The sequence below is a fragment of the Epargyreus clarus genome, unplaced genomic scaffold (assembly GCF_041222505.1).
Source record: "Epargyreus clarus isolate Ecla_fem2 unplaced genomic scaffold, WU_Ecla_fem_2.2 ptg000023l, whole genome shotgun sequence".
Taxonomy (NCBI): Eukaryota; Metazoa; Arthropoda; class Insecta; order Lepidoptera; family Hesperiidae; genus Epargyreus; species Epargyreus clarus.
In genome coordinates, this window is record NW_027332230.1 from 8,651,679 (window position 1) to 8,795,857 (window position 144,179).

Genomic DNA, 144,179 nt, shown 5'->3' on the forward strand with positions numbered 1-144,179 from the left:
AAAAAAAATCTAGTCGGCCATACACATACAAGTCTGTAGACGGTTCTACCACCTTTATAACTACACTTCTTTAAATAAATAATTCGCCAAGTACGAGTCGAACTCGCACATCAAGGCTTGAAATGGTCATTATTTTTTATTTATTTTTATTCATTTTATTATTTTCAACAATACTTAGTTATATGATACAACAATAGATGGCGTTGGGGTGATGGTGAATGACACGTAAATAACCATATATAGATATACTAGTAATAAAGACGATCAGTAGTATATCGATGTAAACAACGTATAATCAAATTAAAATAATTATATTAAAATATGTTTTATGGTACTTATTTGTATTTATTACAATACTAGTATAGTAGTAACCGGATTGTAAAAATTTTAACCGTCTTCCTAGTACGGTTTAACAGTTACGTTGAAAAATGCCGAAAACACCCGGTTTTTTTTGTATGGAGACTTCCTATAGGTATAGATCACTATTATCCCTGTAGTTCCGGGACTAGAATAGGGCTACGGTATCCCCTGCCTGTCGTAAGAGGCGACTAAAAGGGGGCTTCCGGGGTTGCCGGCGGCAAGAGTGGGAGCTCAAACCGTCCGTAGAGCAACCCCGAGAAGGACGGCGGCATGTGTGGTCGCATGCCGTCGTAAACACTAGAAGTGGGGGAGGAGCGTAAAGTGCTCCCCCCAGGGCAGAGCCCGACCGGGGTATCGCGCTTGGAGGACTCCGGTTGTGTTCCATTGGAGATCCCGGAGTTCTCCACCAAGCGCTGAGGACGGCCACCGGGGGGGTTTTAGTGCGGTAAAAATCCCACATAAGGGTTCGTACACAAAACTGCGATGCGACGTCGCATCGCAAAAATCTGCGAGCTCCCTCGACGCATCGCAAGAACTTGCGAATTGATTCGCATCGCACAGTGGTTGTTGTTGTTGTTGGTCATCCTGAGAGACGCTACGCCGCACGATATCGCATCGCAGCAATTCGCATCGCAATTTTCTGCGTTGCGAATTCGCATCGCAGTTTTGTGTTCGAGCCCTAACCCGGCGTCGCTCCCTCGTCGTCGGGTACCTTTTGAAGGTTTCCCCCTCGAAGAAAAAAAAAAAAAAAAAAGGTATAGGTCACTATACTCTTTGATGGAGACCCCCTTTAATATTTAACTTTTTTTTAGTATTAGTTGTTCTAGCGGCCACAGTTATACATCCTCTGTAAAAATTTCATGTCATGTCAGTCTATCTATTACGGTTCCGGAGATATAGCACTGTGACAGCGAAGTCTTAGTAATCGGGTTCCGTTTTTATCCTTTTTGTACGGAATTAATGTAGTATTCATTAAAAATAATGTCCTTACAATGAGCAAGTTTATCTTGGTATAGAAATCAGTTTCGCAAATGACGTGAATCCAGGCCATAGAAAAAATTTCAACAATATTGTTAAAAATCTGTCATTCTGTTAGTCTTCTGGCAACATTTCATAAAATGTCACCACGTCTCAAAATATCAAAATATGTTATCGAGGTAAAACTTTTAAATTTAACATCTTAATATTATTTATTACTGTAATATATGGGATGAAAAACCCTCGGTGTTGTACAAGTGTATTGTAATTAGTAATAAAGATTCATAAATCCGTATATTCTCCCGTTTGTACGTCATCAATTGGTGTCATCCTTGCTATACAACATAATATTTTAAATAGTTCCGTAATAAAACTGCGCTATTTATTACAATAAAATAATTTACTACAATATACTAGTGTATAATGACTTAATAATATCGTAGGAATTAAAATGCATCGTATCAGTATCCGACACAATTTGTTATGTTGCAGAGGTTGTCGGCAATCGACACAAATGAAAGCACAGGATGCTTGTATGGGCTTATGTATGATGGGACGCTCTTGGTGGTGGGGCTCAGCCTTGAGTTCTTCGAGAATGAGAAGAAGACATACAGCCAGCTTCTCCTGAATCTGCCCACGGAGATAGAACTATGCGGCGTAATTAAATTTAATGACACCCTTAGTTTGGAGTCGAAACCCAAGGAGATATTACAGGTAAATTAAATTTCGCTAAACGTTTGATGTCACCAAATTTTGTTAGTTCCCATTTTTACTAAATAGGTGTCATTAGCTCATAATAATTTGCTATTATATCATTAACGTAATGTTGTTCGTAATCAGTGACAGATTCATTAAATAAGGTTGTTTAATTATTTAATTTCTTAGATAAAAGTTGACAAAGTTTCCTGATCAAGAATTTAAAAAGAGGTGTAATTTTTTGAAGTAACTATAGACACCAAATTTAAAAAACATGATATAATATTACTCAGAATGATGAAACCAAAATATTACTATTTAATATTAAATTAATGATTTTATTACAAGGATAACCTATAATGTTTATAAATAATTTATTACCTGTACATATATCCTAAAAAATAAATAAAAGGTTAAGAAAAAATATTTAAATGATGTATGCAAATTATCACAATTTTCCAGGATGTTGATATAACAGATAATCCACTTGTCATAATAATTGGAAAGAACAATGAGATGAAACCATATTTCTTGGTCCATGACAAGTTAGAAGAGACTAAGTATGAAGTGCTGGAATCTGATGAGATGTGGAAACAGTTTCTGCATGTACGCCTGAATACAGTGCTGCCTTTGACTTGTGAGGCAACTGTACCAGGTGTCAAAAATATACTTCAAAATAAAAGGAAAAAGGTATAGTATAATTTAGTAGTTAATCCAATCTGCTAATCATATTGCCACTGCGATTCATGAACAACTGTAACAAAAATAAAGCAAAACAACAATCCTGTCTTATTCCGTTCCAAAAAGTTAAATGTTAAACCTTAATAGAATTTGGTACATTCTTATATCTGATTCTGAAAAATAAACATTGGATTAAAAATGAAGGAATATGTAATATTCATTAATAACTGGATTAAATTAATTTGTACACTTTTGCAAATGTAAAATTGGCATTATCAATATAACACATAATTAATAATTATCTTGTCACACATTTAATTGTCTAAGTATAATATTTTAATTTATTCACACTATCTAAATTAACCCAATTGTTATTGTTGTTCAAAAACTTAATAAAACTATGTTAAATCGATAATCAATGTACAATTGTTTTTTAATATTTAATGTAGATAGCGTCAGGTCAGGTTTCATTCCGGATAGATGGAACATCAGTATACTTGTTTGGAGTGGCATCTGATGTTGGTATAACTGGTACAAATGTTGAATCAAATATTGGAGAGCTCATGGACTCCATGGCTGCAGAACCTTCTAAAAAGAAAAAATACAATACACAAAATATTGTAAGTAAAATATACCCAATTTATGATAAATATTTTATCATATTTCAAGTGATTATACTTTACCTTTTTATTCAACTCAAAGTATCAGTTTTCTTTGCTCTACAAATTTGTTTGTCCTGTTCTAATACCCTTACAATTTATTTTTTAATGTTTATATGAATATGTCAAAAAATTTATTAACAAAATATGTTAAATAATTGGACTATGAAATATTCAACATTATTCTAATAATTAATATTTGTAACCACTTTGTTAACCTATCTGAAGTAACTAACCTAATTAAGTACTGTTTCCAGGACATTCTACCTGTGCATTTGGTCATGAAAACAACAAGAGATATGCTGTCTGACAAACTTGTAAAAACTGCAGTCAAAATGATGACAACTCAAAGAAAACGTAAGTCAATTTATAAATAAAACCAAAAGTAGTTTTAGTATCTCTATGTATGATCATGTTAAGAGGTTTTTTAGAAGCTATGAGAGGTCTTTGCTGTCATGAACAGCTTTTTTGACTCATTGAAATGTTTGCCTAAGTATGAGACTTTCACTCTTCATTTTTTGGGACTAGTGTTGACCATAAACTTTGTAAACATGAATTACCCATTTTGCCTTTTTAATTCAATTTTGTCTATCTTGGTGAATGATTATATTATTTTTTGTTATTATTTATAGCCGCGTTTTGCATAAGCATGCCATTAAGAGTAGACACACTTGCAATGATCCACCGCAGCACAAAGCTATCGGAACTGTACACAGTGCTAGTGGAGGCGACATGTCGCTCACTGAGGTTATTAGAAACTGTCTTGCTGGAACAAATAGGTATGTATATGTCAATTTATAGTGGAAGAAAACAATTATGAAAATAAATTATATGTACAAAAATTAACTGTGTGTTTAACACAATTTCGCATAAATAAATCAATACAAAAATCAAGAATGTGACAAATATCGTACATACATCATATACATGTAGTACATAAATACTTTTATTTAAAAACATGTGAATTGTAATATGTATTTGTAGGTCAAGAAGGAATTGGTGACGGCGCTGGTTTACGTCTGCCAGAAACTTTTCACTATTTGCCCCCTGAATTGGGGCATTTTCTTACAAGGATTGTACCTAAGGGAATACCTGACGAAAGTATGGGTAAGTTTTCAACATCATCCTGGTAAAGTTGGGTACAGATATTAATAGTAATAATATAGTAAGGTATAGTCCGCGAGGTCTAAGCTAAGCTTTACATTAGTGTGAGTGAACACAAAAGTAGAGTCAGATAAAAACTTTCAAAAATTACTTTTATCATTTTTAGTTACGTACATAAAATTATAAAACGAGGTATTTTTGTAGTAAAAAATATTTTTACAATATGCAATGAAATTAACTAAATCAACTTTAGTATTTAAACCCACCATTTCGTTACATTGTACAACTTTATAATAAGAGCTTGTCTCGAAATTTTTCGCGAAAAGCTAGATAGAATCAGCTAGGTCTGTGAATTGAGAATTAGACCTCGCGGACTATAACAATAGTAACTTACACATTGAAATAGAATATAGAGTTACTTATCCTCCTCCTCCTCCTTGCATCGTTCTCCTCAATGCTGGGGGTCGTGGTCTCTATTAGTTATCTTTCTCTTTATGATCTCGCGCCATCTGCCTCTATTTTCGGCTATGTGTAGAGCATTGTATACTGTGGTGTCGAGATTTGTGGGGATTTGTCAGACCAACGCATCGGACTGCGCCCCCGGGGTCTCTTGCCTTCAACTTTTCCAGTTACCAGAAGCTTTTCCAGGTTCTCGCCTCTTCTCCTGGCAATGTGGCCGGAAAACTCAGAAATTCTGCGGAGGCTGATGGTTGACAGTCAACATGAGTTACTTATATTACTAGTAATATAGTGAAGGTTGCCTTTTATTTCACTTGGCTCTTCAGTTGTATGGTGTACTTTCTGTTATGTACTTTTTCTGGTATCTGTTATAAACCTCAATTTTACCATGCCACATTTATAACATTTTTATAATTTCATTAGAAACATTTAGTTAAACTGTTATGATTTTCAACTAACCTTTCATTGCCAGAATCTGAGCGAAGATCGTTACACGAGCAGCTGGGCTTACGTCTCGACCGGCCAGTGTTCCGACGGGGTAACGCGCACGTGATTGCCGGCACAAACTCTCGGTTGGTGTCCCCCCACGAGGCGTTACCAGCTCGCACCAATACAGCGCTGGTACGCGGACGTTGTACGTACCATCACTACATGCAGGATAACTTCAATGATGACGGCTGGGGTTGCGCATACCGCTCTATGCAGACTATATTTTCGTGGTTTAGGTAAGTTTCTTTTCTCTACACAGAACTTGTAATCTATGACTCTAATAGATATTTAAAAAATATTTAACTCTAATTTTAAAAAATCTCCATCTATTTTGGTGCAGTATTTTATTTTAAAATATTGATATTTGAAATGGCCAGATTACTTTTCACTTCACTGATCAAAGATTTTTAATATAGTATTATTGTGTTTGTAAAAGTAAATCATTATTCAAATTAGAATTACGATTTCAGATTTCAAGGATACACAACTGTTGATATACCAACGCACAGAGAAATCCAACAGTGCCTAGTTAAAATTGGAGATAAGCCTTCGTCATTTTTGGGATCGAAACAATGGATTGGTTCGACAGAAGTGATGTTTTGTTTGGAGACACTCCTCGATGTACAGTCCAGGATTATATTCGCTAACACGGGTGCGGACCTACAAAATTATACTCCAGAACTCATTCATCACTTTCAGAAACATGGAAGTCCGATTATGATTGGTAAGTTAATCTTATATATAAAATTCTCGTGTCACAATGTTAGTTACCATATTCCTTCGAAACGGCTTCACCTATTTTCACCTAATTTTATGTGTATATTCAGTAGGTCTGAGAATCGGCTACTATCTACTTTTCACACCCTTTCACAAGTGGTAAGGGTAGTTCACCCTTAACATTTTTTATTTATATGGCAACACAACATATGCTGGGTCAGCTAGTTTTACAATATATTTTTAAATATTATAACTGTCAGATTTTTATGAGGGGTTTTTAATCACTTAAAAGTGTCTACCTAATGGGCATGGGCCATTGGTTTAAAAACATATTTTGCTTGACAGGTGGTGGAGTTTTGGCCCATACAATCATCGGCGTGGAGTATAATGATACGACAAATGAAACCCGTTATCTCATTTTGGATCCTCACTATACCGGCGCAGATGATCTTTCCGTCGTTTTAAGTAAGGGATGGTGTGGTTGGAAAAACTCTGACTTTTGGAACAAGACAGCTCATTATAATCTGTGCTTGCCACAGACAAAACCGTGCATATAAAACTGATTCATGATTTTAGTTGTAGCTCCATAACATTTTTGTCCAAAACCAATGTACTGCTATCAGTTAATAAATTCAATTATTTAAATATCGACCAATTTCTGTGATATTGTGCTATAAACTGCACTATTGCTTCAAAATATCATTCATATATTTGTATGGAATGTTGTATTTATTATTGCTCAACAGTTGTATAACATGTTATTTAAAGTTAGAGACAGATTATTGGGGCATGCTGCACGTTATTCTAGTATTGAACTTAAGCATTACGCGATAAATAGTGCAACGAGACATCATGTTCTCCTGTCACAATAATATGTTTCTATCACAATTATTAAACTCAGAAAGTTACAGCACAATGTTGTGATGTTTTTAGGTACAAGCTAGACATTGTTCTATAAGATATAGGGCAATTTTTAAACATGATAAGTACTCTTATATGAAGCATTTTTAGACTTGGCAAGACTGTTTGGGTTGTGTACACGTATTCTTTTTAATTCACGAGTTTCTACACGTGGTTCAGCCCGTGCGTTTCTTTATCCCTCCAACACCCACCCTTTAGTAAGGGAGTAGCATAGTTACTCTCAAATTTTCTACTACCCTTAAAAACCCAAAATAATTCCGTCAAATCGGTTCAATCGTTCCTACTCTTTACATAACAAACGGTCAGCCAGTATTCGAAGTATTTCTTTAGGTATTTTTTTTTTTAATTTTGGTTATACGTTTGCATAAGCTTTTTAGGTCATTATAACTTAGAAAAGACAGTTATTTCCAAGTAAATGAACCCATTATCGAGTTAAATTTTATAATGCAATGAAATGTGAATGTATGTACTGGATTATAGATAGCACATTGCTAAACGTTGAAAAAAAGAAGTTGCTTATGAACGAGTGAAGCGCCATCTGTACTATGCAGTCTTCCATGCACTAAAAACAGAAGTTTGCGTTAGAGATTGTGAAATTAATTTTAATAGGCATTGTTATTTGATGATACTTGCAGTTACTGCATCAAGTTATATTACTCGAGATATGGATAAGAGTTAAGTAAACGACCTTTGATGAAAGAATCACACACTATCTCGTTCAATAATCGGAAAAGTGTATAATTTTAAAGAAACATTTATAAAAAGTTTTGAGAAAAACATTATCATCTTTTTAGTTTTCTAAGGTTCACATTGAATGTTGAAGTTACTTGTGAAACGTAATTGTGTGCGTTCTGTGCTCACAACTCATATTGTGAACTGTTATAAATTACATATTGAATGTATCCATTCATTGATCATCGTGGGTTGAAGGTTACATTATTTTACCTGCATTTTATATTATGTTAACGCATGTGATTAACACAACTCGCCATCACGATTAACAAACAAATGTATTTAATATTAATTCTCTTATAGCTTAATTGCATTTTTATTATTATGACAGAGTATTGAAGGCATGTAAGTTGAATGATATTGTTATATTTTGTACCAATTAAATTATGATACAATATCTTATATTCTTTTACTTGTACCTTTGAGTAATAAAAATAATATCATAATTTACATAACACTTTATTTACAATAAACAGTAACTTATTGATACTTTAATTTAAATATGTACTTAATTCTACAAATACTTATATTTAAATCACAGAAAAAACAATGTTTTGGGCAAAGTACAGATATTGTATTTCGAAGGATGGAAACCAGAAAGAATGTTTTTAATTATAACTGAAATAATTTTCAACCAGCATTAGCTATTACTTTTTAAACATTAAAAGGTAAGTAAATAGCTATAACATTCAAACCTGGTGAAATTCGTTGTAAATATGTATTGACCTGTTCAATGATAAATGTTACAAAACAGAATATAACATATAATTTGCAATTATATAAATAAATACAAACAGTCCTACGGCAACGATGGAATTCAAAGTCGATCCGAGTTTTAAATAAAAAATGCGACGATAATCATAAATAAAAATGGGTAGTTTTTATAATAAGAATTAAAAGTTAACTTTATATTAATTTGTTAGCAGTCCTAAGCTTTGAGTCTTTGCACGTGTTTTACACTTAATGCACGGTGTTAAACAAAATAGCCAAACCAGTATGGTGAATTCTGTATCTTATAATACACAGAATTAAACGACAAAGTGAATTTATTGGCTTGCGTTAGGAATTTTTGGTTAATTTGTCTTTGTGCACAGTTGCAGAATTATCATACCTATATGTTCTAGTTGATTATTTATCTATTTATTGCTATAGATAATACCGTTATATTTTAATATAATATCCTACCTACAAATCTCTTGTACATAAAGACGATGGATTTTTATTCGGAAGCTCACTGCGCATTACCTCAGCATGACCTATATTTATATGTAATCATATCTTTAGCCAATATAAGTATAGTCCGCGCCAAACTGCTAGTCCGCTCTGAAGTCGTTGCGCACATCTACACGCATATACTCCGTAACAACGTAAGGGCACAATAACGCAACTAAGTACCCGTGTGCGAGAGCGGGCAGCGGACGGGTGCCAATTAGGTATTGGGTAAAATTTGCTATTGCGACGCGACTCGTTTCTATATTCAGAGCGGACTAGAAGTTTGAAGAGGCCTATACCTCATTTAAACATTTTATTTGTTTATATTTGCGTAATTATAATAATAAGGCCAAAATCCACAAAACACCGCTGCCAAGATGTCATATCCTTCAAAAGGGTGGTTTAATACAATTTAAAAAAGAGAGCAACACTCAATTTACTTTAATTATTGTTTTCCAACAATTTATATATAAAAAAACTGATACTGTTCTTAGATAACAATCTATTCCCTATCGTTTACTATACCAAAGATTTTCATACACCCTCATATGTACTATAAATAAGCACTCTGAACCTTTTTAAGATACACACATAACGAGGATAGTAGTTGCATATCAAGGTGCTTAGAAAATGGTTCATCTAAGCACCTTGATGGTAGTGTTGTTACAGTAGCAGTATGGAAAGACATCACTTGTCTATCAGTCGTATTCCCAACATTATAATTTATGATATCACCTTCACGAAAGCTTTATTGTACTGCAGTAAGACTTCCTTAAAGCACAAAACTATTGAATAATACAATTTAGAATTATTAACTATTATTAACATCCTGTATAAATACCTCCTTTTCACTATAGAATTTCTAAATCACAATGCCGAATCTGCGGAAACTTTTTCTGTAAAGAAAGATTTGCGAAATTAGTAAGTACATTTAAATAAATCTTGAATTATTATTTATCTAAGTCTAAGTAATGCCCAATTGTTATTTTAAAAGAAAAGGCTATAGAATACAGACATCTATTTATAGAAAACTTATTCAATGTTCGTGCAACCACGAACATTTATTACGGTTCTTATACACAATTTGCAACTTCGCCTAACCATTGAATTTGCAATTTCAAATTTATTTTAACAGAAGTTACTGTTAAAATAAATTTGAAAAATAAAAACTAAAATATATAACTTGTACGGGAACTTTTCCTGTAAACCATATTTTATGTTAACGTATTTCGTTATCTTACCCTCAGTTTCAATTCTATCCTATCGATCTCGCCACCTAACATATCAACTATATTTTCGCCATGTTTCAGGAGGAACGCTTCTACGTCATCTATAGTCTCTATTTTCTTCATATCCTGTAAAAAAATATCCGTACATAGTATTTTATCGATAATTATTTATAAAACTTTGTCATAAGTAAAAAAAAATTACCTCTAACAAGACATTCAAATCATGCTTTTCTAGATATGACCTTGTAAGGGCTCTTCCATCGAAGTCGACTTCAGCCTAAAACATGAAATATTAATGTAGAAATAATATTTCTATAAGTCAAGTTTGGAAAAAAGCTTATTGTAAAAAAATAAGAAACCTTGTATCGGATGAGGTTGCTTCCAATGTCTATGCCCTTTACGTCGTGAATGGCTCGAATCATGAAATCCCTTTCCAATACACTATTTATTTCATCTAATTGTTCTTGTGGTATTGACCTAAAAGTATAATAAACACAGTATTATATTGTCTTGAATACAAAACAATCTACTCGGCTGCAAAATATAATAATCTAGGCATATCAATCAATCATATTTTACGATAACAACATTAACAACAGGGCTGGTTCACTTAATACAAGAATGAAATAAAATATGTGCAGTCATTAGGACTACTGAAAATAATGCCAAATTAAAACTGTGTTTTTAAAGAAGTTTTCACTTCAAAAAACTAAGTTACAGCGTGTATCATAGATTAGTAAAGATTACTCACTCCTAACAAGAAAATGTAACCAGTTTTGACAATTGAAATTGTCAGTCATCTATTTTCGTGTTTGAAAAATACTAAAAAAATGTAGTTTTTAGACCATTTACGAATGAAACGATATTTCTCCGCACTTTTTCTTCGATTTATGTTTTTGCACCACTTAACGCGGAACATTTCGGCATTGTTCCGCGTAAATTACACCATGACAGTCATTAAATGGCTGACACGTGGTCAGCCATTTAATGACTGTTATGGTGCCATTTAATGGCATCCTTCAATTACAAGGCGGTGTGATATGTATACTTATCTATGGTGTGTATGTACAAACATTACCTTCCAACCAACGCTCCAACGTTACTAAGAATGATGAAGGAAGCAACGCCACCCAGTAGCGTGCCCACTAGCAGGCTGCCGATGGCGTCGGGCAGCGGGTTGCCGGTGTACTGCGAGATGGCCATGCAACTCGCCGCCACGATGACACCCGCCACCGCCGCCGTGTCCTCCAACAACACCACGTTCACTGACGGATCGGAGCTACGCATTACTGAAAATTTACACGAACTTATTACAAACGGAAAGTATTTTTCTTTTTATACACAATATGGGAGTTGCAGACTAGCATGCAGTGCACCTGATGGTAAGTGGCGACTGCCACCCATAGATATCTGCAATAGACCCCAGATAGGATTAGATATTCCTTCCTGAGGTCGGCTACAGATGCGCTGCTACCCCTGAGGACTAAGCTGGAACGCCTCGGAAAAGTATGTCTCCCTTACCACAAACCAGAACTCCCTTACCCTTCAAACCAGAACACAGCAGCGCTTAACACTGCTGTTATAAAGCAGAAATAGGTAGCGGTGGAGCCGCTGGAATTGAACAAAAGGTTCTACCACCTTCAAAAGTAGTGTTTAGTATAAAAAAAAAATGCCTTTATTAAGTTTTTTTCCTGCGTCAAGGGAGATTTGCAGTGCATTCATGAGACACTGGATGAATGGAAATGAGCTGTTTAGCCATGAGCTCGCAGTAACCGCATTTGTTAAGTCATTCAGTCGTATTTATATGTCATCGCCATAATTATTGTAGCTTATGCTGACGATTTAAGCATAGTATGTTATTCTGGGCGGGTTTCGAATGGCGCTATTAAATTAAATCTATGAATATTAATAACTTTTCTCACACTACAATTTTATTGTCCTCCAATCAACTTTGCCATAATACTTAACTAGTATCGTCAAAAGTAAAAGGTATAAAAAATCATAGCAATTGGTTCAAGTGAAAGTGAATGGGATTCCTTATTTAGAAAAACATCTTACTATATTCGGATAGAGACACATTCGCTTCTTTAGCGCCTTTCCTGATAGCATTTAACGCAACCATCAATGTAGCGCCTTCTGAAACTACAGCCCCGCCCAAGACGAAGTATGCCTAAAATCAAACAATGCTTTGAAATAAATTACAATAAGTATAATTATGATTATAGACCGAATTTTGGAACTGACAAATTATATCATGACTGTCCTCATAACTGTACCTGCACCTTAGACATTCAACGATAATGGAATATGTATAATAATATATGTACAAAAAATCCCTAATTATGCTTAAAATCACTTTATAATTATGTTTTAGTAAATAAACACGAATTTTGTCATTGTTTCCAAATATAATCTCATAATTTAACTAATTTTGTGTATGACACATAAAATTCACCGTCTATGTTTTACAGCGAGTTCACATGATGCTATTAATAGCTAAAAAGTCTTATAAACATTTACCCAGTAAAAGTCATGCAGGGGCGCAGGATCTAGGATCCCTGTTACTCCGTGATAAAAGGAAAGTCCAGAGCCAACACAGAAGATTCCCACACCAGATATCAACGAAGATACATATCTCATGTTGGTATAACCATATGGATGATCTGGATCTGCAATCTGAATAATGGATTTTAAGAATGTAATAAAGCTTAAATTATTATAATTACAAAAAAATGGTTGTGATAAATAAGTACATTTGTCCATAACAGTTTTGCATACTGAAAATATAATAATGTACTATGACTATGTAACAATAAATACTTTAATATAGACAAGGTCTTATTGTCATAGGTGCAATAATTCATTTTATTTATGTACACATGTATAGCCTTGTAAGTAAAACATAATTACATTGTTTTATATAATTCAGAAATTGATCATGAATTTTTCATCATATCATTGAAAAACATAATTCCTTACCAGAATAAGTTAACAAATCAAAATTGCAAACTTTTCATAGCAGCTATTTAAATTGTATGGTGAGAGAAATATTTAATAATTCATAAGTTGTGATATCTGTTTACTTACTTATTTATTCACCCTATAAAGTATGCAATCCTAATGCTTATTATAATAAATAAATAAATATAAATATATATATATATGTGTATGTAGGTCGACTTATCAACAAAAACACGCCTGGTATCCATACAAGACTTACTTGAACAGATTTATGAATTCCATATGCCAAGATTAACTGATTAACAGTATCAGCTAAAGAGTGAATGCATTCTGAAAATAAACTATGTGATCCAGTGTAGAACCATGCGCATAGTTTGAATAGAAAGTTACACCCATTGCTGGAAAAAATAAATATGATTATAAGCAATTTGTAAATTGTATTTTGCAAGATGAATATCAGAAAATATAGTAATAAAACTTGAATAAGTCACATACATGCCAATAGCAGTAAGAACCACTCTCCCTGATGTTGTCTTTAAGCCAACTTCCTCCACTCCGTGTTTAAGACGTTTATGACTCATTTCCCTCCTGTAATTCCTGAGCCTTCTTTTTACAGTAAACACATCTGAAAAGGGCAAATAAATAAATTAGTATTGCAATAACCTACGTACATACATTTTCATAAATTCTCCCATCACTGCTAGACATGGAACTTAAAGGCAAATTGTGGATTTGCAGATTTCATACATATTCTATATAATAATATATGTGCCATGATGAATAAATAAAAAGCAACTTACCCTGTTCATATCTTCTCCTATCTAATTCTCTTCTCAAAAGTTCTTTTTCTAGTGATTCTTTAGATCCCCACACCTATAGAAAGTAATAAGCTTTAAACATTTAATTGGTGTAAATATATAAATTACAAAAGTGATTACAAAACCATCTTCATAAATTAAATGAATATCAATATATTCCCAAACAGAGAGGAGAATAAGGCTCTGCATCGAGGATTTCAGTTCTCTAATACAGATTAGAAGAAAAATATTGTTTACATATAAGTGAGCATTTATAAATTCTATATTTACCTTAAAAATGTCTCAGTTTTTACAAACCTCTATAGCTTTAGCTTCCACATCTTTTCTATAATAAACAGTAATTGGTGGTTCCGACTCATATGGTGATCGACGGAGTACTTTAGGCAGGGACTCTAAGTCCGACTGCTTTAATAGATACTCAGTCATTGCTCTCATTGGGGTGATGAAATTCCGTTCAGTGTAAGAAGCAGAGAAGTCAATTAGGAGCCTTTTCTTTACTGAAAGTTTATTTTATGAATTTAGAATGTAAAAAAGGCAATAACTGATGCAGTAAATAAAATTTGGAAAATATATCATTTTAAAATAACACATTTAATTTAGTGTAATATTTTTATTATTATGGATTAAATGAAGACGAAAAATATCAATGAAAGGATGAGATGAAAATAAAAAGGTGTATAAAACATAGTGCATTACTTGGTTTAGCAACTGCCTGTTTCGCCCCAGCGTCTGCCGGTTGACTCTTTTCGATGGTAACTTTAGTGACCACCTTATCTTTATCTGTCTCTGTTTTGACTATGATGTCTGATGTGGACTTGGTGTCTAGCAACCTCCGCGTATCCTGATCACTTCCTGAAGCCAACTTAGCTGCGAACTCTTTAGCATCTTGAGTATCACTTTTATCATAGAAGTAAGCTGAAGTATGAATATGTCTAAATGTTGTGGTATTGGTCTTAGATAAGGTTACATTTCCACCGTAGCGAAAAATCCGGCACGCACCGATACATATCGAATTAAAATTCTTCGACTGTATATATTGTCGGCCTAATTTTCTATATATTGTAGTGGCAGCCGTAGGCAACATAATCATTTTCATAAACTAGAAAATATACGCCTAAAATAATATTTTTCGTTTCTTAAAACATACTACTAGCACATTATTCACATGAATTACAAATTATACTTATTTACAATGAAAAATACATTTGTTTATAACAATTAAATAAACTTTAACTTCAATCACAAGAGTTATATAGTTCGGCACTTACTATTAAAATGTAACGAAATGAATGAAAGTGACATTTGATTTAATGAAGTACAGAATGTGACAGTTGACGTTGTCTGTTAATATTGCCAACAGAAATAAGCTAACAGTTTATGTACATAGTTTATCAACAGAAGTATCTGTACTTTCATAATAATAGCAAATATTAACGTTGTATACCTACAATATACCTTAATTATTATTCAATGACTTTTTTTTTTAAAACATTCACCATAACTTGACACTATCAAGTATTTCTTAGTCCTTTTGCTTGTCTCTGTACTCCAATAATTTTGATTTTTTGCCGCGTCATGTCATGATTGAGTTTTCTGACACTTGTGTCTATGGATTATTAGGGCCATTTTAGAGATGTCATTGTGAAAAACATCGAGTACTTAATTCGAAGTGCGTAAAGTTTACATCGATGTTTTTAAAACTTTATGCTAATAATGCTTAGAAATGTGCCCACGCATTCAATGCAAATAAATTATTGATAAAATCGTGCGTTTGGTTTTATATATCTATATTTAAAGAGATATAAGCACGTAACATCGGATAAGATGCAGCCAAATGCAGGTCAATAGTGCAATAAAAATAATATGAGATATATATATATACCTATACTTGAAATAATTACTGAATACAATATTTTAAAAACCCAATAGCACTGTAAAATTGATAAAATTTTCTTTTTTACTTCAATATTCAAATACAGTAATTTATATTTCATTCTGTTTGTTTTGCATAGAAATTCGAATGTTACATTAAAAACATCGATGAACATCGAATAGTTCGAGTATTCGTATGACGAATAATGACAACTATAATAGCATTCGGAATTTCGGATCAGAATTTTGGTCGGTCGCAACTCGCAAGTCGCATTGTATTTATATTGGTGATCGAATGAGGTTAGGTTGATTATTGTGAAATTGTTTAAAAATAGAAAATAAAGATAAAAATTGTCAACAAAAACACAGCAACTGCACCATCACACTTACGAACTTACAAGAGCTGAGAAGTAAAGAACAAACATGCCTACAAGTGGATTTGACCTGTACCATATGCAGGACGCCAAAAATAATTTTGACGCTATGCGGCCCGCGCCGATGTACAACGAAACCAATCAATTTATGGGCCAATGTCACAACGTCCACGTATCTACGAACTGTTATTACGGATACGACGGCGCCAAGAGGACGACGGACATGCAGAGCATCCAGAATGAGGTCGATTGCGAAATGCCTGAGATCACCGAACTGCCGTGCCCAGCGCTACCGACCGAGAAAACGTCATCTCCAAACAACGCCAGGAAGCGGAGCGCCGATGACGAAGCCTATCCTCAGAAGAAGCGCTTGAAAGAAGGTAAGATTTTTGATGTTTTTATCAGATTTCTTATTGAATATTTGTTTTATGATAACAAACTATTAGATTTTGTTGAGATTTGACATTTTCATTTTAAATTTACGTACTGCGAGTATTGTAATAAGAACTTGAGTAGTAACAAAACAAATATTCAATGAGATTTCCTTAAAATAATTAATAATGTACTTAATTTCAATTTTTAATTATCAATATCAAAATATAATTAACAATGCAATGCAACAGGGTTGTCAAGTCATAGTAAGTGCAATAACAGAAGGAAGTCTCCTCGAATACTCTTATTAATTTTCTTATATTTTACTATTTATAATTTTGTTGCAGTTTCAATAACAAGTTAACACAACAGGACTGTTGTTGAATTGTTTATTGTTATAAATACAACAATAATTTATTGAAACATATTTTTTATGTATAAATTTTTAAATTTTATTCAGCATGTTAATGATAAAACATAGTTATGGTGTATTTAAAACTGTAAAATGTATTGAATTTGTAAATTCACTAGACTTCACATTTTCACTTCAATAAATTATTGATACCTGTTGCATTTACATTTTTCAGGTGTATTTCAAATTGTTAATTTATAATATCATTAATTGCTCATCAATATTCAACTCAATAATGGTAAAAAGAACTCTTTATTAATTAAAATATATTAATATACATCACAAATTGTTCCTGGCATTCCCTGATAAGCATGAACAGCATAGGGGCTAGGGACTGGCATGAGGGCGGTAGCCAAGGGCATGATGTTTAACCGATTCCGTGCGGATGTGGTACAACTGTGGGTGATATGGCACAACTGTGGTGCCATCCGCACGGAATCGGTTAAACCTTGCCAGGCTCATGAAACTAGCTATGCCACTGGAGGTGAAATATAACCTGACCAGACCCTGTGTGAAAAATAAAACCCTTTTTTTAAAAGCATATTTTTTGCAGGGCATTATCTAGTTATTTTGAGCTGAATATTGACACACTATATACTTTACTACTGTACTTTCACCTTTAAACACATGTTCTCTTAAGATTAATATTAGATCTTACAACAAAGTATAGTCCGTGCCAAGCTGCTTCTTGTTGCGAGCAGGTGTAGTCATACAATTTGTTATGGTGATAGGATTCATTTCTATATTCAGAGTGGATTAGCAGTTTTACGCGGACCATACTTATCTTGCTACTAAATAGTGAGTTATTATTTCTTTAAAATACTGTTTATAAAGGCACAGGTTGAAATAACAAAACAAAAAGTAAGTATATATGATAATAAAAACTGTAAGACAAATTATGATATGTTTAAGATTTGTGGTAAATGAAAAATTTGTTAAGTTCTAGTAAAAGGTAAGTTGTAGTTATTAAATAACTAATTAAGTCTGCCAAGCATCTAATTAAGTATGCCAAAAATAAGCTATTCTCTTAATAACATTATTCCTATTCCTATTTAAGAAGAATTTACCAACAATTTTTAATTACATGAATGAAAGAGGAAAATAAATGGAAATTGTGTACTCAATTTATTGGTTATCACCAATATTCCTCATGTACCTAAAATAAATAACCCTAATACTATTTTTGTAATAATATATAAGTTAAAAACTCATACTCAATATTGTAAGAGAGTAAATGAGGCTTATTGATCAACCAATAATATTTCTTTATTAGTATTAACTGTTATAAATATAATTGTATATTTTATAGGTATGTTATGTATGAATAATTTTGATATTTAATCTGATTTCAAAGTTGGTATTACTTAGGCTAAGGCTAGGCTAAGGCTTTACGTCTTAGTTTTTACTGCAGATTCATTGTAGTTTGTTTTGGACTGACGCTACTGACCATGACTCACTATATAAAACACATGGATGGCATGAATATGGGTCATCCAGTCACACATGTACAATATTATAGGAGAGTTTGAACAAGTTTTCAACAGAATACACAATTCACTTGTGTAAATAAAAACTTAATAATTGTGTAATGTAATCTAGAATTCGGTATTGTAATTTATGTAAATATGACATATGGGAATTTATTTATCACTTGTTTTGACCAAAAACAACTGTTTGAGAAAAACTTAAGTTGTCTCAAAAAGATGTGCTAAGGTTTGGCCAGAAAGACTATGCTAGCTGTATGGCTCAGTATGTCTTACACTTTAAACTTAAACTGTGAGATCCAGAAATTCATACCACTAGACTTTAGAATACTTTAGGTGATTAGTAATTAGGCTAATGTTGTAAAATTTAAAATGTCTTGGGATAAACATTTATGTACCAAAGGCAGGTTTTATTTTTCATTTTTGTAGGAAGATTTATAATGATCTCATTATTATTATAATAATAGCAATATATTTAGCAATATATATAATATATATATATATATATATATATATATATATATATATATATATATATATATATATATTGCTATATATATATTCAAAATAGCATTATATTTCATGATATGTAATTAATGATCCTAAGAAGAGACTTCTTATTAAAAGTTTAAATTATATTTTTCCATCCATGCCCAAATTGTCTACTGCCACCAATAAATCATTAAAACCACATAAAACAACTCTGAATGTATGTTCTGATCCATTCCATCAGTATGTCATCATCTTGTTTTTGTGTGGTGAATTAATCAAATTATTAATATCATTAATGTTAACGTTTTCCTGATAAGTATTTTGAAATGTAAGAACTGAATTACTTGAATAATGTATTGATTATATAGAAAATAAAGCAATGTTTCTTGTAGATAAAGTGTCTCAAATTAATGTTTGATTAAAATAACTATGTTTCTATTTGAACCAGTATAGTATATTTATAGTAAAGACACTATAATAAATTTAGGGGTACAAAAGCAAAGACACTTCCAGACACAAAATAATTGAATAAATTTTGGACTTTATGGTGTAGCTTAAGTGCTGTTTTGTATATGAACAGATGTGTGTATGGTATTTTACATAACTTTATGGTGGCGGGTACAGCTCCGGGTTGTACTAGTTAGTATATTCAGTTCAAAGATGGAATTTTTGGAAGCAGTTTTGCTTTATACTTTTTAATAATAATTGAATCACCTTATAACCTATTGCTTCTAATTAATATTCAAATTAGTAAAGAAATGTCATGTAATTCTATACTGGTTTAAGTATCTTTTAGTATTCATAATATTATTATTCATTGGAACTGCAACAAAAGTGGAACCGGAGACTTCCTTCATAACACTAGAATCAGAGTGTGATAAAGTTCGACTTTATTTCAGAGGTTATGGTGCCAACGACTCCTACCTACAGCCCATGTATGCTACGCCCAACTCACAACAACCCAGATATCTCTCGTTGTCTCATGGTCCATATGATTTAATATATGAAATCTGCAAAAACAAAATTGAGAGCCTAATTTAGTATTGTTAATTTTATCTGCAGAAGTACAAAGAAAGAGAAATATTGAACCTGAGACATACGAGAACCTGGGATTGGACGCAAACACTCAAGAGTTGCTGGAGAACCTGTATTGGCACATTCATGGCGGGAACTTTTATCAACTGTTATAGTGACGATCTAAAGTGAAATGTGTTTTTTGGATATTGGAATTCTAATTCTTATGAACTATAAGTCACTTGAAAATTTTTGTGATAAGAATATTTTCTTTATATAATAAGGGTTTTTAATAAAGTTGAAATAGGATAATAGGCCTTTTTATTTTCAAAACAAAAAAGTGCTTTTCAAATATTTATTTGTGCTAAATAAATATTACATCAATAAAAATATGTGAATAATGAGTTGTTAGCAAGAGATACATTTCGCATAAATATCAAGACTTAGTTCTAAAAAATAATGGGATTTTTGTAAAAGTTTCTTCAATCTGAAAAAAAGGAAAAACGCATTATTAATTATGGTTCATTTTGTTTTTCTGTTACAGATGGTGTAATATGAAGATCTAATAATATTTTTTTACAGGCTCACTCAAACTAGCCGACACCAAACAAACAGTTTGGAGTTTGAGTGTTTGCTTCGTTTATACATAAATATAACCTTACCTTTCTGTTTTTCAGATGTTTCGTCATCGTGCAGCCTTGTTGGCACACGGTCAAGCCCGATCCACTCAGCCTCTGCCTTTAATACAAAAGAAATGAAGTTTTACTTATATTTTATTCAATGTATTCTCAGTGTGTAATTTTGTTTCTCAGTGTTAGTTATAATTGAAACTCGGTTGTGATAAAAGTACCTGAATATATTTTATTGTTAATTTAAAATGTTTTTTATTAATCATTCACCACAGTTAGTAAATGGTTCATTGGATGTTTATATAATCTTAAGAGCCCTTTATTATTATAAAAGGTCGCAAAGGTTTAAATTTACAATATTTTTCTTATAAGCATTTTATTGCTCTAAGTGGATACAAATACAGATTTTTACAAGGTTAAGCATTTGTTAACCTACATAGCAAAAAATATCTATTATGTGTTAATAAATTGAATGTATAGCATAAGATAATAATATACATTATTCATATCTGTGTCAGTTCACTTATTTGACACTATATTGGGAGAAAAATGTTAGTGTTTCATTTCATGTATGAAGTGAAAATACAAGGAATTGATATTCAATTTTATTCTTGAACAACACGAAAATGATTCTGATACACAGTCATGTTAAATGTATTATTTTTATGAGTATTACAAGTAAGTTGTTATGCAGTCATCGTTATGTATATAAGAGGATACAAAATGTTTGAGTAAATAAGCAGGAGCTGTTAACAATATTAGTTCGGTTTAGGATTGCGGTTAGCACAATTGATTAGTGGAAGACATCTACAGTACAGTACATGTTGCATTACCTCTGTCGGAGTGACTTCCTCAGTGTCCACGACGTCGGGTAGTGCGTCAGTATTGACGGCCAGCTCGTCCGAGTGTCCACTGGCACTCGCTTCGCCCACGTCTGTACGGCAAGTCTGGTCAGCCTCTGCTAAGTCGCCATTCAGCATCTCCGAACAGTTAATCAAATCCATCTTCCCATCCTGACTAGATCTTGGACTGTTGTCGTTCAAATCTCTTCCGTCTATATCCATATGCATATGTCCGGGCCACATGTCGTATGGACACGAGTTCATTTGATGCAACTGCGTTTCACTCGAGCTGAACAAATTCAACGAACCTGCAACATCTTGCAGAATAGACGATTCAGAAACTTCACTAGTCAACTGCGTCGATTCGTCGGCATCGTTACTTCCGGCAATAAACATGGGTAAATTCTCAATGATATCGCCAGATACATCGCAAACTCGTAAACCTTCGTATTTAGAAAGAAATTCTAGTAATCTTCTTTGCTGCCTGCCATCGGAGCTACTGACAATAAGTGACGTTAATGCCTCTAATAGTTCTGAAGTGCAAGTCTCTTCGCTTTTTAGTAATAAAAAGCGAACGATTTTATTATCGATTTGTATAGTGCTAGAACAAGCGTTTTGGAGATTACAGTCGTGATAATTGTTCGCTTCGTTAGACGTTGTAGTGACGACTTCCGTAGCAGATTCTTCATGAACAGTGTCGTTTTGGTTTATTTCGATCATGGAACTGTATTGAGATAAAATATTTCTAATCGATTGTAATACTTTCTGCCTCAACGGATCAGAACTAATGAGTTGCAGTTCCCTGAATAATTGTATCAAGAAATCTGGATGAGATTCATTCACCCCGATCAACGTCGTAACTTCGGAGTATACGTTTTCCCTCAATAGGTCGAACAGCTTAGACGTCGCTTTGTCTTGCACCTCGCGACTGGTAGACGCCAAATTAGGGTTAGGCGTCTCGGACGTGCTAGCTATGTTGATGTTGCTAGTCTGAGAAAAGTCCAAGGTGTAGTTTCTTCTATTCGCCGAGTTCTTAGACGGCAGCTTCGAGGACGACTTCCGCTTACCGCTGCCCGACGTATTGAGATTGTTGGAGTGGGATTGGACGATTTCGGGGATCGGATTGGTGATGCTCAAATTCCTGAAGTGGGGCGCGGGCTCCTGGCGATTGATGTTCACATTGGCGAGGTTCGCGTCGTCGTTCCTCGCGTGGGAGCCGCTCAGCTCAGGGTCGTTCTGCGCGGCGGAGACGTTGACGTTGAGCACGTCGGGCGCGGAGGAGAACGAGAGCGATCGCTCGTAGGTAACGTTGCGGCGTTCGGCGGGCGGCGGCGCGGCGGGCGGCGCGGGGGGGTTGGTGTTGCGCTTGGGCGTGATGGACGGCGACGTGGACGAGGACGTGTGGTGCAGCGTGTTGTGCGAGCGCTCCACCAGCGGGTGCTGCGTGTGCGCCGCGCTCGCGCCCAGGTGCCCGTCCGCGTTCGTCTTGCTGTTCGTCGACAGGAGGTTTTGACGCGAGTAGCTGGAAGCACAGTAACCGTTTTAGGGCTGACCATAATGGGCATGATGACAGTATTAAAAAATCGAAGAATAAATGTTTTAATTAAAAACAATACGTTGAAAGAATTCACAAAATATAAAAACTTTAAGGTTAATTATACATTTTCAATAAAATAAAAGTATAAAATACTGCAACCGGCCATCTTGTCTGAAACGCTAATCGGAGTGAAATGACGTCTTTTAATTTGGCATGTCACCGTATTGCTTGAACTTTTCTATGGGATATCGAAGCGTGACGTCAGTCGCGGATGCCATGACACTCGTGGGCGTTATCGCGCTTGGTTCAAAATTTATTTTACAAATGCTAATATTTTCGTTAATTCTAAATTTATTGCCGAAATAATGCGGTTTTTGAATCAGTACATGTACCTACATTATAGAAGGGGATTTCAAAATTTGTCATCATGCCATTGCCGGTAGGCGTCTCCACGGCATGTGCGCCGCCCTAATATTCCGTTATAATTGCGTTAGCATTTATTCTTAATCTGTCACTATATGATCACTTTGAAACGTAATGCAGGTAATGCAGGCGTCGATTAATGTTAAGTAATTCCATGATACTAACGATGATTAACAAGGAGTGTTAGTAATAAAATATATAATACAAACTTCGTTAAATAATTAGGCACAGACCATAAGGTAGTAAAATTTATTTATGGTTTTGAAGCAGTCAAAACACTGGGTAAATAACACACAATATTTCTTACCCGTATTTACAAATCTCCATTACGTTAAAATTTATATATACAGTATACTATTATATAATTATTAAATATATAATTTTACGAATATAATATCATTTAATTTTCTAATATCTGAAATAAAAAAATAAATAATATATTATGACTGTAAATGAAGAATTAATTTGAATAAACATTGCAGACTAGATACGTTTATTATACTCACTTACCTACGGAAGTTGTCCCAATAATTATTAGCACGATTGCCTGGCGGCACTTGGTTGTTGAGCGTGTGTGAAGCAGTTTCTGCACGCCAACGCTCTTCAAGCTGTAACAGATTAGGAGAAGCAAAATTAGGAGTATATTTCGCACACTCTTATCTTTTAACATTTTGGTGTTGATTAATTTATAAAACATATATTATTAAAAAAACAGGTTTAAAGTAAAAGTTTTCCTTTTTATGCTAGAACTTAGATAAATTCTGTATGAGTGTTAAGACAAAAAAAATATATTATTCTCTAAAGGGAATACCAAATAAAACAAAGCTAAAGCTTTGTTTTATTTGGTATGTCTAACAATTTTAATGTAATTAATTTAAAAATAATGACATGAAAAATGTTTTGACATGAAAATTGATAAAAATATAACAATTATGATTATAATCAAATTTCGACCACTAGACGAAATCTAGTATTCGTAAATATAGTTTAACTCCACCCAAGGGCGATCAATGGCGATATTAACGAGTAACGCGATACATTACATGCGTGAGCTGTTCCCGCAGCGCGTGCAGCTCGCGCTGCTGCAGCGCCAGCTGCTGCCAGCACCACGCGCCCCACAGCGCGCAGCCGCAGCCGCACGCGCCCACCATGCCTGCGACAACACACCAGCGACATTGTATTGTAACACCAACAACAACCACATACTAAGCAATATTTAGATACACACGAACAATGGGCATGATGACAAATCTTGAAGTCAACCTTCTATAATGTACATGTCTACTGATTCCAAAAATCGTATTATTTCGGCAATAAATTCAGTATTAACGGATATATTAGCATTTTTAAAACAAATTTTGAATTATGCGAATGACGTCACGCTTCAATATCCTATAGAAAAATTCAAGCAATACGGTGACACGCCAAAAAAATAACGTCATTTCGCCCCGATTAGCGTTTTACACAAGATGACATTGTTTTATGGCATGACTGCATTATTTTATACTTTTATTTTATTAAAAATATAATTAATCCTAAAGTTGTTATTAAAACTGGGCTATTTTTGAGAATACTTTCAACATATTGTTTTTAAGTAAATAATTTATTCTTCGATTTTTTAATACTGTCATCATGCCCATTCGTAGAGTATTAAGTTAAGATTAAAACTACTTCGCAACAATCCGCTACAAATATGTATGATGGTACCTTTGTGGGAGGATGGGTGGTACATACTACATGGTTTAAAATGGTTAAAAATATATACCATCATACATATTTGTAGCGAATTGTTTTAATCTTAACTAAATACCATGGATTTCCGCAAAGTAACGTCTGATGCCTAATTCGTAGAGTAACTGAACAATGACAAGTGTGAAAACGCTGCGCTTATAATAGTAAGCGCGTTATTTTTTTAAATCAGCCTAAAGAACCTACATCCCGCAGAGAACGTACGAACGTCATGACGAGTACCGGATACAACCTGTGAATGGGTTACATACTCGTACTCGCATTTAACTCGTAATCGCACTCGTAATAGTCCTATCTCAGCGAGTATTTAAAGTTCTACAATCACTACAATCTACTATGAAAAGATAGCGTAACGCAGTTTCAATGCATATCCTTTTATTCACGCCAAAAAGCAGCACCGAATTTCCACAGCCACACTCATTACTCGTATCTATTAATTTGTGCTAGGCAAGTATGTAAACATTGCATTCAAGTTACAGGGATGTAAGAGCAAAATACAAACTCGAAAAAAAATACATTTCATCGCGTATAATCCAAAATGTATATTAAGTCCTTACCATATGGCATCATCATGTTGAAAGGCATGGTGGGGGGGAAGGACACCTGCGGAGTACCCAGAAGCCGGTCCATAGTCTGCGAGTGACTGTTCTGCGTGAACTGGTTACTGCGGGTATCCTGCAAAATAATAATAATAATAACGTTTATTCACGAAAACAAGGACTACAGCAATCATTATGACAAAGTACAAAATCGATTATAAAAAAAAAACACAAATTAAAAAAAAAATCGACTTATAAATATACTATTTTACGGATAATGTTTTGCATACCGTGCTGCGGCCTATCTCGCAAAAAGGTTACCGGAACTCAGCGTAAGTCGCGAAAACATAGGTTCACGACACTGATTTTTAGTCCGGTCCCGGTGTATAATTATAGGTGTATTTTAATTAGTAGGTAGGTTAGTTCAAAAAATTATAATTCATATTTATTTCGGTGTCTATGTAGGCGTGTCTTACATCTCAAACCTAAGTATAGTCCGCGGAAATCTGCTAGTCCGCTCTGAATATAGGAATGAATCGCGTCGCCATAGCAAATTGTATACATAGCTGCTTGCAACTTCAGAGCGGACTAGCAGTTTGGCCCGGACTATACGTGTATACGTGCATGTACATTTACTCAATGTCTTGGAGGATTTATTTTAGAAAAGTGGATATACTTCGTTCGTTGAAAAATTCATTTTAATAGGTTTATTTAGTATTTTAACTAAAATATATTTATACAGTTACCTGGTTGGATTTCGTGCTATTCCAACAAGGTGGTGGCAAATGCGGAAACGGCGAATTAGCAGTAGCCTCATCTGAAAATTAAAATGAATATAATAAAAGTGTTATTATTTATACAAACTAAACATCATACACTTTACAAATCACTATATTTGTGGTAGAAACCTTTGTAGTTCGTCTCCGGCGACACTACCGCCACACCTATTTCTGTCTCATAAACGCTGCTGTGTTTTGGTTTGAAGGGTGTGGTAAGGGAGACCACTTTTCCGAGGCGTTCCAGCTTAGTCCTCATGGATAGCGGCTCTGTTTCCGACCTCAGGTAGGAATATCGAATCCTATCATGGATTGATTACAGAAGTCCATGGGCGGCAGTAGCCACTTACCGTCAGGTGGACTGCATGCTCGTGTGCTACTACATATTATTAAAAACACTCACTATTTTGTGACACGGGCGGAGGCATGTTGCTTGTCGAGGCTTCTGCTCGCGGCTCGTGGCGCACGTTAGGAATTATTGTGTTGTTCGATTGCATTTGCACTGCCTGTATGGGAAACAAAAAAGTATTTTAACCTATAGTAAAATACGTCCAGTTTCTGGAGAAAGAAAAACGTTAATTTATTATTACGAGTATTATAAGGGTAAAAACGGTAGCGATTACGAGCGCTAATAATACAAAGTATTCAAACAATGGATGAGTCGTTAAAATTCAAAGTATCTAATAATTAAATAATGAATTAATTTAAACTTACATTATTTTCTTCAGACTGCCGATCTTGGACTTGCCGTCGGCGCATACGAGCGCGTTGATTTGATTTGTTTCGTGATGCACTGCCAAATAATTAAGAACGCTTTTAAAATAAACTTCTATACGTAAATTATAAAAAACTATTTTGCCTTGCTAAATGAATAAATATTCGTTAATCAATACAGATTTATCTGATATACAGAATGGCGTAAATATATAGGACAAATACGAAAATCTGAGTACGGGATAATTAAGGATTAAAGAAAAACTTATGTATTTTTAAGATGGGAGTAAAATTATAAGGACAACGCCGGTTACCTGTCACTATCGCTGCCATAAGTGCTGCCCAGATGTGAGGGCACTGTGTTGATGGACCGTGAACCCAGAGCGCTGTCACCACCGCCCTGACAGAATAACATAGTTATTAAAAAAATAAAGACGTAGTAGTATTAAGTCCTTTATCTTTATTTTTTGGTCTGGGGTATTTTAAAAGCCATAATAAAAGTAATATGCAATTACTACAACTTTTCTTTTACATGATAGAAAATGAACTTTAAGTATACAGGGTGAATTTTTCAAACGGGCCTTCAGGGCCAAATCCGAAACTATAAGGATTAGCGAAAAATGCTGTAAGGAGTTACGAGGCCGATTTTGATAAAAACTAAAACTGCATCATTAGTTTTTTAAAATATCTTTTTCCTTAGCCGGGAATCGAACGAGTTCATTTTGAAAAAAAATACACCTCTATATTATTCCACCATCTGATAGTGTCGCTTATAAGGATCAAATTCTGGGAAGTAATGTTATGTGACAAATTAAAGGAAAAGGAAAATTTTGAAGAAAATACATATTTTTCCATACATTGCCATACTACTCCTTAAGGATTATACATAACCAATGATTTATGTATAATTCTTTAGAAACATACGTAAGTCATACCATTGAAGAAATTGTTGGTTAATCAACTAATTATTCGATGTTATAACCGTGACATACGGCTTAGTATGAGAAAGTAATAGTTTGGCAAGTAAATTACCGCCGTTTTTAGGATTTATTTTTTAATAAAAATAGATAAGTGATTAAATAGTAAATTGTTATTGTTTGTTGTTTATAACTACGTTTCAATAGTAAATATGATTTTCTATATCTCTTTGTTTAGTTATCACTCGGATTTGACTCGAAAAAGACATTCTCGCAAATTGGCAATTTTACATCTGTATTAAACGAAACTCCGCCCATAGCAAGTTAAATCTATGATAATGGTCCTAAAAGTAACCTTAATTAAGTCGGACATAAAAACATAACTTCTTGAAGAACAATGCGTCCATTTCGAATGATTTGAAACATTGAGCCAAAAAAAATGTTAATACGCGAAATGTTTAAATTGATGAATGGCGGGAACTTAACTGCCAAATTAATATGAAAAAATTTGTATTTTCTTGAAATTGAGGCTTTTCCTTTAGTTTGTCATTTATCATTACTTCCCAGATTTTGATCCTTATAAGCAACACTATCAGATAGTGGAATAATATAGAGGGTGTATTTTTTTTTCAAAATGAACTCGTTCGATTCCCGGCTAGGGAAAAAGTTATTTTAAAAAAGTAATGATGCAGTTGTAGTTTTTATCAAAATCGGCCTCGTAACTCCTTTCAGCATTTTTCGCTAAACCTTATAGTTTCGGATTTGGCCCTGAAGGCCCGTTTTAAAAATTCACCCTGTATATGAGGTACCTTCGTTATTTGTAATTATTTTTTTAGAACTTACCCGGAAATTTTCATTCTCCCTTAGATTTTGAGATTCCAAAGTTATGTGCTCCGATCGGGACTCCGGCTCTTCTTGTTCACTGTAAAATACATTAAGTGTTGAATCTTAGTTACGTTTACTTTGTTAAATAAATAATTGATATCTATAAAGTATATTACCTGTTATAGGATTGGTTCACGACGGAAGTAGTGTGCGAATCCGGATTCCGATTTTGAGTTTCAGTAGTAGTGCACATGACTTTCTAAAATGTGTATATAACAAAGTATAATTATAATGACAGTGTAAATCACATTACGAAATAAGGGAAAGGGACCCGCATGCCATTTATACTTAAGACTGATTTTGACAGTTCTGTTATTTACTATTACAAGAGTTTGAGCTAGGCTGAGTTTGATTTTCCAATCATAACTGTCGCAACAGTGTTCAACAACCAAGGAATATTAATAGTAGGAGTCCAACTTGATAAATGTGTTCTCAGCAGTGTCATCCTTGCAGACTACAGGCCCAATGTTGTATATAAAATTCTGGTGTCACAATGTTAGTTACCATACTCCTCCGAAACGGCTTTAACAATTTTCACCAAATTTTATATGCATATTCAGTAGGTCTGAGAATCGGCTACTACCTATTTTTCATACCTCTAAATGATAAAGGTTGTTCACCCTTAACATTTTTTATTTATATGGCAACACAACGTTTGCCGGGTCAGCTAGTAAACACATAAAATTTGACGTAAAACGTCGCGAATTACCTCTTTATTCAACAGCGCTTCCAACTCCCGTTGTTTCTCAGCGAGCAAAGCGCGCAGTTGCATCTGGCGGGTCTCGGCCGGACCCATCGCGCTCGTGCTCGCCCGCACCTCCTCGTTCACTTTCTTCTGCTTACGACTACCCTCTGAAACACGGAAACGGATTTTTTTTTAATAATCTTTAATAATATGTAAGCAGTGATAGTGATATTACAAATTAACGATTACTTGCTAAACGGCGAAGGAAAACATCGTGAGAAAACCTACACATCTGAGAGATTAAAAAAAATCTCAAAGGCATGTGAAGTCTACCAATACGCATTTGGCCAGCGCGGTGGACTATGGCCTACTCTTTCTCATTCTGAGAGGACCCCGGTGCCCAGCAGTGGGACTATAATGGGTTGTTGATGATGATGATGATGAATATGCGAGTAGCAAACGAGCATGCACTCCACCTGATGGTAAGTGGCTACTGCCGCCCATGGACATCTGTAAATAACCCCAGATAGAATAAGATATTCCTACCTGAGGTCGGCCACAGATGCGCCGCTACCCCTGAGGACTAAGCTGGAACGACTCGGAAAAGTATGTCTCCCTTACCCTTCAAACCAGAACACAGCAGCGCTTAACACTACTGTTAATAGGCAGAAATAGGTGTGGCGGTGGTGCCGCCGAAGTCGAATCACAAAAGATTCTACTACCTTTAAATAACTAATATCTAAATCATCTTCTAATGGGAACTTCTCGTATATCATTAAAGGAAAACGGCCTCGTTGCGGTTCCAAAAGTAAGGCCGGTACACAGTACAAAAACAAATAAAAATATTCGATTAACGAAATTACTTTTAATGTAATGTATAAATTGTAAGTATATCCGAGAAACTACAAAGTCCGCTATTTAAAAAAATAATTTCAGTTGTCACTAATGAAACATGTTTCCGTCGATAACATTTAAATAAAACAGTGATCAAAAGTTGTAAGCTTGCAAATTATATACAGTGGACCCCCGATAATCCGGCCCCTGTCTAATCCGGCGCTCCCTATAATCCGACATGACTTTGAATATGTATTTGACGATCTTGGTACATATGTTTGAGCGTTTATGCTTAATTTTATAATAAAACGTAAGCTCTCTATTGTTATTTACTTTACTAAATTCGACATACATAAATTAAGTATGATTTGTACTTCAAAGTATGTACATATGTACATATAACATATAGAATCTTATCATTGGATATGTAATTTGTCGGATTACTCTTTTGTAAAAAAATCCGGACTATAGGGGGTCTTAGGCAGTACTCTATAATCCGACAAATTCGATAGTCCGACACTGGCCTGCATAATGTTTGTCGGATTACCGAAGGTCCACTGTACTTGCTCAGATACTTGAAGGTTAGATGAGATGTCAATGTTCTTTTATGGATTTAGACATGCCAATTTAGTTTAGTTAACCGCACTTATCACGCCACAATTCATACCGACATTTGTACGAACCTCACTTAGATAATGCTAAAGGCGAACACAGTAGCAATATAATAAAGCCTCCTTTTGCGGTTTTATAGAGGCCGACATCTCATCTAGAGATTATATTCTCGTGCCTTTGAACTTGCTAAGTATTTTCCACAGCGGCCAAGTATTCAGATATGAATAAAAATCACTTATTTACATTACATTGCCTACATTTGATGAATTTTTCCAATAAATAGTAGTTCGAAAACAGGTAAATGCCTATCTTTTTTTACGCCTATACGTGTATGGGAAATTATAGAATGAAAGAAAAAACATGAATAAAAGAAGGAATTTCACGAATTTTACGAAGGAAGATCGCTTACCTTTGTTGGCTACCATATCTTTAATCCTCGCCCGTTCTCCCATTATTTTTTCCGTTTCCATGCGTAGCTCTTGCGCTAACTCTTGCAACGTATTGATGTTAGCTTCGTGATCTGTTGAAATTGTATTATTATCTTATTAATAATAGAGGAAACTCATTACTTTACAATTTACCTCTTTGGGAGTAGGTATAAACTCTGTCGATTATATACAAAATTACATATTTTTAAATGTGTAATTTTATTTTGTATATAGTCATTTCAAAAATCATTTGGATCCACAGCTTTGTTTCATTGATTTCTCTATTGTAAACATTTATTTTTGTAAAACCTACCATATTACGATAATAACCATTTATTTTAAGAATAAACAAACATGTACTTCATAATTACTTTGCTGTTGCTGCTGCTGATGTTGAGGGTGTTGCTGATGTTGCTGCTGATGCTGTGGGTGTTGCTGATGTTGCATCTGCTGTTGCTGTTGATGCTGCAGCTGCTGTTGCTGTTGCTGCAACTGTTGTTGCTGTAGTTGGTGCTGGTGTTGCAGTTGCTGTTGCTGTTGATGCTGCAACTGTTGCTGGTGTTGGTGATGTTGTTGCGAGTGTTGCTCGTTGGTGAACTTGTGCCGCTGCGGCAGGGAGTTGCGCACGCGACACACACTACCCTCGTTTGACCATCCACCCATACTACCGCCGCCCTCCGATTTACTACAAATAGAAATGTAACAGAATAAATAAATAACGAGAACTACTTGTTTTCAAAGTTATTTATGAACAAAACTTATATTTAGTCTCTGTTACTTTGGATAATGCTATAAAAAAATCTTGGCCATAATACCAGAAACCAAACAGGCGACTTATATAGGTACTTCACAACAATACACATGTTTCAGTGTCACCTATAAATCAAAATGTCATGTACACATAATCAATGTTGATATGCTAGCACTAATTTAAAGTAATCGATTCTGATCAGATTTATTCTGTATGATATATTTAGCAATTGTGTTGTACAAATAGAGCTAATAAGTCTTATCGTTATTAATTTGACTTGATGTGTATATCAATCAAATGAGATAGCTTTTAATGTTCGCCCCCTACAAACCACTATTGTTCCAATGTCTTTTTAATAATCTAGGAGTAGCAGATGAGTATACAGTTCAACTGATGGTAGGTGGATAATGCCTACTTACGACTAAAACTTATATTTATAACTTACTTATCGTGTATATTCGAATGACCCTGCATTTGAAACGAGTCTTCGTGTACTCCAGCTAAATGCTCCGATTCGTAGTTTTCTACAGAACGCATGAGATCTATGACAAAAAAGTAAATATTTCATTAAACATCATTTAACATTTTTACATAGCTTGGTTTTATATAATACTTTTCCTAAGTATCCCAAAAAAATACTAACGCAAACTGCTCAAAACAAAGATAAATAAGTCAAAATAGACGTAAAGTTGTTTAAATCATAATTAACATTACTTGTTTTTACATCTTTGTACATAGGTTCATTATTATTAAAATTTGCGTGATAAGTGAGATCCGGTAGAAAACTAATTTCCACATTTTTTAACAATATTTTCCTTTCTTATTCTGTGTGTAAAGAGTTTAAAATTAAATATTATTATGTAATTCAAAATGTAAAGGTTTCTGCATACCTTTCGTCTTCTGAAGAGCTGTTCTTATTGCCTTTATTTCCATTAGTTTGAATGGATCCTCATTTTTATTGTTCGCGCTAGATTTATTACCTGTAATGTAGTCATGTATTTATTAATTTATCTTTTATGTGGCATTCGAAGTTAGCAGCTAATTTTGTGACTAACAATGGACTTTGAGTCGATCTACTTTATGTTTAATGTTTGCATCATATAAACTGACATTGCAATATTCATGAGTTAGGTGAATCATAGTATATTGACAATGTGTTGATATGTAGTAATTATTTTTTATCTGTATAACTGGAAAAGATCTTACATTTCCTTGATGGTTCCTCGTCTCCACTGTCTTCCCCTGAACTGGAATAAGTGTTATGGGAACTCGGCAGACGAGTCACCATTTGTAGTTTTTGGAATTCCGTTACCTACAACAATAAGTAAATATCAATATTAAAATCAATGTTCTTGCCGCAAAGTAAATGAACACACACGCACTAAAGAATATTCACAATTTAAGATTTACAACACAATTTACAAGGTAAACCATTATTTTACTTGGAATGTATAGATGAGAATAAAAGATTTATTGCACAATTTATGGTCCTTTACTACATAATTTAAAACCTGGTTTGTTGCAACCTTGTAATATGTATGGAGTTACTTTTAAATTACATTGTAATTTTACAGCAAATTACTTTGTTCATATGCAACACAACTTAAGCAAGTGAGTACAATATTGCAGAATATGATTATTACAGAGTATGATTTATGGTACTTTTTTTTATAATATAGGAGTAGCAGACGAGCATGCAGTCCACCTGATGGTAAGTGGCTACTGCCGCCCTGGACATCTGTAATCAACCCCAGATATTTCTATCTGCGATGTCTCCCTTACTACACCCTTCATACCACAACTAACACTAACTAACCACTAACTAATAACAGCAGTGTTAAGCGCTAAAAACTGCTGTTATTAGGCAGAAACAAATGTGTTATTGCTTACCAAGTTCTCCATGTGCTGTTTCTTTAGTTGTAACTCACGCAGTTTCATTTGCAACAGGCGACTTCGCTCATTCAGTACGCTCTCGTCATCATCAGCCTCACTGTCACGACCACCGGCCGCTGCCTCCTACAATATAATTTGATCATTTACACATGGATACAAAAATAAATAGGCATTTTTAATATACTTGTATCTAGTGAGTATGCAATCCATCTGAAGGGTAAGTAAGTAGGAAAACCATCATAAGTGATAATGGACATCGTTAATCAACCGTAGGATCGGAATCTCCTGAAATCGGCTATAGATGAGTTACTATGATAGTATATAACACTTCGTGTATGTATATAGCTATTTCGCAAATGCAAGCAGGAAAAATATTGGAGCAAATTACAATTTTTCGAGATAGATTTAGACAATATATTATAAATCTTTTCTTAAAAGCAATCATTCGTAATGCTAAGAAATGTTATCATAATAATAACGAAAGAGTTCAAATTACCTCACTGCTTGCAATGTTGCAGTCACGCATAGAAAACCGTTCTTCATGACTATGGTTAGAACGCGTAGAGCGACCGTGTTCGCTTTCTATATTATTCGCAGTCATTTGTTGGCTTGTGTGCAGAACTTCTGATGACTGCGGCAAAGTAGTGGCTACACCGATTTGATTTGCTGCATACATTCGGTTGGCTTGATGATAATTAGCGCTTAGAGACATATTCTGGAATAAATTATACAAATATGTCCTATAATAAAGATAACGAATAAATATCAGTAACACACGTTCGCTCTCCCTCTCTCTCTCTCATACACACACAATTTATATGAGTGTGTGCATGCAAATTTGTAATAAAATTATGCAATGTGCGTAAACAAAAAATTATGTGTTAGTTATAGTTAGTCTTTGTACTAACTTTATAAATGTGTGTCATTGCATTTATGAATGTGTGCCATACAAACCAAAATAACCATGTATATCGCACAAAGAATAATATCAAATTACCTGCATTCCACCAAAATTGTCATGTGATGTTGATGGAAGACTTATGTCCTGCGATTGTCTTTCTTTATTTATTTCATCTAATTGTGCCTTTGCTTCTGCCTATAAATAATTATTTAATATTTAGTTTTACCAAGAGCTATAACTTTCATAAAATGTATACAAATAAATACAAAATCTTTAGTCAGGTGTACCTGATATTTCAGCAATCTTTTCTGTTGTTGTTTCAACGCCTCCAAACGTATTTGGGACATTTCCATCTTGTTTTTTATTTCATTTTGCCAAATCTCATTTTCACTGTATGTGGATCCATTGCTCTGTACAGACACTGGCCTGACTACGACATCCTGCTAAAATATAAATTGATTCCAATGAAATTTTCAGAAGGGCAACATAACCAACACACCAAAACAGGGGACCAAAGAAGACACAGGTATCAGTACTGTCAATAGGGTTTTAGGACACAAACAAATTAGACAAACATAGATAGAACAAAATGTTGTTTGAATAATCACTCATTCAAATAGAATTGGCTGAAAATCAGGGTCAAGATTAGAAAATGTTATTGATGATTAAAAAAGTCGAAACATCAACACATGCTTTGCATAACTCCAATCCACAACATTAAGAACACAGATTGCAGATACATCGACAGACCGAAACTTTTTCTTCATTGGTGACCACATTGGAAGTAGTTTTATTTTTATTTTTACTTCTCATTTCTTCAATCAATGCTACCTTTTCTAAGCATGAAAGTATATTTTTTTTCATTGCCTCATTTAAATTTTGGCTATCATTATCTAAATCCGTGTAAGGTGTACATTCTACTTCTTCTATTTGAACATCAGTACCGTGAGAATCATTACCATTTTCTTGATTATCATTTGTTATATTAGACTCTTTCTCAGGTTGGAATTCTTCACCCTTTATATTAGACATACTTCTGTTCAACTGTTCATTCTCAATATTTGTTACTTTTTTAAGATTTTTGTTAATGATACCAGTATCATTAATGTTTTTGTGATGGCAGGATTTGTCTTGATTTATATTTTTATCCACAGAAACACCATCCCCCTCGGTTCTGGTTTCACTAGACTCCCCCTCATTAATTGACTCATTTACCTCTTCAACAGGAACTTCAACGTTTTCCGGAACATTGTCTATCATCATGTCTTGAAGCTTGCGTTCACTTTCTTTTAACTTCTGTATCATTTCTATTAATTCATCATATTCTTCTTTGGTATGCTCAATAAAAGCCTAAATTAGAAATTATAATCCATAATATGATGTTGAAAACAACTTACTTAAACAGGTCTCTTATTTTATACAAAACTACTTACTTCATCTTCAGAATTCCTCATGGTATCAACAAGAGATGATGTAACCCTTATGTATTCTCGTATCTGACCAAGCCGGCGCTCCACAGCTGCTGCATCTGGACAAGCAGCTACTATTGCTTCACCAAGGGCTCGTGCAGATTCCCTATTAACCTGATAATAATTATAAAAAAATTGAGGAGATTTGTTACAATAAACACATATATTAAATTGAAATTAAAGATTCATGTATATATATTGTAGATGCAATTGGTAAATCTGTTGGAACTTACATGGTTGTTCTCATTAACATTGTTGAAACTTTCCTGCCCTTGTTCATACATATTGTTAGTTAAATTGACAGTCTTCGTTCCACTTCGATTAGTAGACAGCGGTGGAGTGGCGTTATTGTTGTTTGTATGATTGTTTACTTCAAAAGTGTTCCGAGTAGAGTTCAAATTTCTGTACAAGTTATTTCTGTTCTGATTTGGAGCCTATAAGAAATGATGAGAGTTTAATAAAATAATGGCATAATAAGCAAATCTTTAAATAGGTAGCTAGTTTAAAGGTAGTTTAAAAGAAAAGTACTTACATTAAACTGTTGGGTCATATTTCCTGCAACAGCATTAGGAGTTGTTGGATTTACTATCATTACTGCAGCAGCAGCATGATTTTGATGAGGATTCAAACCTTGAAAAAAAATTATTGAAATAAATTCAACTACTTGTTAATGGTGGTTGGAGACGAAACTGCATTCACAAAACAAATAATTACACATTCATCTATAAATTTAAATTGTACCAATCTTTTATCAATTGAATCATGTTTGAAATGTGTAAGTCTCCCTTACAATTGATATTGTATTTTATTGTTTGTGTATTATATTTATTGCATTCACTAACTGAATAATGAAAAAACATTAATTTTTACTTGACATAAAATTGACGTAGCAACGTGCATGAAGTTCACTTGATGGATGTGTTCACTCATACCCATGGACACCTGTAACCAACTCCATATAGTACAGAGGTTCTACCAGAAGCCAATCTCATATGTTTCATCATTCCTCAGAACTAAAATGGTTGCTTCATGTGTAATTGAGCCAGAATCAACAAAATGTAGAGTAAGACACTTTTTGTCACGTTTCACCTTTTCCCTCCCTTGTACAACTTTTTAGTGTCAAATCAAAATAATATTATAATATTATAATATTAATATAACAATGACAATTAGTTTCATTTGACAACTCTACATTAAATGCAAGTTACAGTAAACGGGGTAATATGCACATGCTGCTTACATATGCATTAAACAAATTCAATCACAACACACTCATGTATTAGCAATATTAATATGGTTGGTTGTACTAGACTTTAATTTAAATTAGTAACAACATGTGTACTACCATTCTGCATTTGATGAGCGTATGGGTGTAGCGTGTGAGATACAGATGCACTGGCTCCATCATCATGGTGGTCACTTGTTACATTCTCACGGTTTTGGACAGTCAGGGGCAAAGCACGAGGTTGAGGTCTCACAGGCACAAACCTTCCAAATCCACTCTCAAATGCCACTGAATTATCTAAAATGATATGCAAACATGAAACTGAGCATGTTATAACAAATCAAATAGAAAATTTGGTTATTTCTATACATAAGCATCCACAAAAAATGTCATGAACATGTGCTCACACTTACCTAAATCTGTAAGTTCGTGGTCTGATGTGTTGTTGCTCGGCTTTCTTGATTGATTGCAATTTGATCGCGTATTGTATTCAGAAACAGGCACCCAGTCCAGAGAGGTCTACAAATTTTATACTTTTAGAAATAATTTAGTGATCTTTAAATTAGCCGAACTTCAACAACATGCTGCTAATGCAGACGTATACCTTCTTCAGACTAAATTTAGAGAAACAACCTCCCATATGGCACTTTATAATTTAACACCACAAAAATTCCATATATATAGGTACTAATCACAATATTAATAGAAAATCGTATTATTCTGTGCAGATTTAATATGTTCCAAGTTATAGTATATTGGCAAGCATCCAGATTGCATAGCTGTCGGAGATTCTATAAATAAAGCAGTCATGTGTTCCGAAAAAACTTCAGACTACTGAGACTGTGGAAAGCCATGGGAGAGGGTGTTCCTGTTTAGGCTATTGAAATAATCAATTTGATATTAATATTAAATCATATATTTATATCGTATTATTTAAAGAACGAATAGATAGATTAAGGCGTCATGTATAAAATTCGTAGTTTAATGAATTTATTGCATATTTTCTCAACTTAAACAAAAGGAAAGTTATATTACCGTCACCAGGTTGGTTGTCATGTCTCTTCTTGTGGGTGTCACAGCCTCCTGCGGTACATTGCAATTGTTCCGGACTTTCGTCTTGGGAATAGTGCCCGTGTGTCCTGGATGCCGCTCCTTATTACCAGGAGCCATAACACGTATTTTTTTAGGATTCTTCTATATCGACAATTATTTTAGAGTACATATAATACAAAACATTTTTAGGAAGTCAGACGGCAAGGAATACTTTGGTAATAAATGCAATTAATACGAAAGTTTGAGAATTATATACAATACTTCATAGTTAAATAATTATGCGTGTGTTGTTTTTTTATCCGTTTTCTAATAAAATTCGACAATCGAAGTCGACGCAGATGTGTATGACATTAGCAAATGATGCGTTCCAATACTTCCAATCTTCAAATAAAAGTGGAAAAAATATTAAGCTAAGTAATATATTTTTATGTACTATATTTTAAGAAACTATTTAAGGCTCATATAAAACTTACTAATTAAAAATAAATGTCTTCTTTTTATTAATATTTTTTCTATGATCGTTATCGGTAATGTTAAAGTTCGTAAACGTTAAATCCCAGTAATGAAACGTTAGTTTATCGGTATTGCTTGTGCACATGAATGTAATCGAGTTTCTCGATTTTATTTTACAATTCGAGTTGAGAAATCGAGTGCGGGGACGATAGAATAGCACGGCTACAGTACATTCGTTACGCGATCCGCGCAGTTCATACGTTTTTAATACGATGCTGAAATAAATATTATTATTTTTTAAACTTGTATCGAAATCAATGTTAAGTTAAAGTTTGAGAATCCACGTTAATGGAAATAAAGTGTCAGTGATTATAAAAGTGTATTACAGTGAATCAACTTTTATTTATTAGTCTGATTTATGACTTAAGTTTTTTCCAGTAAGTTGGAATTACTTTTTGTTATTGTTTGGCTAAGGATATTTAAATTTAATTTTATGTGAAGAAATGTTGTTTGATTAACTTTTTATACCAGTGACTTTCTTGTGGTTCTAAAAGTATTATTATCGATTGTTTAATTACTAATGCTCGACGCGCTTGCGAAAACAGTATCCTTAATTGTTAAGTAAAAATCAGGAATGTAAACGATGTGTCCTAGAAGCTTTTATTAATAATATTCTAATTTAATCATATAAAATAGATCGCTTAAAATTCTAATACTTAATTGATACATTAAATTATATTTGTACTTTCTTGAATGTCATCTATTTAATGTTGAAAATGTTATATACTAACATACAGTACCTGTCGCTGTTTGCTGACATATTAAATAGAGATTAAATGCATACAAATTACAAAAATAGAGATATACTTATTTTATTTATGTGGTAAACAAATAGGAATATGAACCGTTTGGGGCCATATTTCCAAGAAAGAGCATCGTCATGTCTATTTATACAATTTCTAACACTTTTCCCACACCTCGATTTAACTATGTTAACTAAAAGACAGTTAATTATGATTAATACTTATTAAATAAGTAATACTAAAATAATAAAGTTTCTCATAATAAAATAATAAAGTTAAGGAGCCCCCTTGCTGATGAAGAAATAATTCTTCAAACAGAAGAACTTTTGTTATTTTTGCTGACTCCGAAAATACGACTGCCTTTGGAACCAAATCCCCCCTTTCCCCCTTAATAAGCTATGTGTAAGCCGTTGATCAACAATTGATCGAAGATGTAAGCACATGGGCACATCAAAAACTTAATATTCTTATTTGAACTTTACATACTTTCGGAAGCTGTGAAATAAATTATTAAATGTGAATTAATTATTTTAAGTACTTTTGTACGACAAACTTCAATCCTTGCCAATAAACGAAATAGATATACATTTGTTATTAATATTCAATCTATAGAATGTATTACCTACCAAAGGTCGACATTTCGCAGTTATTTTAACAACGGCACTTTAATAACATCTCAGGATTTCTAAAATGTAATTTTAAGTTTCGCTCATAGATTAGTAGTTTCGCTATATATATTTTTTATTGGAATTATGTGTTTGTGTTTAAGAATTACGAGAAGAGACCCTTTCTGCGACGTTAGAAATTCATATCAACCAATTCGACCGACAAAGCCATCCGACCAATGTGAAGTATGAATATACTGCCATACAATTAGTATATAATGCATAGTATTTACTTTCAAATTTGATCAAAGTGCAAATCCGAGTAAAATGCCTGTAACAATTAGAAAATTAACATAAAGAAAAGTTTAAGATTAGATGTTTATGTGGTGCAATTAAATTTATCGTGAGTTTATGTAGAGCAACATTTTTAAAACCACATAGGTAAATTAAATTATACAACTATACAGGGTGAATTTTTAAAACGGGCCTTCAGGGCCAAATCCGAAACTATAAGGTTTAGCGAAAAATGCTGAAAGGAGTTACGAGGCCGATTTTAATAAAAACTAAAACTGCATCATTAGTTTTTTTAAATATTTTTTTCCTTAGCCGGGAATCGAACGAGTTCATTTTGAAAAAAATGACACCTCTATATTATTCCACTATCTGATAGTGTCGCTTATAAGGATCAAATTCTGGGAAGTAATGTTATGTGACAAATTAAAGGAAAAGGAAAATTTTGAAGAAAATACGTCCTTTTCCATACATTGGCATACTAATCCTTAAGGATTATACATAACAAATGATTTATGTATAATTTGGAGGTGGTAGAACCCTTTGTGGTTCGACTCCGGCGGCACCACCGCCACACCTATTTCTACCTAATAACAGCAGGGTTAAGCGCTGCTGTGTTCCGGTTTGAAGGGTGTGGTAAGGGAGACAGACTTTTCCGAGGCGTTCCAGCTTAGTCCTCAGGGGTAGCAGCGCATCTGTGGCCGACCTCAGGTAGGAATATCTAATCCTATCTGGGGTTGATTACAGATGTCCATGGGCGGCAGTACCCACTTATCATCAGGTGGACTGCATGCTCGTCTGCTACTCTTATATTATAAAAAAAAAAAATTCTTTAGAAACAGACAGAAGAATTTGTTGGTTAATCAACTAATTATTCGATGTTATGACTATGACATACGGCTTAGTATGAGATAGTAATAGTTTGGCAAATAAGTTACCGCCGTTTTTAGGATTGATTTTTTAATGAAAATAGATAACTGATTAAATGGTAAATTCTTATTGTTTGTTGATTACAACTTTGTTTTAACGTTAAATATGATTTTCTATATCTCTTTTTTTAGTAAACACTCGGATTTGACTCTAAAAAGTAATTCTCGCAAATTGTCAACTTTACATCTGTATTAAACGTACTCCGCCCATAGCAAGTAATTCTATTTAAATGGTCCTAAAAATAACCTGTGCTAAGTCGGACATAAAAATATAAATTATTGGGAAACAAAACGTCCATTTCGAATGATTAGAAACATTGAGCCAAAAAAAATGTTAATACACGAAATGTTTTAATTGATGAATGGCGGGAACTTAACTGCCAAATTAATATGAAAAAATATGTATTTTCTTGAAATTGAGGCTTTTCTTTTAGTTTGTCATTCATCATTACTTCCCAGATTTTGATCCTTATAAGCAACACTATCAGATAGTGGAATAATATAGAGGGTGCATTTTTTTTTCAAAATGAACTCGATCGATTCCCGGCTAGGGAAAAAGTTATTTTAAAAAAGTAATGATGCAGTTTTAGTTTTTATCAAAATCGGCCTCGTAACTCCTTTCAGCATTTTTCGCTAATCCTTATAGTTTCCGATTTGGCCCTGAAGACCCGTTTTAAAAATTCACCCTGTATAATAGTTATTTAATCATATACAAAAAATAAATATATGGTTGCATAACCCAAATAACACACAGAATTGTATGTACGCCCACGTATTTTCACTCTCCACCCCAAAAGTTCGTTGACACAAGGAAAGACATACAAATGCACCGACTTAATTTCAGTTTGGTTGTTAAGAAAGGCCGTAAGTAATTTTCTTAAAACAGTTTAACTATGTGGACATCTAAATAATCATTCAATATTATTCAATTTAGTTTTAGTTTATTATTCAATTGAGTTTTATTTGATGTTGAAACAAAAACAATGACAAATTACCCAAAATAGTTACCTACCAACGGAAATGATAAGACATTTCAAGACTTTGTATATGTAAAATGTATGTATATGTAAAACTACAGCCTTCTAACTTTTATCCGCAACTAGGAGAGATTTAAAGTTTTCCAGCACGACCTTATCCTGTTACAAAACAAGGAGAAAGTCATGGCAATTGGCAAAAGACGTTCCATGTTCTTATCCAATACCTGCCTCTCCATCGAGTAGTTCCTTCGCCGGTTTTTCAGACATACCAAAAAAAAACTATCTTGGCCTTCCCTAATCGACAAAATATTAGATTACTATTTTTTACCGCATCATTAGAAATATTATGCCCCGATTACGCCCATTGACAATAGCCAATTGTTTTAACAAAATTTACAAATTAATGGTAAGGAAGGGGATGGTTAGAAACAGGGGGTGGGAAGGGTGGTCACCGGCGTGACACGGATGCCGTGTTGTTTAGGTGCGCCGACTGACCTAAAAACGAAGTTTTGTGTTGACGTATTTTATAGTTAAAACTATTCATAAGTTGTCACCGCACCTAATTGCGGTGTTATTTTTTTAGTTAGGTTTTTTATTTATACAGAAAAGAATTATTTATAATATAAATAAGGAGTTTCTTTTGTTTCCTAGTATCTCACTAATCATTTCAAATTTAAAACAAGCGTTATATTAATTTGCTAATACCACATCCCACTTTTGCCACCACTAACGTTGAAGACATGTCATCGACTTTATCTCGTTTATTTCCGTCTGTCTATATCAAGAGGTGGGTAACCTTTGCAACAAGATACGTTTGTGCTTCATTGATTATGTCATGTGCTATATCGTCAGGAATAAAATAATAAGGGACATGTGGCCAATATTTCGGGGTAACGTGTTGATGATGTCATTGATGACGTAATATCATGCCGCACTCGGCAGAAACCGGTTCCGCCACCGCCGCCGACCTCCAATTATGTTAATCTCGTTCCTCTCCACTCCTTTGGCTGCAACATAAACTCATATTGGTGAAATTGTCGAACTGTAAAGTTTATGTTTTTGCGAAGTTAAAACTAGTTATTAATTTTCATGGATTTTTCAAATAAAGGCACTATAACTTTACTACTTACTTTACACGCAAACGCAACGCTGTTTTCTTATGAAGTTTTATGGTGATCAAGAAAAAATGCAATCGCATTACCTTGTTGATAAGTAGAGTACAATAGAATAGAATACTCTTGATTGCACACTTACAGTTGAATTTATTAAGGTATAAGCTCAGATTATCGTCATTTACGAGATGAGATCACGAGAATATTTAAATAAGCATTCCATTAACTTGTTTACCTATTTATAACCGATTTGATGATTAAGTACAATGAGATTAGATATGTGGTGACGAACTTTTCTTTAGTCTAGAACTTTAATTAATTTAACAGCAATTCGAGGCTATAATTAAACGTTGACTAAAGTGAAGTTAGAGAAAGACATGCCAAAGAGTACCGAGTACCGACCTATTTGTTCGCGGTATAACGATAAACATGCTTATCGGTTTAAGCGAAGGTTTAAACATATGTACGTACTTAACATATGTAAATATCTGCAATTGGTACCTGTTAAGTACGAACAAAATCTATTGAACTTACATTTTAATAAGGTTTATAATCCCAAAAATTATCATAAATGTCAATCAATATCAATTAATTATCAATATCATAAATGGCTACTATAAGAAATACTATTTGTAACTTCTTAAGTATTTATATTACAAGAGCCGGTAAAACTATTATTGAGACCGGCGACGGGAGCATGGTGATTAATTTAGTCACCAATTTTCCAAAGCTAATATAACAATGACTGCATTGTATTGTTATAACATTGTGAACATCACGTTAAAATAGTGTTAACGAGTGTAATATGGTGTTATTGGCTTAGAAAATAATGTTGAGCTTATCAAGAAGTGGCGAATGTTTTTGTGGTAATGTGATGAAGTTCACTTGACTCAATTTATTAGTCATTGCAAAGTCTGTTATAATATTTAAATATATGCAATGCACTTAAACTACTTAATCAGTATGTTAGATTAATATTTAGGAAATATTAAAAGAGCCTTTCCATGCGAAAAATGGAATTAACACCGTAATTTTTCCGTACAACACATGTCTGGTAAACATTTCATTTTATAAATAGCAACGCCTGATGCCTCTGTGTATTTCTTGTATAGCTTTCACTATGAACAATGTAGACAGCAGAGAACATCATAATGATATCTCCACAAACAGTTGTAGCTGACAGGCCGGAAACTTAAACAATGTTCGATATGGCTTCACGCATGGGTAAATTTGCTCACATTTAGTCATTCGATTATTACTTTAATACATAATAGGTATTAGATGTCTATGGGTGAAATAAATTAGTCGTGTAAAGTGTAACATTATGTACCTACACAAATTTAACTGCCGATCTTTAACACGCCATATTTAAGTCAACTTTCACTATAAATATTCGGCCTGTGTCATGCTGTATGGGTTATGCATATATTTAATGCTGGTAAATTGTATATGAAATTTACGTACCTACGAGGGCGCGTTTTTAAGTCCGCGGAATGGCGGGGTTGGAGGGATGATAGCGGGCTTGTTAAGGGCGGTACGTGTTAAGTGACTCATAAATAGTATAAATATAAAGTTTTATCACAATTGCATCATTAGTTTTAAAACTATCGACAATTAAACAACTCAATCCGGAAAAAAAATTAAAGTATGGAGAAAATCGAGCATCGCGCCGTTATAAAGTTCCTTACCAAGCAAGGAAAGTCTGTGCAAATCATAATGGAAAAGATGTCATCGGTTTACGGGGACTCTTGCCCTGGAAAAACGATGGTTTACAAGTGGAACAACCTTTTTAAGCTAGGCAGGGATTCACTTGAAGACGACCCACGACCCAGACGGTCTGTTGAGGTGACCACTCCGGAAACGATGGCGAAAGTCGAAAAATTAGTACTGGAAGATGCTCGGCTAAAGAAGGAACAGCTTGCAGAAATGGTTGGAGTATCGGATACAAGCATTTTTAAATTTCTGCATGACCATCTTGGCATGACTAAGGTCAGCGCGCGGTGGGTGCCGAGAATGCTCACGCCGCCTCAAAAACAACAGCGCGTTGAATGTTCCCGTGCGTTTTTGGACCTCTGTGGAGAAGATAAAGATATTGTATTGAATCGAATTGTTACTTGAGATGAAACTTGGGTTCACCATTATGAACCTGAGTCTAAACAAGACTTCATGCAGTGGCATAAAAAGGGTACAGCACCTCCTAAAAGGTTTAAGGTGTCACAATCGGCCGGAAAATTCATGGCGACAGTCTTTTGGGATTCAGAAGGAATTTTGTTAATAGATTATAAAGATAAAGGTGTCTATATAACCGGAGAATATTACGCAACTATCCTGGAGCGGTTAAAAGAAGCCATCAAAGAAAAAAGGCGGGGAAAATCAACCAGAGGTGTCCTGCTGTTGCACGACAATGCGCCCGTACACAAAAGCCGTATTGCACTGGCTGCCCTGCATAAGGTGAGCTTTGATATTTTAAATCACCCACCCTATAGGCCAGACCTGGCTCCTAGCGATTATTATCTCTTTCCAAAAATGAAAAAAGAGCTTCGTGGAAATAAATTTTCTACAGACGAAGAAGTTAAGGACGCAATTTTTCCGACAAGGACGAAACATTTTTTATGAGGGTTTAAATAAGTTAATACAAAGATCTTAAAAATGTATTCGTCTTGCAGGAGAATATGTAGAAAAAGAAAAATAATTTTGACATTTTATTTTCCCTCCTTGTCCCTCATTCCGCGAACTTAAAAACGCACCCTCGTATTTGTAATATTTGACGTTTATATCGTTTTTAGAATTTTTACTACTAGGTCATATCGGTAAATAACGTGAAAAGCCATGAATAAATAACAAGGACTTAAAAATTAAATATTAAATAAGCATTATTTTTTATACCAATTCTTAAATACGTATATAACGTATGGCTGTAAATCTATGAACGGTTGATACAAAAAGGAGAAAATGTGAAAGACCACAAGATTGCATGGCGGTCTTATATTAAATACTTTTTAAACTTTGTTTCAATTCCAAACGTTACTTACCATAATTATGTTAAATACGTACAAATGTATATTTTGACTTAAGTGACTATGGTTTACGTGGTTTATGTAGCAAAATAATTGTTTCTTAAGCGTTTTTCCGTTTCCGCTTTCACGTTAAATAAGAGCTGTTTCACAAGAATATCACTCTATGATTTCAGTATGTATATCAATAAAGAGCTTAACTTAGACTGGGCTTATAGCTATAAATCACCGCAGAATAATGATATTTGTGTGATTTATAACGTTTGTGATATAAAAATGTGAAATTCACGCGATGCGTGTAAAAAATTATAATGGTGAGAGCTGTGTGAAGCGTCGTAACCAGCGAATTGAGCGTCGCTGGTCACGCATCGGCGACGGACCTTCGCCGATTATAGCGGTGACGGCATCGCACACTCCCGGCGATCCTACTCTGTTGTCGACTCCAAATAGTTCGCTTCTTAAAACCTGTTTCGTTTATCCGGTCACAGGACTGTAACCAGCGTATTGGTTCAGAAAATGTACTGTTTCCAATTGCTTTCGAATAACATTTTGCAATCGAACCGCTTTTTAAATGCAAGACTGCTTTTAAGTTGATGATAGCACTATCCTCCCACGAGCTCCTTATAGTTACAAAGTCATCCGCATCAACTTTACGAACCTGTTCCGCTTTAACTAGTTTAAGTAATCAGTGCAATTTATGGAATAAGTAGTCCGCACTCAAGTACTGTGGTGGGCTGGGAAAGCAAGATTCAATTCTCGTCTATTTCTGAGGATGTATAGTATACCTCAGTCCTCAATATATTAAGTGACACGTTCTATAACATACATTTAATATGCTTCATAGTTTCATCTACATTCCTATGTATCTTTTCTTCATAGTAAGTAGTAAATGAAACGATAGATGAATACAAATATATTTTATTACATTATTGAATGATTTAAATGATGTAATTCATTCATTAACAATGAGTAAGTTAAGCGTAAGTACGATTATAAATATGAATGCCTTGGTCATGCGGTCAGCCGGGTGTGAGCGTGTTAACATTAGTCAGCAACTGCATAAAGGGGAGCATGTTTTCATATATTTAACAAGAATGTAACGTGTAACAATTATTTTGACTAATGTATCAACATTAGTCAAAATAACATCAACATTTTGGTCAAAACGGATTATTCAGTCTTGTTATTGAAATTGCATTTAATATTTAATAACAATTTCATTTTCCTTAATTCCCAACATTTAGTTCTGCCAAATCATGTGTATCATGTAAATTCGCAAATTATAATAAGCTGACGCGGTCTGTAGTTCAGGATAATTCATTAAAGTTCTGCGAACGCACCCAAAAGCTTAATCAACTTAACAAATAACCTCACAACACGCAAATCCGCCATATCTAAGACACATTATGCCAATGTATCATGTACATTTAGAATTTTGGATCAATGTGGAATATAGCCATATCCACGTACCTAATAACTATAGAAATACATAATCGAAAAAGCTCGAATCAATAAAAAGGTAAAACAAAATTGTCCTTTTATCCTTTTGAATCAGATTAGGTGCTTCCAGTTTTCTTAATTTGTTACCTAACTCTTTTCATATTTCGATTAATGCAAAAATAGGCATAGTTATTATAATATATAGTTGATATTGGCGGTCTGCCACAAATCAGCGATTGTCGCGTGAAAGCTTCTGACGATCGTGTTCATGTGTTTACAACAACGTAACCCAGTTAGGTAGGTTGGGCGATACCCTTTCGAACTGCTGTCACGGAGTGCCGAGCCCGCACCATACCACAGTAATAACGTAGGGTATAAAAACAACTGTCGACTGGTGACCTAAATAAGTAATCTCAAGCAACGGCCATGATTCGAGAAATGTGTAAGAAGTATTTTCAAGTATAATGCCATTAAGTTCTTATTTTATACGAGCAGTGGTCCGCGGTTTCATCTGCCTTTAAAAATACAAGAAATCGTGATGTTTTTTATTTTACGTAAGACCCTTCTTCTTTTTCTCAAATAAAAGTTATATGCTCCTTATAAGATCAACTAACTGCCAGTAAAATCCGTCAAAATTGGCCAAGTCGTTTCGGACATGACGGTACAAACCATAGACTTCGATTTTTGTCACTACGCCTACAAACAGATAGACGAAATATTTTTTTGTTATATATTCATACACACTGAGTAAAAAACTGTTAGTTTGATATTTAATTGTCTGTACATTTTTACGACTAAAATTTAACATTATACTCCGAAAAAAGAGAATATTTGTTAATTGTTTTGAATAGGTTTTACGCCCATTATTTATGAATATAATCTTCACATTTTTTCCAAAACTCTAAATTAGATTTCTGCCTTATATAAAAAGTCAAATTTCAATCTTTGGCGTTCAAAACTGGATAGGTAGATTAATTGTTTAGTAACGGATGTTCATAGACACAACTTAATGGACATATGCGGTATTTTTCTCGGTATTCTTCATTAGTATAATTTTCTTTAATGTGTTTAAAAATAACCTTTATTGAGCACAAATTCAGATTACGGAGCATAGATGACGGAGCATAAAGTTATGTGAAACTATCGCAAAAGTCGATCTGAGGTGAGAATTTAAAAGGTTAGGAGTTGAAGTCATTCGCGAAGGTTTGCCTCGAAACCTCGAAGTCACTAGTGGTGTCACTATGTATGAGATCATAATAATGGAAGCTCACGTCATATTAAACCAACTATTTTTAAATTAAATACCCAGTACCCAGTACACTTCTGTAATACCATTAACAAATTATTGTCGCACGTGGGCGATGCTCGGCCGTGGCCCCGATTAGCAAATCGTTTTCTGTGATGGATTTACTTGTTTATACTTTTTTCTACTGTAAACAGAAAAATCAATGATAGCAACTTGTCTTTGCTTTGCTTGGTACAACGGAATCAATTAGACTCTTGTTAACTTGGTAGAATTTTTACTTTGTTTATTTTAATAATGACATATCGTTTTTTCATGTTTAGGTACCAATTATAATTCAGGGTATAAATTAATATTAATTAAAAGTCGTGTAAGATTTTCAAAAACACTTAATAAATTTTACACGCTTTATTACGTAACAACATTTAAAATGCTTTACATCGGTTAGAAATACACTCTATTTTCAGAATAAGAATAAAGCGTAGGCACTGTGGGTAGTGTCCTATTTAATCTATATCTGTAGCTATTGTTGGTAAGAAAATCTTTCCACAAGGTGTGTTACTGAAACAGAGCTAGTTGATCCACTAACCTGACCCGCACCCAATGGCTTTTTCATCGTGCCACACAAAGGTGCGCCATATAACAGGATGGCTTCCTGCACTTAAGTTTTTTTACTTTCTGTAATAAAAATAATACAAAACTGGCTCTTTTGTGGTTTTAAAGCTTGAATAAGTAACGGATACTTTGTTTTTGCTATTAAAAAAGCTAATACCATGAATTCCATAGCTCGCGGTTCCAAGGACATTAGTTATGACAGGCGTAATTGGTTATTAATTGTTTAATAGTTTCGAGCGCAAGGGAGTTGACGTAATGGAGTTAGTTTTAATTATTAGCAATGCCTATAGTAAAAGCGGGTTTATAATGTATTTTAATCTGTATTCCAGTTTGCATTAGTAACAGTAGAAATACCTACGCTATGTGTTATGAACAATTTAAATAAAAAACATCTTTATTTCCAGGAGCACGATGTCGAAACTTCGATCTCGCTGATTCAACGGATGTGAAACCAAAACAAAAGCAAAATGAACGTACTCATTAACAAGAATCTCATAACTCTAAAATGTGTTCTTTTTTGCTTCTTGTCAGGTAATCAACTTTTATAAATGTATTTACTTTTCATCGTTACATGTTATGCATTTTATAAAATACCTAAGAGCTTTTTTCGGTACCTATTGAAGTCGTTTTTTTTTCTTTCATGTAAAATTATTCATTTCACCCGATCCTCCTTTAGCTTCATCAAAAAGTGTTTCGATAATAATTTTAGCTATTTCTTGCATACCCCCAGATCCAACACATATGTCAATACGATGTACAAAATTATTATTTTATTACTGACCATATTAGCTTAGAAAATTGCCTACCCATTCGAAATTACAGTAGAATGCTTTCAATTATTTTCTCGTATAGATTTATCGTTAGGTGACATAAAATAGCAATCCTGAGTCGAGGTTTGCTTGGTCGATGTCGCGTCGGTCACGTCGGAATAATTCAACCGCATGTTGTTGCAACCTTCCTTCTAAGGAGCGTAAGTCTCACATGGACTCCGAATGGTTTAAGAACCGTTCACCTCGGACTTGCAGTTATGGCCATTGATGTATACCATAGGTACATGTATAGTCATTTGTAGTTCGCAATGTGTTTTTGTCGTAGGCCTGCTTATATAGTGATCCCCAATGCACCCGTCTCAACTTAAGTGCCCTATAAATACATAACTTAAGGCAACTAACAAAGTTGCGAAGTAATATCTAGAAATGAAGTTTGAACATATGAATCTCGTTGCAAAATAGGTCGGCGTCATCAAATATTCGTAGATGGAAACCTAGAATGAACCTCTGAATGTAAAATTAATTTATGTTACACGTTTTCAACAAGCTCGCTTGAACAACCGTGTCCCATTTTTGTACCGGCTGGATTTTTTACAACGTAACAATAAGTAGGTACCTATCCAACAGCTTCATTGTATGTCGCGTAAGCGCTTCTACATTTCGTAATCGTAATAGGCACACGTAATATTATTCTATTTCGCCCCCGTAAGTTGTTGCGGAGCGTGATAATAAATTAAATAATGTTAAGGCATCGTGATTCACGTGTTTCCTTCTTCAAATTTAGCGAGGGTAAACATTTTAAAACGGCTTCAAAGAAATTAATATTGGTAGATAAGTACATGGTTGATCACCAATTGAGGTGTGTTACCTATATCATCAATAAAATACAAAGTAGTCATAGCTACGAGTAGATAGAAAAGATAGATGTAACTGTATAACCGATTCACCTCGTAGATAGAAAAGATAGATGTAACTGTATAACCGATTCACCTTGGTCTTTAAAACCATAAATTAAGAACAAATAATTTCTGTCTCAAACATTAAGTATTCAGAAGTCAAACGTCTCGTTCTGATTTGAGTGTTTGGTAAGCATAAGACAGTTGTATGAGACGTCAAACAGACCAATATTAGACCTTAATGACATATTCGTTCGTTACTGCAATTTCTTAAAAAAATATGTGTTGCTCCTCGGCATATTCACCTGTTATACTTGTTTACTCATTTTAACCCTTACACAGGTATAGGATGCATCTACCCGTTCCTACCCCTGCACATGCTCTCCGTCGGAGTGGACCGAGGGGAAGCTCGCCTAATATCAGCCGTCGCGCCTTGCATCGCGCTGCTGGGCCCTGCAATACTTGGTCCACTCATTGACAGGTAACATTACATTTATTAAACTTATTTTATATTTAAGCAAATAACTCAATTAATAATATTTTTTTAAGAAATCCTAACCGTTGTATTAAGAGCGTATACTAACGTTTTGTCTATTAATATCATTGAATTTTAATATTCCTCTTTAATAAGAGGGATGAAACATTTAATATCTAATATGTTTTTTCTGAAAGTTTACATACCTATTAAATACAAATTTACATAAATCAATCACAGTATTATTGAAGTCAGATCCAATAACACAATTTACAAATCCATAATTATATGCCTGCTCGTCTACAAATCAAAGTTGGCATTGCGGTAACTATCGGTACCACGCAGATTACCTAACCAAGTCTATTCAAAATGTATCTTTTTTATGGATACCACTAACATGAGTTCACTGTAGCAAGCGAAACACTAGCAAGTATAGTTAATACCATAGATAGGTACTACCTAACTAGGTTGGTAGTTGGTACCTATCATTCTAAAATAGAAAGGAAAAAACGCGAGACGTAATAACTCAGGTTTGTATTAAAGGCACCTTGAATACAGTCGGAAACCTGTATCTACCATGCTTTTAAACACTAGGCACACGACATGTATTCATACTCGTCGTTTAAATATACCTATTATACTCGTTGATCTTTCCTAATCTGAAGAAAGTGTTTTTATTTTTCAATTTAACTTATAGGTATGTAATTATTGACCGAAAAGATATCCGAATTTGATTACCTCTAAAACGAGCACGAATTTAAACCTAGAATTCACCTTTCAAATGATGTGATGGTATCTGATTTTTTAATCTTGCCTTTTACAAAACCTTAAGCATGCAAAAATATGCAAATCATTACATATACATTTTAAGTCGCATTAACTTATTTAATAGTATTGTTTTATACGGATATTATTGCACTTATCTACTACAATAACTCTAGGTATCATTCATGCTCTAAGCGCAAGATAGCATGCATTGTGATTTGCGGTTCGATGATATGACACGTAGCTCTATTCCGGCTAAACATTTGTTACACATATACCGTCGTGCTAAATTGCAATATTGCTTTATTACTCTATGTAAAATTTATGTGTTTTAAATATGATTCCACGTTAACCATGTTGCTTTGCAGTTCCGAATAAACTGTATCGGCTCGATTGCTATCGAAATGGGTAAAATAGATAAAGTTCGAACCTAAAAAGTATTCGTTATTCTTGGAAACTAATGACCTAATTTGTACCGGAATTACATAGAAGGAAGTCTTCATAACTTGAGCTACTTTTTACCTCTAATACATTTGGAGCCTTCGTTAATAATAGAAACACGCACACGAGGTTGCGCACTTCTAAAAGCTCCCTTAATAAATAAAAGCTAAGGCAAATACCTGTATAAGGTTAGTGGGAGTAATATTGAAGCTGGAGTAAAATATGATGAATGAATAATGTATAAATACACGATGAAGGTAAGTAACATTATCTTGTTTCTATCTAGTAGTACGCTAAAGAGTTCAAACATAGTCTAAGTAATTTTCTTCGAAAGTCTGCCTTTATTCTCAGCTTTAGATGACTCATTCACGGAGCAAGTTGTGCATTGCACGATTTAACATATTTAATTCGTTAGCGATTCGCAAGGTTGAACACTCAACAAGTAGGTAGGTGCAAGCGAAACCGTAAACTGTATTTGCATATAAATAAGCCGTTAAACGTGTTGCCTAATTCCAAAATGTATTTTAACCAACTTTTATATGTAGATTTTAAACATGACACATGTTTGATAATATATAGCTGTGGACATTGTTCCAGAATGTGCTAAAGACTTTGAGACCTTCTTTTCAACTGATTAAAAATAATAAAACCCTGTGAATGTCAATACGAGCCAATGCAAAAATGTTTGAATACCATAACTTTGAAACCGCTATTTGCATTTTGTTATGGACTTTCAATAATTTAAAATGCGTTTTAATTGTCAGTTTAAATTTTCATACCTTGCTTGTCAAAACATACACTTACTTACCTTAAGACATTAGCCATCACAGCCGATTTGAAAAAAAAATACTACCTATAATTTCACTCCGTTAATGATTGTCCGGGCGTAGTGACTTGAAACTCCTAAATTTCAAACAAACGCGCGATTTTTATCTGGAGGCACGGTAGTGCCTCCGCCAAGTCGAGTTTATAATTTTAAGTGATGTTACTGTTGTTTGGTCCAGGCTGTCTGTGGGTCGCGGTTCCACTGGCGGAGGGACTGGGCCCAGTGGCTCTGGTCGCTTGCTGCGTTTCGTCACTGCAGTCTGTCTTATATTGAGTGCTGTTTTCTACACGTTGCTGCTGGCCGTGCCTTACACTGAGAGACATGAGGTATGTACGAAGATTCTTTTTGATATATTCGTGGTCTAGTTACATAATATAAAGATCTGCTTTACGATGAAAACGGAATAGGGATAAACATTTTTCATTTGTTGCATATAGCAATTCATTGGTAGGTACCACAGAATATTTTTTATTTCTTAGCAAAATAGCTTTCAGCCTTATACGAGCAACTAATAAGCATCGGTGACCAGGTTTGAAGGATGCAGTAAGGTAGAGACATTTACAGGAGACGTTATAACGTCAGGTATATCAAGGATAGCAATACAACTGTCGTTGATCCCAGATAAAACGCCAATCGTTTTCGAGGTTGGATACTTAAATCTATGGGTGGTAAAGCCTACTTCACATCACCTAGATGCATGCTCGTTAGCTACTTCAATTACTTACAAAAGATTAATATTGAAGAGGATAATATGTATCTAGAAAAATCCATTGACCTAAAATTATATAAAGGTAAGTAACGAGTAATTCAATACTTATAGATAGCTACAGAGGAAATCACTTACTTAATGAGTGGCGCTCTAATACATTATAGAGCTAAAGGCTATAGCTTGCATCCGCAGTAATGATTTTCAATCAAACTATATGTCTTAATATATTTGCAAATTTAATAGCCTTTCCTCTTTCTACATTCAATTTAATGTTCGATTGCAAGGCATTAAAACATTGTGAGGAAACCTACATGCCTAAGAGTTCAACCTAATGTTTTCAAAGTTTTCTACTTACAGGAAGTCCACGAACTTGTACTTCACTCATTTCATTCTAAGAGAAGACTTGTATACTTTATATCCAACAGTGGAATACTCTCCATTCCTAATATTACTATTAATAGTGAACTTATAATAAACAGAATGTGTCACTCCTAATTATAGTGTACAAAACACAAGTATATTTTTTATGTCCTACAATTACCTACCTGCCATGAATACCATGATATTGAAATGTCCTTTAGGTTCTACTCCAGAAATCTTCATGAGTGAATCACCTAATTGAGATAATTAATACGACATTGCTTATTTCACATTGTTTTGCATGTATACTGTACCTATATGTACTCGTAAAAATGTATTCTTATGGATTTCTCACGAGGACAAATGATGCTATTTTAGAAATAAGCAGTTCAAAGTAAGAAAGAGATAGAGATATTTACGATGCATGTATAATTGTACCTACATAATTATACCAATATGCTATGGTTAACTTGATATAGGGTTCTTTTCTTGAATGTGTTATCGTTTAGGCCTGGTACACACTTGCAATTCTCAATCTTTTGTCCATAGGCAACATTAATTACTTGCCAAGTAGACATAACCGTAGTCTATTTATTATTTGTTAATTTACTTCTTTATCGGTAACAGGCGCGGCGACCAAACGTTTTGTTTAAGTGCGACGCGGATGGCGCATTTGTGATGCAGGAAGTATGTTCTGAAGGTATGCGCTGCAACCGTTGGGAGGGAGAAAAGGTTCGTAACTTATTTTATTTCTTGTATAATTTTATAAATCATGAGGTGGTAGATGATTTAAAAGGTGGTAGAAGCCTTTGTGCTGCTGTGTTTTGGTTTGAAGAGTCTGGTAAGGAAGACATATTTTTCCGAGGCGTTCCAACTTAGGCCTCAGGGGTGGCGGCGCATCTATGGTCGACCTCAGGTAGGAATATCTAATCCTATCTGGGGTTGACTACAGATGGTCGTCAACTTACACTCGTCTGCTACTCCCATTTTTTAAAAAAAATGCCTTCCTTATACCAAATAAAGTGACACAACTGCCACTTCAGTGACAAGCAATAATGCGTTGTCGTTTGAAAGATTAATGTAATTTTGGCATTTTGTTTTGTAGTTGTATTAACATTTCTTTGGAGTTTAAGTATAATAAAAGAAAGCCTTTGCCCTTCACGTGAGTGTGCTATTGTACGAAATTTAAAAGGTCACGCTCAAATCCGCTCAATCAAATAAAAATGATTGCTTTTTTATTGATCGTACTTTGACTGTTAATAATACTCAAAGTGATCGGCAACCGATTCGTTATTCATTAATTTCGTTTACAACATGACGATAACATCAATAGATGGATGTCATAGGTGAATTAAGTGAATAAAGTTTCATGTCATAATTTTAATTTGTTACTTACTGCTAGATTAATTTTTAATGACGACGATTCTATGAAACTCGGCGTCTCGATCGAGGGGTCCGAGGTTCAAATCCCAGGCACGCACCTCTGATTTTTCAAAGTTATGTGCGTATTAGAAATTAATTATCACTTGCTAAAAAGTGAAAGAAAACATCGTGAGGAAACCTGCATACCTGAGAGACTTATATTAAAAAAAATCTCAAAGGTATGTGAAGTCTATCAATACGCCAGCGCCTTGGCCAGCGCGGTGGACTATGGCCTAATCCTTCTCATTCTGAAAGGAGACCCGTGCCCAGCAGTGGGACAGTAATGGGTTGATGATGATGATGATGAAGGGCCAAATTTGCCAATTACCAGTAGAGCTTAACATCCTAAGGAGGTAACCCTAACGTAATATTAATGTATGTGTCCAGACGGGCGTGTTGGCGGTGACGGACTGCGAGTACGGCTGTGCGGACGACAACATGACGTGGGTCATGGAGCCCTTCAACACGACCACCACCACCACCGCCCTGCCACCCATGTACAACAGCGTCGCTAACGCCACGGTAAGTTTCTTTGTAACGAGGCTAATAAGACACTTTTTAGGCGTAACAAGACTTAGTATAAGAATGTATACATACCTATAAGTATATTTGTAGTTAAGCACAGGCATTTGTTTTTCTGTGTAGGTAAGTTATGTATGAAAAAAATGTATTTTCTTAAAAATAACTAAGTATTTAATTTATCACTATTTCCTAGAAGGCGGTCCTTGTAAGCAACATTTGTCACTGGCACAATTATACAGAGAGTATTTCATAATGAATTTGTTCGATTCCTAGCTAATCATATAGATTTTTTTAATTGTAATACTTAATTCAGTTTTAGTATTAAGAAAAAATAGGCCCCGTTATTCATTTCATATTTTTTCGCTATTTATTCCATGTTGCCTACCTACTTACCTAATTCACGCATACTTCAAAAATTCACCCTGTAGGTAGGTATATAGATTTTGTCCCTGTAGTTCCGGGACAACAATCGTGGAGGACGACCAGCGGGCGGGTTTTAATGCGGTAAAAGTCCCACATAACCCGGCGTCGCTCCCACGTCGTTGGGTACCTTTTGAAGGTTTCCCCCTCGAAAAGAAAAATAATATGTAGGTAGGTATATAGAGATTCTATGTTTCCCTATTTCTCTCAGCCCATATCAACTCTAGTCACCGACGAGGCGGAAGACGACACCGACTACGAGCAATACCCACCGCATCTATGCTACAACGGCCAGTGCCTTGTATACATGCAACACGCGGCGCGGCTGCGAGTGCCACTGTCTCTCCTCGCGCCCCAACCCCTGGAAGACAACTCCACGATTGAGAACCACTGGTGCACCTATACTACTGGTGAGTTACATTTGAGTAATGGAGCATCAGTTTCTTTGTTTTAAGAATCAATATTTTTATCATGCGACGTGATTTTTGTATGAAAAATGTTTTTTTAATGGTTTTGCATTAAACATTCGCATAAAATATTGGAAATTTAATTGAATAGTAACAGAATTTAAACGATTGCAACATCATAATGAGTAATGAGTATATTAATACTTGGTCGCTTGGGATATAATATGCCATGTGCTCATGTGTATAATTAACTGATTAATGAGCTCATGTCTTAAATTAACTACTTGCATGTTTTGTTAAATAGGTAGATAGATAAGAATATGTCAACTTAGGCTTTTAAGATGATTAGCCTTTGCTCAATTTATTTATATCTTTACTTATAATATGAAACATAATATCGAATATACGCACCTATAATATTAAAATAGCCCATCCAAGTAATCCTCCTTTATTTTGGTAAAAAAAATCGTGAATCATATCCAAAAACAGACTCACAAGGACGTTCTTATCGACCGCACATGTTGAACGCAATAATAATCTTAGCAATTGATTGAAGCAATTATTTCCGACACACGATAAACGCTTTCTACACTCATAGTCCTACACTAGGATTCCTTGTATCGTAAACAAATTGCCAGACCTAGAACAGATATCTAAATTCATCATTCAGATATCTGTTTCCGCTCCACCACGCGGTTCGTATTTAAATCGAATTTAATTGTAATTTTAATTTAAATTTAATTGTAATTTTGAATGTAATCGTATTTAGTGTCGAATCTTTAATAAACGTTACAAACACGTATAATTCGCGCCAAACTGCTAGTCCGTTCTGAAGTTGTTGCAAGCAGGTAGTTATATAATTTGCTATGGCGACGCGACTCATTTCTATATTCAGAGCGGACTAGCACTTTGTGGCGGACTATTTGTGGCGGACTATACCTAACACCTAGAACACTGTTTTCGTAGATAAGCTACAATGCCCGGTGCCCGCGAAGCGCTTGGAGCAGCTCGCGGAGGGCGGCGCGTGTTCGCCGGCGGTGCGCTGCCGCGTGCTCGACCCGTACGACGAGCCCGGTGGCGTGCTCGCCGACGCGGAGTGCAGGCTCGTGCTGGGCGACCCTGGATACACCTTCTGGACTTACTTCGTTGTTAGGTAAGTGTTCTGGTCATATATTTTTTTAAGGTATTGGAACAGGATATCCCCAAGTTACGGCATACTGGATCTTTTTTATGTTAACGAGGGAGAAACCTTCAAAAGTTACCCGACGCCGTGAGAGCGACGACGGGTTATGTGGGACTTTTACCGCATTAAAACCCCCCCCGGTGACCGTCCTCAGCGCTGCGTAGAGGACCCGTTGCCCCGTCGGGCTCCGCCCAGATGATCATGAAGCTCGCCACGCCGTGTGGAGCGTACAACGGTATGGGGTCGCTAGCCGGGCGGTTAGAAACCCGAAAGCCCCCTTTTAGTTGCCTCTTACGACAGGTCGGCATACTGGACGTGTGCCTACAGATGGCCACACACCAAACAATAAATCGAACATCGGTCAATCAATCGACGATCATGATCGATGATGATGAAGTTATGATGTCAAGTACCAGTTGGTTCTCGGCGACCTCGGATAAAGCATCTAGACTTGCTTCGTTAGATAGCTGGTGTCATTTCCTTGTTGTATACCCGCTCGCATTTTTTCTTGTTCCTGTTAACAGTTGTAGAACAATAATACTTTGTGTCGTGTTGTAAGGCAAGCAAACTTACATGACGCATTCTAATTAAGTCTTCGTTATAATAACATTAATGCCTATTATATTGATCAGAGATAATTCAATTATTCTTTATTAAAATACGAAACCTTTCTACCATAATAAAGAGTTAGAAGAATCTTTAAAAAAATATAAATACTTATTTTAAATAGCCACATGAATGCCACATATATTTATTAATGTGTCGTAATTAATGAGAAAAGTTTTGCCTGCCTCATAAATTGGATCTAATTCAGAGCGGAAATTAATTTAAGTCACAAAGAAATATGTTGTCGCTACATAGGTTACGTAATCCTTTAAGTATCCAGTAACGAGCCATTAATACGTTCTGCCGGCGAAAAAACGAAATCTTTGTGTTTTTATAGTGGCAGCTGAGACGTTAATTAAAAGTGCGATAAAAGATAGCCATAGCTGTTTAACTTCCAGTACTTAACTATTGCGTGCGCATTTTTACGTCGTTGATTTATTGCTTAATGTTTTGTGTCGATTATTTAAACAATATTATATAGCGAGACTTTCAAAACAATATTAATTACGTCTGACACTTCTTATGGAAACAATTTTTTACTTTTATTTAATAGAGGCCGTTTAACAGATACCTATGCCTTACCTACAGATCATTTATTGAAAAAGCTAAAATAACCGTTTTAAATTATTAAAGGACGTGAGGTAACGACCATGATGGATGATTTTTGCGGTGCACTTGCTAACTAACGTTTGGAAGTAACAACACTTATAGTTCAAGTTTCAGTTCAAGTGTTTAAAATATCCGTACCTACTTCATCTCCGGAAACATCCGATACATCTACATATATCTGCTTAATTACAACGAACATTTGCTACTTCTATAATATCTGGAGGCACGGCAGTGCCTCCGCCAAGTCGAGCCAAAAAAAAGCGGCACGGCCGTACCATAATTATCATTACCGAGTATTGTTCCCAGGGCGTTAGCGGACATCTGGCCGACCGCAGCGCTGGCGCTACTCGGCGCGGCGTGTGTGATCGCAACGCGCGAGACATCACTCGGGCGCGGCGACGTGGGTGCGCAGCTGGCGGCCGGCACGCTCGGCCTGGCCGTGTTCCCGCCGCTCGCCGGCCTCGCCGCCGACAGCATGCCCGACAACCCCTACCTCGTGCCCTTCCTGCTGCACGCGCTCTTCATGATCATCGGAGCTCTCATCCTTCTCTTTGACAAGTGAGTTTTAGTTAAAGGTTAATAGTGTAAGCAGCAAAAGGCCACTTAGGTAGTAAGTAAAACCTTTTGTGGTTCGACTCTGGCAGAACCACCGCCACACCTAATTCTGCCTCATCACAACAGTGTTAAGCACAGTTGTGTTACGGTTTGAAGGGTGTGGTAAGGGAGACAAACTTTTCCGTGGTCTTCCAGCTTAGTCCTCAGGGGTAGCGGCACATCTGTGGCCGACCTCAGGTAAGAATATCTAAACCTATCTGAATTTGATTACACATGTCCATGGGTGGCAGTAGCCCCTTACCACTAGATGGACTGCATGCAGATGAGAAAAGAGTTTGGCAGCAAAAGGCCAAATTGGTCGGAGTTACAACGAATAACCCCTGCCTCGCTCTTCCAGCTGCACTCTCTCATAATTATCCATCTTTCATTCTACTCTTTGAAATGTACTTAACTTACTTACTTACGTTTTGGTATTTTATTGTTAAACTTATCCGTAGGTAATTGAATTATCTAAATAATAGCAACGGATCAAGTTGATCACCATTTACATCGTGCACTTCGTATAACGTTCCTTTCATGATCATTGAAGCTTTCATTCTGCACATTCATCAGTAAACTTGTTATTATCTAAATATGTTATCTTCAACCTGTAGACTCCTCTTAAGCACATAAGTAACTGATGCTGGTAACCTTAAGTTACGGACCAGGCTGGTCGCCGTTATCATATATGACCTCCTATTACGAGCTATTCCTACTACACGTTCCCTTTGTGATCTCATTGATGAATATAAGTGTTGCGAAACATAATTTAAAAAAACATTATTCTCAAAGTATCCCTTATATCAGATTAAGAATCCGTTATATAAATCGGCTTACCTACAGTACCTACTTATTGGTGACAATAGGAGATAATCAGTAAATAAACACAACTACACACATGATCGTATAATTTATATTCATGTATTGTATTGTATTGAAATGTAGTAAGCGTGAATTATTTATGAGTATTGAGTAGGCTTGCCTGTAGCCATAAACGTACGGAGATAAACATAATAACGCTATTTATTCCATCACAATCGGAACTTGAGTAGGCATCTAAATCAAGATGTATAATAAGGTAGAAGTATCAAGGAAACAAAACAGCAAACTCTTCAGATTGTTACAGCTGTATTTTTAATAGTAGGTATACTATTAAAAAAACAATAAATATTGTCATACAATGAACTGTGTAAGGTACCTTGATAACTTGGTATTGTTGATCGAAGTTCATAGCACATTATCATCCATTTATCGCTTAAAATAAAAGTAGCGAAAAACTCATTTTCGAACCCGCATCGTGCTGGTTTTAGCGATAAATTTTAATTTGGCAATAAGAATTTTAGTAGGTAAGTAGATAACTAAGTAGAAATTCTAATTTTAATCCTCAAATAATCTTGAAAAGTTAAAAACTACCATTGGGCCATGTCACATTTAAAAACTATATTTTCAAAACAGATTACTTACACAAGAACTTTTTTCGTAAGTTGCATCATCAGGGTTTGACGAGGTAATGGCAAGATTGAATTTTTTAAACAATGGAAATGATCAATGTTTGAAAAAAATGTGATCCACAGTTCAGTGCGCCCGCATTGTCTTTCATACGATCCTGAATTCGATCGAGTGTCATCAATTTTTATTTTAAGTTTAAGTTTTGTGCTTAAATGGCGGTGGCACCATTGCCCCAGTTATTTCTACGTTATAAGCACTTAAGTATAATATTTTTATGATGCTGTGCATGTTTTGGTTCGAAAGTAGTGGTAACGCAGAAATAATAATTGGGTGTTGCAAACTTGTTCTCAGATGCATTAATAACTCATTTATGATTAACTGCAATGAGTACATAATGAGTATTAATAAATGTATGTAAAATGATTTTACATGATCCTCAGCAAGATATTCTACATGTTGCTGATCCATCTGATCTGCTGATCAACATATCGATATTGATTTGGCTTATCGCTCGGACAATTTAAATGTCATTTATATGTAAAATTATGTCTAGGGAACTTTTATTTAAAATCAACCACCTACCAGCGCTTCGAAAACAACTTCGCTACGAAAAAGCGCGCGAAAAATTCCAAGAAGGATATAGGTAAAAGTTGGAAATATCGTCATATTTACTACTCAGATACATATTACTAAGAAAGTTACATTCATGTAAACCAGAGTGGTGGAGAAGTCATTATACTAGTCTGACACACAGTGGGTTCCGGATCCAATACCCATACAGACATAGATGTTTTTCGATTCGTCTTTATGGATGTCCTTGATTTTCCACAGGAAAAATCCTAGTGTAGGCCATGAGTCTATAAAACGTTATTTGTAGGCATCATAGATAAGTACAGATATCGCCTTGTAATTGAAGGAAACCATTAAATGGCTTAAACAGCTGACTGTCAGCCTTTTAATGGCTTTCATGGTGTAATTTACGCGGAACAATGCCGACATGCGCAGTTAAGTGGGGCAAAAACACGAAATCGAAGAAAAAGTGCGGAGAAATATCGTTTCATTCGTAAATGATCCACAAATTCATTTTTTTAATATTTCTCAAACACGAACATAGATGACAGTGACAATTTCAATTGTGAAAACTGGTTACATTTTCTTGTTGGGAGTGAGTAATCTTTACTAATCGGTGGTAGGCATATGTATATTTATTTATTTATTAACAATATCCACAGGCACATGCCGCTATCGACGCCGGAGTGGTGGTGGCACACGGCGACGGGCGCGCTGGCGCTGCCCATGAACGCGGTGCGGCGGTACGGCGCCGAGACCGCCGCGCTCTGCGCCGTGCTCGCGCTGCTCGGCGCGCTCTGGGGCGGCATCGACTGCTACCTGCCCTGGTATGTATCAGGTTCTATGGTATTTAGTTGCATCACTGAAAACATTTATTCACTCGACCTTACCTGTCACTTCTTCAATTTAAGAGAGTCTAACGAAATGTAATTATAATAAAAACCGTCAAACCGTTTGGGCTCCAGGGAGTGCCAAAAACTAGTAGCGAGCAAAAAATGTACCCAGTTAGTTTTGCGGCACACACACCTATTATTTATTCAATCTATTAAACAGTCCATGTTAAATTAACAGTTATGTGATGTACAAGTAGCTTATGGGCAAAACACGTATTATATTAGATTGATATAGGTAGGTACCTACTTACATAATACCCAACACATGAAGTAGTTGGTAAGCTCCCGCATTTCGTAGCCGCGCGACTTATGTATTATACATGAATACAAAAACAATTTTATGTACCTACGACCTACGTGCATATAGCACCATGCATAGCAAAATATGATAAAATAAACAGTCCCTATGCATTTGTTTGAATAAGATATACCAAAAATAAATAAAGAAAGGCCACAGGTTTTTGTAATGCGAACCGCTTCGAAACTTGTGCTTGAAGCATAGGAAAATCTGAAGTAATAGTAGATAAATGAGATTCTTAATATTTACCAAGTTGTTAGGACGTGTTTTATAAATAAACGACTTACTCTCCCCCTAAGTGCGATTATCATAAGTAGACTTGAATTCATCATTTTGACGTCTGGCGGTGGCGATTCAAAGGGTTTATTAAGATAAATGCATATATCGTCATCATTCTATTACTGCAAATCTGCTGGGCATGGGGTACTTCTTAAAATAAGATGGATTTATAAGAAATAGGTATATATTCTAAAATATGGAGCGATGTTAGTATCCTTCAATTTCAACTATAATTTGTGAGTGTTGCGACTTTCCAGAACTCTTCAAGAGAACTAGTATCTCTGAATCCCACTATCATAGTGTTCTCAATATTTCGTAGATATTAAGTTTCAATTCGAGTCTATCAACGCATTACTTCTTTCTAGATATTAGCACCTAATTTGGCAGAAGTTATATTATAAATTATCATCTGTAACATAAGACTGCAATTTGCAGTTTTTATACAAAAATGTTTATAAACCGAATTGTATGTTCCACAGGCGTGTGATAGAAGTGAACGGTACATGGGTGCATGCGGGGCTGACGAGCACGGCGGGTGCTCTGCCGGCGGTCCCCGCGCTGATCTGGGCGGAGGCGCTCGTGGACTACGTGGGTCACTCCAACCTTTTCATCACCGCCTTTATTTTCTACTGCTTACGTTTTACAGGTATTGTTCCACTTAGCTACCGTAACGATTGTGGTTGTACTGGTAAATGTGTTTAAGAAAAATAAAACAACTGCGAAATTTCTAGTTTGATTAGGGTTATTTCAATACATACACGCAGTTTATTTACATTTTGTTTGTTTTAAAGTTTGTAGACCTAAAATATAGTTATAATTCCGAAATAATTTGATATCTATAACTCGACAGGTGTCGACTTTTCTATTTACGATTGTACGATGCTTTAAAAGCAATTTTATCCCCTCTGTGTTAGACATTTTTCACCGACAAATGCGTATTTCGCCTAACCCCCCTCCCCCTTAGTCTGCTACTGCTTAGATATTACAGATAATTATGAATTGTTAAATATTACTTATATTTTGTTCTACACTTTTTAAGGATTAGCCAACGCAACAACTTACAATTGGATCGTCGTGTGTGAAGTGTTGGAGGTGTTTACGTTGAGTCTCGTGTGGGTTACCGCCATATTGTACTTCCGACACCTGGTGCCGCGGAAATATACTACCACCGGCCAAGCGTTGCCTGTTATTGCACACTTCTGTATTGGTGAGTTGATTTGTTTGTATCGATGAATTATACATTATTAAGTGGCTACTGCCGAACGTGAAAATCCGTATACAATCGTAGGTGGAATAGGGTAGACTACATGAAGTCAGTCAAAGATGCATTACTACCCCTGGGGATAAGTTGGTATGCCTCGTATGTTTCTCTCTTATACCACCCTTCGCACCCGAATACACCAGTGCTTAACGAAGATGTGGAGATTTTCTTCTACTAAAAATATCTCAAAGCGCCTAAAATGTTCACTTCAATGATATTCAAAGCCGGCGATGCATTGGCGACCTCTGTTGTTGCAAATGTCCAGAGGCGACGGTGACTGCTTTCCACCAGGTAGCCTGTCTGTCGGCTACTGTCGTCCATGGACATCTTTAATCAACCCCAGATAGGATTAGATATTCCTACCTGAGGTCGGCCACAGATGCGCCGCTACCCCTGAGGATTAAGCTGGAACGCCTCGGAAAAGTGTCTCCCTTACCACACCTTTCAAACCAGAACGCAGCAGCGTGTAACATTGCTGTTGTAAAGCAGAAATAAGGTGTGGCGGTGGTGCCGCCGGAGTCGAAGCACAAAGGGTTCTACCAGCTTCACGATGAAAATGATTATGTACACAGGTCGTTGCATCGGCGCGATAGTGGGCGGCATGGTGTCGCTGGGGCGCGCGCACACGGGCGCGGCGGTGTGGGGCGCGCTGGGCGCGGCGGCGCTGCTGGCGGCGGCGGCCTACCTCGCGCTCTACCACCTGCTGCTGGCGCCGCGCTGCGCCGCGCCCGCCGCGCCGCCGCCGCACCACCTGCTGCAAGGTACCCAGACACACCTACGTAGAATACACTTCACACTTTTATGCGACGGTAACACTGCTGCAAGGTACCAAGACACACCTATAGTCCGATTCATAATTAGGTGTCCAAGATGCAAACATAGAAGTGTCACTGTCAAAATACAATTACAGGTATTGTAAAACCTAACAAAATAACAAAAAACAAAAACTTTAACAACCTCAACAAAAAACCTTAAACGAAACTTAAAAATGGCGGTACAAAAAATGTTTTGGATCCCGTTTGTGTTACAATTATCACATTTTAATTTTCTACCATAAACCTTGTTTTTATTATTATTACTGTTTGGAACGAAATTGAGGTAATATGAAAATTGAGGAATTGAGGAAAATGTAAATTTATCTTAATTTATTTAAATTATAATTTTATTACTTTAATATCATAATATAATATCGTCAAAAACAAGAAACTATCATACCATTTGAAACGTACTTTCTTGATAGGTCAACACCGTTGTTTACATTTTCGACACCTAATTATGAATCGGACTATAGAATACACACTTTTATGCGACGTTAACATACACTCGAACTAACGGAACGACTAAGGAGTTTCACAACATCCTGCTCTGGACGACCAGCTAAACCCTCCTTAATTTACCGTAGTTGTACTGTAAGGAATAGGAAGGTATCCCTACCCCTTCCCCCTATATCCATAATCCTAAGGGTCATAAACTTCCTGTCGACACATGCAGTTAACTAAATAAAGTTAAATGATTGATTAATGAGACTTGATGTGTGGGCAGTTGCTGGTATACTACTTTACTTACGTACGAACCAATTACATATATTTAAAATAAAAATAAACTAAATAAATCCTTGTAGGTACAGTCGTTAACAAAAAATATATAGAAGTAATTTTACGGAATCTCGTTAAGTATTGATACTTTATTTAGTTGTATTATAAATAAAAACAAATAATTACAATATTTATGGTCCAAAGCTTCCACCGTGGATGGACAACTTAGTGCAAAAGGTATGTGCGTACAATAACAGCACATTGTTTTTATTAGATGTAGGGCTGGGAAGTAGCTATATGTATTTTACAAAGCAAAAATAAGTTCTTTATTTTTCACAATTTATTAACTGCACCTGCATCATTTTTTTTCTTGATAATAATTTGATATCGTTTTACGTGACTTAGTTAAAAACTTTATTGCGTAGCACTGCACTACTAATAAGTGTGAATATTTATTTTAAAGCACTTGCCATAGCACAATAACAACGGAAGGCGCTTATTGTAAATTATGAACGTTATACAACAAAAATAATATCGACTTTACATTTATGTAACTTCTGGTATTAATAATGAATGTATCAAATCCTCCAATAACACAATTTGATTATTTCTAATAGGCAGAAATTGTCCATGTATTTGGTAGGCAAACCATTGGATTTTTTTAGCAACGAACGCATGTTTTAGATTATAATATTTAGCTCAGAAGAAGTGATAAACAAAAACCTTTTTTTATTAATTTATACTTTATTTTGATTATCGAATATTTTTACAGGTTTGAATGCGAATGGAGGATCGAATGGCAACTACTCTCCGATGCGGGTGTACCACGAGGAGCGATCTCGCAAAGGACATTTCCGTTATTGATTTACTAAATGTTGTTGCAATTTGTTGTAGATGTCTAGTTTTAAATTTCTAATAAGTACATTAATGTGATATTTACTACTCATCCAATATTTTTTCGATTTAATCGTTTTATTTAAAATCTATTTTTAATATTACCTACTTACTGCCGCATTTGCATTTGTGTCCATGATTTTTCATTAAATGATTTTTTCTCCAAGTTTTTTTTTTAAATTATAAATAATGACGGCCCCAGTTTACAATAGTATGCATGATACTATGCAAATTCGCGTACAACAATTGCCTAACTACAGTCCAAATTGATAATAACTCATTTTCGCCACTATCGAATCTAGAAGACTTTTAGTTACAGTATTTATTTGAGAAAAAAATAAGAGAGACTTGAAATACACATTTATTGTATTTCATCACAGAACAAAGCAGTTTATATCACAAAACGACAAGATCTTGTATTGTTACACTTGTTACATCAAACTTATTTACTGCAAAATAATAAAGGATCCACAAGCTTACATTACCTGACCAATTTTTATTTACAATGTTTCTGTACTTAAAAAATAAGAATACGCAATCATTCTCATAATAAACCTTACCTTAAATCTACATATCTCTTACATAAAATATTAAACATATTTGCGAAAGTACACATACATATTACAAGTCCACATATATGTTACATCTAATGCAAAGTATAAACGTACACATAATTACAAGTCTTATTCTCCAAAATTCAAAAACAAAAAGTTCCTACATTTCCAAAATTATGTAAATAAGAACCAATGTAAGGAATCTTAAGCTGTCATGAGTTAGTCTAAACAAAAATCACTATCAGTATATAATTTAGTATCAGTAAATAATTCAGTAATAATTTAAGTATGTAGTTTAAATTTAAATAATCATAATAAATCAGATGGTACAATTTTTATTAGGCATTTACTCAGATTTTTTATGTTTAACGATATTTATCAAAGTAAAACGTGTTTCATTAAATTTTACAATATTTTACTTTAATGTACTAAAAGTAAGATTACTACATAGACGACATAAGTTATAACCTACGATCCCTTAAATATTAGTAACCTTTGAATATATATAAGAACATTAAAATATACAACATCATGAATATTCTCTTGGAATTTACACTTCCATATTTGTACCAATTAACTCAAAACAAAAATATATTCTTGCGATTTATTATACTTACAAACTTAATAAAATTATTTGTTTGGTACAAACACGCAATCTTACTACACTTTTATAAATATATATACTTCCCTTCCTTTAACAGTAGGTAATTACTAATAATATTTCTAAGAAACGTACTTAGCAAGGATTCAGAATATTTAATTAGTATTTGTATATGTGCATATATGTTTTATACACATACTTATGAAATAAATATTAATATTCCAACTAGTAAAGGAAATGGTTAAAATAATATTCTGAAAGTTAATACATTTTTTCTTGGAATATGTATTCCTCGAAACAGTACAGTTAAGCAGAATGTCAATAAATCAAATTTTAATAATTAAGATTGGTTTAATTCATATTTGTGCAAGAATTACATGATTTTTTTCCTGCGATGGATTAATGCAAAATTATATCGCAGAATTTCGACTAAAGATCAGTCATAAGAGGTATCAACAAACTTTTTTTTGCTATTAATTTAGTCAAAAATACCTAGTCAATTTTGGCCAATTTTAGAAGAGCGCTATTTTTGTTTATTATTAGTAATTCGATCTCTAAGTATTTAAAACCAGGCATTGAATAAAAAATTATTAACGCCTGGTTCAAAATTCATTCATTTCAATGAAGCTAGCACCGTCCATTTCAATATTATCATTATAATCAATTTTTAATATAGCGCAACTATCAACTATAATAGAATCACATAGGCTACGTAGTGTTTTTCTATTCGTATAAAACATAATACAGGATTGTCACTGATGTGATGAGTAACTCATCATTGTGTTACATAAAAAAATGCACACAGATTTACTCCGGTGACTCACAAATCACTTTTTATCTCATTTTTATGTAATAAGGTCTGTTTATTACCCAGATATAGGTCTAACGCCCATTTTTCCTAGTAATCCATCTAATATATTAATTATCAAAGATAGATATTCTATAATTGATCAGACGTTAAAGCCTACAATTATCAAATTCGACAAAATCTAGGATAAAAATATGAAATCTTCATCTTCGTTAGGAAAAGCGTGGGTAGGTAGTTAGATTATTAACAATGACACATTCGTATTACAATAAAGTCCTTTGTGTTAGGAATCTATTTTTAATCTATTTTATGATGGTTTCGTTAGTTCTGCAATTATACTTCTTGATTATAGTAATAATATGTGCGTCACACAGAATAACTTTAATAGATGGTGTTTATAAAATTCGAAGCACAAAATTATAAATAAAAATACTTCATAAAGTTAAATTCGTCTATTCTATATTGTATAGAAATTATAAGAAATGCTATTAGATCAACATTGATACCATACATTGTCATTTATACAAAATTTCAGTGCCTAAATATAACTTTACAGTTTACATATAATAATTTGTAAGTATAGACGTTTTAAAGATGTTAGGTTAGGATGATATCAGACTATGATGATGTAACTAGAAATTTATTAAAAATCCAGCTTAGAGAGAAACTACATATATGTCCCTTTAAATAAATCTTAATTTAGAAACGAATCAAAAATTGTCATTAAATAATAATAATCACGTGAATCAAGAATAATTTGATTACAGATGAGCCATAGTGCCCCCTCTTCATTGCGTAATTTACATGATTGCTTTTATCCCATTCTAACCCAACCATACCTAAAGGTTCAATTGAAAAACCTCACGCTAAAATATACATACAATAAAATATGTTAAACTATGACGTAGTTAGATAATATAACTCAATATATTATTAATAATCTTATTAATAAATGTATTTCAATATCGTCAACATCTATTTCACAAATCAACATACCATCTGAAACCTCTTTCATTGCATGACTAAACTAGTCTCCAAATTCTATCAGTACTCCGAGACATTTTCCATTTTAATGAGATGGAAAACTCATTTTCTTGTATCTTAGAAGTTCTTAACAACTGAATTTCACCATAACCCTGGCATATATTCATAAAAACAAAAAGTTATTACCTCGGAAAGTAACAGCTTGTTGAAACTCTAACTGATAAACTATTGACATTCATTTGTTACTTCTGGTATACCAATTTTACTGAAAATTTCTTTTTATTAGTTTGTTTGTCTGGAATAATATATATATTACGATCTCATATTACCAATTTATGTAGAAATATCCATACTTATATTTTCTTTTTCATTAGCTTCTCCAGTATCATCATTTAATAAGTTCTCGATCATCTCTTCACTCATCTCTGAATCATCTATTTTTTTGTCGCAACTCGATTGACTGTTCATGTCTTCTTTTAAAACTTCTTCATCTATTTTATCCTCAACTGGGTTTTCGCTGTTATGTTTCACGTCAGCCGAGGTTGTATCATCGCCATTTATTTCGCTCACTTTATTTTCTTCTTTTTTTATATCATCAGCATCAATTAATTCACTTTTAGCATCATTATTTTTGGCATGTTCATCTTGAGATATTTTTTCATCATTATGGTTAGTCCCACTGGATTGTTGTTCATTATCAATGTCTTCACTTTTTAAAATCTCTGGACCATTGTCTGGCAATATAGAACCGTTATCAATATCTGTATCGTGATGGTCGACACTAGTCGAAATAGGATCCACAATTTGAACTCCATCATTTTTCTCCAAAGACCTTTCATTACTATCATTATGATCACTGCTTCCCATAACCGTTAAGTCTACTTCTTGACTTATATTAGCTGTGGAATCAACAGAATTTTCATCTATAAAAATCGGATCGTCATTATCATTGTCATCTTGCAATATTTCTACGTCGTCATCATCTTCACTTGTATTATTACCACCACATACACCCATTTTCTTTATAAGATATTGTTTGAATTCCTTATTGATGTTGTCTTTTATTTCATTAAATCTACTATTTGACGTATTCAGAAGACGCTCTAAACGTCTATGAAGAGTTCGCATTTCATTAAGTGATCGCGTGCGTAAGTACATAGTAGTAGCTTCTTGTTTTAATTTATTCAATCTCGATAGTGAATATTCCAAAGCGTCTACAGCATCAATTAAATTATATCGGTACCATTCGATTGGTACATTTAAGTCACAATCTCTGGTAGGTGTATCTGTTCCTCGATTAGGTTTAACACCTTTTGGTGTACTACGTCTAGATTTATTATTACGATTATCCTGGGAACGATAAGCCTTTAAAGGAGGAGGAGTCATTGGGGCTACAACTGAACTAAGCTTCGCTGCGTAAGTTGTACCCTTGGGTTGAATTTTTAAAGCAGCGTCGTCTGTGACTGCAACAATTGTCGCAGAGTACCCTCCTGGCATGCTTGGATTGGCATTAATTGCAAAAATACGTCCGTCCGGTAAACGATACATTTTATTTGAAGATAGTGTTTGCGGATCTACCCTGAATTTCAGTCCTCCTGTTGCGGCATTAACAGTTACGTCATTTTCCGTCATTTGTATGATATTATTGTCTCCTTGTTCAGCTGCAAGATTTAAACCGCGAGATATAAGTGGTGGTGGCACTTTAGGTGTTACCACCGGACCAATGCATTGCACATCGTCATCATTATTATCTTCTGTTCCCTGAAACGATTAATGAATGTTTAATATTAAGATATTATGATTATTAATCTAGTACACTTTATTTTGTTTATGTCTAGTATTCCGACTAATCTCCAATAAATAAAACAAGCCATGGTGGCTAGGTGATAAGGAGTGTAAACATTAGTAATCTGAACTTGCCTAATTTACCTATAACCTACACCATATACTACAAAATTTCACTATGACCTAAAATGTATTTTATTTTGTAGAGCTATTACAAGATAAGTAAGACAAAGTATTTACCTCAGCCAATGCTTCTAAGGGAAAATCTGGTGTACAAACCACATCATCGTCTTGACCATTATTGCCCATTCCTGCTACAGTTGCCATGTCTAGACCCTGTAAAATAATAATAAGATTTATATTATCTCCTTTTGATACTATAGAAGTAGCAAATAAGTATGCTGTCAACCCAGATATGATTAGAGTACTAGAGGTTGATCATCAATGTGTTGCTTACTCTGAGGACTAATTAGGAACACCTTGTTTACGTGTCTCGTCTTGCCCACATACTTCAAAACAAAACACAGTAGACCTTAGCATCGTTCTTTTAGGCCAGATAGGTGTGATAGAACTTCCAGAGTCAAACAACAAACTGCTTAAAAGAACTTAAACGATTTTAGTTAAATAAATATTCATATCTTACTTGTGTTAAACTTTCAAGAGACAAGTTGATATTGTCACTGACAAGCATATTGAATGGCATAGAACCACTATAGCCATTGTACATAACAGGGGTTGTAGGTTTTGGACGTATTCGAGTGTATGAATTCATTGGTTTTCTCTCATTATTAAAACGTACATTACTTATCACGGTTGGATTTGACATCTAAAAGTAAAATAAAGGTAAAGTAATGTGAAAGTAAAATAGATACGGACATATTTATACAACAGTAAATATGTATAAATATTTACGGCTACATAATATACAGATACTGTAGCCAAATTTCTATTTTTCTGCTATATACATAGCAGAAAAATATAACAACATAACATTTATATTTTACTTCAGTTTAACCCTTAACAGCTGACGTTAATTTACTTGCACTAAATATGACGTTACGTCTCAGAGACGTACCGCTTTTCAATCGAACTTATGCGAATAGTATTTACAAAAATCGTGATTTACTGCTTTTAGGTGTTTTTATGATAAAATTAATAGAAATATGACATAAATTCTAAAAGTATTTCTTCATAAATTTAAAATGAAATTTCTTAATAAACATCAACAATCGCAAAAATAGGGTATCTTACTTGGTGGAAAAATTAAAGTTATAAGTATTTTGAGTTACAAATAATATAACTGATTAAAGGTTTATGAATTACCCTACACTATACATTTAAATAAAAATAAACAATTATTGGTTTTAAAACTTTTAACAGCATTCATATGTTTATATATCCTACGTACGTAGATAAGGAATATCATCAAATATGTTACGAATTTCGACACATACAATTAAGTTTTTCGATATTTTCATTCGACACAAGATTTTATAATACTGAACTGGCATATGAGTATATTTATTTTTTCCTAATGTGAAGTAATCAAGACTATATGGACTCTTGTTGTCAACTCCAAATACATGAGGTCGATGTTTGTGTACGCAACGTTGCTTCTCATTAGACCTAAATTAGAACGCCGTATGTGTGTCTTCATTACTACATTCATCATATCAGAACAAAGCAGCAATTATAACTGCTGTTATACAGCAGTTACACAGAAGTATGTGTGACCGGGTGCCCATAGATACCACCCAGGTGATACATAGATACAACCCAAGCTAATAAAAGTGTCTTAAAATATACATGATACTTTCTGCGTGTTAAAATATACATTCTGGTTACGTAAAACAAAGCAATTTTAAACCAAAGAACTGTAGGATCATTATAGATTAAAGTAATTAATACAATATTTTTTTAATAACTTACCCGCACTTTCTTTGGTAGTTGATGCATAATTATGGGATTCACAATTTTATTACCCACAGCTACTGGATTCTTGACGAAAATAGTTTTACTTTTAGGGCTTGCTGGTCGCTTCTGAGGTCCTTTTTTAGGAGTGTCATGTCTAATCATGAGATCGTCTACATTAATAGACGCAAATTTTTTCACCTAAAACATGCATAGATATTAGAAATATGTATTGTAGCTTTCAAACTTTCGAAATGTTACTTTAACTAAATAATTATTTTTATAGACATAAAACATTTTTCTAAGATATTTAATAAATTTATGAATTGCCGTTCTCAATATTTGTTTTTTATTTAAATGATTTTCTGCATTGTAGGAATTGCTTTTTATCAATAAACAGTGGATCTTTGCCTTTAGAAAATCTTTAACTTAAATTTTGAATTTTATAATGCAATATTTACTTGTATAGTGGATCCAACTTTTGGAGCTATGGGTGTAGTTTTTTTTATATCCTTATTATCCTCCTTTTGTTTTGGTTTCTTTTCTTCATGCTTTTCTTTCCTTCTATTTTTATTTCGACAGCACTCTGAGCGATCTAAATCACACTCCTGTTGATATGCTTCTTTTAAGTTCTTTTCTTGAGTTTCATGTGTAATTCTGTAAAAAAAATATATTAAAATATCCTTTTTATATAAAACTAGCTGACCCGGCAAATGTTGTGTTGCCTTATAAATAAAAATAGGTTAAGGGTGAGCAACCCTTGTAACTAAGGGATATGAAAAATAGATAGTAGCCGATTCTCAGACCTACTGAATATGCATATAAAATTTGGTGAAAATCGGTGAAGCCGTTTCGGAGGAGTACGGTAACTAACATTGTGACACGAGAATTTTATATATAAGATGATATTCAAGAGAAAATAAATATCATACTTATTCTTCAGATCGCAGTAGCGTAAAACAGCCCAGCATATAGCACGCAAATCCCACAAGGGCTTTGTGTTACATTTAAAACATTTCCAATCATCAGTGTCTTCAATTTCTTTTATCATCGGCATACCAAAATTTCGTTTTACACATTTCTGAGAACAGACACATTAATGACATATTATTTATATTAGAATTATTGAAAAGTTTATCATTAAATGCATTCTACCATCTATGTTTAGCAATTTTATGCAAAATATTTACCGCACAAAAAACATGAGGGCAATCTGAGCAGCAGTAAACCTGGCCGCCCTGTCCACACCATCGGCAGTACAGTTCAGATCCATCATCACCTTTTTCAAACTCGCCACTGTTGTAAAAAGTATGACAAGTATGGCACATAAGTGTGCGCAACATTGGGTGAGCGCGGATACGGGGTTCATTGCGCGGGGAACATCCCAGGTGTCTGTCGCAGGCAGAGCAATGTAATCGAAAATTCACAATCAAGTTAATATCTGAAAGAAAACATTATGCCTTATATGAACTTGAGAAAAACAAAGAGAAAAAAACATTTGTTTTTATTTCTATTTAGTGGTCAACCTTAGCAAGACATTTCTTGTTTATTACAAGCTTTTTGAATTAATTTATGAAATATATTCAATCATCATGTGGTATTTTAGATATGTAGATAGGTATGAAATGTAAATAAAACATGTAAAATAGTAGTTTTATGAAGTTGCCACATGATAATAATAAAAGTAACTTTTTAACAGACTTCAAGAGGAGTAGTAGTTACTCAATCTGACTGTACTTTTAATTTATGTATGCTACTCAATTACTCAAGCACCTATACATCTATTTAATAAATATTTTGTATTTTGAGAGTGTATATAATATTAAGTATATTTATGGTATAGATTAGGGGAGGCCTATGTCCAGCAGTGGTCTGTTAAAGGCTGATGGATGGATGGATAAATATACTTCATTGAATTATTGTCTTTTGAATATGTTACCTCTAAATCTAGACATATAATGATTTCTCTCCTCTTCAGTAATATCTTCATCAAAATCTTTATCTGTAGGGTCTGTAACAAGAAACAATATTGATAACAATAATGACAATCAATAATAATAACATAATATAATATGAATATCTTTTGACCTTTACATAATTATATTACTACTAAAGTCATTAATTTTTTTTTCATATAAGAGTGGCTACTGCCGCCCACGGACATCTGTGATCTACCCCAGATGAGATTAGAATCCTGGCTGAGATCGGTCACAGATGCACCGCTACCCCTGAGCACTAAGCTGGAATGCTTCAGTCTTCCTTACCACAATCTTCAAACCAGGACACAGCAGCGCCTAACACTGCTGTTATTAGGCAGAAGTAGTTGTGGCGATGGTGCCGCTGGTGTTGAACCATAGAAGATTCTACTTCTACCTTATTCTTTCTACCTTAATGATATTATAAAACAACATGAATGGATATTAATGAAACGACGAAAGAATTCCAACAACATAAAAATTAACACATCCATTGCATCAAATCTGCATACATTATGCTTACACAATCGAGGTATAAGTAAACATTAATTTTGTAGATGGGAAAATTATTTGTCTAGCTTCCTCTTTTAAGAGAAAACTTGTATCACGTTGCTAGTCAATATGACCCACAATAAATAAATTTTGCAGGTCTCTTTCAATGCAATGCAATTTACATCATCTCTATAAATTATAGTTTATAACACCCCAGTCAATTAAATTTTATTTATTTTTGGAAGTAACAAACTGGTCCCATAGTGGACGAACTATCATCGAGTAGCTTAAAACCACAATATCACAAACAGAACTATAGTTCTGATCCATACTTGGGTGCAGACATGTTTCTCAATAAATGTTACATTATTTTGAAGCCCTTAAGTTTTTAACTCCATTCCTTTAAGTCTGACACGAATTAAGAAAACAATTGCAATTAATATCGGTGTAAGAACAGTTGTCAATGAAAACTTTGTTTTGACAACTTACGCGGATTCTAACAAGTTTTACAATGTGTCATAGCAATCGTAAAGTATAACATTATTGTTTATTATTAAATGGATAGAAAGTTATTTGTTACCGGGTAAGGGCGGGAATTTTATTACGTCCTCCATCGCTAGTACTTGTACCGGCTTCTCAGGATCCACAGAATTATTTTCACTATTGGTGCTTTCGTCCATCGTGCTGTATTTTTATTATAGACAATTAGCTATTTAACTTGTTCCTAAAATCAAGATGCCATAGGAAATGGAACTCAGGCAATAAGTAACTAATGGGAAAATATCTGAAATTTACAATTTCCCACGTTTACAAGTCACAACGATGCCGTATTTCAGCCATTTTGGCATTTTTGACTTGTATTATATATTTATTTATTTTTTGCTCTATGTCTCTATAGCTTAGCTAATGTTACCACTAAAAAATTTATAGTGAAGAAGAAGGACGAGCTTTGGAGCCGTGTATAGTTTGACAAACTTTTTTGTGCAATGTGCATGTAGCGGTTTCTGGTTTTCGGAACAGTAATTTTTCAATTCCCCCAAGTAATAAGTTTTTTCTGTTAATTTATTAATATTATCTTAGAAACTTGGCAGTATGTTATTAATAAACAATTTTTAAAACTAATATTAGACATTATACATATTTATTAATATGTAAAATATTAATAATTATGTATATAATCATTAAAATCTTTCATATTTTAGAAAGTTTTGGCCTGTTAGGTTAATATTCTCTTTGATTTTGACTTCCGCGCCTCATTGTGATTTCCAGTGGCGACTGGCGCCCCTTGCACAGGTATAGTAAAGTTTGTCGGAGTACCTAATAGATGATTTTATTGTGCGCGGGGTTTTTAAGCTTTAAAGTCACAATTTTTGTTATTACAACAGTAGAAAGCATTAAATTTTATTGAACTTTTACTGGTGTTTTATTGTATAATACTTATTTGTAAGTCGAGAAATATTTTTTTTTTGTGTGTGATTTTATAATTAAGTAGCAACACTGAGGACAGAGCAGTTTTTCTTTTATTATATCTGTATGTTCCACTTAATAATCACAGCGTTCGTAGTATTTTATTCTTTCATTTTCTTATGTACTAGAAAGAGATAACCGTATAAACGCAAGTATTATGGTTTAATTGGAAAATACCTAGACAAAACACAATGTACCCTTGCTCCCTCGTTAAGCGGCAACTGGCTAGCTAGCTAGCCCTAGCCAGCGATGCCGTCGCCTCGCCTTCGCCTGCACTGGCCTGCAGTACGGCACGCTCGTCATTGTTAGATGGGCGCGTTAACGTTTACTGGAAGTGGGAATTCGGAAGTGCATAGTTAGTGTTATAATGATTTTACGTTAACGTAAATGTATAAACATATTATTAATGCACTTGACTAATGATACGATATTTTTACGGTTATAATTAATGTAGAAGTACATATAAAATGCGAAAATACTAAGCGTGACTGCCAATAACAACTGTTTTGTGTAGTATTTAATAATTTACATTTAGTAGGTTTTCACTCATAATTCCAAGATATATTACATAAAGTTTATATTCCCTCAATTTCACACGTCCAAGATAAACCTGTGATATACTGATAATAAAATTTATTGTTTTCAAAAATGACTGTGACTTATACTGGTGAAGTTGCTACTTGCCGTGGTTTTGGAACGTTTTTAAAAGTTTTATACCGGTGAGTTACTGTTAATGTTTATTTTATGTTTTCAACGTAATACTTAAAGTTCATACAATAAAAAAGTATCATAACCGTGCATTGTCGTTCAAGGCAGCACATTAAATATTTTTATCTAAATATGTGGAGAGGACTATTGTACTTTTTGGAAATCTATTTTTGAGTGATAGGGCCATCAAAATGGGCTTGGCCATTTCCAAAAAGAGTTCGTACTGACAAACTGAATAATTTAAAAAGTAGGTACCCGATTCATCATTCATAATCAAAACAATAAAGAAAATCTAACTTTTTAATGTCGTAAGCAGACAATTAACTTTATTTAGTGCATAAATATTATTTTTGCCATATATTTTTTGATAAAATCGAGATCGCTCATCTCTATTGACAAACAAACACTATCAAACTACACCATCCAATTTTATGGAGGATTCGTATACAATGCTACATCAATTCGATTATAAGATTTAGGTATGTCTTTTTGGCTTTTCTTCGCCAGTTTAACAAATTTATATATGTATTTGTTATATCATTTGTTAAAATTAGCGCCTGTATTGTTGTTGCTAATTTAGACCCTCTAATCCTTGATCGCCTGAAAATTTGGCACCGCATTATATAACATTCAGGTACGAATAAATAATGTCAGGCCCAATTTTCTCTGGGGCTGACACTTATCTAGATCGACTTATCACTAAAGAAAATCCCAAACATTCGTTTCATGGTAAGATACGAACAGCTACTTTTCATTCAGATTTACGCTCATTGGTGCACAAACCCTTATACACATCGTATGTCCTGTGATAATAATTATATTATTTTTTCTTTCTCAAATTTTATTGGATTCACGTCTTGTTCCATTGTCAAACCTTGATACGGTTATGTTACAACAAGATATAAGTTGGTATTTATAGGTAACTAACATAGCTAATTACTAACGATCCAAAACACGGCGATTTTATGACCGCTAAGATTTTTGGACTAACTTCCGCCTATCGCTTCCTGAACATTATTTCATCATAAAATGCACAATGACATCAATTTAATGAGTGCAAACACCACGGGACTATGATTACCATGGCGGAGACTGTGTGACCATCATCTTCCGGCTTATATCATATCCGGTTCGTATCATAATTTTCATTGTTATTGTTATAACATACTCATCATATGCTTATATTGCAATTAGCTAATGATGAGTTATTTCTCAACAGTTTTAAGATTATAGGTACATATTATTTATGTGAACTCTTTGTGAAACAAGGTAGTATTAGTAGACAGACGTCGTTTGAAACAGTCTTGGTCGTAATAATTATATTGAGACATATTGCTATATTCGATATTTCCCCCTCACGCCCCTGCAGCGGCGTCAACGTTCATACATTAGGATCCTCCCAAGACTCTATGGTATGGAGAGGTAAAACTTCATTTCGTATATACGCGAATGTGCTCTTCTTGTATCTACCGCTCTGATAACTAGAAGACATATGTAGGGTGTCACTTCCAATACCGGGTATCGCGATCATTCATCACCTCGTCATCGTTCAATCACTTGTTCACTCCCAACACAAAGAAAAAATATTTAGTTTCGTAAGGCATTTACATTACCCGCTGATGTAAAATGTAAAAGGCATTTATAAATCTTTCTATGCAATAACCATTAATAATTTGTAAACCAATTATTATCGATGTATCGTATAATTGTCGATGTCGTGGTAATACATATAGTATAAGCTGGGTTCTAGATAGAGTTCTAGGTTTATCGATATCCAGGATCTATTCTCCTATCATGTTTTAGAAATCCATTCCTAAATGTAGTGACAGCCATAAGCCGTCAAAAATTAACATTGATCTAGCAAAAAAATATATAAAAAGAGTGACCAATTGTAGTGCAGCTGTATAAGGCAGTTTTGATACGAGGGAATTATTACTTACTTAAAATAGCTGGCAAAGCAAATAAAAACAAAATCGTAATTTTCACAGAATGCTTGGTCAAACTCTACCGAGAACGGTTAACGTATTTCATCCGCGTAGAAAATGCATGATAGTTAAATTTTTAGAAAAAATGCTCCCTATATTCCAGGGTAAATTAGACCTTAATCATTGTATCAAGTTCTCAAAGATTTAAGAGGCCAAAATTTTATCTATTTCTGTAGATTTATACCGTGGTTTTCATTTTTATGCTAAAAACGTAATAGTATACTGTATATTGCTCCATAAAATACGTACAAGCCTCATTAATAAGTATTTGGAACCTGCGCGTGAAGGTCAATGACCAGTTATTTCTGATACTATAAAGAACATAGGTAGATTTCACACATTCTTATTGGCAAATATTGTTAGACTTACACGTAGAATTGCTAATATCACTATGTTAGCATTAATTTATTATTGTCAGTCAATATTTAGTGTCTTCAGTAAGTTCGTAAAACCAAAAATATAATTATAAAAATTATAATATGAGTGTGACTTTCTAGTTACGATGTTAATCATATGAAGTTTTATTACCAATTTTAGCAAATAATACAAATGAAATAAGTGAAACAATATTTATAGCTTTCCAAATATGAAAATCACTGAAGTTTGATTACTTATATGAAGGAAAAGATATTTACGACTGTAATCCATTTTACTTTGATAATGGCATTAGTTAATGGTTAATGCAAAGTTATTACTGGCGGTGAGTCACACGACGCCGAGAGACGTCCGCAGTCAAATTAATGTGTGGAATGAGGAGCGTGAATAAGTAAGTTTTTACTCAAAGTGGCGGTATCAAGATGGTGTAAATCTGCTATTCTATATACGTAGACATAGTTATCTGTTTACATACTTTGTTGACACATAAACCCGAAGTAGAAATTGGTCTCCAGCGCGACCGCGAGAAATCGCTCCAGATTTCTCCCGTTTTTGTGCAATCTCTTGCCAGTTTTGCTGTCTTCTACGTACAAAGAAAATCACTTGTGATGGACATTATCTAAAAATCATTAAAAAGGACGTGGTTAGTGCTTACGTCACTTATTAAGGCCAAATTTATGTCTTCACAATTATAAATCCTAGTTTACTAAAATATTTTAGAAAAAATGTTTCATTTAATTTAAAATATAAAAAGTAAAGCACGATACATAATTATATTAAAATGCTTTCTTTATACATACTACATATAAACTGCTGACGGATTTCCCATATTCAGTAGATAGTTGAGCGTGATAGACTTGCGACGTATCGTAAATTTACCATTACAAATGCTGGTTGCCAGGCAAGGCACATCAATTATTCAGTTCACCTAGTTCACTTTCTACACTTCCCCGCGGTTAAAGTTCGATGCACTTGGTACATTGTCGATTGCAATGGACTTTTACGAGCTTATTCCTTAATAATTTAATACTCATTGTGTGTTCGTACTTAACAAAAGTTCGTACTGATCTACAGCTGCATAGTGGATAATTTAAGGGGCATTGCCCTATTTTTGAATGGAATGTATTGCACCGCTTGCATTTAGGGTATCTTTGCACTGGCATTTCCAAACGGTCGAAGAAAGCAATGCGTATCGCACAAATACCACGCAATCGCTACAACGCATTATACCATCACTTATACGCACGTTTCGGTACATTCACTTAGAAAACGGCTACATTACTCTGAAAACCTTACTAATTATGTGAGTCATAGTCTTTTGGAAAGGTAATAACGAAATTGATATATTTCGTGATCGCTATAATTGAGTGGCAAACGAACATGTTAACCTGATAGTAAGTGTCCAGAGCCACCCATGGCCTTAACAACTCCACATATCCATAGATCAAGTTTACTTGAAGCCTCGCTCTTGGGGACTAAAATGGCGCCTCATATGTAAGTTCGCTATAAGTTAGTAACTAGCTTATATGCGACTTGGATTCAAATGTGTATGTTTCCCGGTGACCCTAGATTCAATGAATGCTATAATTGGACAAACGCCAGTGCGAATTCGCCTTCGCCTTGGTAGTATTTGTAGTAAGTTTCAACTTAATATTTGTAGTGCCAGCTCGGTAGTGACAGTTCATGTGAAGGGTGAATTTCAGTTTGTTTTGGCTTCTAAAAATATTAAACGAATCTGGCACAGCTCTGAGGGTAGTAGGTTACTTAGGGTTAAGTTCTTGAGATCAACGACCGGACCATGTTCCATTGTGAAAAGCGAACTAAACATGCTACGAACCTATTAAATGTTCAAATAGTGCCTTTTTCCTACAAGAAATAAATGAAACTGCTTTGGGATCATTCAATTCTTGCATAGCGTATTTTACGTAAACAAGTAATGATGGATTATTATTAATAATTGATGTTTCAGGTAGTGTTATTCTTACGTAAGTATTTTGTAAAATGTGTACCGGAAAATCCGAAGAGACACGTCATTGGCGGATCTTTGTCATAATGACGAATGTTTAACTTTTGTAACTAATAGTAAATAAAAGGACGAAACCATACTTATCGTTGTTTTGGTTATGAAGTGGCAATATTTCTACAGCAGGCATCTCAAGTGGGAGACTGGGAAATAAGATGAGAAGAATTGTAAGCTAGTGCGGGTTGCCAAATGCATCCTTTAAAACGAAACCATGATATGTGCGCTATTACTTTATCACGATTCGCTTGGTAATAACATATTTTGCATTAATATACAACTCTTACCTCGGAACCACGAAACAAATGTCAATATAGAGATTTATTTGTGCATCAAGCGTTATTTCAAATTCAACTTAATTTCAGTAAATTCCTCACAATTAGCAACGCGTGGCCTTATAAGATTGTTTTGACCATAAACTTAGATTTTTTTTCTCTAATGGTTTGGACGCTCGAATCTGTTAGCAACGCAGGACGAATTTGCTTTGATCATTGCGGCTTGTGGCCCGCGGGTTGCAGAAGTATTTAACTCATCGAATGAGGAGATACTTTGTCCAATAATGAAAAGTAGTTTGGTAGTCTGTAGAGCTCGTATATTTCCGATGGTTCCATCGCCACACCCCTATTTAGCGTCAAGTATCGATAGAAAGCGTTTCGATAGAAAGGTGGCTGATTTGTGTATGACGCGACTATCTTACTCCTCGAGTCGGAACGCATCTGTGATTCAAGTAGAATCAGATGTGGCATATGGAGTTGCTCAAAGATTTCCGTAGGCGGCAGTGACCGATTACTTACATCAACCTTATAAAAAATAAAACAGGTATAATATGTGTCGTTAAATAGGGCCGTTGATTTGGTAATCATAATCAATCAACAGTACATTTACAGTTAAGATTCGAGTACTTATCATTATTAAAGCTGTTCGACTCCTTTGTTTAACCAATGGTCGGGTGGATGACGTCAATCCATTCATGGGACCGAGGTGCGGGCTAATCGGATCAACCTTATCAATACACAAAAAAATCAACCATTATGAACAGTAATCCATGTTCCTGACTACGTATGTTCTGTTCTTGATTATGAAGATTATCGTCATTTACACAAACGAGGTCTATGTAACCTTAATAAAACTTTAATAGTCTTACTTCAGATTAAATTAAGGATTTACATTCACACTATCAATGATTCTAGGAAAATCCTTCAGAAACACTTGAAAATGTGCAATAAGTTTCCTCTAACCTAGTTATTTGGAAAATCTATAAACATTTTTCCTCTCTTGTTCCAATGATACATAATTATGTCATTGTCTTGTTCATAGAAACAGTGAATAATTTGGTTTATCGAAAAACAGTATAAAGGAAGGAATTTGGAGAAGGTCTTGACTTTGGTGTTTAATTAATACGACCCTGGCTTAGTTGAAACGGTTCTAATAGAGTTATATATATCATCGACGTAGCGTAGGTATTTTCCTAGTTAAGTGCGTTGATGAGTAACAATTTGCACTGCTCGTATCAATCAACCTGTTTCAGTGATTTGTATTCATCTCAATAGTGATCTTTTCTACAATGCCAGTGGTAAGCACGCCGAGCCGCCATGTTGACCATGTGCAGTTTTTGTTGATTCGGTTTGCTAATTCATTTGAGTCCGTGGAATATGACTCATGGGTATGTTAGAGCATCAATGATGAAATAAATTTGACCAGTTATTATCTCATCAGATCTCACAATTACTCACAGTCTGAACTCGCGAAATTTGAGCAGCAAGCGGATTAAGTTACATGACGCTAGACTTATTTCGGTACGGATCTCTTTTATGTTAATTTGTATAAAAATGCCTCATTTTCAGGTGTTCAGATTCACGCGTCGATTTCGTAACGTGATTTATAATAATAATAATGTAGGTACATCTACACATTCTACATCTATTCACAACATTTCTGAACGCACTGAACTATTTTCATTGAGGAATTGCCATGGGTAAAAACATTGTTTGTCCAATTAATTGATTGACATATGTATGTTAATTCATTTGTAAGGCTACGTGTATTACAAGTTTTACATTTAAAGGGTCCATACCTAAAGAGTAAAGACCCTTTTAACAAGCCTGTACTAAAAAATAAATACTTAAGCCATCCTTGGCAGTTTGGTAAAGAGATAACATTAAAGGGGGGTTCCCATACTTCCCATATAATAATCCGTTATTTTCTGGCGTTTTATATTTTATTTTTACTATACATAATTACATCGATAGAACTACTTCCATAGCCACAGCTATGATAAAACACATCCTAAGAACATAGATTAGTAAAGATACTTCGCCGCCTTGAAATTGAATGAAGCCGCAAATGGCTTATTATGGTAAGTTCTTTTTTTGAATTTTTGACAAATAAAAACATTTTTAGAGAAAATTTACGAATAAATAACTAATACTGCGTAATTACATGATAATTAAATAATTTATAATAATAATTTCAAATATTTTAGGGACATTTTAGCACGGAAACGTGGTAAAACTTTTTTACGCAACAATTTCAATTCTCAAAACTGGGTACATTTTCTTGTTAGGAGTGAGTAATCTTTACTTATCTATGCCTAAGAATAAAAAAATCATTCGTTTTTTATAAGTCTGTGTAAAAAGATAAGTTAGACTGTTCCCTACTTCAGCCGTAGAGTAGGAATCATCATCTTAAACCCGATAATAATAAAGCAATCTGTTTCACTTGTGTGTCTGACCGTCACAATTTACTCCTTTGTACTGCAAAGTACAAATCCTCTGTAATTTGGTTGATTCAGTAACGACGGGCGTCGCGGCGTCGCCGACGCGACGTCTACACGTGTAATTTTATTTTATTTATGCACGCAACGGTACTTTGCATTTTTAATATAATTCGATATTTAATCTGTATATCGTTAGCTATTACTTTCCACAGATACTATTCAGCTTGGACAATGATTAGGTAGGTATTTAGTTACTCATATAATTCAATGTATATTTTTCTTCGCTTGGTCGTTAAGCTGGATCTACTGTCAAAATATTATTAATCTTTCTAATGCCAAATTGATTGGTTTTATGTTGTCAACTTATGATTTAATATAAGTATCCAATAGTTTATCAGATTATCCCACCTAATTGTACGCATGTGTATGAGACATCGTAATATTTGACATTGTTATGGACAGCCAAATAGAGATAAGACACGTGTTTACAAGAAGTCAACAATCTACAATGTGACGTTAAAATAGGCTGTTTTAAAGGTATTTAACAAAAAATATCCATACAATGTGTTTTATTTTGAGTGTTAATGTATTATAAACATCTTAATTGAAAGGATAAAACTATTTTTTTAAACTCATTTACAACTTTTGTCATTACCGCGGAAAATACGTGACCGTCAGAATGGCCGGTCACTACCCATATTTTACATCGAAATAATTACTAAGAGTTACTACCTAGTTGCTACTAGTTGCTATTAGTTGCTACTAATTGCTACCTTCGATTAAAAAAAGATAAACTACTTTTTAAGGTGACCGGCCATTCTGACATCAGGATGGCCGGTCACCTATCCAGTGAGTAGAAACTACGCAAATGAATAGAGTTTTTTTGTAATCAATAGTTGCTACCAAATTGCTACCTTCATATGCATCGTATTGGACTTCATAGCTTTTAAGGATAAAAAAATATTACGGATTTAATATAAGAGGACTAAACGCCTAATACGCCTGTATAATTAAAAGAGAAAACCCGAAATTAAACATATTATGCTTATACATTATACAGGCGTTTAGTCCTCTTATATTAAATCCGTAATATTTTTTTATCCTTAAAAGCTATGAAGTCCAATACGATGCATATGAAGGTAGCAATTTGGTAGCAACTATTGATTACAAAAAAACTCTATTTATTTGCGCAGTTTCTTCTCACCGGATAGGTGACCGGCCATCCTGATGTCAGAATGGCCGGTCACCTTAAAAAGTAGTTTATCTTTTTTTAATCGAAGGTAGCAATTAGTAGCAACTAATAGCAACTAGTAGCAACTAGGTAGCAACTCTTAGTAATTATTTCGATGTAAAATATGGGTAGTGACCGGCCATTCTGACGGTCACGAAAATACGACTCAAACAATCGTAATAGCCAGTGACTATATATATAAATGATAACTTATTATTATAAAAATAACATCATGAAAATAATACAAAATAAATAATTAAAATAATACCATAATAAAATAATTTGAATATATTTCTAAGAAAATAATTTAAAATAATATTTACATGAGTACAGACCAATAATATGACGACAGATATTCACCATAGATTAGTAAAGATACTTCGCCGCCTTGAAATTGAATGAAGCCACAAACGGCTTATTTTAGTAAGTTCTTTTTTTGAATTCTTGACAAATAAAAACATTTTTAGGGAAAATATACGAATAAATAACTAATACTGCGTAATTTACGTAATAAATAAATAATTATTTCAAATATTTTACATTTTAGCACGGAGACGTGGCAAAACTTTTTTACGCAACTATTTAAATTCTCAAAACTGGGTACATTTTCTTGTTAGCAGTGAGTAATCTTTACTAATCTATGATATTCACCTGTCTATTCAGTTTAACTTTTTCTAGGTACATATGTGAGGCATGATGTAATATCCGTCCGTGATATCCATATTGACGCCTACCTGACTGTTTGTGTTCTCTAAAGGCGTGTTCACTCGAGGACATAATAATATTCTTTAGACATTTCATATGCGCACAACCTGTTATCTTGTATTAGCTGCGTCCTTATTAAACGGCATATAAATACTAGAGGAAAACCAATATCGCCGGAGTAATTATGAAATGTCTTTAAACTGGTGTTGCGAAACAGTGAATACACCTTTACAAATTCGAGTCACTGCTCTTTATAATACATACATAATTATTTAAGAGAGTCCATAATTTTTTATTCACGCTATGAAGTCATTTCCGGCTTCATGGTTAATTCAAATCGACTAGATGTTTTAAATAGATTACTATTTACTAAGCACGTCATTGGTTTGGTTCGTGTAAAAATATCCTACCTCTCTATCACATGGAATAAAATTGTCTATGTAATGTGACTATTGACTGGAATTTATTTATAAATGAAATGCTAAGTAGTCAATATTAATACTATGTTCTTTTAATATGCTAGTATTATAAAATAGATCTTATGTAAAGAAACACTTAGTAATATAATTTGCATGATTATTACCAGATGATGTCTAGTCATATATTATGATCAGCGTGTAGTTAGTAGACTTATCTCTATGAAATAATTTATTAGTTATCTATTAGCCTTCTTCTTCTTCTTTGTATTTTACCTATCGTGACCGAAATGGAAGCCATAAGTTTAACAGAACTTAGCAGCATGGGAATTTGCAATTCTTATGCGATTCGAAAAGTTTCATGGTTACTAGTTTCATGTTCAAGCTGTCGCCCATATTTATGGATTGCTTTTATTATTACCTTTATTTCTATTATAATTTTATTAATATTTGAAGCGATAAGTATATATCCCTTTCTACGAATATTGGAAGCGCAGAAGAGTGACAAATTTGGAATAGCTTAAAGTTATGTAGAAAAGGAGTGGAGAAAGCAAATCATTTGAAAATTAATGTAGAGACAAAAATACACTCATAAGAATTGTTGTAATTAAAAACTGTGAATTCCTAACTACTGTGCTTATTTTGTAATACTGAGTTAAATCTAAGACATAATTTTATGACCATTGCTAACTCGACTCTTTATTTACTTAGTTTTACTCAAATTACGGAATACTTTTATTTATTTAGTCGTTTACAATATATATTCGATTTGGCAGCGGATTTGTGAATATCTGGTGCCAAAACGTTTATTTTGTTGTGACTTGCTCGTCGTCAGTTTCAGATATCGTTATAATTGATTTAAAATATCTGTATTGTATGTACCTTGTTTTAAAATATCTGTATTGTATGTACCTTTTATATCAGTTTACCTTCCCTCTTAATACTAAGTAATAATTTATACGCCCAATCTTAGGAATACATAATAAGGGTGAAAACGAACGGCCGTAAGAATCTTAATCTAAAAGCTTTTAAGCTAAATTATCATTACAAAAATCGTTATATGTATTTTTCATTCATCTAACTTACATTCCAAGTATTGGAGTATTTTTAACAAAATTAAGGTTACCATTGGGCAGTGATCCAACGAAAGTTAAACGGTCACTGCATCCCAGGAACTTGAGTATTACGTACCACGGATTTGGTATTTGGCTGTGCCTGCTTTAAATAACTCTTAAATTTTCTATTTGCCATTGAAGAGGCACGTCAGGTTACCGACATTTAAAACAGTAGTTCAGCAGACGCTCCATGGGAAAAAAATATTCTATATTAAACAGCTTTTTAATAGATCGCGCTTATTTAGGGATGAAAAAATAACATAGATGATATAGAGCCATAGATTATGCCTGAATTAGCGTTTTTTAAATACTCGAGTATTTCTCGTAGGTATATAAAAATAGCGAGTGTCACTAAGCAAAGTGTGAAATAGATGAATATCGTTGTAATATTTTATAAAACCATCTAATTAAAAAAAAAGCAATCTAGTAGGTATGTGTAAATTTTGCAAGAGCAAGATACGTATCAGGCCTCTAGTTATATTTTTCTAGTATCAACACAGATGTGCTCTGGCATTCGTCGAAGATATATTGTACAGGTTTTCCGCTTAGTGACTGTTAGAAGAAATTATATAATGCCTGTACCTATTAGTAATTTTTCATCTATTGTTAGTACTAGGATCTTACAACATTTGATGGGTAAAATATGAACCTATATTTTAAATATTGTAGTACCTATAACGCAGCCATCGATGTCTATATTCCTAATGATATTAGTAGACGTAATTTGCCGTTGCTCCATTATATCCTCGACAAATAGAGTTAATGTTTCGCAAGGGGTCGGCCGTAAATTGCGTCACTCATTTACAAGGGTTGGAAAGCCCGAAATATTCGTGATTAGAAGGTAGAGTTTGTAATTCATATTTAATTTAAAGATTTTGTATTGTGAAATATTTTATTTAAAACTATTCTAATGGTACGATACAATTATATGATTTTGTCACAAGGGAGAGTCACATATATATGTGACTTTATTTACTGAAATCTCCATTGGTAGGTGTCCGTACAATATGATTGCTACAACAATAATATTAAGAGTTAATATACATCCTAAATATCCTAATGAAAATGCATGTAGGTAATATTCTAAACCACTCTTATTATGGTTATAAATCATTGCAAAGAATGCTTCAATTCATATACTCAACGTCGCTCGCGTGATCTTGTAGCAGGCGCGCCTGTCAGCTAATAATTATCTACAACTAGTTCAGAAAACAAGGTCATTTCATAGTAGATACTGTAGCGTTAACACGAAACTGTTTATGGTAGTTTAAAACCGTCACCATACCCTATTGGGCGGGGCTTCTGGTATTTTCTTAACCAAACAAACATACATGACAAATTTAGGTTTGATGGGTTTGATTTTTTTTTTCGTCTCGTATGTTCAGTTGTTATTGGTACCTATGAAAAAAGAATCCTATCATAGGGCCATGAGTTTTTTTTTTTATAATTATAATACAGAAGTAGTATGCAGTTCGCCTGATGGTAAGTAGTAAATACGCCCCATGGACATCTGTAATCAAATTCAGACAAGTTTAGACTTCTACCTGACGTCCGCCACAGATGCGTTGCTACCCTTGAGTTTGTTACTAAGTTGAAACCGTTGCACCAGAACGTTTTACTTATACGCCTTATAAGACAAACAGGTGTGGGGCTGTTATCTCCAAAGTCGAAATACAAATGGTCCTATTGAATTAAGGAAGTTTACCTAACTTAATGAAATTTCTATCATTACTTATTTTCCGTTCTCTATCCCAACTTTTTTGCAAATACAATGTACCCACAGACACGCGAAGCTTACATTCCTGTTATTAATTTACGATGTTTGATTAAAGGAAATGGTATGGTACACAAAAATTAATCATTAGTAGATAATAAATATTGATATTAGGTATTATCTGAGCAACTATTAACCGATATCGACGGTAATAAATTAGTATAAAATTCGTAATGATACTATACCGTAACTTCCTTATTAGATAAAGTAATAATATTTTTAAGGCATTTAAGAACTAATCTTTTTGAAGGTGGTAGAACCCTTTGTGGCTCGACTCCGGCGGCACCACCGCCACACCTATTTCTACCTAATAACAGCAGTGTTTGGCGCTGCTGTGTTCCATTTTGAAGGGTGTGGTAAGGGAGACAGACTTTTCGAGGCGTTCCAGCTTAGTCCTCAGGGGTAGCGGCGCATCTGTGGCCGACCTCAGGTAGGAATGTCTTATCCTATCTGGGGTTGATTACAGATGTCCATGGGCGGCAGTAGCCACTTGCCATCAGGTGGACTGCATGCTCGTCTGCTACTCTTATATTATATAAAAAAAACCGTAACTTCCTTATTAGATAAAGTAATAATATTTTTAAGGCATTTAAGAACTAATCTTTCTTAATAATTTGCATCGAAGTATTTTCAGTTTTTTCTTTTTTTTTTGCACAGTAAATATAATGTGTTAAAAATTATGATTTTCATCAGAGCAACCTATCATTATGTAGAGTTGCTCACAGATCGCGCCATGCCGCGGTGTAAATTAATAGCAATATTAAGAATTAACAACTTCTGTATTTTCATATCATGTGGAAAATTGTGGTCAGATTTGATTGGGTGCAATTTTGGTCAAAGTTCACCCTAGAAAAAAAAATATAGAGAAGATTCTTATAAAAATATATAAACCGTGTAAATTGTTGTGTCTCTCCAAGAAATAACAGACACGCGGATGTACCAAGATTCGAGTGTTTAGATTTTGAAAAGAATTCATTCGATAAACGTGATAAACCTGTTCACAAGGTTATCTTAGTTTTATCTATTGATATTTTGTAAATATATACTATTGTATAGGTATTAGTACCTACTAATAATGGATAAATAAATCTGACTTTCTGTAGGTACTTGGTATTGCATAATAGGTTAAATATAAACAATGAAGCTATTTTCTTTGTAGGAGCAGGAAACTTCATTAAGTCTGTTAGGTACTTACTACTGGAACTATTATATCGGTAGTTGGCTGCTTTTGTTGCTACTTTATGTAAATATTTGTTTCTTGTTCCTTTGAATTGATGCATTAGTGTGCTACTACCAATTGAGTGATGATCGAAACTTACATCAACAAAGTATGGAATAACCACAACAATAATACATTTTACTTTATACTTAGGTAATTGTAAGCTTGAAGAAATCTGTGGATTTTGGTCCCTTCCGGAAACATTAAAAGTAGTCGTAGTCGAAGCCCTACTCAATCTGAGAGAAGACCCGTGCCCACCAGTAAAATACATATTATAATGATTTTGATGATCTTAACTAAACGTAAATATCTATTGTTTCAGATGGCGTGGCAGTATATACAAGTTAATATGGCTAGACCTCGTTATTTTTTTACTTTTATATTATGTACTGAACCTGGTTTACCGTTTAGCGCTAGATGAACCTTCCAAAAGGTGAGTTGCAAACATTTATTTCAAATTAAACAGCCTTGTTAAAATATTCCAATGCGCAAGTTCAGACTATATTATCGTGGAATGAATACATTATAATATGTAATGTGTTCTCACGATAGGCGGTTTCAATCATTGCGATTTTGGATCCAATATTGATCGTAGTAACGGAGACTCTAAAATAGATATGTACTCCAACTCCAATATTCTTCTAAAAAGATAAAGGATGTGTAGATTATGGGTTTTCAAATAAAACTCCAACTTAAATCTTCAGTTCTTTTCTTCTTGTTTTATTCCGAGGCGTACACATTTTTCCATACAAAAAGGCGAGCTTAAGTACTTATTTTGGGTACCGCAACAGGCGCAGGCTCAGTCAGCAACCGCGTCCTATTGCCGTCCCTTTCTAACATAGCCTGTCTTACTCTTACAATTCTATGCTTACACTCTATTGCTATCCTACTCTTACATATCTATTCTTATTACGTAGGACTTATATCTATTGCAATAAAATGTCTTATTTACATAGTCTTAATTACATACACAAGTTACATTAATCAACATTTACATTTAAATTCTTAGGCCGTTGTCGTCCGTAATATTCTCCCCCCGGCGTAGATTCTTCGAAGCCTCCTCCATCTGAAGGACGGCAAGCTTCGTCGCTGGCCTCTGGAACACACCTCCCTTTGTGCGGACGTCTGCAGACCGGACGATGCCATCAGGTCCCGGGTGAACTCGCTCGACGACTCCTCTCGGCCAGGTATTGCGGGGTAAGGCGTAGTCGACCACAATTACGAGATCGCCTTCCCGCAGTTGTGACGCCTGTGCGTTGGACGGCCCCCGCGGAATGAGCGTAGGCAGGTACTCTCGCAGCCATCGCTGCCAGAACTGGTCCGCCAGTGCCTGCGCCCTTCTCCACGTGCTGCGGTCCGCCCCGGTGCATGGCCCCGTCCGCGGTAGCCCCGTCGATGAGCCGATGAGGAAGTGATTCGACGTTAGTGCTTCCTCGTCCTCGGGGTCCACGGAGACGTGCGTGAGCGGTCGCGCGTTCACGCTGTACTCGGCCTCGGTGATTAACGTCTGCAGTACCTCTTCTTTTGGCGACTTTTCTTTGAGCGTGGTGCTTAGTGCGGTTTTTACTGAACGCACTAAGCGCTCCCAGGCTCCTCCCATGTGTGGCGCCCCCGGCGGTATGAAACGCCAGTCGGTGTTGTACTGCAGACCGTAGTCCCGTAGTGCTGCGATCCATGCTCCGTATGTATTTCTCAGTTCGACGTCGGCCCCTCTAAAGTTAGTGGCGTTGTCGGAGTATATGACGCGCGGCCAACCCCTTCTGGCGGCCATCCTTCGCAGCGCCATAACAGCTGAGTCCGTAGAGAGCGACTGGACGATCTCTAAATGAATGGCCCTTGTGGTGAGACAGGTAAATAGTGCACACCACCTCTTTTCGTGTCTTCGTCCGATAGTCACCGTTAGGGGCCCGAAATAGTCCACGCCACAATAGGTGAAGGCGCGGTGCCCCGAGTCCAACCTCACTTTAGGTAGGTCTCCTTTCGGTGGTGTCGTCGGAGTCGCCTTGTACACGCGACAGTATTGACACGCTCGTGCTACTTTCTTGACTGTAGGCCTCAAGCGCAGTATGATGAATCGTTGACGGAGCTCGTTGACGACTCGTTCGTTATTCGCGTGTCCCGCCCGGCGATGATAATGCTCGACAAGCAGGTGAGTAAAGGGATGCTGCCCGTCGAGTATTACCGGCTCATTAGAGTGCGTTGTAGAATAGAGCGCACCTATACGGCCTCTTGCGGTTATTAGCCCGTCGTTCAATACTGCGTCGAGCCTTTTAAATTTGCTGTGTCGTTGTAGCGGCTGGTTGTGACTTAACCGCGCTAAGTCTTCGCTGAAGGAGTCCCGCTGCGCGCGTTGAAACCACCGTCGTTCGGCCGCTTCTAAGTGTGACACTTCTAAGTGTAGAGTCTTGTCTCTAGATCGAAGCTTCTCGACGAATAGCTGAGTAAGTGCCGTCGCCCTTATAAGCTTCAGGTAACTGGAGAACCTTCTAATGTCGGGTAATGAGTCGTTGCGGTCCGAGTCCTCTTCTGAGACGGTGTAACACGTCTCCCCGGTCTCTTCACCTTCCCCGTTCTCCGTAGGCCAGTGCTCTTCTGTGGCTCGTAGGAATTGCGGTCCCGTGAACCACCGGTCCCGGCTGTCGATCCCGTCGGTTTGAAGCCTGGTCGCATCGTCGGCTACGTTGAGTGTTGTAGGCACCCATCGCCAATCCTCTGTATGTGTGAGCTCGGCGATCTCAGCTAGGTGATGTGAGACGAACGGCGTGTATTTTTTCGTCTCGTTTCTTATCCACTGAAGGACGGTGCGGGAGTCACTCCAGTATATGACTCGTTTGGGTTTCCAACAGCTGTGCTCCCTGACTATAGTGTTAGCCATTCGTGCCCCGATTAACGCAGCTTGGAGCTCCAGTCTCGGAATGGTTAGTAACTTCAGTGGAGCCACCTTCGCCTTGGCCATTACTTGTATTGTTTCTATGTGATCGCCGTGTGCGATCCTCCAGTAGGCCACCGTAGCGTAGGCTTGCTCGCTTGCGTCGACAAACACGTGTAACTCGATGTGAGTTTCCGGCGTTACGTTGTAGCTATAGCACCGCGGTATTGCTAGTGCTGAGACATCTGGGAGTCGCCTTATCCACTCGTCGAATAGGTTAGCGTCTTCAGATGGCAATTCCTGGTCCCAATCAACCTTCTTGAGCCACAAGCGTTGTAATATCATCTTGCCGACGATCGTATATTGACTGATAAGCCCCAGTGGGTCGTACACCGACATAACCGCGCTTAGGGTTTCGCGTTTAGTCGGTGCTCTCAACCGCAGTCTGACCTCATCGGGAACCCTCTTGATGTCAGTGTTGAAGGTGAGGGTGTCGGAGCTCGGGTCCCAGCGCAGCCCCAATGTCTTTTCCTTCTGGTGTGCTGCTAACTTTACATTCGCGCTTTCAGACTTCTTATCTTCGGGTATGCTAGCTAAAACTCTCTTGCTATTTGAGTTCCATCTTCTTAAGTTGAAGTCCGCTTGTTGATGGATGTAGGTAACTTCGTTCACCATTTTAATAGCCTCCTCTTCAGATGGGAAACTGTCTAGGTAATCGTCCATGTAGTGTCGCTCCTTGACCGCCGTGGCCGCCTCTGGGTATTTACTTTCATAGTCGACGGCGTTGCGGTTTCTTACGCTGTGAGCGAGGTATGGCGAACTGCTGGCTCCGAATATCATGGAGACCATTTTAAATCTTCTCGGAGGGTCCGTAGGCTTGTCCCTCCATAAAAACATCTGTGCCGGTTGGTCCTCGGGTCTGATTTTAACCCTAAGGAACATTTCTTCGATGTCCGCTGTGACGGCGATTCTCTTTTCTCTGAACCCGAACAATATTCTTGTGAGTGAAGCTAGTAGGTCGGGTCCTTCTAGTAGGAAGTCATTGAGACAGACTCCCTTCACCTTAGCCGCCGCGTCGAAGACCATTCTAACTTTTCCCGGCTTGTTGTGATTGGTGACGGCGAAGTGCGGCAGGAACCATTTTACGTTGCTATCCCTTTCGCTGCCGTCGCATTGCACCGCGTAACCCTTTTGTATAAGGTTAGCGATCTGAGCCGCGTATTCCTTTTTAAACGCCGGCTCCTTAGTCATCCTCTTCTCGAGCGTGTGTAGTCTCTTAAGGGCAGACTCGTAGCTATCTGGGAACGTGGGGTTATCTATCTTCCAGGGCAAACCCACTTCGAAGTGGCCGTCCTTTCTTGTGGCGGTCGCTTCGAAAATGTCGTTGGCTCTCTTCTCATGCTTATTAATTTTTTCTTTAGTCGATACGCCAAGCGAGTCCACGTCGAAATGTGACTCGACGAGCTTCTGTAGTTGGACGTCGCTCGCGCAGATGTGAAGTACGGCCGCCTGGTCTTGATAAATCGATTTCCTGGGTACCGACCCGTGCAGTACCCATCCCAACTTCGTTCTCGACGCGGCGGGTTCATTTCTCTTGCCGGCGCGCAGCTGTCGCGATATTATTAGATGCCAGTTGTCGGCACCTATCAATATGCGAGGTCGAGCTTCTCCCTTACTGATGCTATCTTGTACAACTCGCAGGTGCTTGTACCGTTCTAAGTTGTGCGGTACGCGTTGGTGATGTAGCTGTAGTCCTTTTACTGTGCGGGCTGTCACTAAGTAGGCTTCTTGTTCGTGTACCCCTTTGACACGAACCTTGACCGCTTCGCTGTCGATCCTTCTCTGATCGTTAATACCCCTTATGTTCAGAGGTCGATTCGGTCCGCCGTTAGTGAGTTGCTTCGCTAATTCTTCGTCTATTAGCGTCACAGTAGACCCTTCGTCTAGGAGGGCGTACGTATTTACCTCCCCCCGTGGACCGCTGAGTTTCACCTCGCAGGTTTTGAGCAGTACTGATGTAATAGGCGACCTCCTTGTCGTGACGCTCATTACTAGCGCTGCTGCTTCGTCTTCCCTGCCGTCGTCCGGAGTGCTCACTGTAGTCGTAGACTCCGTTACTTTTTCTTTATGTAGTAGCGCGTGATGTTGGTAGGTACATCCGTGGACTCCGCAGGCCTTGGCTTTGCATGTGAACCTGCTGTGCTTCCTTTTCATGCATTTGAAGCACATCTTGTTGTCCTTTGCCCACTTCCATCGCTCGTTGACGTCGAGTGCTTTGAGTTTATCGCACTCAGTAGTGTAGTGTCCCCCAGTTGGACACATGAAGCATTTTCTTTCTTCCGGTTGACTTTCCCCCGCAGTGTATACGCCCTTGGTAGCAACCCGCTTTGGTGCTACTTCTCTTCTAACGGGTACCGGAACGCTTCGCTTCGTTGTGTGGGTGTACCTTATCATAAGGTCCGCTTCGGCCATTAAAAACTCGGAGAGTACTATCATTTCATTATCTTCCATGATGCGTGCTTCGTTATTGGCTGCGTACTCCGCCCATTTGCTTATGAGATGAGGACTCAGTTTGTCCATTACGTCTCGAACGAGTAGCGGGTTTCGTAGGTAGCCTCTTCTATCTATACTTTTTATCGTATAGACAATATTTTGAATCTTCACCGCGAACTCATACAGATCGGTGCTCGCGCTCCCTAATTTCGGGATCTTTTTGAGCTCTTCCATGGCCCGATCTATTATGAATTCCGGTCTTCCATATTTCATCTCTAATGTGCGCATGATGATATCTGGGTTAGATGCGGTGAATAGCTGTGACAGCACGGTTTCTCTCGCTTCCCCTCGCAGGCTGTTTCGCAGTCGAAGGAGATTTTCCGTTGGAGAGAACTTAAAGAGTCTTGTAGAATCTTCCATGGCGGCCTTATACGGTAGCCACTCGGCGACGGCTCCCGTGAATATAGGTAGTTCCGCTGTTTGGCGAGGCAACGGTCTTGAGGCGACTAGTTTTTCTAAGGTGTCGGCTAGCCGTTGAATGCCTTGGAATTTCGCGTTCTCCCCCCGTTGCTTACTAACGGGAGGGCGAACCTCTTCCGGTTCTTCCCTGTATTTCGTCGCCGTTGGTTGTTCCATGCTTCTATCCACCCAGTCTTGTACCCTTTCGTTGCATGAGCTCGCCGCATATTCAGATTCGGCTTCGATTGCAGTCATTTCGGCGGCTAATCTCGATTTGATTAGCTTTTCTTTCATAAGTAGCCGCTTCTCTTCTATAGCCGCGAGTTCTTTCTCCGCTTCGTATTGTGCCATCTTCATACGTGCGTCGATGCTTCGCTTTGAAGTGTTACTGCGAGCGGTGTGTGCCGGCGACGTAGGTCTCCGCACCGGCGATGAAGTTTCACGCCTTGGTGGCGTGCTAGCTGGTCGTGCAGGTGGCCCCATGACGGACGTCCGCGTTGACGTCGCTGGTGCTGTCTCTCTCGCCCCTTCTGGCGGAGAGTGCTCCATCCTTTTTTCTTGGGAATTTCCTGCGACCGTCGACGGCGACTGCGGAGAATCTTCATAAATTCGGTGTAGCGATGGCCCTGGCGCACCCTTAGCGCCCGGGGCTGCTTCTGACTCGCTGTACCCCGATTCGGAGCGAACACGACCCCTTGTGTTCATTGCGATCGGCGTATTCATCTTGAGTCTTCTTTAAATCCGGCTTCTCGAAGGACCAATGTAGATTATGGGTTTTCAAATAAAACTCCAACTTAAATCTTCAGTTCTTTTCTTCTTGTTTTATTCCGAGGCGTACACATTTTTCCATACAAAAAGGCGAGCTTAAGTACTTATTTTGGGTACCGCAACAGGCGCAGGCTCAGTCAGCAACCGCGTCCTATTGCCGTCCCTTTCTAACATAGCCTGTCTTACTCTTACAATTCTATGCTTACACTCTATTGCTATCCTACTCTTACATATCTATTCTTATTACGTAGGACTTATATCTATTGCAATAAAATGTCTTATTTACATAGTCTTAATTACATACACAAGTTACATTAATCAACATTTACATTTAAATTCTTAGGCCGTTGTCGTCCGTAATAGGATGATTAAATGCATATTTTAATTTTTTACAAAATTATCTCATTTGTATATTTTGTTTTATTTGTTTTATATAGGGTATATCTACAATGACCTAGACAAATCATAAATCGTTTATTGCTTTGTTTTCTGTTTTAAACGGTATAGAAAATATATACCTATCATATTTGGATAAAAAATCCTTGCATTGTATATTTAAATCTCGTTTTGTGTTTTCAACTGGTTTACGCTTCTCGTAGGTAGAATAACGTTTTGTTTTTGTTTAGGACATTTGAAGGAGTAGTTAATTACTGCAGTTTCCACGGGAATGTGATACCACTGTCGTTCGTGCTCGGTTTCTACGTCTCAGTGGTGATGAACCGATGGTGGAACCAGTACACAAGCATTCCTTGGCCCGATTCAATCGCTGTCTTTGTATCTTCTACTATTCATGGACAGGTGAGAAATTTAACGTTACACTATGAAGTTTCTTGTTTAAAAATATTTCTTTCTCAATTAGGTCATAATTTTATAATCTTAGCAAAACATAAGCATCGTATTTCTGGTTCTAAGAATTAAAATGGTTGCGTTAAATAATCAATCAATGCAGTGTTAGCAAATTTATTTCTATCAAATACAAATCATCCATCTTCATTAGGTATCCAATGTTTTGCCTTATTGAATGAAAATAAAAATGTTGCAACCTTGTAGAGGCCGAACCCCATATAAATATACTGAAGGTTATTAATTTATCTCATCTTATATAAGAGATTCTCTATATAAAAATTCACGTGATTTTTTATTTTGTTTCGCATTCCAAGATATGAACAAAAAGGTTTGACATAAGAGATGGGGGAAGATTGATAACATATTATGTGGCTTATTTATGCTATCAAGTGCTCTTATCACTGGCATCTTAACTGATAAGTGTAGTCGCGATAACTCCACGTTACTTCTCAATGTTGCTCATAACGACGTCATGGCACTGATAATAAAACCGGTCATGCAGACTTGCAACTTTTAGCATCAGCGATTCGTGTTTTCGAGATGCTGCATCACGTTTTTGCGACTTGCTGCGTTCAGCCGCGTTAACGAAAACGCGCGTTTTAGCGACTGCTTTAATGCTGCATCACATTTTTGACATTCAGTTGTCGCATCGAGTGTGCAGAAGTACTTGCATCCAGTGCGACGCTGAAACATGTGCGTTTCAAAATGCAGCTCGTCGATGCTAAAGTATCGATGCGTCGATCGTCGATACTAAAAGTAGCATGTCTGCTTGAGCCCTAACCCAGTGTGATAAGGATAGGTCAAAGTAACGGAAACTGTTCCGTGGATACATTTTATGGTGAACCATTTACGTGTTAATTGTCTGAGTTATGGTTATGACACATCTTGTTTGTATCGTACTGTGATGTTTGCGTCAGTGAGGTAGTATGATTCGACTAGTTTTAACCGATACAGTCGCTCGGGTTTTCTAACCTGATAACAAGAACCCTATAACAAGAAGATTTACATTGTTGATTTAAGTTAATATTTTAATTTACTTTCCTTATATTTTAGTATCTTACGAAGTGAAATTTAAATGCATAATGAACGTTGTTTTTTGTATTTATCGATGATTTATTGATCTATGTATGTTATTCAAGAAATCAGTTAGAAATTTTACGGTAGTAACTTGGGATCTACAAAATGTTATTTCTTTCTCTAAAGCACAATTATTAGTTGTAGCTTCAATGCCATCGATAAGAGTGATAAAAATGGCATTGATTACTTAGTATCTTTAAAAGTATAAAACCTTCCATATAAGATAAAGGCTAAAGATAACATTTATAATATAAACATCTGCAGTATCTTTTTAAAACGATTGTATTGTGTTGCAAGAAACAATTAAAACTAATTATTAACCTTATTTTGGCCTTAATGCGTATGAAGAGAGATTACCCACTTTATTTCACGCCGTCAAACTGTTTTCTGAAACTTTTATAAGAGTTTATGCAATAAGTACTTATGTGATTACACAATCAGCTTAGTATTATTGGATAACATTTTCTCGGGTGGACAGTTATTGCGAACTCTATAAAGTATTAAGAAGAGATATGAAGGGAAAATTATTGTAAATCAATGCTGATTGCCAAAGGTTCTTAAAAGCCAGATCGCGTCTACGCCCTTACATCTCACATTCACACATTTCACAGGTGGTAGAACAAACACCAACCAACCAGTAGCGTTAAGCGCTGCTGTGTTCTGGTTTGAAGGGTGTGGTAAAGAAGACATAATTTTCCGGGGCGCTCCAGCTTAGTCCTCAGGGGTAGCGGCGCATCTGTGGCCGACCTCAAGTAGGAAAATCTGGGGGTGGATTACAGATGTCCATGGACGGCAGTAGCTACTTACCATCAGATGGACTGCATGCTCGTCTGTGTCGACACATCTGTTATAAGGAACTCGTTCAAAACCCGCAACTGTATAGATTGTATTCGATTTACAAAGTTAAGCAACGACGGGTGGTTGGGAGTTAAATATTTACCTGCTAGTGACGAAATTGTTTGTGCGCTTCCGTCCTCCGTCCGTCGGAGTACACGTAAACCTTTCCGTTGGTAATTATTTGTTTTTACTTCGTCGGAGGCCTTCGGGGGCGAATTAAAAACATCTGTCACGGGTTGGCTCTTACCTATAACGCAAAATAAAAAGGTACCCTTATTATTCTCCACCTATCTGTATTGGAACAACGTCGTAGATTATATTTGTAGTAGATACGTGGTAGATATTATGATGGGTTAAAAGAGGTATGTGGGTACAAGCCTGTTTTAGACATATACCTCAGCCTTGCACCGGCTGCTTCCACAAGAAGAAATTGACGAAATTTAATTAATTATGTATTGTTGTCAGGACGAACGGGGGCGGCTGATGCGGCGGACAATCGTACGTTATGTATGTGTGTGTTTGACCATGGTGCTAACAATGATCTCGCCGCGAGTCAAGAAGCGTTTCCCTACACTCGACAATCTCGTGGAAGCTGGTCTTCTGCTTGAGAACGAGAAAATAATTTTCGCTAATTTAAATGAAAAATTTCCTAAGCCGTCTAAACATTGGTAGGTTTTTAGCTACTTACAATAGTTTCAAGCAGCTGAGACATGTACTCTGTAAAAAAATCTTTTGCCTAAAAGTGACTTACTTCTTTAGTTTCTTACATAAGGCCGTGACTGCTTAAAGTTTGAACTCTCTACACTTATACATATATAAAATACCGCTATAAACTCCGTAAACAGAAACACCCCAGACAAATCACAGAGCGTTTAACTTAATGTCCTACCATTCGAACAACATTAGTAGCAATTTTATTGATCAAAGGACCATACCAATTACTAACCTGCGTCCTTGGTCACATGCATGCATACAAAATTGTTGTACAGATTACGCTTACTCTGTTAGATGATAGGTATATTTGAACTAACAATGGTTTTGATAGTTAGTGTTATTAACTTTAGAGTCAACTTACCCTGATGATGGTCTGTTTTGGAACGAAACATGTGTTGGTGTGGTGTATATTTTATTTTGCATGCGCAAGTAAACTACGTTGGAGGTGTCATGCACAGTTTAAGAAAAAAAACAATGTGAGCCGTCACGGGACGCCTGGCAGATGTGAAACATCGACATTATTTTGTAAAAGTAATATGCAGAAAAGGACATATTGTGATAGGAACTAAATATGTCATAATGATAAAATAAAATATTACGATTTTTGCGCATGGCGACGCGTCGCCACACCGTACACACTACTGCATATAGACTATATATATACCATCGTATAGCGTCACGGCATGCGTCGCCACGCCAGAAATCGGTTTTACGTGCGGCTATAGATGTTTCATATCAAAAAATACATACAATCACACATATTAGTATTGGACTTTAAGTGTCATCCTAACTTTATATTTAAAACATGTTCATCAATATTTTTCAAGTAGTCATTACATATTTAATACAAATAAAATAAGCAGCGATATTTCTTTCAGGTTACCGATTGTGTGGGCCACAAGTATAGTGACGAGAGCCCGAAAAGAGGGCAGAATACGAGATGATTTTGCAGTTAAAACTATTATTGACGAACTCAATAAGTTCAGAGGCCAAGCTGGGCTTCTTCTTAGCTATGACACCATAAGTGTGCCTCTTGTATACACTCAGGTATTTAATTCACAAATATTTAATATATGTATATTATGCATTTAAAATTCGTATTACATATGAATGATGTGTTTGTAAATTTTCTAAATTCTCATTCACTCAGCTTTGTTGCACATTTTGTGATCGTTTTCTGTTTAATATCGTCTAAACATAGTGTTCACTGATTCACTATATGTTTTATTGTCCGTTTCGTTCTACCTAGTGTAAATTATATCTAGTCTCTCCAGTATAGATTAAATTAGACAGAATAGTTCCATGTTTTGTTTACACTAACATTAGCTTAATTGCTTATCCGATTGCTATCTTTATTGTATCTGTCGATAAAAGCACTTCTCTTAATTAATTTATATTATTGTAATCATTTTTAATAGTTTATTAAAATGGGTAATATTAATCGTGTATCAAAATAATTGTATCAATTATGGCGACGCACATATTATGACATTATTGCGCACTACATTTTCTGTTTATACAATTTTTGGCGGTAAGATTATTTAGTAATTTTGTGAAGTTTTTTTCAGGTAGTTACTATAGCGGTGTATTCATACTTTATAACATCGGCGTTGGGTAGCCAGTGGGTTGACAATAAGCTCCAATCGCACAGTTCCGCGGTACATATCAGTAATATTGACCTGTATTTTCCAATATTCACAACCCTAGAGTTCTTCTTCTACATGGGCTGGTTGAAAGTGGCCGAGTCTTTGATTAATCCCTTCGGAGAAGATGACGACGATTTCGAAGTGAACTGGTTGATAGACAGAAATTTGCAGGTTAGTTTTATTTTATTGATTCTTAGTAAGAATGAGGTAACGCAACGACCGGACATGGCCTATTAAACGACTGATATTAGATATCGCCGTCATGATTGCCGCCTATCGTCAGCAACTGTCGCCGACGGAAGATGACGACAGGTCGTCGATATAAATTTCGCTAAGCTATAAAACGTAGTTTAGCTCGTTCATTCGTAGAGTAAATGTAAAGTAGGAGCTAAACTATTATTTGAAAACAAAAAGTATCAATATTCCAAGCTGGAAATGCTCATGCAACTGCAGCGCTAGAAATAGTATGAAGGAGCTTAATTTTAAATCTCAGAACAAAGCTCACTTTCAAAATTTGGCAGAATTTCCTAGTTGGCAAACTAATCCTATTACGTGTTTTCTAAAGAAATACTTTTTTCATCTTCACACTTTTTCTTACCTAGCCAGATGTAGACGTAGTGCATGTGCGATAGTGATACCGATAGCTATCATAAAATCAGGGAAGTCAACGATTCTGCAACTATTCCATCGATTTTTACGTATATTAAATAAATACATATTAAGTAGAAATTAATTACATATTATGTTTGTAATATAAGGTAGAAAATCATAGTCTATGGGGAAAATAAATAAGTTACTGTTCCTTAGGTAGTACGCATATTAGTCAGTAAACCATAACATTGTCTCCGTCACCTATGAACAATTGGAATGGCAATCCCTTAAATGTTAGCCTTTTGTTGTGCTATATATGGAACAAAGAAGCATAAATTAACACGAGATGAATGAGTTTTTGCAATAGCATTGCGGTTTAGTTATAAGTGTTAAAACTATTTGTTCTGTAGTGTACCTACTGTTGTGTTCTAATTTAAAATATGTGGTCTTGTAGTGATCCAATTTAATTTCAAGGTCCTTATTAACTGTGACACATTATAGGTACTATATTGTTCTCTTTAAATTTGGTTATAGGTACCTATAATTACTAGCATTTAATACCAGAGAAATTGACAGTGCATCGCTTAGGTAGGTACTTCGAATGAAAACTTTGTTTATTAATAAAATTAAAATAAATAAAATTCATTTATCATACAACTAAAGACTCATATGTGTTTAGTAACAGATTACTTTTTTCGTAGTATGCAAATCATTTTTCGTAGTATGCGTATTTAGAAGCAAATGCAACAGCGCGTGCCATTCCACAGGTGTCGTACATGATAGTGGACGAGATGCACCACGAGCACCCCGAACTAATCCGGGACCAGTACTGGGACGAGGTGTTCCCATCGGAGCTGCCGTACACGATCGCGACGGAGAACCAACGCGAGGAGCATCCCGAACATTCCACCGCGCGCGTGGCTGTCCCCGTACGACAACGCAGCATGGTCACCGTGACGCCCTCTGCGGTGAAGATCGACGAGATGGCACCCTCCAACACCGTGAGTTACAAGTTCGCCCCGCCAGAGGTTAGATACCATTTATAAGCATGCTGCACGCCAGTGGAGCTTGCCGTGTCGGTGTTCGGTTCATGTTTTCGGGTTACAGGAAACGGGTGGCTAACGTTAATGTGCTGCGGTTGAGGTCGTCTTTGAATAAACGATGAGTAGGTTGGTTACTTATAAGTAGGTGACAATGTGTAAACATTCGTGTTAGACGAATTGATCATTGTAAATTGTAATAAATAGTTGTGTCAACGTTTTGGTATATAATTGTATTATATATACCTAAGTTCATATAAATATAATATGAAAATTCAAACCTATGTTACCTACATAGGTTAGAATTTTGTGTGTACAGAATATTTACACATTTACGCATCATACTTAAAATATTATGATGTTGGTACATATGTATGACTATGGCATAGGAACATAATATCTATGCGTAGGTATATAAGAAGTATGCATGTGCCTAGGTATTTATTGTAATCAATATTAATATAAAATGTAGGTATATAACTAAACAGGAATTTAATGCAAATATTGCCCTCGTTTCCGTAATGCATTGCACGGATGAAAGATAATAACCACCTGAATATAACATTTATAACAAAAAGAACGAAAATAACTAAATATATAACCACCTGATCAAAACATTAAGTTTGTATTAGAGTATAAAGGTTTTAAGTATATAGCAGAGAATGCATTGGTTGATGTTGCTAAAGCAATCGTTATTAATTGTTTGTATAACCTTCTGTGTTTCCTTCAATAATTCTATGACTTATTTTCAATCTTATTTTGTAATTTCTCTAACAAACTATTTATCTGATTGCGGCTTCTTCACTAACATTTTTTATTTCTCTATCCGTTTGTGATAAAATTAATTGGCACGTCTATTTAAAGTTGTATCAATGTTATCTGTCTCTTCTGCCTTTTATATTTTACGGCGGCTTTCACGTAATTGCCTGAATGTTAAAATAAGTACGTATCTATTTCTTTATCGTGAAATTACATTTTTGCGTTGTTTGTTACGCATACTTAACCTTGCACATACGTACACTACATTAAAAATATACATAGGAGCTCTTTTGAAACAACAACTCAGAATTAATTAAACCTGCCTACATTTGACTTTAAGAACCTACTGTTCCACTGCTGGGAACGGGTCTTCTCTCAGGGTGGGTTGCATCGAGAGCCCGGTTAAAGTTTGCGTTAAAGTAAAATATAACAGGAACTTTGACGGTAGCGATGGAATGTAAAACAATTCTGAGTTGCACCAATTTATTTGTCATTAACGTCATTTGTGTCACAGTCACCACAATTTTTAGTCGACGATGACAGATAGGCAACTTGATAAATACTGTAACTTTAACCGATCGAAATCGAGCGGTTAATTTAAAGTGTTAGTTATGACGTAATTTCAACGTCAACTAAAATGGTGCAACTAATGAATTGTTTAACCTATTGAATTTGACGGTTGGTCAGGCTTTTGTAGACGTTAAAGTTACATGATGCAGGCCACCCTCAGACTCTCAGAGTAAGAAATGTGTAGACTAAGGCAATAGTCATTCGCGTTGGATGTCCGCGGATTGGTAAACTTCACACACCCTTGCAAACTTTTTAAGAAGACTTACTATTACGTTCAAGTATTTTGTGAAATATTGAATCGTTATCATTCGTTGCCAATATCCTTGTACGATATTATTAAGTCCAAAAACTAAATTTTAATGTATCGCTTTTGTATTCCAAAAATAAACCGATTTCGCATGAATGCTGACACGCAGCTGACGCAGCCAAGAGTACCTGCTAATGTAAAACAAAGCGTTTTTTGTTGTTTCATGAATCGCTTTATTAGGTTTCGTCTGTTTCATATATTCATTGTTTTTATGTAGGTAAAAGATACCACCAAGATGCCGGGGAAGCAAAACAACAATACATTTGTAATTGCAGTTAAATGTGAAAAATTAAAATTGATGTGATACCCACGCCTCATATTAAAATTTGTTACATCTGCACGCCCTACGTTCTTCATACAACGAACATTTTCTCAAACGCGTCAAAATAAATACAACTTGAAAAACATACGTCGAATGAGTGCTCTCGTTTAGGCCAGGTCTAAGGGGGGGGGGGGGAATTAGGGGGTTCATAGAAGTCATGACCCCCCAAAATAGTCGAGTCCGACTCGCTTTTGGTCAGTTCTTTTTTCGAAGGGAAACCTCACATGGCATGGCATCCTCACTGCCGCGGGGTAGCGGAGAGTTTATACTAACGCGTACAAAAATGCGTTATAAAAAAGTAGTCTAATTTAACCAAAATTCCCCTGTGACTCACCAAAATCTTATACTACGACGCGCCTGCCCTTGATTTGAAGAAGGTTAAAAAGAAACACCAGTTCAAGATAGTTTCTCATCTCCGTAGCAACTGCAAATGAGTGATGACGCGCAATCCGGCATCCACTTCATGGTGTCGCGCGGCAGCCGGCGCGGCAAGCGGGACGGGAACTCCATGGGCTCCAGCAACTCCATGGCGTCGTTACAGACACCAATGACTCGAGTCAATTCAGTTACATCCGTACTGAAGAGGCTCTTCTCGAAGGAAGACACCAGGCAACCCTCAGCAACCTCGAACCAAACTGACGGAGGTAATTTATAGCGGAACCTATTATTTACAAGCTCCTATTTAAGTTTGGTTATAATATGTATAGATTAAATAGTAACTTCCACATGTTCAACCAATTGAGGTGAAATAATATGTATGTAAGCTCGCTGACAGTGACAACATTCCTCTTAGTACACTAGTTAAATAAAAATTGCTTCATTTTTTCATTTAATTTTATAAATACTGTTTTATTTATTGTAAAATTCATTAGAAAAAATAGTACAAACCTAATTTTGTTTCCATTAGAATCCAGACTACCTATGGTTGATACATGAGTTAGATACATAGGTCCCTACAACTCTTCTTGATGAACAGCTATAAATATTATAGTTTAATACCTATTAACAGTATCTTACGATCAGCAGGTGTGGCAATAACATTCCTTATTAAAGTCGTCAATTTTATCTATAAATCATAACTATAAATAAATTCTTATAATGGCCTTATCTTATATTCTTAGTATAACGAAAATAAATCAAGGTTTCCGGATATTCGTAATCTGACGTAATTTAGTAAAGTGGTTAAAAATTTCAGGAGGGCGGTTTATAATTTCAGCGAGTAATCCCACTTTGAATAAGCCGGCTGCGGCGGCTGGCGGTAGTATGAAGATCGCCAACGAAGTCATCGAGGAGGTGGATGAACAGGCCACTATCACCAGTATGGGCAAACGACCGGAAAACAGGTAATGTAGATTCGTGAAGAAGGACGTAGGTCTTTTTTTATAATATGGGAGTAGCAGACGAGCATGCAGTCCACCTGATGTAACTGGCTACTGCCGCCCATGGACATCTGTAATCAACCCCAAATAGGATTAGATGTTCCTACCTGAGGTCGGCCTTAGATGCGCCGCTACCCTAGAGGACTAAGCTGGTACGCCTCGGAAAAGTTTGTCTCCCTTACCACAGCCTTCAAACCAGAACGCAGTAGCGCTTGACGCTGCTGTTATTAGGCATAAATAGGTGTGACGGTGGTGCCGCCGGAGTTGAACCACAAAGGGTTCTACCATCTTTGAAAGGTCTATTTAGGGTTGACTTTTATAAGGTGACTGTCTTCGTTCTCAGGAGTAGTACCTCATCTCTGATTAACTTTAAGTTTACAGAGTTATGTGCTGCCACAGGTGACCATAAACAGCATTGAAAATATTCCATAAGTTGCATTTCATGATTGTTAACGCATTACCAGAATTTCGTATAATTCAATATGTGAAATGACTGTTTATACTCGTACTTATTTTTGAGTCATAATAAGGACAAACTTAATTCTTCTACAGTTACCTGGTCCTGGTAGTTGTAGAAGAAATAAGTTGTATAAACTTGAACACAAAACTGCTCTTTTGCTTGTCTTGGAGAAATCTTATGATTTTTCGACATAATACACAATGTATGTTATTGTTTATTAATATGATAATATAAGATAACGTCCACGCTGAATGTACAACATAAGATAACCCAGTCATTATTCATTTTTTATTTATCGTGTGTAATATGTTCCGGTTATAAACTTTTGTACTCATGTAAGTCATGATTCATTGTCATTCTTTTTTCTTTTTATTTTTATATTGCAATGCATTTTTTTAAGGAGGACAGTAATCGTGTCTTAATATACATGAAAACAAAACTTACAAAAAATAAAGTTTACTTTGCAAACGTTAACGAGGCCATATGTAATATTGATAGATACTTCATTAAGAAATTGCTTTCTTAGAACCACTTACGTAATTATTAGTAGGTACTACTCAAGATAATACTAAGTAGTTGCAACATATGTATAGCAAATGTTTTCAACAAACCGAACAATGTATTCACTTCGGAACCAACCGGATTGCGCGCTCGTTTAAAACTACAAACAGATTTGATACAGATTTAGCTGAGAATTCATTATCATGAGATGTTTATTTTTCGTCTACTGCTATTTTTATTCGACAAAATGATCGTCGCGACTCGAAAGCACCGTTGTTTTATATTCATGATTCACTCTCATACATCGTTCGCCGAATCACTGAACAGTGAGTGAACAGTTGGATTGCAAATGTTGTAATTAACGGAATGACATTAGTCATATCAAACAAGAGAGGATTTCCCAAGAACATGTAACTTTAATGAATACACATTATTAAAGGTTATTATTGTGAGAAAATACTTAATCGGTGTACAGCTGTTGTTTAACCGTTTTCCAAAAAGACTCTTAAAACGCTTCTTGTACTCATAGCATTAGGATTTTACTATCGTGGGTGCTATGCACATAACGCCACATCATCATCAACCTCAGAATGAGAAGGTTTAGGCCATAGTCCACCGCGCTGGCCAAGTGCGAATTGGTAAACTTCACATACCTTTGAGATATTTTTTTAAATATAAATTCTTAGGTATGCAGGTTTCCTCACGATGTTTTCCTTCACCGTTTAAGCAAGTGATAATTAATTTTTTATACGCACATAACTTTGAAAAATCAGAAGTGCGTGCCAGGGATTTGAACCTCGGACCCCTCGACCGAGAGGCCGAGTTTCTTAACCACTAGGCTATCACTGCCGTAACGCCACACCCAAATCAAATTACCTTAGATTTTTACCTTTAATATTCCATTAAATAACATTATGTTTTTGTATCAATCATATTTTTTTTATAATTGTATTCGTTCTTCCAGGCCCACAGCGATGAGTTTGTTTGCGCAAGGACCGCCCACGCCGAGTCAACCAGTTGATGTTCCTTCTAGAAATTCAAATCATAATAGCAGTAAGTTTACTCCATAAATGACTATTCATGATGCCTTTTCTTCCATTTTGCAACATTTTCCTAGCCAGGTTTATTTATGGTGTTAAATTAAGTTGTCAGTGTTGTAACTTCACTTTAATTTTGTCAGTAAGAAGAAGTAAGCTAGAAGGTAGAAGTTCGACTCCAGCGGCACCACCGCAACACTCAATTATGCCTAATAACAGCAGTGTTAAGAGCTGCAGTATTTTAGTTTGAATGGTGTGGTTAGGGACACATACTTTTCAAAGGCATTCCAGCTTAGTCCTCAGGAGTAGCTTTTGAGGCCGACCTCAGGTAAGAATATCTAATCCTATCTGGGGTTGCTAGATGGCCATGGGCGGCAGTAGCCACTTACCATGCTTTACAATATTGTCAAACTGAGTTCATAGGTCCAGTAGCAACACAGTTGTAATAAATTATAATGTATACACTGTAATCAATTGAAATATCGTAACAGAAAGCAGCTCGATTCAAACTTGCACCATTATTAGCCGAATGTCGCGCTTCGCGGAACCCCTCCACTAATACTTAAACTTTATGGTATGGTATTAAAGTTCAAATTGACTTAAGTTTTTGTTTTATGTAATTTAATAAAAAAAAAATTAAATAATTTGTATTAATTTTAAAATCCTACACCTGCACATTCATTGTTAGGCGGAACGGAGTACGTCGGGTAGTTTTATAATAAAAAAGTGTGTGTGTCAGCTACGACGCACGATTGGAGTTTACTCCTTACGAACGATAATTATGATATATATCGAATAGAAAAAAGGGTAGGTAAATGAACGCATCTGCTAAAATGATAAGAGAAGCAAACATATATCTGTAATTATTCGGATTATTTATATTACTTCAATAATGCGTATTACATAAAGTATGTTACAAAATAATATAAATAATAATAATAATAAAAACATTAAAACTTGATGGTTAGGTTGCTGTTTATGTACGTTGTATATTGATGTATACAATAGATGCTACTATATGCATTTATTATACAGCATGCATACCCTGTACTCGGCAGCAGTATACAAGTTGTGGCAGAACTTCGTAATACGCAGGCGCGCAACACACACGTACAAACATACGCACACATTCAACTCTCAGACTGGAGGTAGTGAACTATACAGTGAGACTACGAAGTATCGCGCAAAGAGGAGACCCCGAGAATGAGATACGCTGTGTAATGTATTCCATCTCATTCTTTTACACGTTCAATCCTACAGATATATATGTTTGTCTCTTTCTACGTTACGCCTCAACTTTTCGTGTTACATTTGATTTTACTCCTCATAAAATTTCCGTACCGGGCCTTATAACTCAAATCGTTTCTTAAGGAGTAAACTCCAATAAACTCCAATAAACTCCAAAAAACTTAGCTTAAATTGTTCGTATGTGTGCAGAGGACAGCCGGCTCTCGTCGTCCGCGCCGTCGCAGTAGACATGCGTGGCGGCGGGACCATTTCTACCATATATCAAAAATTTTAACTGTGTGTGTACATTGTGCAGAGGACAGCCGGCTCTCGTCGTCCGCGCCGTCGCATTGGGCGCGCGTGGCGGAGGCGGTGACGGGCGGCACCAGCCCGGCCGCCGCGTCGCTGCACACGCAGGCGTCGTTCCCCGCGCTGCGGCCGCGCCTCGACAGCGACGTGGGGCCCTCGCTCAGCGCCGCCGGCAGCCAGACGCTGCGTTAGTAGCTTATACCTCCTAATATTTATAACTCGACCAAGCCAAGTAGACGAATGTCAAACGTGACGTCACTCGCCATATATGTGCGCACCGCTGTTGTTCGCTTTCCGCTATGAACAGTCTTATTTTTCCCAGTTTTGATGCTGTCTTAACACACGGCATAGTCAAAACTTAATAAATAACAAAGAAACAATACCTATGTACACTGATAACAATAACAAATAATAAACCAAAATATAATCCAGAAATTATTTGTGAATTGTGAGTTTAGCTGCGAACAGTACTAGGATGTGAGCGCGACATGGGGCGGTACTCGGGGAGGGAGGCCGCTTTCGTAGTATGAGTATTATACAGGATGAATTTTTTAAATGGGCCTTCAGGGCCAAATCCGAATCTATAAGGTTTAACGAAAATTGCTGCAAGGAGTTACGAGGCCGATTTTGAGAAAAACTAAAAATGCATCATTTGTTTTGTAAAATATCTTTTCCCTAGCCGGGAACGAACGAACGAGTTCAATTGAAAAAAAAAACATCTAAATTATTTCACTATCGGATAGTGTCGCTTATAAGGAGCAAATTTATATTTATCTTCATTATGAGATTTCCCGTTTGTTTTAGTTGACGAAGTAGATGGCGGAGACGACGATGTGGATGACTTCGATAGACTCCGAAGTATACGAGAGCAACATAGAAGGGAAAAGTACCTACAGAAACTAATGGCTCGCTCTGTTAGCGCACAACAGGTATAGCTTACTATTTCTCATGTATCACTGATGGTGTTTATTCCAAATAATTTTACTCAAGTGGTATTTGAATCTAAATAATATTGTTTGTGTTCACAGCAAGCCGGAAGTGGTGAACTAATCGATAACGAGTCATTATTAGAAGATCTCTTATTGCAATCAGAAGTAGCACAGAAAAAGGAGGAAATGAATTCAAAAGAAGAGACCACTTGACACAGCTTTATATTTTGGTGGGATTAACTTATACAGCTCTCACATATATTTCAGTATTATCAATTGTGATAACTTTCTAATAGCTTTGTATTGGCTAATCAGCTTGGTAAATCATTGTTTTATTTGAAACGCGTCGTGTACATATTATAAGAACAATTTGCAAATAAATTATTATAGAATATTTTATGTTTTTATCTAGACCAACCAACTAACTAATTACAAATAAACTGGGGGTAATTGGCTAAATCCAAAATATTTAAAAAAAATGTTCAGGCAAATTAAAATTTTTAATATATCAAGTTTATGTATTTAAACTGTCTAAAATGTAGAAAATAAATTTAAATGAAGGATGTAGGGCGCATTCTACATAAAATTATGATTATAAAAATTATATTTCACTGCTAATTTGATTAGTGGGGAGAGTTTTAACTATTTCATATATTATGCGGCAGAGTTAATAAAAACAAGATTGAGATAATTTCAAAGAAAAAAATAACTTTATTACATAATGTAACGTGTAAATTTAAGTGTGTAATTTCATCCACTTGTGTTCATCGACAATACCAGTCAAAGTTATTTTTTAAATGTCAGGTGACTTAAACAATAAGGAATATGTACTAAATAAATTAAACATAATGTTTAGGATTTTGCACAATTTATTGAACTTAAGTTATACAGACTAGCAGCTTACAGCTTGAGCTTAGTCCTCCTCCAGTGACGCCTCTTAGCGTTGTACCTTGAAAAGAAAATATTTTTATTAGTACATTCATTTATTTGATTTGTTGTATAAAGACCAGGTATGGGTTATCTTTAGCCATCTGTAAGAAAGTCACGGGCTAGAATGGCCCTGACATTATAGCCCGAGAAATATAGGTATCAGACTTCTCGCTAAAATGTCATGTGTAGCGCCGTAGCTGACTTTTGTCTACCAGAAAAAAGGTGTAGTTAAAAAATAGGTGGAAGTGAAGAAAGTTCATATAATGCATGTGCATGTTGCCTCTGTGCAGTGGGTGAGTCAGATATTAGGAAAGCTGACCGATATCAGTCTGCAACCCAAGAGACACAATTTGCTACTGTGACCCTCTTACATCCAAGAGCTGGATATTGTCATGTACATTTCTCCTTTTCTTTTTAAATTGGAGTAGCAGATGTGCATGCAGTCCAGCAGATAGTAAGTGGCTACTGCCGCCTATAGTCATCTTTAATCAACACTAGATAAGATGATGTTCCTATCCAAGATCAACCATAGATGCGCCGCTACTGAGAACTACTGGAATTCCTCAAAAAAGTATTCCTCTTTAACACACTAATCTCCTATACAGATTCTGTATCATAGATTATAGGTTTCAATATGGTAAATATTTATTATCAGAATGCGACATATTATACTCTTATAGAAAACATAGTTGTAAACATAAATGATATATTGAGTTGCAATAATATTTGAAACTTATAGAAATATATTCAATATTCATTGATTTTAATACGCTATTTAATGGATAGGTGGGCCCAACCAGAGAGATGTGTAATGATTACATTCTTCCCTTTGTTAATGATGCTTTAAAAAATGAAAAAGATGTGATGGGTAAAAACTGGCACTGAATTGTCTATGATTACAAAAAAATTCATGATAGATGATATGAATAATCCATTATAAAATTACTATTTATACACAAGCCATAGATAAGACATAAGCAAACAACCTATATGGAGTTTCCCAGAGTTTTATTTGGTATATAACCATATAGCAGTATCTTTACTAACATTATAGAAACATAAGCAGACTTGTTACATGTAATTTTAGAATATAAGCTAATTTAAAACACCATCATCCTCAGAAAGAGGAAAGATCATATTTAACGTCCACTCTTTAGTCTTTGTTACCCCATAAGGCCCACAATTGAGCGGCTCTAAAAAGTCAACCCAAATTTGTTTGTCTCGTTCTGGCAACCGCCAAATTAGAAAAAGTACGAAATTAAGAAAGATGAGTTCCTTAAATATCACAAGGCACGATCGTGTCTATAATGAAATATGTAAAAATAAGAAGAAGGAAGACTTACCGAATAGTATTTCCTGTGCGCATCCTGACCCATTGTGGTATAGGTCTGTTTTGTTTAAGTTTCTTAGCGAGCTTTCGCTTAATAATAAACGTCTTGTGGGCCGACTAGAAAAGAATTATAATAAAATTAGTACTCACGTTAATGTTTAATACTGTGATTAACAAAATAACTTAAGATTTATTTAAGAAAAATACCAACCATGACTGCCTTTCTCGCTGACAGACAGAAAAGAGTGACAGTTTGACAACACTTACCATTGACAATTTTATAGCCACAGACTACCTAAAGATTACAGATTATCTAAATCAAGTCGTTGCTTAAATTTTTACTTAAAATAAATTTATATTTAAAAAAAAATGTGAGCCGTCACGGGACGCCTGGCAGATGTGAAACATCGACATTATTTTGTAAAAGTAATATGCAGAAAAGAACATATTGTGATAGGAACTAAATATGTCATAATGATAAAATAAAATATTACGATCCGCATGGTGACGCGTCGCCACACCGTACTCACTACTGCATATAGACTGTATATATATACCATCGTAAAGCGTGGCGACGCGACGCCACGGCATGCGTCGCCACGCCAGAAATCGGTTTTACGTGCGGCTATAGATGTTTCACATCAAAATGTCTTTTTTTTTTAAACAAGTGTGTTCAAAATATTTGTCTCTGTTAACGTTTTTAATTGATTCCCGTATCATGAGGGCGAATAAGAAGTAGCTCACTTGATTAAATCTGCAAAATATTTTTATTTATTTTTTATATATTTTTTAATGCCGCCAGCGTTTTGGGAACCATGCCTCACACAGCTATTTTAGATGGCTTATTTTTTTTATAGTTTTCTTGTATATTTTGCAAATAAGTCCTTTTTTAGTTAATATTACATAGTCTATTTTATTACTTGAAATTTTATGTATTTACGGTCTTATTCATAAAAAATGCTTATAGAAGGTTTTAAGCACTCATTAGTTAAAGTGTTCAATAAGCTTATAAAACGTTCTATAAAATTGCTTATTCATAAACGTTCCATAAACCTTCTATAACTAATGTGTCGCTAAAGTCAACTATAAACGAAAATGTTGCCATTATAGTGAAGTTCGGCGAACAAATTGACGAATATCCATAGATAAACATCATTAAATGACATTATTTTGTACTAAAAATATTCTGTCTTGACATTCTTGTCAATGGGTTGTCGATAAAACCAAATCACATGTCAGTGTCGTTGTATTTGTAAATACCGCGTATTTAAAAATATTTTGTTTGTTAAAATGGGATGTGAAGCAAAAGATGTTAAAAGATAAAGGAGTGAAAATTGGTTGGATATTAATGTTTTATGTAATTTTGATATAATTATATAAAGTTAAATTCAATTAAGTTTCGTTTTGTAAACATTCGCAATATCTTATGGCAGTAAACCCTGTATTTCAGAAGGTGTACCAGGACCTCTGCGATCTAATTTACGATCATTACGTACGAGATCAATTATAAAATTTACTGTCGATTTATTAAAGCGATAACGCTTCCTATAGTCTAATGAAAACAGATCACTCTTTGGTGCAATGTTCTTCGAAGTGGACGGTTTTCTAGATTTTTAATAATCTAAGCTTTGTAAAATTTGCATTGTAATTTAAAATAGGGATATAATAATGTTATTTATCGGATATTAAAATAAATTATTTCAAGTTTGTATACAAAATGGACATTGACATAATTTATTAAAAACGTATTGTCAAATTAGGTTAGTAATCACGAATCAGCTGTTGAGAGTCGGCCATCTTTGCCTTATAGCACTGTTATAGTAGGGTTCTGGCCTCTATAAGTTATAGAAGGTTTATAGAACGGTTTAGTGCCTAAAATGCGTTTATGAATAACACTTTTTGACAATCGTACTATAGCAACGTTATAAGTGTGCTATAACTTTTTATGAATAAGACCGTTAGTAATTGTAAATGACAATGAAATAAATATTTACGGTCTTATTCATAAAAAATGCTTATAGAAGGTTTTAAGCACTCATTAGTTAAAGTGTTCAATAAGCTTATAAAACGTTCTATAAAATTGCTTATTCATAAACGTTCCATAAACCTTCTATAACTAATGTGTCGCTAAAGTCAACTATAAACGAAAATGTTGCCATTATAGTGAAGTTCGGCGAACAAATTGACGAATATCCATAGATAAACATCATTAAATGACATTATTTTGTACTAAAAATATTCTGTCTTGACATTCTTGTCAATGGGTTGTCGATAAAACCAAATCACATGTCAGTGTCGTTGTATTTGTAAATACCGCGTATTTAAAAATATTTTGTTTGTTAAAATGGGATGTGAAGCAAAAGATGTTAAAAGATAAAGGAGTGAAAATTGGTTGGATATTAATGTTTTATGTAATTTTGATATAATTATATAAAGTTAAATTCAATTAAGTTTCGTTTTGTAAACATTCGCAATATCTTATGGCAGTAAACCCTGTATTTCAGAAGGTGTACCAGGACCTCTGCGATCTAATTTACGATCATTACGTACGAGATCAATTATAAAATTTACTGTCGATTTATTAAAGCGATAACGCTTCCTATAGTCTAATGAAAACAGATCACTCTTTGGTGCAATGTTCTTCGAAGTGGACGGTTTTCTAGATTTTTAATAATCTAAGCTTTGTAAAATTTGCATTGTAATTTAAAATAGGGATATAATAATGTTATTTATCGGATATTAAAATAAATTATTTCAAGTTTGTATACAAAATGGACATTGACATAATTTATTAAAAACGTATTGTCAAATTAGGTTAGTAATCACGAATCAGCTGTTGAGAGTCGGCCATCTTTGCCTTATAGCACTGTTATAGTAGGGTTCTGGCCTCTATAAGTTATAGAAGGTTTATAGAACGGTTTAGTGCCTAAGAGCCGGTCCACACGGCGCGTTGCGTCAGCGTTGCGTCGACGTAGCGCTGTGGCTGCGTCGTTTTACATACTAATAATCATAGTGTACACACGGTGCGCTGCGTCGACGCAGCGCATACGCGACTGAGCTGCAGCGCACGAGACGAAGCGGGCGGGGGAGTACTCACTAAGAGCCGGTCCACACGGCGCGTTGCGTCAGCGTTGCGTCGTCGCAACGCAAAGGTTTTACGCATAGCCGGCCACACGGGCGCTGCGCCAACGCAGCGTTACTACGACGGAGTCGTAACGCTCCGTAAGTGAGTACTCCCCCGCCCGCTTCGTCTCGTGCGCTGCAGCTCAGTCGCGTATGCGCTGCGTCGACGCAGCGCACCGTGTGTACACTATGATTATTAGTATGTAAAACGACGCAGCCACAGCGCTACGTCGACGCAACGCTGACGCAACGCGCCGTGTGGACCGGCTCTTACGGAGCGTTACGACTCCGTCGTAGTAACGCTGCGTTGGCGCAGCGCCCGTGTGGCCAGCTATGCGTAAAACCTTTGCGTTGCGACGACGCAACGCTGACGCAACGCGCCGTGTGGACCGGCTCTAAAATGCGTTTATGAATAACACTTTTTGACAATAGGGAATATGCACATTTTTATTTTATTATTTTAAACCACTTATTACATCGTTTTAACATAGTAAAAAATATAAACAATTTTATTAGTGTTTGAAATATTTTTTTAAAAATTATTTAAAGTATCAATAAAATTTGACACGTTTGAACGCCGCCATTTTACGCGCTCTTTGAATGACGTCACGTAGCGTGATTTGTATTGATATTGATGATAACTGTATGCACATAAAGGTATTATTAAACGTTTTCAGGTTTCATCGCTATTTACATCATGGGAAAGGCTAAATAACCACTTTCCTAGAGTTATTGCGCAAAACCACTACTATAAATACATAATATAGTGTTTTTTCTTTTGCAAAAGATGCGAAAATACGAAAAATGTGGTGCAAGATTATAGGAAACAGATAAAGTATCTCCAAAATCGCATTAACATTTGCATTTGTAACAAACAATAACTTTAGGTAAATAATTTTAAAATATTGCATTGATCATCTACTGCGTTAGGTACTTATCGACTTCTGCATCAAAGACTATGATTTGAAACACACAAAATGTATTATAATCTATTATAATTTATAATATTACTAGTGGTGCCCGCGGCTTCGCCCGCATTTAAAGAAATAATATGACATACATAAAATGAAAAATTTGTACCTGCATTGGAATGACAGTGGTGCCATCTGTCGAAAATTGGTCTTACCAACTCGCAAACCCTCATGGGCCTCATCAAAGTTGTTGTCCAAGAGACAACAACTTTGCTAAAGATCATCACTTGATCAAATGCATAGTTTCCGATTCTATAACTACTTACGAATTAAAAATTAATTAAAAAAACCTTTTCCCACGGACTAAATTGTGAATCTAAACCATTCTCAAGTCCCCTTGAACACACACAACAAATTTCATCAAAATCAGTCCAGTCGTTTAGGAGGAGTTCAGAGACATACACACGCACATAAGAAATGTATATATAAAGATAAAGATAGGTGAAGATAGGTGATAGGCAGTAACCACTTACCATCAGGTGGACTGTATGCTCGTTTGCTATATTATAAAAAATTGCTCCTATATTATAAAAAAAAAGAAAAAAAGAGAATATTAACAAAATAAGTTATGATCAGTTAAATATTTCTGAATTGACCTACGCATAAAAACCAGATTATTCATTTTGCATATTTTAGGTAAATAGTCCGATTGTGCTTTAACAAAACTACTTTCACTCATTGTTCTTGATTATTCCTAATAATATTATATAGTAAAATCGCACTAGGTAATAAAAACACTGCAGGAATATAAATAAAAACAAATTTTCTTTCAAACAGTATGAATATCGACGCCGATAAACATCTTAACACGCTGTGTGACGTCATGTTTCGTTTCGACCAATGGCAATGCGTTTTGCAAATTTGAATTTCGCGCGCATAATTTACGATTTTTGATTAAAGTTTTAAACAATTTAATACGAATTAAAGAAAAAATAATGGTGTAGATGTAATTTCAGGACCGTAATGTACCGAGGAAAAAAATAACAAGCAAATCTAAATCACATGCATATTCCCTATCGTACTATAGCAACGTTATAAGTGTGCTATAACTTTTTATGAATAAGACCGTTATTTTTTATCGGTTCGGTTATCAGCTGTATATAATAAAACAAACATATTGTACTACTCGATTCATAGGCAATCAATAAAAATGTACTTGTTAAATTAGTCAAGGCAACACCACAAAGGGGAAGAAGATTGACAATTTGTTATAGATGTCAATGTCATTTTGTTTCCTATATATTGGTGTTGAATAAGTCAACGTAAATAGTTATAATATTATTATTTATTTCTTTACTATTACTTGATTTACTTATTGATTTGTGTTATGTAAATTTATGTGACAATGAATAAATTTGTAGCTCTGTGTAACGTAAGGCGTTTGTTCGATATTCGTGGATTTTCGATAAGAATTACAGCTGATGGAAAGGATATACCTAAGAAAAAAGTTATCGAATCCAGGATAACTTTGATTGGTCCTGACAATTCGGTGAGCATCACTGATCTCAAAAATGCTCAAAGTTTATCATTGCGACGAGATTTAAAATTAGTCAAAGTTCAGGACGAAGATTCGAAAACTAGACGGCCAATTTACAGGTGCGTTCATTGTTTTGGTTTGTCAAAAAATACTCGTTTACGTAATTTTAAATTGTTAATGTTAAATGAGTATGAAGGCCAAATTCAATTATTTATCGTTAAGAACATGTATTGAGGGCCTTCATCTTCCATTGCTTGTGTAATTTTAATCAATCAGAAATATATTAGAACTATTACTTGTTGTTTAAACGCACACAACAATTCGTTTATTATCAATTACCTCACTTATCTGATTTTAAAATTGCTTATATAACTAAAGTGTTGTAAACAATTACACAAAATTATGGTTATATGACTTGATGTTATAATATATTGCTTGTATATTTAAAGTAAGATATGTACGGAGATTAATTTTAAAATCTTGCTTTAGGTTGATGACTAATGCCGAGTACCATCAAGAGGAATTATCAAAGCGAAAAGAAAAACAAGCAACTCGCAGTAATGCTCTTAAGGGACAGAAACTCCTTACACTCACATCTAAGATTGCGGAACATGATGTCATGGTAAATGTAAACAAAATAAAGAAATTGTTAGAAAAACAATATGAAGTGAAAATAGTCATTAGTGGATCAGAAGAGGATAATCAGAATTTTGTAAGTAATCCTCATATACGTCTATATACTTCCTGTAAATTTTTCGAAATTTTATTGAAACATTTATAAGGTTCTTGCATCAAAAACAAATATGTCTTATGGTGCATTGTATCAGATTTGCAATTTTCTTGTATTTATAGAAAAAATTAACACTTATTGACAATGAATTGGCAATAACTCCTAACTCAAAAAACGCTACTTTAAATAAGAAGAAACGCTAATTTAAAAAGACATAGAACATATTGCGACACTTTAATATTTTGCTCAATTTTGAACCTAAGGACCTGGTTTCTTAAGGACGACCTGCGATACGTCATTTTAAGTCCAAATATGCAAAAATCGCTTTTTCGTAAAAAATTGAGATACGAGTTATTGCTACTACATCATCGTTATGAACAATAATTTGAAAACCACCACCAATTTGGCAACATGTGCAATGAACTTCCTCCTGAGGTATTCCCGGAGCGCTATGACATGGGGCTCTTCAAAAAAGGTGCAAAAAGAGCTCTCATTCAAAGCCGGCGATGCATTGGCGACTCCTCTGGTGTTGCAAATGTCCATAGGCGGCGTTGACTACTTTCCATCAGGTAGCACGTCTGCCTAATCGTTAGGTTATACAATAAAAAAAAAAAAAAAAACATAGTATAGTACTTGTTAAATATCATTGTATTGTACATGAATTATTTGTACCGTTTTATATTTACAGGAGAGGATATACTCCATCATAGAAAAAAATGTTAACAATGGAAAAGTACTTCAGAAAAGAAATAAGGGTAGTAGCTTGAGGTTCCAGTTTCTTCCAGTGAACAATGTTCATACAAAAACTGATAGTTCAAATGATAACAATAATGACAAAGGACCCCTATGACTAGGACTAGCTTTGCTTATCATTATTATAGCAAAATACTTCATTTGGAAAAAGTTTTACAGTTCTAAGGTAATTAAAGATGATAAAAAGAAGGAAGAACATCACATTGAATATTATAATGATTGATTGGCAAAGGAGGGATTTGTAGAAACTTTCCATTTTTTGACAAAATGATAAAACATCAATACTTAATATAAATCATGAAGTGAGATTTTATGTTAAGCATATTTATTAAATGTATTTTTGTTTATGAATATGTGTAACTTACTTCTTATGTCTTTTTCCGTATTTAAACAAAGTGTTGTCATGACTGGTTGGAATAGTATCATAACATAACACAATAATAATAAAATTGTATGTTGTAAATATAAATATGCTATACGTATTAATCTATTACTCGATATTTATTTATCAGAGCTCCCATAAACTAATTATTTTGTTAGTCTCATTGTACAAATTATGTAATAAAAAAATATGGGAGTAATTCATAATTTGGATACCTGTCTGGCATGCGGTTTGTATTGCCATGTCCTCCTTCTAAAAATAAATTAAAATGTTGAAAGGAAACAAAGTTGATGCAGCATCCATTTAATCAGTCGCTTGCTCTTACTTGTAATCATTATCTACAGCCTTAACACATATACAAAATTACAATTAGTTACAAACACTGTAAGGAAACATAAAGTTAAAGTTTTATTCATATCAATTGAAAGTATCACAGATGCTTTAGAGATCTTTAAACCTTATATGGTAGATGATTTAGCTATAACTTAGACATTAATTTGTTGACTATTTTATGAGTTAAATTATGGTGCTATTATGGAACATTTGCTATTTTACAAATGCAAAAATAAAGCTATATTATATTGTGATATTGTTATATACCTTGTTATAATAAGCTGCATCTCTACATTTAAATATTAAAGTGGTTTTAATGCATCAATACTACATACACAACATTGGAAAATTGCATGTGAATACATAATTATCAAAATATTTTACATTATTTTTACACAAATCTCCATTGATGGTAAAGACATATTTAAATAAGTCATGTAAATTTTTATATAAAAGATTTTAACTTTATGTATGTATCTGAATGCTATGATGTAATATGTAATAATGGTTATATTGCTTTACCTACTCGGTATACTCGGTATAACAATGTTACAAAAATATTGAACTCAATTTATATTAAAAAGAAATCTGGTATCTGCTTACAAACATTAAACAAGTATTTTTGCAATTGCAAAATTAGTTAACTTTAGAAACATAACTTATGAGATTTGATGAATTACTAAATTTGTTTAAGCTATGTACAATTAGTAAACCAAGAGGAGTTTTGACATTATTACAATAATATTAAAAGTAAAAGATTACAATAATATTATAAAAATATTTTTCTAACTGTCAATAAATAAAATACGGCGCGTAAATAATAAATAACTTTATATCTGAATAGGGAACACCTATTAATTGACAAGTTAAATTTATCATAGATGTACTCCAAACGATAATCATTTCTATAAATGCTCACTAGAATAAAAAAATACAATCTTTAGCTATCTAAAAGGACGTTAAAATTCGACCGGCATTCTCTAACGTTTTGCTTGCTGTGCGATCACAGTAACAGAGTATAATCCAATGATTTGGCTTACAACACTCGTGTGTGTATCTCTGTTCCTCCTGCACGCTTCAGGTAGTAAAGTGGTGCGAAGTGGTTACGTATAGACGGCGACATAGGAGTATCGGTCTCGCTCCACGGACGGAAGATCAGTGTTGAGGGTCCTGCCCCAAGTCAACAGGGGCGACACGGTGCCCACCACGGGAGCAGCGCGTGCGGCATTTTTTAAGATGTCCTGTAACAAAAATACTTACGTTGAATGTTACGTTAAAATATTATAATCGTAGGGTATCGAAGAAGACCTAAAATATGTTAAAATGTTTGATCGTTAACACGATCACGATCACGATCGTTTACCTACATGAAGTATTTCTTTCGATACTTGGCTCTGAAAATTGTTTAATAATAATTTAATGCAATTTTTGTTTTTAATAAAATTAGCTTAGTTGATTATTTTTAATATTTCTTAATGTCCCGAATTTATCTATTCATGCACATTTAAAATATTCATGATGTAGAGACAAAACTCTAGCACTTTTGAGAAAGTCCCATTGATTCGCTAGGCGGACCAATTACATATTAATGTAAAAAATAATTGAATTATCTTTAAGTAATAAGGTAGCCAAAAATTTGTTTTATATTGTATTCATACGCTTTAATATTTTAATATACATTTAATATATAATCCATATAATATATACATATTGTAAACAATCAAAGTTACAGAAATAATTACCGATAGAGCCCTAAACAACTTTTAGCATATTCTGTTTATACAAATTCGTAATTAAGTTTATGCGATTGTCTTTATCAAGTACCTATACATGGCTTAAATCTTTATTTTTAAACGGTACATACAAATATCTTTCACATTTAAGAAAAATATTTACTTTCCATGAAATCTTCATCCAAATCGGATTAATAGTAGGTACCTACCGTATCAGTATAAGTAGTATAACCTGAAAATCGTAATGTTTTGCGTTTTCCCATAATTGTAAAATATAACCATTTTGTAAAAGTATTATGCCCCATACACATGCATTTAAAATATCGATTTCACTAAGGTCGCAGCATACGTAACGTGGTAATATTTATTATCGTTCATTCGCTATGATACACGAGATTTCGTCCCAGTAACACATAACGCAATAACTGTCTTAAATAGGTACTGCACGAAAGAAAAGCGCTTTCGGCTGCGTCAAGATTAAGGAAAATCCTGTGCACGTTGGTGATGGGCGTATTAGGGCAAACATTTATTTATTTATTTTAACAAAATCCACAGCTCTTCGTAGTAAAGATTACATAGCTTATGTCTAAAACTTATAGCCAATTACGGATTTACATTTTTTAAGTACGCACTTTTTAAGTAAGTAACATAGTTCTCTATGATAGGTTTACGCCTATCGTCCGAGCTATGTCCTATTCTGGCCGTGTATATATACTGGTTATAGTACTATTATATTTCTAAAAGTTATTAGTTATTACATGGTTATTACCTTTTCTCAACTGCAAGATAAGTATCAAAATCACGTATGCTACGAACTTTCATTATAATCCGTCCACTATATTGTTCACTAAATTTGATGTCTAGACGCATTTAAATAACGGTATTTTTTAAATATAATAATAATTACAAATCCGAAGGGTCAGTCACTTATTTATTGTACCCAGTTAATGATAAATATTCTGAAGATCGATTCAAAGGTCGGTATATAATACCTACGTTACAACTAGAACGTTAACATTCAAATAGCAAAGAATATAATGGACAAGGTGTAACCAGTACCTACATTCCTGAAATCCGTCCCGACACCGTACACATGCAATTAAGGTAAATAAATATAACCTCTTATAATAAATATATTCCATGCAAGTACACTTATTTATTTCTTATTCCAACATAGAACCCATGTGTTCATACAAAGTCAGGTACTTAACAAAATGGAGTAGATACTTAATCGTCTCCATCTTAATGATAGATAAGTAACCTTCAAATCATTCAAAATTTATGAATGGATGAAAATTGTTAGGTAAATGACACAGTTAGTGATCATGCCAGAAGCATTAGTATGAGTGTTAGTTACCGCTTCCTTGTTCTCTTTACTGATTAGAACATTCTAACATCAATTTTTTAATTGAATGTCTGTATTTAGTTTTAGACACAAATTCGATTTTGCATGACTATAGTCGGGTATGTTTTGTATAATCATTACAAGTATAACGGACATTTGATTGATAACTACTGCTTTTATTTATGTTGAAGAATATTTAATAGAACATTTTATATCAATGAATTCTTTGTTTTTAATAGGATCTCTTCAGACAGAGTCATGGCATTCAGGGTAAAATTTTGGAGAGTTAATATGTGGAATAAAAGTAATTTAGTTATAAGATCATACTTAGGTATTTAGCTACAGAGATTAGAGATGTTAAAAATTCTCAAAAACTAGGGGATGGATGAAAGCAAGTAACTTACAGTATTCGAAATGGACACGTATCGTACGTGTGAAATCTAACATTAGGGCATCGTATTTGAGAACAAGTGAGCGGCGTAGATGAGACACACCATGTTACCCATGAGGGAAGATCGCCGCCGGCCCGAGCGCCGCTTGCGCCGGCACCAGCACCGGCGGCCCCGAGCTCGTGCACGCCCGTACCCGCGACTGCCGCGCCCCACCTCGCGCCGCGACGCCGCTCCGCTCGCGTCCGCGCCCTCGCCGTCGCGCCCCACGATCGCCGGCGACGATGCCGCCGTCTCCGCCGACCGGTCCGCTATCATGTGCGCTTCCATTGAGTCCAGTGGCGATTCTGATCTGAAAGTGAAATGCATGCTCATTTAATGTTAATTTCTTATGTCAAGCAGTTCTTATGTTCCTCGGCAGTCGGCCCAATTGGTGCAACCATGTTAGTTCAAAGGAGATGATTGACTAGACAGCAAGAACCCCTGTTCTATGTGAAGTTGGTTAAAGGTGTCCATTGGTCGCAACAAACATTTACCATTTATAAAAAAAATAACAAAAATATTTGTCTTTGTAAGCGTGACGTGTAGATCAATTGGTATAGTTAAGCCGTTCTGTGAACTTCCTCCAAAAAATAAGATAATCTTAAAGTAAGTCACGGAATTTGAAGTCAGTCAGATAGCCCAGAATATTGCAAATATTTCTAACGTTGCTTAACAGTCAGCCATCAAACGACCCTAACAGAACGCACTTTGCCCGAGTATTTTGCGAAACTTGTAAGAATTTAATTACAAGTGGTTCTTGGGCTATAACTAGTTTATTGACTTGTTTCATATACTCACATAGCACGGATAGCACAGTATTCGCTAAGCTGTTCCCACGTGCAGCCGTAGGTGCAACACTCGTCTGCAATGCCGGTTTGCCGCCGTCGCCTCACCACCGCTGCCGGTTGCTCTACCACTGCAACAACAATATACATGTTTAATAAATTAAATAACTTAATAATAATCACTAATGTGTTCAAATTGTTAAATGTAAGTATTAAAATTCTGGATTCGAATCCCGAGGTAAATTTTTTGCAATGTCTTATATAATGGAGATATGATAAAATAGTGGATAAAGATGTATTAATGTAAATGTTGATGATTATGGAAGAATATATTGTATTTCTGGAATTCCTTCTGAGCGTTTTCATAGCATAAAAAATGCTATGCAATAGCTTTACCGCGGCAGTCTCCGAGCGCCACACGTATTTTTAACAATTTTGATTCGTGGAAATGTGATCCCAAATTCGGGTAGGTACGCACTTTGGTCAAAATTCCATAACGTCAAATGTTTTACGCAGTAAGTCTTCTTTATTGGTTCGTTGGTCTTTAGACATCAAAGAAACATTATGGGTAATAGTTAAACTTTTATAAAGAAATAAAATGTAGAGTGAAATTCTAAGAATTCAGATATTAAAAAAATCGTAATTAGTAAAACATACATAGTAGGGAATAGATTTTGTATGATCACAAAAAAAACATTGATTCATATAAGTCATTGAAATTTGATATATTTAAAAAAAATACGACATAAAGCGAGGACATTCTAGCGTCGTTGATTGAGTAGTGATAATTGGTGATATAGATTAATGTACGTTACCAATTCAAAACAAACTATTAATGCACATAATCCTTTTATCAATAGTAAGTAGATATATATATTATGAATTGGTAATTATTGGTAATTATGAAGTATACCTATTAATTGAATCTTATATTAAATGAATAATAAATAATAAATGGCAAATTAAAGATTTTTAAGTACCTACTTTTAAGAGTTTTGGAGACCATCTAGTGATTTTACCATCATTATAACAAGCGCTAATACGCAAGCCTGGTATTTTGCCGAAGATAATTATACTGTAAATTCTTTTACCTCCGATGATTAATTGACTGCAGACCACTTTGGCTACGACCTTGGCTTATAAATGCTACGTACTAATCACGAAATCGTTTCGTGATGGTATGATAATGAGGGGTCATTATTAAATAAGAGGGTGAATAAGAAGGCACTTGTTTTTCCTGTGATTATAAGATGTAAACATTCAAGAGGTCGCTCGAAGCGCCGATAAAAACGCGTGCCTAACGTTATAAATTGCTTAGTATCTCCGTTTCTAACAGAATAAAAATAGCAACGTAGTTTTTATGATTTAATTTAACAGTTGACATATTTTTTATAGTTTAAAGTTTAATTATTTTTACTATTCAATGATCATAAGGGCTAATTAAAGTGGGTAATCATAAAATATGAACACTGTCGAGGAATTGAACAGCAGTAATACGATGTGAATAAAACAGCAGTGTGAGCATAGTGGTTAGAAATAAATTCTTGGTGGCCTTAAATGTGAAGGTTCGAGATTCGAATCCAGGGCACCTATAATTTTTGGAACTTATGTGCGTATTAGTGATTAATAGGCATTAGTTACTTAACGACGAAGGAAATCATCGTGGCTAAGCGTGAGTGTTCTTAAAACTTCTCAAAGGTGTGTGAAGTACCAATCCACACTTGGCAAGCATGTTGGATTATAGTCTAAACATCTCTCATTTTCAGAGACAGTCGTGTCCAGGTGTGGGACAGTAGCAGGTTACGACGACGGAATTAAACAACTTTGAAGTTATAACTTAAAGTAGGTATTTACTTGAATTTAGTGTAGAAGCTTTTAATTTGTAATTCGTGGGAATTAAAAATTAGATATATTTTGATCAGATTGTTATGTCAACAAAATTGTATTCATGCGATAACGACCTTTATTCGCAGTTATTATAGATAACGTTGTCACCAACCGGATATTATTGTACAATGGGTCGTATCTTTAATATATCGGGAATAAATATCCTAGAAAAAATGTTAGCAGAAGTAGAAATACGTACCTAAATAAAAAAAACTTAATTTTTTCCCCCTAGTAGAGAGAATTGATTAGCTTTTTTGTGCATCTACCTATACATTCGTTAGACTAAGTCAAACTTATAAAAAATGTAATATTGAATACAGGTATGTTATAATTATTAATACCCAACAAGGAAAAAAGCATCTACCTGGCATTTAATTACTCGTGTACAACTATGTAGCTATTAATTAGTTAATTGGATGCAAAATTATCAGTTTTACGATTTGATATAGAGCTAAGAGTAATAATTGATAACATTTTAGTTTTCAGTTTACTGCAAAATAAACTTGTAATTTATTTTGATTGAATTTTATATACCTATTCACATCAGCTATTTGCCTACAAATTCCAATCTCGTAAAGTGCCAAATAAAGTTGCGTTTAAGAATATTGGTCTTACCTGTTGGAACATCCCATGAAGGACTATTATAAACGTGGCAGACTCTGCTCATGACCTCGCCCAGTTCCCGACCGCACACCTTCACTGTGGTGGAGGCGGCGTCCGTTCTCGAGTCCCAGACCAGCGAGACTGCCAGAATAACTAGTTGTAACGCCTTGGTCACGAGCATATTCGATGCTGGAAAAGATACATTTATATTTATATTAATTATTACATATAATTTTATTTAAGATTTAAACAGAAAATGTTTTTAAATTAATACTAACAGAATAGAAACATTTTTTTGTAATTAAAAAGTGTTCTAAAATTCGGGAAGACAAGAAAAAAAATTGGCTAATAAATTTTATAATTTCGCGGTAGAAAACATCACACGTGTAAATCTTAAACCACTGTTTATGTAATCGGAGACTCGAATGTTCGTAACTCGAGTCGTTTTACGCTTTTATAGCCAAGGGTAGATGTAACTTGACACCGACACCGCCCAGTAACTATACTTTGGACTATAGTGCACTACTTTTCATTTCCTAAGTGTATCACTTTGGATGAAATGCATTTTTTACAAATTCAAGGAATCGTTTTCGTGTAATATGGTAAGTGTCGATATTTCATATTATACTCATTATGGGCATTCCCTTAACTTTGTTGTTGTCGAGGGCGTTTTAGATAAATGCCAACCTATGACCTTTAATGTATTTATATCAATAGGTAATTGAAGATGATTATATAAAAATGAGTAAGTATTTGTGAATATTATAGGTACCTAGTTAAATAACATTTAAGAGGAGAATAATTTTGTTATTGAAATATTTAAGACAGGCCAACTTGTTTTTTTTCGATGTTGTTGAAAGAAGCATAGGTACATTAGGAAAAAATTGTGATAATTAAGTTTAAGAACAAAAATCTATTATTGTTAGATTACTTTACACACAGTTGAAAAACAATAATTAATATTATTTTACCGTTAATTATCGGTATTATATTACTTACACAAAATTATTTTTTGTTTTGCACAAGCTGTTTTTAGATTTATTTTACCGTTGCGTTACCCAACAATCTATTTGAAAATAACTATAAGTGCTTTTGTTATACAGCGAGTTATATGCAGATGACTTCACCTTCCTCATTCATAAAAATGCAAATCAGCTTCTTCCTTTCCTTAAGTGGCATTCTAAGAATAGTGTAGGGTGGGTGCAGTTACATATTGCTGTTATGGTGCAGATATTACTACTATTGCGCAGAGGACCGTTAACCAATTAATGAGTAGTTGATTGGCCTGTGGGCTCGCAATTGCGGGCCACCATATAAAGGGAAGGTGATATTTATTTTTAACAGCCTCGTATATTAATAATATTTGGCATTTTAGTTTGTTGTATTTATATGTAATAATGTATTATTTTTTATTATTAGCAATAAAATAATATAATTATGTAGGTATAAGTACAAATAGATTATGGAATCTTTTGTCGTTATATTGTCTATGTCCGGAATCGTTTCTTAGTAGGTAATTTTATTTTAGGTTTCAAATTTATAATAATTTAAAGAAGTTAACTTATTATAAAAATATTACGTACATCTAGTTATATAATAATAATATATTAAATACGTATACAATGGGACATGAACTGTAGTATGCATGAACTGATCCTGTGTTACGCTTATGACCGTTGTCCTGTAAATAAACACGGCATGCAGTCACGAGTGTGCATGCACTGGGCACGACGAGTACTAGGATAGAGAATAATGACTTGTGTGTAAAAATAGTGATCGTAAACATGCACTAGACGCAACTGTGCCTGGACCCCCTTACACGTGGATCGCATGACCTTAGTGCTGGGACAACGCACTTAGTTTTTATCTGCTATAATTATATTTCTACAATAATATCGCCCCAGAATAGAAGACCTAAATAAATGTGATATTTTGACTAAACTTATCTACACTAAGTATGTATCCGGAAACGTAATAGCGTTTAATCTCGTATTTCGGCGTCCTCGTAGCGGCGCCTACGAAATATGCCTATTGTGTGTACGAAATATGCCTAACGAAAATAATTACCTTGCCATTTAGTACAATGTTATTTTAATATAACTTATTTGCTAAAATATAATTTTTATGTCTCTTGTGAATGGATTTAATAAATTTACAATTTGCAGTCGATGACATTGTATAGGTACATATAGAGGCGTTAATTTTGTCATTGTGACTCTACATTTTTTAATCATAATCATATTTCTCATAACATATTCTCACTGCTTAATCAAATTTACAATTTGCAGTCTATGACATTGTATAGGTACATATAGAGGCGTTAATTTTGTCATTGTGACTACATTTTTTAATCATAATCATATTTCTCATAACATATTCTCACTGCTTAATCAAATTTACAATTTGCAGTCTATGACATTGTATAGGTACATATAGAAGTGTTAATTTTGTCATTGTGACTCTACATTTTTTAATCATAATCATATTTCTCATAACATATTCTCACTGCTTAGCATAATATTTTTCACGTACTTGATAACATAAGGTTATATAGAACATAGGTAGTGCAGACACATTTTTATGCTGCTCCAATGTGGATTAGATGAAGTTTATACTTTTAGCGAAATGTAACTTATTAAACTGAAATGATCCATATTTCCTTTGATTATTATTATCATTTTCAATATAGGTTTTCTTTTAAATTTATGACGTAATGGATAACATCTTAAATTGATTTGTGGAAAGTAAGTATAGGTACATTTGTTTTCCTTAAAAATGTTATATTTTAAATATGTATTTTTTATTATTTTATAACATACATTTTTATCCATTTCAAAACAACTGATTAAATACTTAAATACATGACCTATATTCCAGTAAAATTAGATATAAAATGTTTAATGACAGATCATTGGTTAGCAATAGATACCTAACAATGAAACAAAAACGTAAAAAAGAAATTTAACTTTTATATTTCCATGTCCTAAAAATAATGAATAATACTATTTAATGCATGATAACCTAAATAAATTATCTGCATATATATTGAATGAAGGGAATTAGGTATAATGAAGTCATAATTTTGCGAGTTAGGTACATTATTATAATATTTTGAATGCAATTATCCATATACATAATATTATAATATATATGTATTGGTAAAATTAATTGATAGATGTTAATGTTTTTTTTATTAAGCAATATTGAACCTATAGTTAGTTCAGTTGTGGAGAAATCGGATGTATATTATGAGTAAGATACATGTAAGTGAAATATTTTCAAAACAGCAGGTTTAATTAATTAACGAATCATATTCGTGGTTAAGATAAGCTTAAAACTTGTTAAAGTGTAACAGCAGTAGGTAATTTTATACTTACTACCTATAATCAAATCGTGCCGAAATATTAGATACGATTATTTATAAAATTTACAGTTTTTTTTTACTACGTAAGTGGGTTTCTCTTCCTTCATAGTATTGTTAAAGTGTGCTTTGTTGATAAGTTTTATGTATTTCTTTTGTTATTGTTTATTTATGTTATGCTATGCATCGTCTTAAAAATACTCGTTTCGAGTATTGCATTGTTTTTTTGCTATTTATAGAACATCGTTATTTTCTGAAGTACTAGACGGTTTTAATTCGAGACGATTACTCACAAAGTCCAATTAAACGTTTAAACGCTATTTTCCTACTAATAGCGTTATTACGTGGGCCGAGAAACTGCAGTTTCTGGTAAATCTTGACCTCAATATTCACTCTCGTTAATGTATCTGTTCGTTTGAATGCTTATAGTGTCATATTGTTGAGTGAGTCCCGAGTACTGTAGTACCTATGCTTCTGCAGTGAATCGGTCACATGCGAGGCGCGTGCGTTTGTCGCCGCGCCTCTCTCGACACCGGGCGCTCGGCCGCTCCGCCGGTGCGTGTGCACTCGATTGGATAATTACATGAATCTCTCGACTTGATCTGCAGCCTTGCTGCTTATTGCTTTAGCCAACACAATACCGTACACGAACAGCCAGCCGTCGATAATCTTTTCGAAGAACTTTACGTTAAAAACTTAGGTTTCGCTTGTGCATTATTGCATTGGTAAGTATTCGACTTTCGACTCGAACGTGTTAAAGATTTTTAAGTAAGCCTTAAATTATATCACTTTTAGTATATTGTTTATATCTTAGGTAAATATTTAATGAAATCTCATAATAATTATTGGTACGGTATATTATTACAAATTGTATCGACTGTTTCTTTTTCGAATGAAGGACATATTAATTTGAAACAGAAATCTTATAATAACGCATCGTAGACAATACGTGCCTAACTTATAATGATTCTATGTATAACATTGTATCTAATTGCGATGTGTGACTTATGTTATAAAATTACATGCTATATCGTCTCGTACATGTAAAGTTAAGATAATGAGAAATTTTCTGCTATTCAGTCATAGATATATTATAGATTAATGACGTATAGGTGAAAGATACAAGTTTGATAAGGCACAGATGGATGTTACGCAAGAGTGGCGCAGACTCGCAGTCGATGTAGGTATAAACTTGATGCTCCTTAGCAACGAGACACGGTAGTACAACTAAAGGCAGACGATAGGTAACGACACAGATAATTCAAGAGTTTGTGGGGTCAAGTGTATCGTCGGCTCTCCCAATTGACGTTTTGCGACGGCGGTCAGTGGCTTTGGTTAGACAGGCGACCTAACAAAATAGGTATATGTCCAGACACCTTGTGTAACATTGTAGTGACTGCTACGTTCAATGATCGTTACACGTGAGTCCAAAACTAATGCTAGCCACGACCTGTTGTCAATAAGTCGAGCATCTCAAGGTGAAATAGGATTACTTACATTTTATTGATACACACATGTCGTTCTTGGTTAAGATATATTGATTGAACTCGTCATGACTTATAATGTATTTCTTATCTGTTAATTTAGTAGTCATTACTTACTAATACATATGCCACTTAAAGTTATAAAGATGTAGAGCTGGCAAGTGTACATACAGACACATGGAGCCCCGAAACCTATAATTCCGTTTCTAAGTTCTTTCACTAAAAGAAAACTTCCTAGTTTCATAGTTTTAAATGAACATAAATGAAATTTAAACTTTAGTGAATTTATTGAATCTTTTATGTGAAAAAAGTATTTTACACAGACGTGGCTGTTTTTAAGCAAGTAGAGCTACCTAGTACTAAATTACTACCCAATAAATAGTAATCCTACTAAAATATGTATCATATGTTTATGAGGATTAACGTTTTGTATTAATACCTTTCTCTACCAATTCTCATTTGATCAGTGTGGTAGAGTTAGCTCTAGATCTCTCTTACTTGTGGCGCGAGTTCCATGTCCTACAACAGGACATAAAATTGATTCCATAATGCACATGTACTCGTACCAAATTTCAGACCTTAACCTCTTCAGATAATATTAGTAAATTAAAAAGGTACTTATTTACGTACGCATTTATTTTTGAAGTTATACCTACTTCTTTTTGGGCTTGCGGGAAAAATTATGACAGTGTTATTTTTTTACAAATCAGATAGATTTTAAAAACCGACACTGTAAAGGTTGCTAGTAGGTAAATATTGCAAGCTCTGCAGAAAAAAAAGTTGTAGGTTTCGACACGATACGATACGTACGTACGTAAGGTACGTATAGTACCTACCTGTGTATGTTTTTTATTTCGAGATTTTTAATCTATAATACGTGATGAAAAAGAAGCTCGAGAATAGATATTTATACATCTCTTCGTATTTTAAAATATTTTGGCCAATACTTGAGTACATACAGAAATTTTACTTCTGAGTTGATTATTTTATTATTGTTTTAAAATAAATTTGTTGATATTGTAATCGTCAGTATCACAAGCCAAGTCTCAAAGTTTAACGATACGGTTTTGACAAAGAAATAAACATTGCGAGTCGTAAGGTCATAAGTAGGAATGCCCCCTCAGTGTAAGCCTTTGACCCCAGTTATTAATAACACTTTCTACACTATACCGGATACTATACGATAGGATTATTCCAGTGTCGTGGGTTCTGTGGATACACACAAAGATTAAGACACAAGCTCCCAGGCATAGAACAGAAATCTAAATTTATCATTTAGATACTTGTCTGACCGGGGATCGAATTCAGAAACCAATGAGCGCCAAACCGGTATGGTCACCGCTTTGCCACACGGACTTGCACACAATAATATTATGTAGATATACGTATATATCCGTCATTTGTTAATATCTACATGTTAAAGTGTAGGTATAATATTCCTGATATTATTGCAAAATGTATAAATAAAATAAATACCTATCACTTTTATCCAATTAGGTAAACTGAAGCGTGTTTGTTTATTGTTTACGTATATTTTTAATTATACTGAGTTATGTTTTTAATTATCGCGAACAACAACGACATTAATGAATTGCAGTCTAAAGGTAGAAACTGTTCGCAGCGATTGCAGCAGTTTTCTCGTTTATCTATTTTGTTTTATATCAATACAATCGCAATGCGGCGTTCTAGATTAATACAGAGATCTGCAAAGGAATTTTAACTTATTTATTTATTAGGTGATTTATGACTATAATCATCAAAGGCAGCAATGTTTCCTTAGTCGGCTTCAGTTATAACTTATTTTATTTGTGATAGGTTTGTATAGAAGCGTGCAGTCCATCTACTGTTAAATGGTAACTGCTACCTTTGAATATCTGTAAAAAAACCCAGACCAAACGTGGTTCTTCTACCTGATATTGGCCACAGTTGCATTGCCAAAAGACTTCCTAAAGACTAATTTAGAACGCCTTATGATTGTAAGTTTTCTACGTTTGCTACAATTTTTACTTAAAGAAAGTAAAAAAGAAAGTTATGTAGTAACTTGTTATGTTATGCTTCCCAAAAATGAAAATATAATAATAAAATTGGAATCTAAAAATACAATTTTATCGATGTTAGTGTAAACGTGGTGTACAGCTATTTATAGAGCACATAGTGTGTGGTTGTAGCTCCGAGCACCGTAGGCGCCACTTGCTGCCATTTTACCACAATCTCTATATCACATTAGGGCTGGCGACGGTATATTTTTAATTGATTTAAGAATTCAATATTTATCTAAGTACCTACACAAAGATAACACAAATAAATCGTGCTTATTTTTAGAAAATTTCTTCCAGCAGACCTGCGACTGAAAAGTATTTACACATTGATACATTTTGTATTTATGTCTATTTTCCTAAATAAAAAAATATTAAGTTTATACAACTATTGTTTTTTATAATTCTATGTCGAAATAAGATACGAGTAGATTCTTATTATCCAAACTCAGGAGAAAAAGTTTATAGAGCACATGTACCTTTCTTTGTGACAATCCCTACATCCCAAATGACTTGATAGATTTTAACATATGGGTTGGATTCGTCTAAATTGTGGAAGAATCATAGGCTACATAACTTCCGTTAGCATAAATCATATAGTGTGCTATTACTAAACCTAAAAAATATAGTCTCTAAGTTTAACCTTAATAACGTATTAGAATTAGAAATTTATAATAATATATAATTTATGTTATGTAGCCGTAATTGATACATAATTTTATGTAATTGATTGTATTTTGTATTAAATTTATTGTCAATTCAATTACAAGAAAGTTACAAAAGTAAAAAAAAAAATTGAAACTCATATTTAAGTACCTATGTATATTATGTTACATCTAGTAACTTCTCGTAACAATACAACAACAAACAACAAACAGAGCACTTAATCAGGTAGATTGCATGACCGTTTGCTACTTCGATTACATAAAAAATTCAACAACACTAGTTATATAATACGCTATGCTACGATGTGTCTACAAAAAAGTTATTGCGTAGCGTTCGTAGATCGACAACAAAAATATTATTGGGTAACACGAAAAGATAACTACTTAATTATAATTATCCTTAAAGGTTTTGATTTAAACGAATATAATACTTTTTCAACTTAAAAATCGATGTCCTGTGTAACCTTAAGAGATGATTAGTGAAATCACGGCTACGACAAACATGATTATATACATGGACACTCAATCCATTTTATCCATTTAGGACCGGGACTTAAGTGACTGAAGTGTAGGCGTTTTTGTGATCAACGTACGTAGCCACATATTTGTAGTGTCAAAATTCAATGAAGAAAACTACAATGACCTTTTGCAATTTATATTGTGTAAAGTGAGCGCTCAAGATGTAGGTTAATGGGTCTGGGAATATAGAGTAATATATACGAATTATAATATTACGGTTTTGAGTATGAGACCCATAAGTGAACGTTTCTGAATAATTTGAACAAAAATAAAACAAACTTTTCTAACATTCATTTAAGACTTAAAAACTTAGCCTTCTCACTTTGCCAATATTTTAATTCTCTATATAAGAAAGCACTATAACATTCACTGAAACGTTTGAGCATTTAAATTTGACTTGTTATTTATAAGATCTGCATTCACCGTCAAATCGTCTCACAGATTTTGATTTATTAATGTTTATTTTAATATTTCACCTGTTAATAAGTTGATTTATTATTGATTTGTACACATAATCCCGCCACTCAATGAAAAGATCGCACTCGATGACCTTAACAAAATATACATATCGTACCTTTGTCAAATAATTTGGGCGCCGTCGTCGAATTTGTCCGAGGTCCGGATCAGCAGCGCGTGGCTCGTGGCGTCAGGCGCGGGCGCTGGTTGTTAAGCGCGTTAGTCGCGTCGCGGCGTCGGTCGCAGTCGTGTCGCACCAGGCACGCTCGAGCGTCGTTCAGTGGCGCTGCGCACGCTGTCGTCGATGCGTGCGGCGCGCTCGCTTATAACAGCTGATGGGCGGCGCGCGCGCACCCGCCACGCCTCGCTCCGCGCTCCGCCCCCCTCCCGTCCGCAAAACATGAAAATTGTCTCCACACATCTCCTCTCCAAAACTATATCCAAGGATAATTGAACATGTTCAAATACACATGCATTAGGTAAATGACGAAAAAATAATATGACAAAGAGGTGAGTATCAAACAGGCTTTAATGAAAACCAATTATTATATTAATTATTCATTATGAAATATTTTGTCCAAAATTAACTAACTATTCTATCAACGCTATATTTATATATTTCTTAAAGATGACGTTAGTATCTTCTTAATTAAGCAAATTTAGCGTCTAAGAAAAAATTAGTCACATCCGAGATTTGTATAGGCTGGGAAAACATCGGTTTTAACTATATACAAATAAAATTCAACTTCACCGTTACTCCAAGTTTTAATGGTGACCCTAACAGTATGGTCTGCCAGTAAGGCACTAGCTTTATCCCTTGTCTTCTTGTACACTTTACTTATTAAGTGATGTGTAGGTACTTTAGTCAATACACATAACCAAGGGGTTCCTACTGCTAATTAATCTAATTATCTTATAATAAATTAAGTTTATAACCTTCAATCTGTAACAACTTATAATAAAAAATAAAAACCTTAAAACACTTAATTATTGAAATGTTTCATTTCAGGCGCTACACAACAACAGTTAGGTACTCGGAAAAACTATTTTTTTTTATATTATAGAAGTAGCAGACGAGCATGCAGTCCACCTGATGGTAAGTGGCTACTGCCGCCCATGGACATCTGTAATCAACCCCAGATAGGATTAGATATTCCTACCTGAGGTCGGCCACAGATGCGCTGCTACCCCTGAGGACTAAGCTGGAACGCCTCGGAAAAGTCTGTCTCCCTTCCCACACCCTACAAACCGGAACACAGCGGCGCCTAACATCGCTGTTATTAGGTAGAAATAGGTGTGATGGTGGTGCCGCCGGAGTCGAACCACAAAGGGTTCTACCACCTTCAATACCACATCTACATCTACGGACCACATAGTTTGATTTATTATTACACATTATAATTTAATTTTTATTAATTAATAAAAATCAAATATTGTTTGATGTTCGTATTAAATGTTTATAAGTATACTTAGATATTTGGCGTAGCAGGCTTTAAACATCTTATAACAAAAATATTTAACTATTCTAAAAAATATTTTTAGTACAGTTCATATATAATGTGTACTTGTAACTGTACTTATAAAAAAATGAAGGCAGTCTAAAAATCTAGACACATAATATTTTGCACAAGGGATGATGGGCAATAAAATGTTTAACAAGCTGGTTAAAAGAAGGAATTATTTGGTATAAAAAGACAACATTGTACTTCTTGGTACATATATTAAAAGGTTAACTAAATAGACAGTTCTCCCACGACTACAAAATGTCAATTTAACACTAGAACATGCTGCGGCATATATTTCAGGGAAACGAGCAGTTTTATAACTTGATTTTCGATTTACATTATTTAGAACTCTACAATGCTTTGTAGAATACCCATTTCAGTGAATTTTCATTGTTCACACTACTTTGGAGTTTATTAATTTACAATAATTGTTTTGTAAAATCTATTGTGCGTTGCATAAATAGTTATCTACTGATGAAATTTTCGTAACATATGATAGAGGCTCCAGAGCGTTAGAGTTTTAAAACCTTTTCCCCATATTTGTACCATTTTTCTCAACAGTTTTGTCGTCCCTTTGTAGAATACATTTTACTAAAGGCTGCTTTATACTAGTTTTTGTTGTTCTTTTTATTTCATGCCGGCGTACGTTTTTAATGAACTTTAGCGCTAGGAAAAAAATAATAGAAAATGTTTGAATGAAATTTAATTAAAATAGTGCTCTGGATTAACGCTGCTGAGTTCTGGCGTGAAGGATGTGGTAAGAACTAAAGGAGACATACTTACCCGAGGTGTTTCAACTTAGTCCTCAGGAGCAACATCTGTTGCTGACCACAAGTAGGAATCTAATCATATCTGGGGTTGATTACAGTGGCCCATAGAAATAGTTGTACAGAAGGACTGTATGCTATTTGTAAACTATAAAAAAAGAGTTTGTCCAAATAGGTTTTATTTGTCAATCGTTTTTCTTTTATTCGTTGCGAGAGATTTTGAAGAGCTTCAAAGTTAGTAATACTTAATAATAGGCACCTATTTAAAATTGGAAAGTTTATGATGATGGTCGACATTTCCCAGTGGTAGGGCAAGTTTTAAGTTGTATCTATGTTCAATATTATAAATTATGCCGAGCCTGAAACAATGTTTACTGATATTCAATTGATATATTTACGGTATGATGTTATTATAACAAATACAAAAAAATCTAGAGGGTTACATTGACATTGTAATACAGAACATTTTAGAATTTATGCATTAATCATCAATGCTAAGAATAACAAAACGTTACGTAGGTATGTATGTAAAGATTAGTACATGTTTTTATTCATACGAAATTGTATTTATCCCTGTAAGTGGAATTTCCTAACTAATATTCTTGAGAGTGATACACAGTTTTCCCTATTCAGCTTAAGTAGAGCTCGAGTATCGCATGGGCGCGTCCTGAAAGGTATTGATTTATGCACCCAAAATGCCTGTAGGGAGATTGAATACGCGTGGGTTTACATCGTATACAATTGTACGTGCATAGAAATAGTTGTAGAGCCGCCCCCGCTGCGCCGCTCGATCGATGGCACTGCGCGCGAAAATTCAGGTGAAGTTCAGGCAGCGCAGCGCAGTCCTAAACTTTATCCCACATCACTCTATTGACGTGATTTTAAACCAGTATCTAGTAGCTATGTTTTTGCGTACAAATGTATGAATATATTTTTTTGTAAAACCCGCTTAAAAGTTTTCAAAGATAATCTTTGTCATTCGATTTATTTAACTATCTATAGAGATTACCTTTAAGTGCATATTTTTAATGATAAAGCGGTTAGTGTTTATAATGGATACCACAGTCAAATTTATTTCTACCTAATCAATTTATATATGTATCTAATTAATTTTGTTTTACAAATATTAAGAAGAAATTTTATTTTAAAACACTATCAGTATGTTTCAAGAAGGGAGGTACGCGTACCATCGCCACACCCATTTCTAGCGTAAAGCCGTTCAGATTTCCGGTAGAAGGATGTAAAAGCTGGCTGGCTTACATATGAAGACGATTTTAGTCCCTCGGGTAAGGCAAAACATTTGTCGGCTTCAGGAACATATTACATGGATTTGGTCACATGTTTCTATAGGCGGCAGTGACCTCTTACCATTAGGTAGACTGCAAACTCGTTTGTTACTTAATAATCTTATAAAAAACTTAACATTTTTGTTGATTCTTTGTGTATAGGTTTGTATGTAATAGAATTCTTGCAGAATATAGACTTTGTCCTAATATATTCACATCTTAAGAATACTCTTTTTGGTAGGACGACCCGCGTGGCGGAGCGGCCACCATACCGGTCTGACGCGCAAAGGGTCTCGGGTTCGATTACCGGCCAGACAGATATCTAAATGATGAATTTAGATTTCTGTTTCTGGGTCTGGGTGTTTGTGTATTTGTCTATGTGTGTGTCCATGGCACCCACGACACAGGGAATCCTAGTGTGGGGCTGTGAGTGTAGAAAGCGTTTAGTATTACCGTAAATATTGAAATGTTTCCATATATTAAATGCATGAATAAATTTCACTGTGTGACTAGAAACTCACTTACACATTTTTTGTAGTTAATATTTAATATGAAATTTTGCTACATTTATACTACCTATTTATCAATCCAGAAATTCCTAATTAAATTCACAGCTAAACGCAACGCAGGTGAAATGATTCGAAGAAAATAATTCGTAGCCTTGATTAATTGGGAAATTGTTGAAATTTCTACATGCTATGTATTTGTATATATTGTGGCTTAACTTTAGGTAGACAAAGT

The 144,179-nt window shown here is 35.0% G+C and overlaps 10 protein-coding genes across 22 annotated transcripts; 5 read left to right on the plus strand and 5 right to left on the minus strand.

Moving 5' to 3' along the window:
* The first annotated feature begins 1,432 nt into the window (after positions 1–1,432).
* Ufsp2 (UFM1 specific peptidase 2) lies at positions 1,433–6,933 on the plus strand. Its single transcript, XM_073085676.1, has 10 exons — positions 1,433–1,517; positions 1,831–2,052; positions 2,497–2,724; positions 3,165–3,335; positions 3,632–3,731; positions 4,007–4,153; positions 4,359–4,481; positions 5,410–5,662; positions 5,897–6,150; positions 6,489–6,933. Exons 1-10 carry the CDS (start codon positions 1,479–1,481, stop codon positions 6,698–6,700), a joined length of 1,749 nt encoding a protein of 582 aa, XP_072941777.1. The 5' UTR covers positions 1,433–1,478; the 3' UTR covers positions 6,701–6,933.
* A 1,306-nt stretch (positions 6,934–8,239) lies between these two features.
* Positions 8,240–15,305, minus strand: ZnT49B (solute carrier family 30 member 9). Its single transcript, XM_073085675.1, has 12 exons — positions 14,713–15,305; positions 14,314–14,513; positions 13,999–14,071; positions 13,694–13,823; positions 13,458–13,596; positions 12,758–12,913; positions 12,296–12,407; positions 11,316–11,526; positions 10,597–10,714; positions 10,440–10,514; positions 10,250–10,363; positions 8,240–9,904 (listed from the first exon to the last, which is right to left on the minus strand). Exons 1-12 carry the CDS (start codon positions 15,110–15,112, stop codon positions 9,860–9,862), a joined length of 1,773 nt encoding a protein of 590 aa, XP_072941776.1. The 5' UTR covers positions 15,113–15,305; the 3' UTR covers positions 8,240–9,859.
* An 818-nt stretch (positions 15,306–16,123) lies between these two features.
* On the plus strand, positions 16,124–20,914 carry LOC140751710 (uncharacterized). Of its 2 annotated transcripts, none has more exons than XM_073085736.1 (2): positions 16,124–16,642; positions 20,085–20,914. In XM_073085736.1, exons 1-2 carry the CDS (start codon positions 16,312–16,314, stop codon positions 20,210–20,212), a joined length of 459 nt encoding a protein of 152 aa, XP_072941837.1. In that variant the 5' UTR covers positions 16,124–16,311; the 3' UTR covers positions 20,213–20,914. The 2 variants fall into 2 exon arrangements, with proteins under 2 accessions (XP_072941837.1, XP_072941836.1); XM_073085735.1 differs by having other exon boundaries at positions 16,127–16,642; positions 19,922–20,914.
* Positions 20,378–39,255, minus strand: LOC140751709 (uncharacterized). Of its 7 annotated transcripts, XM_073085728.1 has the most exons (29): positions 38,881–39,255; positions 38,259–38,364; positions 37,966–38,142; positions 37,153–37,250; positions 36,854–37,054; positions 36,585–36,734; positions 36,367–36,501; positions 35,439–35,594; positions 35,248–35,346; positions 34,747–34,965; positions 34,248–34,373; positions 33,564–33,669; positions 33,248–33,337; positions 32,803–32,899; positions 31,978–32,291; positions 31,588–31,698; positions 29,757–29,899; positions 29,164–29,246; positions 29,006–29,084; positions 27,560–27,645; positions 27,246–27,324; positions 26,935–27,037; positions 26,502–26,572; positions 25,774–25,891; positions 24,511–24,620; positions 23,978–24,075; positions 21,499–23,029; positions 20,699–20,774; positions 20,378–20,523 (listed from the first exon to the last, which is right to left on the minus strand). In XM_073085728.1, the coding sequence occupies exons 1-29, from the start codon at positions 39,013–39,015 to the stop codon at positions 20,519–20,521; spliced, it is 4,902 nt and encodes a 1,633-aa protein (XP_072941829.1). In that variant the 5' UTR covers positions 39,016–39,255; the 3' UTR covers positions 20,378–20,518. The 7 variants fall into 7 exon arrangements, with proteins under 7 accessions (XP_072941829.1, XP_072941828.1, XP_072941833.1 ...); XM_073085727.1 differs by having other exon boundaries at positions 20,378–20,774; XM_073085732.1 differs by lacking the exon at positions 37,966–38,142 and having other exon boundaries at positions 20,378–20,774.
* Positions 39,256–39,532: 277 nt separating this feature from the next.
* Positions 39,533–68,730, plus strand: LOC140751649 (uncharacterized). Its single transcript, XM_073085623.1, has 14 exons — positions 39,533–39,788; positions 50,785–50,911; positions 52,389–52,527; positions 54,732–54,879; positions 56,250–56,354; positions 57,432–57,566; positions 58,198–58,396; positions 59,360–59,546; positions 61,098–61,349; positions 64,067–64,231; positions 65,354–65,520; positions 65,914–66,081; positions 66,708–66,896; positions 68,443–68,730. Exons 2-14 carry the CDS (start codon positions 50,848–50,850, stop codon positions 68,532–68,534), a joined length of 2,010 nt encoding a protein of 669 aa, XP_072941724.1. The 5' UTR covers positions 39,533–39,788; positions 50,785–50,847; the 3' UTR covers positions 68,535–68,730.
* A 179-nt stretch (positions 68,731–68,909) lies between these two features.
* On the minus strand, positions 68,910–78,546 carry ADD1 (ADD domain-containing protein 1). Its single transcript, XM_073085622.1, has 9 exons — positions 78,256–78,546; positions 77,147–77,218; positions 76,398–76,648; positions 76,140–76,288; positions 75,669–75,864; positions 75,226–75,408; positions 73,940–74,122; positions 73,537–73,632; positions 68,910–73,272 (listed from the first exon to the last, which is right to left on the minus strand). The coding sequence occupies exons 1-9, from the start codon at positions 78,353–78,355 to the stop codon at positions 71,845–71,847; spliced, it is 2,658 nt and encodes an 885-aa protein (XP_072941723.1). The 5' UTR covers positions 78,356–78,546; the 3' UTR covers positions 68,910–71,844.
* Positions 78,547–79,420: 874 nt separating this feature from the next.
* Positions 79,421–114,940, plus strand: LOC140751676 (bestrophin-4). Of its 4 annotated transcripts, none has more exons than XM_073085670.1 (13): positions 79,421–79,861; positions 93,729–93,839; positions 100,622–100,793; positions 103,221–103,423; positions 104,348–104,516; positions 105,038–105,286; positions 106,474–106,734; positions 109,126–109,348; positions 109,900–110,047; positions 112,009–112,097; positions 113,625–113,804; positions 114,422–114,546; positions 114,646–114,940. In XM_073085670.1, exons 1-13 carry the CDS (start codon positions 79,791–79,793, stop codon positions 114,757–114,759), a joined length of 2,115 nt encoding a protein of 704 aa, XP_072941771.1. In that variant the 5' UTR covers positions 79,421–79,790; the 3' UTR covers positions 114,760–114,940. The 4 variants fall into 4 exon arrangements, with proteins under 4 accessions (XP_072941771.1, XP_072941772.1, XP_072941775.1 ...); XM_073085671.1 differs by having other exon boundaries at positions 106,474–106,707; XM_073085672.1 differs by having other exon boundaries at positions 79,479–79,497.
* A 457-nt stretch (positions 114,941–115,397) lies between these two features.
* Positions 115,398–117,130, minus strand: RpL39 (ribosomal protein L39). The gene is made up of 3 exons (XM_073085685.1): positions 117,018–117,130; positions 116,820–116,923; positions 115,398–115,495 (listed from the first exon to the last, which is right to left on the minus strand). Exons 1-3 carry the CDS (start codon positions 117,018–117,020, stop codon positions 115,447–115,449), a joined length of 156 nt encoding a protein of 51 aa, XP_072941786.1. The 5' UTR covers positions 117,021–117,130; the 3' UTR covers positions 115,398–115,446.
* A 4,990-nt stretch (positions 117,131–122,120) lies between these two features.
* Positions 122,121–124,211, plus strand: LOC140751682 (translation initiation factor IF-3, mitochondrial). The gene is made up of 3 exons (XM_073085684.1): positions 122,121–122,496; positions 122,867–123,089; positions 123,796–124,211. Exons 1-3 carry the CDS (start codon positions 122,246–122,248, stop codon positions 123,955–123,957), a joined length of 636 nt encoding a protein of 211 aa, XP_072941785.1. The 5' UTR covers positions 122,121–122,245; the 3' UTR covers positions 123,958–124,211.
* A 318-nt stretch (positions 124,212–124,529) lies between these two features.
* On the minus strand, positions 124,530–140,181 carry LOC140751680 (uncharacterized). Of its 3 annotated transcripts, none has more exons than XM_073085681.1 (5): positions 139,999–140,181; positions 131,372–131,548; positions 128,883–129,000; positions 128,148–128,394; positions 124,530–125,816 (listed from the first exon to the last, which is right to left on the minus strand). In XM_073085681.1, the coding sequence occupies exons 2-5, from the start codon at positions 131,538–131,540 to the stop codon at positions 125,679–125,681; spliced, it is 672 nt and encodes a 223-aa protein (XP_072941782.1). In that variant the 5' UTR covers positions 131,541–131,548; positions 139,999–140,181; the 3' UTR covers positions 124,530–125,678. The 3 variants fall into 3 exon arrangements, with proteins under 3 accessions (XP_072941782.1, XP_072941781.1, XP_072941784.1); XM_073085680.1 differs by lacking the exon at positions 139,999–140,181 and adding an exon at positions 131,638–131,785; XM_073085683.1 differs by lacking the exon at positions 139,999–140,181 and adding an exon at positions 131,638–131,784 and having other exon boundaries at positions 128,156–128,394.
* Positions 140,182–144,179: the final 3,998 nt, after the last annotated feature.

Excerpts from the sequence above, each read along its gene's own strand:
- Ufsp2 (XM_073085676.1), top strand. The coding sequence starts at position 1,479 with ATGTCACCACGTCTCAAAATATCAAAATATGTTATCGAG. Across the intron at positions 2,725-3,164 it reads TTCAAAATAAAAGGAAAAAG|ATAGCGTCAGGTCAGGTTTC; the intron begins GTATAGTATAAT and ends TATTTAATGTAG. Across the intron at positions 5,663-5,896 it reads ACTATATTTTCGTGGTTTAG|ATTTCAAGGATACACAACTG; the intron begins GTAAGTTTCTTT and ends TTACGATTTCAG.
- ZnT49B (XM_073085675.1), bottom strand. The coding sequence starts at position 15,112 with ATGAAAATGATTATGTTGCCTACGGCTGCCACTACAATATATAGAAAA. Across the intron at positions 11,527-12,295 it reads TGTGTCTCTATCCGAATATA|TAATGCGTAGCTCCGATCCG; the intron begins GTAAGATGTTTT and ends GTAAATTTTCAG. Across the intron at positions 10,364-10,439 it reads ATTTGAATGTCTTGTTAGAG|GATATGAAGAAAATAGAGAC; the intron begins GTAATTTTTTTT and ends ATTTTTTTACAG.
- LOC140751710 (XM_073085736.1), top strand. The coding sequence starts at position 16,312 with ATGCCTACAAGTGGATTTGACCTGTACCATATGCAGGACGCCAAAAAT. Across the intron at positions 16,643-20,084 it reads GAAGAAGCGCTTGAAAGAAG|AAGTACAAAGAAAGAGAAAT; the intron begins GTAAGATTTTTG and ends TTTTATCTGCAG.
- LOC140751709 (XM_073085727.1), bottom strand. The coding sequence starts at position 39,015 with ATGGCTCCTGGTAATAAGGAGCGGCATCCAGGACACACGGGCACTATT. Across the intron at positions 35,595-36,366 it reads TTGAAGTTCCTGTTGAAGAG|CAGGATGTCGTAGTCAGGCC; the intron begins GTAAATGAGTCA and ends TTTATATTTTAG. Across the intron at positions 23,030-23,977 it reads TATTGGGACAACTTCCGTAG|CTACTCGCGTCAAAACCTCC; the intron begins GTAAGTGAGTAT and ends CTGTGCTTCCAG.
- LOC140751649 (XM_073085623.1), top strand. The coding sequence starts at position 50,848 with ATGAACGTACTCATTAACAAGAATCTCATAACTCTAAAATGTGTTCTT. Across the intron at positions 64,232-65,353 it reads ATCGACTGCTACCTGCCCTG|GCGTGTGATAGAAGTGAACG; the intron begins GTATGTATCAGG and ends TATGTTCCACAG. Across the intron at positions 66,897-68,442 it reads GCCGCACCACCTGCTGCAAG|GTTTGAATGCGAATGGAGGA; the intron begins GTACCCAGACAC and ends ATATTTTTACAG.
- ADD1 (XM_073085622.1), bottom strand. The coding sequence starts at position 78,355 with ATGGACGAAAGCACCAATAGTGAAAATAATTCTGTGGATCCTGAGAAG. Across the intron at positions 77,219-78,255 it reads AAAATTCCCGCCCTTACCCG|ACCCTACAGATAAAGATTTT; the intron begins GTAACAAATAAC and ends TTCTTGTTACAG. Across the intron at positions 73,633-73,939 it reads CTCTTGAAAGTTTAACACAA|GGTCTAGACATGGCAACTGT; the intron begins GTAAGATATGAA and ends ATTATTTTACAG.
- LOC140751676 (XM_073085670.1), top strand. The coding sequence starts at position 79,791 with ATGACTGTGACTTATACTGGTGAAGTTGCTACTTGCCGTGGTTTTGGA. Across the intron at positions 100,794-103,220 it reads CTTCTACTATTCATGGACAG|GACGAACGGGGGCGGCTGAT; the intron begins GTGAGAAATTTA and ends TATTGTTGTCAG. Across the intron at positions 112,098-113,624 it reads AAATTCAAATCATAATAGCA|AGGACAGCCGGCTCTCGTCG; the intron begins GTAAGTTTACTC and ends TACATTGTGCAG.
- RpL39 (XM_073085685.1), bottom strand. Across the intron at positions 115,496-116,819 it reads CGCACAGGAAATACTATTCG|GTACAACGCTAAGAGGCGTC; the intron begins GTAAGTCTTCCT and ends TTTCTTTTCAAG.
- LOC140751682 (XM_073085684.1), top strand. The coding sequence starts at position 122,246 with ATGAATAAATTTGTAGCTCTGTGTAACGTAAGGCGTTTGTTCGATATT. Across the intron at positions 122,497-122,866 it reads ACTAGACGGCCAATTTACAG|GTTGATGACTAATGCCGAGT; the intron begins GTGCGTTCATTG and ends ATCTTGCTTTAG. Across the intron at positions 123,090-123,795 it reads AAGAGGATAATCAGAATTTT|GAGAGGATATACTCCATCAT; the intron begins GTAAGTAATCCT and ends TTATATTTACAG.
- LOC140751680 (XM_073085680.1), bottom strand. Across the intron at positions 128,395-128,882 it reads TACTGTGCTATCCGTGCTAT|ATCAGAATCGCCACTGGACT; the intron begins GTGAGTATATGA and ends TTTCACTTTCAG. Across the intron at positions 125,817-128,147 it reads CTTCCCTCATGGGTAACATG|GACATCTTAAAAAATGCCGC; the intron begins GTGTGTCTCATC and ends TTTTTGTTACAG.